Raw genomic sequence first — 121,896 nt, forward strand, 5'->3', positions numbered from 1 at the left:
TTTATATGTACTTCATACTGGTGCTGAGTCAACCGATTTAACTATCTTAAATTTCAAATCCGGGTCAATCCCTATTTTTAACGAATAATCAACTATAATAATAAAAAGTAGTTTAACTCTTTTCTTATACGAAATAGATTAAAATCTAATTATTCTTATCAAGTGGTAAATTGTCTTACCATTGATAAAGTAGAATGGTTTCAGTATGCGCATTTCGAACAGTATTAAGTGGGCTAAACGATTGAAGCGTCCTAGCAGGAGCATATGTATACATTAAGCTTTAGTAGTATTGTTGCTGCATTCAATTGATTTGATCGCCAATTTGCAATTGAAAACACACGTTGCTTAGCTTTGGGACGATGCTCAAGCATTTGGAGAGCTATTAATAAGCAACAGTGGTCATGAATTTGAATCTGAAGTTTTTTTTATTCAGGAGGAACCTTCCAAAAAGGCCGTATTGCAGAATTTGAGGTTTTGTTACCAAAAACAAGAACAATATGAGGAATTCGACCAGTTCACGACTAGTTTGATTATAAATATATGTTAAAATTGTAAATGCTTTGCGAACAGTGTTTTCCAACTGCATGTAGAAAGACAAACTTTGGTCTAAAGTCTCAAAATCTGTTGAGGACGAAGTAAAGACATATCCACCAGGAAGGAAGTAATTGATATCTATATGATGTTGTTCTTTTGATCAAGTGAAACGCTACATTTGGTCTGGGCTAGATCTGTTCTATACATTAGACCAGACAAGGGCAACCTGGAACCCGCAAGCTTTTTCCTGAGCATTTGAGCCTGTGAAACAATTTTCAAAATATTAATAATAATAATAATTTAATTTAAACATATATTGAAAATATACTGGAAACCACAAAAGAACAAATGAACCAATCGAAACTTTTAAACGATATTCGTTGAATATTTGATAACACCGAATGTATCAGGATACAATATCGCTTAAGACTTTTAGATACTCACTTAATGGGATTTAATGCAACTGAAAAACTGTGAAGGAGAACACATATAAGAATAAGACATAAAATCATATAGAAATATTTAAAAAAAATCTTAAATATATCAATAAACAAGTTTGATGTGTATGGATAGTGTTCTCCAGAGGAATAACATAGAAATCATCAATGATACAACGCTTAACAGAAAGAGCTTAAGCATTTGTTTCCCCATTAATGTGTCATTAATAGCGTCCGCATATATTAATAACCATGATCGTTTAAGTATGTTTTAGTAAATCCTCCAATGAAATGTCAACAGCATCTACATTTATGACAAAGAAGTATTTCTAAGTCTCGGTAAAAACACGTCATTTACACGTTTCATAAGGTTGATACAAACATAGAACAGGAATCGATTCCCGTTCAGGTAGTTACTCGGTACCAAGCACTAGCATTGGGACAAAAATAAGCTTCCCAAAGACAATGCAATGTCGTTTAAGATAAGTATCAAGTGATACGGCTTATTTAATTGCCATATCGTAAACCGTTTCTTGGACTTGTTCTCTTTCCACAAAACAAACAAGATCCATATCTTCCTTACAAACGCACTACATCCGCTACTATCCACCCCACAAGGGTGTCGCTTTTGCTGTTGCTCTATATCAATATTTTCCATTCGTTTCTTACTGTCGTAAAATGAACACATTCTTTTATCTTCTCTTTGCGCCATCAATAGTGCGTTGCCGCTCGCATAAACGAAGGCACATCTGTCAGAAAAAGTTCGTAAACTTTTTCTTCATTCATCGGGATGCTTTATAGCCGTGTGTATTCTAAAAAAAGGGAAAAATAGCAATATGCTTCCAATGGAAAGCATTTTGTCGTAAGTTTCACGACCAGTGTTTGGGTGGAATGGCTTTAGTTTTCGATAGTTAATGTTTTTATTTAGCGCTTTCAAAAAGGCTTTCAAAAAGCCGTTGTTAAAGAAGAGATTGTATTCGTTTTTCTTGTTGCATTAGACACGTTTCCTACGACAAGTTTAAAATGAAACGCCAACAATATTTGATTCTCCTCCCGCAATGGGTCTGATCGATTGGCATCGAAATCAAAAGTGAAATTTTACACTTTTCACCCCTCCGCATTAGTGCGCAGTTACCATGGAAACTTGGTACGGCGGAAAAACAAAACCGACGCAACAAGGTCCACCCGGTACCGAACAAAACGTCGGCCCCGCTAGCAACATGGTTGGTGGATAATTTATCTGTTGTTATCCCATCGAAGACCGAACGCTGTCCTTTCCTCCCTTTTTCATATTATTTTGAGCAAGCCCAAGCTACCCCAGGCACTACTACAACCCCTTTCCTTACCCATCCGTTACTGCGCAGTATCCTTTAATTGCTTTCTTGTTGCTTCTCTATGTAGTAAATATCGATGGCCTGCCTGCGTCTCAGAGGTGCTTGCCAAATGACGCGCACACGCAAGCAGCAGAACGATGAAACGCTGCTTCTTTACGGAGTTTTCCATTCAACAACCTCCCCCCCTTCAGTTAGTCATCGGCTCTCACCGGGTGCTGAATGCAGCGCAGTAAGAACGCACCAGAAGCTGCGGAAACTGCGTCATTTGTGTCTACTCCCTTTATGCCCGGTGCATGGCAACCCTACGCAGTTTCGGCGTTATGTAAAGTTTGGTGCGCGCCTTACAGTACATAGGCTAGGGCCTTGCTAGACGCCTGGATGAATCGTCCCCTTTTCCCTTTTTTGGCGGGACGAACGCATCCAACGCAACCCTCGGCACGTATGTGTGTGTGTGTCGGATTGGGATAAATTTTATGCTAGGGTGGTATCGCATTCGGGATGTCTGAGCGACCACGCGTCCGCCTCGCTTCCGGTATAGGCGTTTGCCTAGGCGAAGAGGAATGATTTCTCTTTTTTTTGGGAAATTTGAGATTGAATTTGTGCCCACTTGTGCCGAAGCACTCACACTCGAAAGAAGAAGGCAAAGAGATGTGTTTTTTTTTTGGTAGCAAAGTAGCAGAAAGTTGTTCACATTTATGATGTTGTGCGCTTTCGGATGTGCTCGGATGGGCTTTGAAGTGGCATACTTGCAAAAATGTGCAAGCGTTACATCCGTGATGAATAAATTAAACCCGTACCTTACGCTTCTCCTTCCTTGCTTACCTAAATAGTATCAACTTAAAATTGTTTTCAATCGCCAATTAATCGTCCGGGCGGTACAGAGTGCTAATTAAATGCGCATGAAACACTCTCAACCGACCGACGGGACGCTGCTGCCGGGAAAGCTCTTCAAGAAGCAATTAAAACTATTCGATTAGTTTTCTTCGGGTGAAAGTTTTGGGATTTCTTGGACCGCTGTTTGTCCATCTGTCGCTTGGTGGTTTAGAAAGCCACAATGGTGTGTGTGTTTGTGGCAGAGTGCCAGTGTCTTACCTATCTGTATTGTATTGTTGTTTGGTGATTATTGGTTTTAAATAGTTTGATGAGTGTGACTAAACTCATCAAAGCACTGCACTGTGTTTTATTTATGTATTTACTTTTCTACCGTTGGAAATGCTAAACCTTTATTATTCAACGGTAAGATTTTCGAATGAAGCAAGCGTTAGGAAGGGTATAATGACCATTACTATTTTTGGAATATCTGTACAACATCTATATCTCGAACTAGATGTAACAAACGAGATATTGATATCAGGCAACTGACACTTAACTGCATAATATAAAATCAGCGTTTTGACACTAATCAGTGTTTTCTACCAACTCTTCTTCTTCTTCTTCTTCTTTGTCTTATTTGGTGCAACATAACGAACAGGCAACATGTGATTAGGACGAGTGAGCTGACGGCTGTACTGTAGGATCGGGATTTTCTCTATCACCAATTTATTAGGACCAAGACAGATGCACCAAAACTATCATGAAAAAATGGTGGTTTTTGACAACATTTTCCTTGAGTTTAGAATGACAAATTATTCTCGAAACTTGATGGAGATATAAAAGAGCTCTACATTTATCCTTTATTGAATTGCATAACTGCGTTCAGTCCTAGCAATTGGCTGAATCTTGGAATGTAAAAAAAACTATCGTTTGGAGTTATCAGATTTGGCTGGAAAATGTCACTTTGCTTAAAATAATAGTTTTAGTTCATGTTCGAAAGCAATGTATTTAAAATGTGTTTGTAAAAAATCCTTCTGGCTTTTAGGATCAAAATAGTGTCCTAAATTGCCATTGTAATCCTCAAATTGGACGAAAAAATAGTTATTTTAAGTATGTTCGTTCTCCGTATGGCAAAATACTCCAAGGACTCCATGTGTCTTAAGGCTATCTACTGGAGCATCGTAAGATCAGTGCTCAAGAATGCCAGCGTGGTCTGGAAGCTATCGACCCAGCGCCTATCAGATCGATTGCAATCCATCCAACGTAAACTCTCCCGTTATGCAATTTCATTACTACCATGGGAACCTGGCAGTCAGCTTCCGCCATATCAGGATAGTCTCATGCTCCTTGGCCTTCACCAGCTGAAGGATAGGCGCCAAATTGCTCAGCAACTATTCGTAGCTGGTCTGCTAACTGGTAACATCGGCAGCCCTACACTGCTTCAGCAACTCGACCTTTTGCCCCAACGGTACCACTACGCCCACGTCCTCTGCTTGCGATCCCCCGTCGTCGCACCAATTATGGATCAGCCATGAGCAGATCGTTCAATGAGGTTTACACATTGTTGGTACAATCTTTAACATATCGGTACAATCTCTCAAAGGCAGACTGCTCAGCAGGCATCTTCAAACATAATGTAATCCAGTATCTTCCTGCTTCTACTAATCGTGATGTATCAATTATATATAAAGACCAAGATTCACCAAGACATTTTTGTCAAGTGGATAAATGAATAAATAAATAAATGATCCAAAGAAATTGTAGCTCTTTGAAAGCTTTTCTGCAATTCATTCTGTTGAATGAATCGATTTGAGATCGAACAAATTATTCTAATCTGAAGATTAGCACAATTGTTTACGAATAATTCTGAACGACCTGTTTGAGCTCCTGACGGCCGCAAAAAGGTACGATTAAGTCGTTCTTTGTATGTTTTAAGCCTTCTGGCTACAACGAGCCTACGTAACTTTACCTTAAACTGAGTTTTTCAGATAAAGCTTATTCTTATCCTGGTCAACAATTATGAACAAAGTGAAACGATTTGATCTAAAGCCTTATTCCACCTAATCATACAGAACAGAACTATCGATCCCTAAACCGATACATAACAGTAATTAGCGGCTAAATTTGCTCAAAATAATCCACAAACTACAACATACCACAAAAAAATTATATTATTCGCTAACGTACAAAAAATAGACATAAAAAATCAGTCGTTTTTAGTCTACATAAATTTAATCATTTATTGAAGTCATTTTTATCGCTAATTTCCCCGAAAGCTGGAGACAACGAAGTAAAGAAAAAGATACAAGAATTGCGTTTAAAACTAGAAGATGAATTTGGATTGAGGTTGAGAATTTTATTCATACTGATAGAATGACGGAAGCGAACGAGGACTAAAGATCTGTAACAATTAGAGGGCTAGGTATGCTACCAAAACCGAATCCAGTGACGTGCCGTGGGCTGTGGATTAGATATGGCAAAATAATAAAGATAGTGCAGAGGAACAAAGCTCGTGTTAGCACCATAATAGAAAAAGAGACAGGATAGTCACAAGAATAACTAGAATTAGGAAAATAAAACAGACAGTGCAGGTAGGTACTTTATGAATGTTTATTGGGTATTAATTACATTAAATTGTACAGAAGATTCGATAAATGACTAAGCTAATGGTTGAAATTCTTTAAATTCAACAAAACCAAGCCCACAAACAATACTGTCCCGTCTGACTGCACCATCATATCTCCGCTATTTTACAAAGTTAAAACATTAAATACATGATCCAACAACTGACATAAATTAAGCATTCCCATCAACAACTGATACGAAGCAGTGATGCTGTCCGTAGCCAGATGCTTCCGGTAACTTTCGCAGCGGCCTAACTTTCCTCCCCACCCACTGTCACTGGTTGTGTCAACAAACAGCAATCAAGTTAATTTGTTGCTCTTGCCAGAAACTAGCCAGCCAAGGGTAATAGCCAAGCTCGCCAAAGGGTTTGTCACTCGATCGAACGAACGTGGGAGGGAAGGGAGGGAAAATCAGATAGAGGTACTTTCTACGGTGGTAGAATTTAAATGATCTGATTTGCATTCCATCAGCACCCCGTGCACTGACCGTGATCGTCGCTTGAAACTGCCCCACAAGCGCAAGTGTGACAGTGTGAAACAATGGTAATCCGGGCTAGTGTTTTACTGGAACATAGCTCAGTTTGCACTTCTCTTCTATTTTGCGTGCGCAGTGTTTTTCGCTGGAATAAATAGAACGAATACCGTATCATCAATGTTGGAAAATTTTTTAAAGAAACTTACCACGCAAGTCATTCTAATCCATCTGAGAGCTTAGATGTAGAGATCTTTGGAAAGAAAAACCACATCGAAACATCTCGTTACATACACTCCCAACAACACAACGACCAAACGCCCGCAGTTCCGACCGATTGCCCCCTAATTGCGGCCTAAAGCCCCATAAAGCCAAAGCACATAACTCATCGCAAGCTTCGCAACAATTTGCATTGCGGGCGTTTTTGCTGCGACGTGCTATGCCGCTTGCCGGCAAATAAAACTAGCAAGAAATATCACGAATCAAATCAACCGCATCAACCCACCTCCACTGAGTGTCTGCGACAGAGTCTATGGGCGCCCGGAAGTTCGTCGGGAAATTAACATATTGTCATCGTTACCATTACAGGTTCACAGAAGTCATCTGAATTATGTGCCAGCGGAGAATCGCCCCCGGGCAACCCATCGGCAGCCATTCCAACGCAAGCCACTAGGCACTGGTCAGGGACGAACTTTTACCACAGCGCTTCCCGTCCGATATGATGCACATCAAGCTGGTGAGTTGTTCTACTCCCTTGTGTTTGTATGTGTGTGGAATGGTCCCCCTTTCGGTACGGTACAGAAGCGAGCGTTGGCGATAAATCAAACTACCAAACACCCACCCAGACCCCAAAACGGTGGACCAAACACAACCGACTTGGTTGGTGGTAAAAAAAGGAAAGAAAGCAAGAAGCAGAGAATATTTTATGACACCCAACGTACAGCTCGCAGCGCAACGCAACGCGTTGGAAGGATCCGCCAACAGGATCTTCCCCATCGGCGTGGCGTGCTGTTGGCGTAATTGCAAGGATTTGCTCTTGCTGGCTGCGCGTAACCTCCCTTTGCGCGATATCAGGGAAGTTTACCTGCACAAATGGGGACCTTGTCCCGCTGGATAGAAGAAGAAAAAAAGAGGAATAGGACAGTATCATCTCGCAAGTGTCCTTGCCTGCACGGTTCAGTAGCTCTGGAGCAGTAGGGCGTACAGTGATAAACATGGTTTGAGGGGGGCTAAAAAAGCTTCACTGGGGGAGGTTTTCACTTTCGCCAGATTGTTCGCAAGTTTATCAGCGAAGAAAGCCCCAAAAGCGGGTGAGTAGTTGACATCTTGTCGCTTTTGTATCACTTTGTATACCTTGTTCTTGTAAACAGGCAGTGTGTGTATGTGTCTATGTTGTTTGGGGCAAAAGGGGTTTGAGTTTCCTTTTATTTACTGTACTTTTTCCTTGCTTTGATGCATTGGCTCTAACGCTTTCTAAGCTTGCTCTCTTTTTATGATACTTTTATGAAAAGTTGATCAAGCAAAGAGTATGGATAACCCTTCAGTTGATCCAACATAACACTTTGATCCATTGTGTACATGTGTGCAAGAACTATCTTAAGAAACACTGCAATTTTACTACAATTTACTTCACGACACCGCCTACATCACGACCCGACCCCAACAGACGCCCTTCGAGCTAATAGAATAGGACTAGAGAAACACGCGCACACACACAGACAACCAAAACCGACCAGATCGTCAGACACATTCTGCTCTCCATCGCTTTTCTCCGCCACCGTTTTCTTTCCCAACCTTTACCTGCCCATACGTGCGCAAAAGGTACATGTCTGTTTATTTCTATGTTGCTTTCCAGCCAGAATTTACCTTCGGCGTTACTGTTGTGTGCTTGTTGGATCCCTGTGGGAGTAAATTTATACTCGACGGAGCAATAAATTTAAAGTGTGCGCACGGGAGGAGCATTTTTTTTATTGCGGGAAGGTTTTTCACTCTGGTGGTACCTTATACAGATGGACTAGGATTTTCACGTTTTTCCGCATTTTTTTTGGTTGCTGTTTGCGTTGAAAGTGAAAGCGCCAGTGATGGAGAGTTGCCCATTTGCTAGAGGGACATGATTCATGGGTGACTTATTGGAGATTGGGTGCTTTATTTGTGAGCCCGTGTTATCGCGAGCGCGGGCCCGGAAATCGTTTGAATGGTTAATGGTTTCGTTTTATATTTCGATTGCGTTGTGTGTGTGTTTTCGTGTGCATTTTTAAGCGGATGGATTAAATATGGTAAAGCTAACACCTATGTGTACTAGTTGGGACTGAGTTTGATTGATTTTTAGTGTACGTGAAATGTACTACAAGTTTATATTCTATCTATCTTCTAGCTATCTTAAAAAAAACCTCTGTTTCTTCTTTGCCACATCAACCAATATCGGTTAAGGCCTGATGTCAATAATTTGTTGTATAGGTCAAGTACTTACTTACTTATCCGGCGCTACAACCGCTTTGCGGTCTTGGTCTGCCTCAGGAGTGTCCGAAACCGCTCACGGTCTCGCGCCTTCGTCTGCCAGTCCGTTATCCCGGGCTTAATGGTGGACGCCTCTACGTCATCTTGCCACCTCAGTTTGGACCTACCACGTCTCCTCTGTCCTTGTGGTCGGCATAAAAGGTCAATTAGTTTACCTTAGTACGTTGTATACAAAACTACTACAACATGAACAGGCCATCTTTGAGTCTTGCTAACATACAGGATCCTTGGGTGCTGCTTACTGCGCTCATCTTTTATTAATCACTAAGTTTATAGATTAAAATCTTCTTCTTCTTAACAACTCCTGGTACTCTCAACTTGGTTAATTTTCGTCGTGTTTTTGTAGTTGAGTGTATTTGATCACTTCTCATTCTTCATCATTTTGGCATAACGATCTACGCATTCTTGTCGGCCTACACAGGCTTTCGAGGCTTATGTGTGCCCACCCAGTGCGCAGTATTCACCAATAGACCACCAGGTTATCGCACATCTCACTAATTTATCAAATTTTTCGCTCATTATGCGTTAGTTTTCATTTTTCTGTTATTGGGCCGTTTTGTGTTTGAAGCCAATGAGCTGAAATTTTCAGCTTGTCAGTTGAACAATGTTCATAATCCGCGTTATATCCATTTGGTAGCTACGGTACGATTCATATTGGATTTCAGTATTTGTGTACACACAAAGATGTATTTTAAAATCGGTTTGCTTTGTTTTTTTTTCTGTTTGGAATTTTAAACAGCATTTTAAACTGTCGATACAAACAGTTTTCAACCTTTCATAACAAAATATGTCTGACTCAGCAAAACAAAACATCTATCCTCCATAGTTAGTCCATGAGCTAACCTGATCGAGTCTGACACATATTGGCGTTTGTTCACATATTTTTGAGTCTGAAATAATCTAGACTGAAAATCTGAGGTAGTTTAGTTTTGTATGGAGTGTTGACATGATTTCAGTCGCCAACTATCAAACTCCATATAACATAACTGGCTAGTATCGTAAAACCCCTCATTAATGGTAAATCAAATTTTTGTATGAGGGTTTTTTTTTAAATAAAAAATGATATTAGTGTAACTATTACAGGGTTTTCCACAATTTATTGGTTGGTTCCCATATTTTTTTGGTGGGTTCCCATATTTTTTTGGTGCGTTCCCACGATTTTTTGGCCGTTTTCCAGAATTTTTTGGTTCAATTGTATTGATATCCTATCGGAAAATGCCAATAAATTATGGGAACAAACCAAAAATTTATGGGATACGATCAAAAAATCGTGGCAACTGACCAATAAATCGTGGGAATCCCTGTATTATATTATTCAATGTCCTCAGCCGCCTTGGAGAGGAAGATTCTCGGAATATTGTTTGATATGTATTTGTAAATCATGAGGGCGGCCCCGTGGCACGGTCGTCAACTCGAACGACTCAACAACATGTCCGTCACGGGTTCAAGCCTACAATAGACCGTCTCCCCGTAGCAAGGATTTGACTATATGAGACTGTGTTGTAATGAATTAAGTCTCGAAAGCCTGTATAGGGCCGGCATGTCCGCGTAGCACGTTACGCCAAATAGAAGAAGAAGAAGAAGGGCAATGGAGGTGCTGATGCATTGGGAAGCCGTTACGCTGTACGGTGATCTCACTGTCCTATAGCGTATCAAGCTAGAAGTTATAAAAACACTAAATAGGTGTGTTATAGACTCATTGAAACTGTTTCTGTAATGATTTCGCAGCGTTATTTTTGTACTACTAATCGCATCACACGAAACAATGAGACAGATCGCAAACACGAATCCAATTAGACTGCTCCACTCCAATCTCATCACACCGGGCACTCATTTCTGCTTGCTTCATCATCTGCAGAAACAGATTCTTTTGAAGTTTGTTCTTTCCTTCCTTCCTTCCTAGTTGAATTTGCTAAAACTCCTAGCCAGCAATGACCTAGCTTTTTTTCAACCATCACCATCTAACGAGCCTTTGGCCGCACGTACGGGCCTTATCGTAGTTGGAAAGAAAGCATTAAAAAACAACCAGAACAAACCAGAAGGGGACAGAAGACCCGGACACACAAAATAAACATCCGCTCCGATAAGTCGGCAATCAATGTTTGCAGTTCGTATTATTGCGTGGAAAAGACTTTCCAAAAACTTCTCGCATACGCTGGGGTCTCGCCCCACAGGGATGCTTTCCGTTGTCTTCTCGCTGTGTCTGTTTCCTACGCGGGACGCGTAGCTTTTCAGTAAAGTCTACGGGGACGCGTGTGTTTACTTTTTGAAGTGATCCGATCAAGCTCTCGTCGCTCGTCGGTGAAAAGTAAATGTTGTCGTTTTGTTTCGTTGGGGGTTTTTTGGCTTTTTCGGAATCGGAAATTTCAGAGGGGCCGATCGAATCTTTGCGCACACGGTTGATGAAGATGAGCTTGCCGAAGATGATGATGATGCTTCTGCCCGGTGCTGCCCGCAAGAAAAACACATACCATGTATGTGCAGGGAAACTTTTCCAATCGCTAAGGAGGGGAGAGCTTCATCAAAAATCATATTAAGCTAACCAATCAAAAGGAGCGTCTACCGTGTGGGGGGAAGATCAAGATAGAGCCCGTTTTTGCAGACAGTGCAGCAGGAAAAGTTTTCCAAGCGACTGGGAGAAGGGAGAAGCAATAATATTGACGATTGATGTGTAGCCGTAGTGCCCAAGGAAATGTTCAATCTAGACTGTGAGGATCTGTGGGAAGCTAGTTGAAGAGTGAAAACAAAGCACAGATTTGAAGATTAGTATCGTCTGTGTTATTGTTTCGTGAAGTATACGCACCTTTTAGGTGAGGAAAATGCACTTCAATGTAGGGGAAATTCTTGTAGGAAGCCCTTTTTCATTTGAAAAGATGAAAATTTCGGGGGAAAGGAACCGATTAAGTTCTTTTAAAATATGATTAAAATCCCATTAAATCGCAAAAATGTTTAACATTCCTGTCATCCATTTTCCCGCGTAATTGAAACTGTCTGCACCTTATTTTGCAAATGTTTTTACCATCCACGTTCGCGTTTCTTTCGCTCTGTGCACATTCGATACTTATACATTCCGTGACGCACCAGCACTTAAGAAAAATATGTCTCCGAGCAGCAGTCACGTTTGCAACCGATGGCAGCCATTAAAAACAATCAATTCGCCGAACGATATGCTTTCGCCGATGAGAGTGAAAAAACCATCCCTAGCCAACGGGCTAAGCGTTAACGATTGTGTGTGTGAGTGTGTGTCCTTTCGCTATCCCTCTTTTCCCTGCCAGCTACCCAGTAAGCAAACGGAACGCAAACGTAAGGAATTTGTTTTTATGGAATGAAAAGATTTCAGCATTTCTTAAGCCTCCCCAAGAGCAAGGAGCCGACCGGCCCGAAGCCGCGCACCATAAAGCGTACCATCCTTACCCGCAGGTCTAGGTCAGAAATGTCATCTAGGCAAATGGAAATTGAAAAGCGAATCACAACACAGAGCACACAGGCAAACGGGTAGAGTGTGTAAGCGGCATAAAACTGTGAATAAATTTGACGAAAGCATCCCCCGAAAGTGTACGAGTGGTGTACCCCTCCCTGGAAGGCAGCACCATTTGCAGACAAGCCCTGGAGTGCCGGTAGAGTGCTACTACTAATGGTCAGCTGGAGCAAAAGCTGGTAAAGCTGGTCTGTCGCTTTAAATCGAAAGCAAGCAAAACGGGATAAGGATGGAGTGGAGAAAAAACCGAGATAATATTATGCAAATTGCGTAGAATTGTCGGCTGAAAGGAAGGACCTAGCAGCGGGAAAAAAATCCAGCGTGGCACAAAGCACCGAACGCTGGCGGCTAAGAGATGGGTAGCAATGACTACAACGAAAAACAACACCTCCCAACGTCTTCCAGCATCCGGTCGCCGTTCAAGACGTTCAAGGACAAACCGAAAGAGAGAGAGAGAAAACGCTTTAAAAGAAGTTTGGATCCTACCAAACCGATAGCCACCACTCTCCACAGCCACTAGTGTCCTTGACGGTCGTGTCTGACGGTGTCAAAACGAGTTTGAAGCAGCAACCGAAGGGAGAAAAAACCGTCCCGCGCCCAATATCCTTACGCACACAGGAACGCATCACGAATATTTCTTTCTTGTTTTTCTGTCCCATCTTTGGGGGTTTACGGGACCGGTTTCTCCGTTTTTGTTTTCCTACGGTCAATTTATTCATTTTTTTTTGTGTTTGCTGGTGTGTGGGCAAATACTCCTATCGTCTGTCCCCATGGGTCTAGGGGCGATGGTCGTGCAAAAAAGTAGCACGAAATCTGGTAGCGACAGATAAAGCAAACCAAATCTTAATTGCTCATCTGGTACAGTAATTATAAATTTTTGCCCAACACTACCGCCACTTAGTGGACGTGGAGGGGATGGGAGACAATCGGTCGAGCTCAAGTGGCGTCAAGCGTTGATCGGTGGAAATTAGCGGTGACAGTGACAGCAGCAACAGCAGAAACACAGCCCGCGTTGTTGCTAGCCGTAACAAATGGCAATCAAATGGAGCGAGACGGTTGGCATGGTCATTACAATGATGGGCTTGTTTGGCGCTATTTAAATTGACTGTTTTTTTGTCATGCTGGGGGTTTTGATTGTGCATGTTTTAGTTGTGAACAGGTGAAGATAGTACAAAATTAATCACGAAGGGACAAAAGGGGTATCATGGTACTACTGATGCTATAGCGCAATGCTACTTCACAGGTTAAGTACACTAAAATGAATCTATTTTTTCTTAATTTATCTTGTGCTACGGCGTGGCCAGGATGTCAACAGTTTAGCTGATAGTTTGCATCAATACTGCAAAATTCGATCTATTCTCAGGTCCTGCTCCGCCTTTTGCAGCCACTTAGCTCGTGGCGAGCTTCCCGAACCTCCAGCTAGCATCCTTTGGGTATGATCTCAGCTTTCAGAATGGCCTTTGGCTGCTCCATTTGTGTTTCCTCCTTACTCATATTCAGACAAATTTGACAGTTGATCTAGACTATGTGCCTGATCACGGTGTTCTAACGGCAAGTTAAACGGCAGATGACACGGAAAATTGAACGTAGGAACAAAGGACCAAAAAGAATAGTTTTTAAAAATATTCAAAGAGCTTCAAAAGGTCGATTAAACGTTCATCTCTCCTAATTAGTTGACATGATTCGAATATTTTGTTGTTCCATTTGAGGCCCGCTGGTGAATTCGACTGCCGTTCGAACACCGTGATCAGGCTGTAACTCAATCAGGCTGTGAGTAACGTCAATAGGAATACGTCATGATCGTCCTGATCTCTTCTTCATATCTGATCTGATCTTGCCTGTAGAGGACAAGCAATTAGCATGGAACAATGAACAGTAGATGTGATGCGGTTTGCGGTTGTTGACACCTCCCAAATTTCCGAAGTATGTGGAACTCGTAGTTGGCCAAATTTTCGGAATAACGGGTCTTCTTTTCTGAATAATGGGGTGTACAGCGAGCTTGATGGCTGCATCAGGTGAAGGAAGACCTATAGGAGATCCTTGGTGTCTACATGGAAGGGAGACTGCAGTCAGGGATCGAGCATCCTGGAGACTAATATTTGGCCGGGTCATGTCACGACGACGTTTTCCAACAAGATAGATAGAGAGAGAGAGAGAGAGAGAGAAAGAGAGAGAGAGAGAGAGAGAGAGAGAGAGAATGGGTCTTCGAAAGCCACCGCTAACGTGATTGTCCGGTGTTACAACTGTCGCATGTCAACAACTCTCCAGGATACTTTCTACTTCTTTCGCTACTTTCTAAACTTTCGTACTCGTAATTTCGTATAATTCGTAATGGGTGCTCTGTCATTGTGGAAGAGCTTCTTTCAGTGGATTATGCATTGATGGTACTACTTTCTTTACTTAGCTTAAACGTTTCCCCGAGATTGCTGCGTGTAGATCACTTGTGTAGATCAAGGATCTCCAAACAACAGTCCGCGGATCCGTTGAATTTAATAATATTTCAATTATTTGGATTCTACTAATCTTACTGATGCGTATTTTAGATGTGTAATTGTCATTTTTACCATTTCCTGTATTGGACCTAAGAATATTCCTCCCTCGGCCACAACATTTGCAGTCACACATTTCGATCATGAACATTCTTTGAACACTGATTCGTTGTCTTTATGTTTATGTATTCTTTGTGAAATAGCCAAATTAAAAAAGCTACATTTGTTTCAAATTCAACATTAAAATCTTCTGAAACAACCAGACGAAACTAAAATAAATAAAGATTTCAACAAACCAATAAAAGCCTTCCAAAGCATAAACAACTAATTTAAACATTTTCTCTTGAAACGTACAAACTAAACCAGCAGTAGCTTAATAAATTTATTGTCCAATTCCCTGTCTAAAGAAAGCTGTATACATTTTGTTAACGATTCCACCACATCGGCCTCGCCAACGAATTAATTTCAAAAGCCAACCGAAAGCCCACGCGTAAACCACCGGGCGTTCATTAAAAATGCAGCCTGTTTTCGGATCAACAGCAGCATAATTGTTCGTCAGAGTTCACCACCGTTCACTACCAGCAGCACCACCACCACCACGAGCGGGGTCACCGTTCATCGGCAAAACAACAGCCTAAGGAAAGCTGTTAGGACGAAATTTAGGACGAAACACCCCAAAAAACGTTATCCACCCTACTACAGCCGCCGGAAGCCAGCGTGCTTTAATAAATAGCTGCTTGATTATCTGCCCAATGGAGCTCATTTTCATTTCATTTTGGGTGGAGGGCGAGCAAGCGAGCAAAAACTATTCACATTCAATTTCAATACAATCGCCAGTACGAGTGCCGTGCCACTGCCAAGCTCATACAGAACTGACTGACAGGCTGCCACGGTTTCGAATGTTCGAATGTTTTGCCATCCAAAATGGCACCGCCAGCTGTCGCTTCTTTTGATGATCGTGGTCAAATTGGGTTGAAACGAAAAAGGGAGCAATTGAAGGGCGGGTCTGCCCAGCGGAGTCAAGATGCCGATTGACTTCAATTGACCAAGACAAATGGATCGAATGCTGGTCCGCAAGGCACCCGAAACCGACGTCGCCTCCTGCCGCCGGTGCCGGAATGTTTTATGGTGCTTTATTGTTTGGTGATGAATTTTATGGTTCGATCTGTTAGGAAGAAGCTGTTGCTAGCGGTTGTGCCGGATGGTGGAGTTTTTGTAACATTGCTCCACTAGGAAAACGCTGATGGCTGGGTGTAATGCTATTGATTTTACGACACGCTAAAATGATATTCATTCGAACAAAGAGTGGCTAAGTGAGCAATCGGAAATGTCAATGTCTTTGGAAAGAGAGCTAGTAATACGAATTACTTCATGATATATTATTGTTTAGAAATGGTTTATCGCCCACGTTTAGGAAGCTTTTGGACTTGAAAGAATCATCGGAAATCTAGTTCATATAAGAAATGATCTTCCCTATTTACAATTATCTTGATTCCTTAACTCCAAAGAATGATTAATTTTCATCATTTAATTACCACAAAATTCTGAAACAGCTAAAGCAACAATCAATGATGATTCCATTCATCCAGAGGTATCGTTGGACAATTATTCGCTTGAGGTCCACACTCCACATTTTGGGCCTATTAATGCTTGGGTCTATTAAACATGTACCGATTCTTCCAGAGGTAAAACCTACTTTGATTGCTTTGGATGAACCAATTAGTCCCAAACGTTCATGATCGCAGTACACAAGCTTAGAAGGTAGAGCAATATGTTAACAAAATCCTGTTGATTTAAATGATCCTTGAAATGTATTGGCCCATGGGCTTTTCTGTAAACCCTACCCAAGATGACTTCCGTACAACCTCCATTCACCATACTCCAAGACAATTTGCTACACTATTTAGATAATCGACCCCTACGTAAACATTGGAACCCTCTTCCTCTCCTCTGCGCGCGTTACATCCATTGTAATAGCTTTAACCTCCTGAAAGACAAACAGGGTTTGCGTTTAGGTTTATTTACACAGTGGATTAGTGACGATGCATGCATTTACATAACCTTACCACTCGCGTTTTCACGAATCTTTTCAGCTAACTGAAACATCCATACCACTTCTTACTCATAATCGATCGATTCCACATGTTGCACATTTCATAATTCAAAGACAAATAGCTTTTCGGGGAGCTTGGCAAGAGCAAGACCCTTCCCCCCGCCAAAAAAACCTCGGAGAACAAGTGGATTGGACGCTAAATTTCAATATTGAAATTATGTACCCACACTTTACCGTCAACACGGCAAAGATATTGAGATTTCCGTGTAGATGAAGACTGCCAACCTCACACACGAACTGGAGAAGCTTGCAGTTTACTGCGGCCGAGGGTTGCGACCGAGGGTTCGTGAAATTACTTCTTGTCTAGCAGCAGCCAACCTTTCCGCGAGCTGGATGCTGTGAAAGCCGGTTGTGTTGAGCGTGTTGAGAAAACGGTACCTAATCCATGTTCTAGCACACACACACACTTGTCTGTTGATTCGTTCTGCATCTGTCTGCAAAGACGCCCGGGGAAAGCCTTCTGGCACTGGCTAGATCGGCAACAACTACCTCAATAACAGTTTCCGGGCAGAAGTTTATTCAACATCCATCCACACACACACACACCCAACATCCTGTGCCGCATCAGCCGTCACCGGAATACAAGATGGATAGCTTCAATTATGCACAGCAATCTTACACAGCCACACACACACACACACGCACGCCACGCCGTACGCCAAAAGTTCGCCCAAATTCTCGCGACATGCCTTGAATACCTAATGTTTGCCAAAAATTTTGAACCCTCAATTTCACGACCGATGTAACTAGCCAATGTGATGGGGTTTGGGTTGGGGTTGTTTCGTTTCACTCTTCCCCTTCTCTGACTCATCCATTTGTTTTGTGCGTTGCAACATTACGCGTACACTTGTGCGCGTTTGTATGTATGTTGCGTGTTGCTAATGGAGACGCATGTTGATCTTGATGTTTGGAGGTTTTAGGGTAAAGTGTTTGAAGTATTATGAGAGAGTCAGCAAAAAGGGATACTAGTATATGTTAAAAATGATATTTTTTTTTATTTAACAGAGTTTTGATAATTGATAATTGATTGATTGCTCTACAAAACTTATAGGGTACAATTTATATGTAAAGGACAACCTTTTTTACTGTGAAACACAACAAATTAAAGGGAAATTTCCATTATCTCTGACTACTACACTGCATTCTGTAATAGTGGTATTGTTCTTTTAGTTGTGATAGTTATGACAAACTAAATGAACTAATTGGAATGGAACTGAGCTTTACAGCTTGATTGAATCTAATAGCAAGGGTTACTGTCATAATATAGAATTGTGGTTAGTTTGTGAGTAGTTTAATCTTCAGAAATGCTTGATTTATGGAAATATCGAATGAAGAATTGTATAAATATTGTAGTCGACTGTGAGCTGATGTCACTTTTTCACTCAGATAAGTCATTTCAGTTTGGCTATCATTTATGCCGATAATAACAACAAGCCTATCCTTATGAAATGCTCACAAACTCTGAAAGATGATCACAAAATAACGGATTCTTGCTGTCGCTATGTAACAGAATGACTCCATTTAACTTTCAAACCTTTGCTAAAGACCAAAAGATAATTCATTATAGGATATATTACTTCATTTCTTCTCATTTCTCGTATGGAAAGTATTTTAATGCGCCTAAACCACCCTTGGACCGCTTTCCATACGCTAAAATAACCGTCCAGAATTTAATGTTGTGTGCTCGTAACTCTTGCTAAGCTGAAACTGCTCCACTAACACTCATTAAGTTCAATAACACTTCTACACGCTTGCCTGACAAACCTGGGGAAGGGAAAATTGCACCATTCCCCTTGAGTTCATTGAAACAATCAAAGGAAAGGAAAGAATTTGCTGAACATACCCTACTTGCCAACATGTTACAGCCAGTGTCGGTGTAAGAAGCTTCTTTCTTTCTTGCTTTCTTTCCCTTCGACACGATACCTGCAATGCAGAAAATAGGGAGAGGAAAAACTCTGCCCTCCATTACGCACGTACACACGCCGTTTAGGTGTCATTCCTTTGGTTGCCCGCGTCGAAGACACAAAGCGGGAAGCGTTTCCAATGAGGTTGTTTTTTTTTGCTTCTCTTGTTGTTGCTTTCTTCTAAACCTCTCGTGTCACATTTTCTTAAGCCCACCGTAAATTTACCTGCTGCCCGGAGAAGGACTGCTACTGGTAGGCCAGAGCAATAGCAAGGAAAGGCATTCCATGGCGAGGGTTCTGTCTCCCGTTCATCGTCCATTTTTGGAGTGTAATTTAAATTAATTTAATTAACTGTTATAAATATTTCAGCATACAGTCTCATTTGTGCACGTGCCTGGCTTGGTTGGTAGGTGAGAAGAGGAAAGCGGCACAAACACCATCACACCGAACCAACCCCTATCCTCCCCGAGAAAACAGGGAGAACAATCATCACGGTATGCGGTGGAAAGGTTGGCAGGCAGCACCTCACAGTCACAATTTCCCATTTCACAAGGTGCGGCGAGCAGCGGAGGGGAACAAATATTTACCCCCGCCAAACATTGCCCACATTCGCATATCTTCGCCCGGGCGGGCCGGGGTGGGTTCGCTTTGTGTACATCTTTGCCGCTCGATTTGAAGTTTGGCAACAAACCCGCGGCTTACTCCGGCGACACCGCGGTAGCTCGCGGTGGTTGGTTTTCTGCCTTTTTTTTGTTGTTGTTGCTCACGCACCCGTCTGGATTTTAACCGTGGCCGAGATTAAGTAATGAAAAGTTAATTTAAATAAAGCGACTAATTAGAACAATCGTTACCTGGTGTGCCACGGACGGTTGAGGGAAACCACGTGCAAATTCCAACGTTTGTGTCTGGCACGTTTCGTACTTTTGCCTTGTGCGGGCTTTACAACAAAAAAAAAAAAAAAAACACCCCCAGCCAACCACAGCATCTTAAGCCGTTCTTGCCGGAGATGGGGAAAGAGCGTCTTATCAGCACGATCGTGAAGTTTCCGTACCTGGAGCTGCACCGCGTGCGCCGGAGGAGCTGGTGAAATAATCATTAAAATTTCAGTACATGATGAAATCAGGCAACTCAGGCACTCTGTTTTCCACCCGCTTTAGGGCGGACGCGCGTGACGATTTTAACCTTGGCAAAACCATTTTATTTCATCATCATTCAGCAGATGCTGCAACTGGATGGATAGGGAAAGGGTGGAATTACAGAGCGACGGACATAAAAAACGGAATGGTAAGACGGCAGATCTCGTCGCCGCTGTCACCCGGCGCTTGATAAATGAGCCGAATTTTACAAACGTCTTTGACGGGGTTTTTTTCTTTCTTCCATTGAGTGTTTGTGGCCTGCGTCTGTTTGGGTGATTTTACGATGCAGTTAAAACTTTCTCCTAATGATAGGTGCGCTAGTTTCGGAGGGTAAATTATAATACACAGACAGTGTAATGGCAGGAGCATAGTAACGATAGCTTCCGGTTGGGAGTTTGTAAAGCTAGACATAATATTGTTTGTTATTGTTTGAATTATTATTGTTCGTGTGTTATAATTGATAAAATGTACTACAAGCACATCACATTCGTTTTTTGGAATTTTGATAGCTTAAGCTACTTGAAAGCAAGATTCGGCTTGTCGTGCATCTAACATAAACGTTTTAATATGTCTTCAATCATAAAGTGTCTCATATGGCTTGCTTAGAGATAGAGCGGAATGCTTAGGACAGTTGTTTAGCGCTGTTGTATTATCAACTTTTATCCTTGTAGAACGAAGCTCATACCGTGTAAGATGGTCTAGTTGATTTGTTTGTAAACAAATAGTTCTAGCTCTCCTTTTCCTAATCAATAAGTTATGCATAAATCCTTTGTGTAAAGACATTAAGGTTATGATTAGAAGAGTAAGAAAATAAACTATACGGTGACTTGCTTATCAACATAACTGTCATGGAATCAAGGGCCGTTTGGACTATACCTCCTATGCGTAGGGCTAGCTATCCTACAATGGACAAGTCCCTCCTCTGCTCGGGGGTTGCGCGCTTGGAGTCCGTCCAGCGCAGGGCTATCCGTTTCGCGCTCCGTTCGTGGGGCAGCAACAACGACTACACAACAAGGTGTTTGTTGCTCGGGTTACCCCAACTCGACGACCGAATACGAAATGCTAGGCTGGCCTTTATCGTTGGGCTTCTCAACGGTAGCATCGATTGTCCGGCTTTGCCCTCGTCGATACAACTATACGTGCCTGCAAGAACCCTCCGCCCTCGGGCGATGCTGGCCATCCCAGAGACAAGGACCTTCGCCTCCCGAGACCCGTTTTTGCGTATATGTCTTGCTCTGAATGCGGCATCTGATGCGTATGGGCCCGGCATGATGATAGCAAATGTGTTGAGTCGCATTAATTTGCTTCGCGCATCTCGCCTGAATCTTTAGCGTCCTTGTTATTGTTGTGTAAAGCGTGTGACTATATACAGGGTGTGCGGGCTAAATTTGACACCTGGCCTTTGGGTTTATATCTTAGGGTTGTGTTGACGTATCGAAATTATTGATATGTCATTCGATTGCTAAAAGTTATGCGAACAAGTGTAAAAAATGTCTAGCTCCATAAATATGTGGAACCCGTCCGAATTGTACAAGCGCGTAACGTGTGTTATGATGGTTCGTGCCGGCCATACAAATTCGGAAGGCGGCATTGTGTTCGCTGAACACCGTAAAAACAATACGGTGGGCAATGGGCGGCCGTACGTTTGGCAGCAGGATTCTGCACCATGCCATACGGCCGTAAAAACACACCAATGGCTCACTGCCAATTTCGTCCGATACACCAGCACCGACGTTTGGCCACCCAGCTCCCCTGACCTTTAATCCTATGGATTACTTTGTGTGGCACAGTTGAGCGGGACACCAACAGGGCGTCCTGCAATACCAAAGCGGAGCTGGTGGCCGGAATAAAGGTCGTGTTTGCGGCCAATCCCAGAGAAATGGTTGTCGGGGCTTGCGCGCGGTTCCAGAAGCGGGTACAGGCGGCCATCGACACGGAGGGGGGGGGGGGGGGGTACTTCGAATAAAACATTCGGCAAACATGGTAAGATAAACTTTGTAGATTTTTTTTAAAATATTTAACATAAATTTGATTAAAATTCCTTTCCTATTCCCTCAGAAACTGTCAAATTTATCTCGAACACCCTGTAGGGTTCTAGGGTCGAATTCTTCTTCTTTTTGGCACAACAACCGCTGCCGGTCAAGGCCTGCCTGCACCTACAAGTGAAGTGGGCTTGGCTTTCAGTGACTTTTTGTTACCGTAGCAGGATAGTCAGTCCTATGTATGGAGGCACGGTCTATTTGGGGCTTGAATCCATGACGGGCATGTTGTTAAGTCGTTCGAGTTGACGACTGTACCACCAGACCGGCCTGTCTACGATCGAATATCAAACCAATTATGTTGATGTTCTTTGATCTACCACAATGCATTTATTGAGGGTTGCCTAATACAAAATGTAATAGGCTAATGACGTGTACTTGCTTAGTACTACAGAGCTAAATGTTTTTGGTACACAAAGCTGCCTGAAATATCATCAAAACGTGTTTACTGAAGGTCAAAATAATCTTGCCTCAAAACTCCATATGCAAAACAAAATAACTGTTATCGTGAAAGCCCCCATTAACAGGTATTTGAGAATGAAAGGGAATCCTTAGAATAAAACCAAAGAATGTTTAATTGAACAAATGTAAAGTTGAGATGAATGATTTGTGTCCTCTCTCGCGGAGGATCGTTCGAAATGGAGGTCGGATCGTGCACAAGCGGAAAAATCTATCGTAGCTCGTAGCAGAATACATTTCCTTCTGGCAAATATCACTCCGAACACCTTCCGCTGATGACATCCGACTCGCCGTAAATGTGTTTAAAATAGTCTAATAAGCACAGCAAAACACATATATAAAGATTATTATTATCGTTTACAGTAGTTGAACAGATATTAAGTCCTTAAATGTTCTCAGGTGCACCTTTGCTCGTGCCATTTTGCCAACTCTAACCCGCAATGGAATGAATAGCTCCATAAGACATATGATAGTAATTGCTCGCTTTAAGTTGTTTCATAGGATTAACAACATAAACTACAAATACAATCAAAACGACAGGAAATTCACTGATCTCACACATGATGTTTATCATTCCTACCATTTACCAAGTACTTAACCGTTACCTTAAATAGCTAAAACCACATCAACCCATAAATCGTGTACTTATTTTTATTCCCCAAGCTCTCCTGCAGTCTGGCATAATGTATCAAAAAATCATACAAAATAATCCCAATACCCATACAGGCGCTCTCCCGAGATGGGTGTAGATTTACAAAAATGTTTTAGTAATATTTTACCTCGCATAATGACGACACCCTCCAACGCCAAACTAGTTCCAAAAGAAGAGAAAAAACACACACACTTTGACCTGTACCGGCTGTAGTAACCTTGCCCAACGCATACATCATACAGCCTGCCAGCAACCTATTTAACGTCCCATTTCTGGAGTCTGGGAATGTGTACAGCTGCTCTACCGCTGGACCGGCCGACCCGAGCAAGCGTTCGATATCCTCCTTTCGCTCTCGATTATCCTCCGATAAAACATATTCAACCGGAACAATGACGCCAAAAGAAGGGGCCAAACATGCATATTATCGTCTGTCGCACATTCCCACATCTGTGGGTCGAAGCATTACTGGTACGCACGCGACGCGAGTCCCTTTTGCTCTGTGGTTTCCTCCACGAAGGCTCAAAGCGAAAGGGGGTTCAAAGAAAAGCGAATCGGACAGGGCTGTATTACCGGAAAAGAAGCTATTATTTTTCTCGTTTACCATAAACCATCATATGTGGATCACATGCAAATGTAAGCCCGGCCCGCCCGGTGGAAAAGCCTCATAAAATGTTCTCCCTTTCTTTTTTTTGCGGCCAGTTGCCCTGCGAATAATGTCACGGTTGACCAGACCGACGCATTTCTTGCTGCTGATCCCTTTTCCTCGTACTTTTTGCTTTATTTTTATTCTCACCTCGCGCACCACCACCTCCACCATCAGCCGGTAATGGCTTAGTTTTGTTTTGTGTCCAAAGTTAAATAAAGTTATCATAAACCCACATAAATTATCTCCGCTTGGTTGAGTTTCAAATTCATTCGCCACTTGTTACAGCTTCACGCGACCGTCTGGATGAGGGTTTAGCTTTTCACACTCCCCAAGCTCTCTCCCGGGTTGCTTCGGACACGGTCATCGGTGGTCATCTGCGGGTGTTTTTTTTTTTTTTTGCTGCCTCAGTATGGATCACTTGATTTGGGTGCCCTGGTACGCAAACACTCCCGTGGCCTGATTTATAAGAGTTGCCCTGTTGGACTGGTGCCTTCCAAAAAGGGGTGTCGTGCGATTGGCGATGTGTAATGGGACATCCCGAGCTAACCATGCTCACCGTAATGGTCACATTATACGTGATTTGCGTGGATGAGGATCGGGCAGGGATTGCAGACACATAAAACACACATCCACACACACACGCAGACACACACCGGTGTACCGAAAAGTCAGCTCTATTTGTCTAGGACCGGACACGGTGCCCAGCCGGGACCGTGAGCTTCAACAATCCACCTGTCTTGTGGGTTATCTCGATGACCTTGCGCTGTTGGACTTCGAGATCGGGGTGCGAGCAGGTCGGTTCGGGTAGCATCAGTGCCCAATGTTTCCAGAACGGTTGGGTTGTAATCGTGCCCGGATGACCCCTTTGGATTTGCTCGTTAAACACTCGACGATTCCGGTGGCGTTTCTGCTCCGGGAGCAAGTTGCGTGATCGGAAATTGATTTCGAGAAAATCATTTCCTTTGTTACGACGATGGGTGAGATTGAAGGAAGCGATGGTGGTGTAGGTAAAGAACAACTGGAATCGATAAAGCAGTTTCAATGAAAGAATTATTGTATTTCCTATTACTATACTTAAGACAAATTACATCTTCCAACACGGAGCTTCTAAGCCACTGCGGATGTGTCCAATTTCCAAAACGCAAGACATTTCCTCACAGCTCAAAACTCTCCCCAAAATAGAGCCATTTCGGAGACAACCTCCCATTACCTGGTCCAGCATCCTCCCCAGTCCGCGGGGCCGGAAGTATCGAGTCAACGCAAAAATTATCCCCAAACTACTACTGTTCAAAAACCCTTTTTGTCGCACAAACTCCACACTGCTCGGCTTCCACCGACGACGACCGGAAAGGGAGGCAAGAAAAAATGAGAAACCGGATCGCTGCGTTTCCAGCAGCACTTTTAATTGAGTTTTCCCGGGCAAGGTCAGGAAATTTTAATTATTTGCTTCGTTTGCCGGTGTGATCCACGCTGAGCATCAGGTCACTTCCCGCCACTTCATCTGTCGACCCTAAACTTCGACGTACGGGAGATCTTTGACTGGCGAAAAAAGGGGGAAGTGAATTTACTTCCAAGACAACGGTTGGCCTGGTTGAGTGGTGGTGACACTAGAGAGAGAGAGAGAGAGAGCTGGTAGAGTTTGAAATTGTTTTTTTTTGTCACCACTTCTCACCGTTGCTATCCTTTCGTCTGTGGGAAAGCGTGGTGCAAGTGGCTGAACGTCCAAGAAGGGACCTGTTGAAACTGTTGGAGCTGTTTTGCCGTGCGAAGCCTCGGCAAGATACCGGTGAAGATTCTTTTTTAATTAGAGTTTCATCTATTCCGTGGCATGCGCCAATGCTTCGAAATGTCTTTTTCGCTTGATAGGGGCCAACGAGATTAAAAATCTCTAATAGATCACGTACCAGCTGTTGGGACGGCGGTGGAAGAAATGAAAGGGTGGAGGATTGCCACTAAACTTCATTACTGAGCATGCCGTAAACGTGTAGCGAACGTTCGTGCTTAACGCATACGCTTTAACAACAGTTGTGGCTCGATCTTAAGAAATGTAGGTTTAATAAACCATAGAGAGAACTTTTATTATTGATGAGAGATGTAATTCGAAAAGCGGGAATCAAGAGTGTGTCATGCATAAGCCTTAATTTAAGCTTATATTTGGCGTATCGTCCTACGCGGACATGGCGACGTATACAGGCTTCCGAGACTTTATTCAGCACCACGCAGCCGGATAGGCAGTCCTAAGGGCAGTTACTAAGGGGAAACGGTCCATTGTAGACTTTAACCCACGATGGGCATGTTGTGAAGTCTTGCAAGTTGGCGACTATACCACAGAACCGCTCCTAAGCCCTCTAAATATACATCTTGCGCATTAAGTGAACTCGTAGGAAATAAATAATGGAACTTTAAATCTGCCTCACGAAGGAATCCCACGTTATGCTCCATTTTTGCTGTCCTATTGCAGACAGTAATGGAACTGTTTTCACACACATGTGCTCGAAATTAGTCGATTACAGTTTCGCTCATGGTTCATGATCGCTTACGGATGGCTCCGACCCGATAGGTTCGGGTCGACCCGCCCATCACTACAAGATACTTAACTTGATACTTTGAAAATAAAACCTTAAAACCTTTACTCATCTCGCGAGAGTGTGAACAGTTGCTGCTGACTGACTGATGACTATTTTTTGCAATGATGTTGATTTTTCCTTATATTCACAGTTTATTGCATACATAAACATTTTGAAAACGTTTTAAGTGGATTTGCAACTTCCGTATTCCGTATTTGCAAATTAGTAAAGCTCCTGTGTAGTAAAGCTCATGTATCCGTGCCAAGGATCAACATAAGGGATCGAAAGCAAATGTTACACCGAAGGGCTGGAGCAACCAACTAAGTTCTACAAATTACTATTCAGATGCTCAAACAAATAATGAGATTTCGACGGCCATTGCTGGCTAGGAACCGTGTGCTTTTCGTCCTGATAATTGCTTCAATAACTTTGTAACTAAATTGTAACCCTCCAAGTACACAAATCAACTCAGAACTTTTGTTTCTTTGAAATTACAATCTTACGCTTCATATCTGCCTTTAAAGGCACCGAATCGATCCAGTTAGCAGCTGGTGGAGCTATAGAATCGTCCTCCGAAAAATGTATAAAATAGAATTGTATGTTTTTATGTTACACATAGGGACAGAGAGAATACAGAATTGACCTTCGAGAGGCGAAGGACACTAAATGCCATATTATCGCTTTTTTTAATGTTCATCGACGTTACAAATTGTGTTCAATACTTTGAATTTCTTCGAGAGCTTTAACGTATCTATTAACGTACATCGCTACTTGAAAAGTTTCAAAGTACAATCATCTTTAAATATCAAATTTGTTACAAGTCGGACATACTATGGAGTAAAGCAGTTTTGCTATCTCGAGACGGTCGTTACTTCGGACAACGATATCAGCAGCGAAATCCGGAGACGCATTGTGCAGGGGAATCGGGCATACTATAGGCTTCACCGACCGCTGAGATCCAGAAGACTTCAAGCCCGCACGAAATGTCAGATATATCGCACATTGATTCGCCCGGTGGTCCGCTACGAACACGAGTCCTGGACCATCCGAGCGGAGGATGCAAACGCTCTGGGCGTGTTCGAGCGACGCATCCTCCGGACCATCTTTGGCGCTGTGTTCGAGCATGGAGCGTGGAGGAGAAGGATGAACCACGAGCTTGCTGAGCTGTACGGCGAACCGACCATTCTGACGGTGGCGAAGGCTGGTAGGATACGATGGCTGGGGCATGTCATGAGGATGCCGGACTCATGCCCCGCCAAGAAGGTGCTCGACAGCGATCTCCAGTTCGGCATGAGGCGCAGGGGAGCACAGCGAACTCGATGGCTGGATCAGGTGAAGCGAGACCTGACGGAGATCGGGTGTCTGCATGGATGGGAGGCTGCAGCCAGGGACCGAGCATCCTAGAAAAAGATTGTTGACCGGGCCATGTCACATCGACGTGCTCTATCGTGAGCAGGCCAACAAGAGAGAGAGAGAGAGAGAGAGAGAGAGAGAGAGAGAGAGAGAGAGAGAAGTCGGACAGCATATTGATCTCCTGTTCTACAGTCATATTTATTTCATACAATTGTCAACTGTGCATTATCAATTAGTATGTGTCAGCTCTTTTTGAGTTATGCGTAAGTTTTTGGTAGTTCTTGATTGCTTTCGAATAACTATTAAGTTTAATCAACATGAAATCCTTTTCAAACAAGATCGCTTTGTTTTGTAAGAGCTTTGCCAAAATAAATTTGATAAATTGGACCAAATCATCGTTTGTATTAAAGTTGTTTTAAATCACCGATCGTACATGTTAACATTGCTTTTAATTTCAACGAAAAAAGATACTAATTTGAATGCTAGGTGCTTGCCTGGTTTGAAAATTGTATGATTATTATATAAACGTAATCCATACTGTACTACAACCTTGTAATAGCTTGCCTACACTTGAACGACCACATACCTCCAAGCATTCCCAATCCTTAACAATCACTTGAGAATCCTTCACATAATTTGTTTTACATTTCGCCCTGTTGCGAATTCATTCGTATCCAAAATGCATTCCCCACACATTTTACCATCAACTTCCCTGCGAAGAAAGACACTAGCAGAACTCAAATCCCCAACAAGCGATTTCATTCGATTTGCTCGAACCGAGTCGTGTAAATTCGCGACTCAAAAGCGATGCGCCCGCGGGGCATGGTCGTAAAATGTTTGCAGCATTCAAACCACCTCCGAAACGGTCAGCAAACGGAAAAAGGGGTACAGCTAATACAACAGAGCTCACCCTTCACACACACACATACAGACCGATACACATAATCGAAAGCCAGTCAAAAATCCTGTTTCCCCAAAGGCAGCGGGCAGCATCATCATCGGTGTATGCCCAGCATACGACGACGCCAGCCACATGCAGCAAGGCGCGCCATATCGCCTATCGCCTTCCCTTGGCAGCTTCTCGTTTTTCTGCTGCTCACCGTTTTGGCAACATCACTCTACTCTGGCTGGATGCGTGTATGTGTGTCCATTGCTGTGCACTGTCCCTGTGTTTGTGGCGAGAGCTTGGCGCGGCGTGCTTACTGCGCAATTTGTGCGCTCTTCTTTGTGCAAATGTGGTTGCAAATCTTGGCTGCACGTTGCAAACCAAGCTGCTGCTGCTGCTGCACTTTGCACCACACCCGTCCGCAGCGTCCGCGGACACCACCACGAAGCACACGATCGTGCGTTCTTGCTCCTCTGTCCACGGGGATATGATACGCAGGGATGCGAGCAGGAAGCACCTTTCAAATAAAGACGACCGACCCCGGATTGGGGCGGATGCGTTTTTCGCTTCGTTTTTGCCTTTGGCCTCTGCGTTGGTCCCACCGTTTGCATTATGGTGGTGCAAGCGTGGTGGACTATTGTTTTGGGGTTGAAAGCCTGCGGGCTGCGAGGAGGATTCAAGCGGGCTTTATATCTTCGGCACGTTTGCAATCAGAACATTTCCATGATTCACACCATTCAGCACCGCGAGCAGACAACTCATCTTAACTTGGGGCAAAGTTGACGGATAGTTGGAGCACAGATGGAGCTCTCAATTTGGGAATGCTAATTGGCAGCAAATGGGCAATGAATGGAGATTGAACTTTGGCCAGCAAATGGGGTTGATGAACGTGTTATTAGGGAGGCTACTTATGATGCAATTGCTCAAGGATTGTTTGCGTTGAAACCTCCTTTTTTGTAATAATAAGTTCTTTTTTTTATATTCATAAGAGTTTTGTACTTATTTTTGAAATTACAATATATTTTTAAATTTCATTAAAAACATAATTTCAATATACGAAATAATAATTGATGGCACCTTTTTATTTATTTATTTGTTAAAGTAAAGCTTATTTTTAAAATTTAAAGCATAAATAAATCAACGGTTTGCATTCATTTTTTAAACCATTTCATCATCAAGAATGATTCAACATCGGCCTCAATCAAAGTCGTTTATTTATTTAAGGACTCATTCTTCGTAAATGACTCACTCTGCGAGTGTATCTGTGTGTGCGTTTGTGTGATGTAAGCAAAGTGGTTTTATGTACATTCCAACGCGCCGCGTCACTGAGCCGTGGACGGTGAAATTACTAAAACCATCAACGCAATCAAATGCTTAATCGAGAAACAACCACCCTTTCCCGACACATCCGATACATCCGGAAACTTTACCAACACCCTGTTACGCACACACACACACACAAACGTGTACCCCTTTACACATACACACACAGAGGGAGAGAGAGTGTGTGAGAGAGGGTTTAATGTAGCATAATTTCTCAACCAACACCATGCAGCTCGCCTTGGCTCGTAACGTGGCTGGATGCGGCACGGTGCATCGCAACACGGCCCTGCAACTCGAAACTCCCAACCCGAAGAGCGAATGTGCGCAATGTACTGGTTCGAAGAAAATCGAACCGAAAGAAAAGAAAAGGGAGCTTCCAAATACACATACAGCCTGCTGCTGGGCTGCGTGTGCGGATGATCTGGTGCGCGGACCCCTGAACGAGTGAAGATTGTGCGCCTGTGTGTGTGTGTGTGCATAAATAGCTCACACCCAAGGGTTTGCCCGGGTTGCCCGGGAATGGAAATGCAAAGGGGCCCAGAGGGTGTGTGCGAATGTGTGTATGCGCAATTTCGGTACAGAAGGGATCCGCCGTCGCTTCTAATGCTTGGACGGAGCGACGTCGGCGGCCCTTGAAGACGTAGCAGCAGCAGCTGGGCGCAAGAAGAGGCACGGAAGGAAAAGACACTGCACACACACACACACACACAAGGGCAAGACGGGCAAGAAATGGTGCGAAGAGCGCACCGAAGCAGAATCGGCAAGGAGAATCGGGAAGGAAAATGTGCCGAAGAACAACCAGTTTCCAGCTTTCGTGTGGGCTAATCTTCTTGCTCGCAAACCCCGGGTTGTTGTTTTTTCTTCGTTGAGTGGGATTGCACAGCATATGGGAAAGAGAACATACATCCGAACCGAATGACGTTTGTGGAAAGCATGATTGCTATAGGAATTTTGCGCTTACAATATTTCAATATTTTGTTATTTTAGCCAACGTGTCAAGGGGCATACAAAACCGCTCCAAAAACCGAAAGCCTTCCCGAGCGACGACGATCACGATACGATCCCGTGACGCAACAAAAGGGGGCGATTTGGTTTGAGCCGTCGCTGCTGCTGCTGCTGCCCTTTGGGAGCAGACACTGTTTGTCCGTGAGTAGTAAATTTCTTATCTGTTTGTATGTAAAAGCGTTTCCGTCCGCTCGTGGCCCGTAATTTCCCCTGAACGTTCCCCGTTCCGCACCGTGTTTCGGTGCTTGTTCCGTGCTGTCAACTAGATTTTTGAAGCCTATCATTCACTCGATCTCGCTCCCTTCAACGATCACCGACCTGCTCTCTTCCACCTGCTCTCTCTCTCTCTTGCTCTCTCTTGGTCGTACTCGTACTAACTCGCTCTTTTTCGCTCTTGGTTCGCTCTCGTACATTCCTACGCTTCGTTTCCGCCTATGCTCTGGAGAGAAGAATATTATGATCTTATTTATAACCCCCATTTTATAGTTTTTGCTTATACACCCTACGGGGGGTGAGCGATTCGGTCGCCCCATGATGGAGCTGGTTTGCAATAATCGCTGTTGCAGCAGTAATCGCAGCGGATGTAACGAAACAAAAAACCATACCAAGCAGGGAAACTGGAGAAGCTTGAGCAACTACTACAAACAGGGGAAGGGGGAGGGGGGGGGGGGGGTTTTTGGGTGGATAAGGAAAAGGGATAACAAGTGATGAAGCACGCTTCCTGTCGGTTTGCTTTGATTGTCGCAAACCATTCGCACCAACTTTGCACGCGGGCGTTGTTTGACGTTTGCTTGAAAACTACGTTAAACCATCTCGATCGCGTGGAGGACATTTCTGCAACCTAAGAAAATGAAAAAAAGCCAAAAGCGATCAAAGGATTTTTTGTTCTTGCTTTGTAGTTTTCAAAAATCAGTCTGTTTCACCTTTTTTTCTACCAACTTCCTTTGAAATCAGCGATCGTGCAAATGGGGGAAAGGGAAAACACCCGAACAGCAGGGGAACCGGCTTTTCCTTCTGTCGATTTTTCCCAATCTCCAAAGTGGCGTGAAAAATACCGACGCAGCGATGGAGCTTGAAAAGAAGGCCAGAGGCATAAGAAAACGAACGAGAACGGCGGCACGATCGCTGCCGGTGTGTGCGTGTGCATTCCACGTACAGTGGGAGAGGTGCGCATATTGGTCTCTACTCACGCACACAAACATACGTACAAAGCGAACCATGATCGTGGGGTGAATGCGATCGTGCGATGTTGGTTGTTTGTTCTGCAATCATTTTTCGAGGAAACTAGATTTAAGCGGAAGAATGCAATCGAGTAGTAGGCGGTTTGGGTTTGTTTCCCTTTGGCACAAGCACACACATTGTGGAGGTGTGTGACATCTTGTGCACCAGAAGATGATGGTCAGACGGGAGAGGGAGGGCATGTCGAGCGAAAAGAAATTACATTTCATTTTGTTCGCATTTTTAGCTGTTACAAACAACAAAAATAGCTCCAACGGCCGGCCCGGGTTGTTGCCGGTGGTGGTGGTGGCAATTCCCGCACACGGCCCGGTGAGGACGCCTCGCACAGCGCTGGCAAAACGCAGCACAAACCCGATGGTGACGCGCTCTTCAGCCTGCCTGCTGGTTGGGTTTTTTGCCACGCCACACAGCTATAGAGCCAGAGAGCTGCTCCACTACATAAGCGCAAACGCGTCGTCGTCGTCGACGGCCAAAACAACACCGACGACAACGTCGACAGTGCTCGCCGCGTATCTCGCACTCGCCCTTATGTACAACGGACTTGCTGCTGCTGCTACCGCCGCACCTTCAACCGGCAACTCCCGTTCCCTGGTCCACCGCCCGGTATGCGGCGCGCGCGGGCTTATGTACTGACATTTTGCGTCCCTTCCATTCCATCCGTTTCCAAGCGCGCGTTCGCTTGGCCGTATACGCCACGCTGCTGCTGCTGCTGACGTTGACGCTGACGTTTTGTTTCGGCGTTTGCGTTTTGTACATAGAGCGCTCGGGGTTTTTGTACCAGCAGCGCGCGTACGCTCGCTCGCTTGCTCGAACGTTCTTTAGCGCGCACGGGTCTTTTCCGCTTGCGCTACCGCCATCCCGCGCTCTGCGCTTCCGCTTTTGCGTGCGCCCGTCCCGGGTTTCCGTTTTCGATTGACCCTGGCGGCGGCGGTGGCGGTGTGTTTTGCTGGATTTTTGTACAACGCCACCGCGCGAGTGGAGCCGAGCAAATTATAATACAAGCGTGTATTTTATTCTTTCAAAAATAAACAAAACCTCAAATAAATGCGAAAGCCCCCTTAAATCGGTTTGTCTTCATTTGTTTTTGCAGGGAAAGGGGCGATGATGTGGCACTTTTTTGTGTGTTTTACCTTGTCATTCGAATTAGAGAGCGCTACAGTAAATGTATATATGTATAAGCAGCTTTTAAAAACGCGAACCTCGCGCGTGATCGTTTGCGCCTGGAGAGAGCGCAAACATATTCCACCTCAAACAAAACGTCGCCAACTCGTGTACAGTATCGATTTGGATGGACGAGTTTGACCTAGCCATTCGAATTGGAAAGGACTTGGGTGTGCAAATCGCACCCCTTTGCCTTCCGTGCCAAATGCCTTCCGATGCCGTTTGCTGCTCGAAACCGCCCGAGGGATGGCTGGTGTGTTCCCCTTTTGTTGCGTTCCTAATTCTTATTTTTAGGCACAAATCAATTTCTTCGTAAATGTGCAAATACAAACAAATATTCGCAAACCGCATCCTTTGGAATGGGATCGCACCCCGAAACCCCTCGCATTCGTTGGTATGGGTGTGTGTATGTGTGTGTGTGTTTGTGATTGCACACAGCGCACAGTTTTCCTCGCCATTCGTGTGCATGGCGTCGTTTCGGTCGTGTTTCGTGTGGACTTTTTGTTGTTGTTGCTGCTTTGTTTGGTTTGGCACTTTCTTTCTTTACCTGTGTCCTATTTCCGTCCTCACCGCAATTGCTCTCTCGCCCTCTCTCTCCCGCTTTCTCTTTACTGATGTAGCTCTCTTTCTCTCTGTCCCCGTGTGTCACACACACATACACATACAATACTCTTTCTTTGGGAGATTTTTCTGCAAAAATTTCTGCATTACCATGTATTTATGGGGACGTAATTTAAAGCCAGAATAAGGCATTTAAACCACAATGATTATTTGTTCGAATTGGAGGTTATTTGTTCGATTGTAAGTAAAAACAAGCTCTAGTAATACTGCTCAAGTTTTGTACATTATGTCATCCCGTTTTAATGCCTCCCGGGCATGAAACGCTCGCTGGCGGGCGAGCACACTATCATAAACAGATTTGTGACAGTCGAAGAAGGAGAAAATCCAAACATAAAAAAAAAAAACAAAAACTCCCCTACTGCAGCAAGGCCACGAGAAAGTGTGGTGGTGGTGATAGAAACAACCCCACGAAAGAGGCCTATTCCGTGTGGTTTATTGATTAGAGTGGCTAAACCCCGAGTGGCAGCACGGCGGCCGCCTATCCACTTTGTCGGAACTTTCGAAAGTTTCAAAGATTTGGGGTGGGGGGGAGGAGGGAGGCCGGTTGGTTACGATCGCTTCGTTTCCGATAGCACACGGGCACGGCAAATGGTGATGAAACACCGAAAGTTGCGCCATCGTTCCGAGCGAGATTATCAAAATTCCTGGCTGATTATTTTTCCATTACATTATCATACTTGGGCAGCGTGAGACAAGCCTCGTTTATATGCTTACAAGAGTGCTTTAGCAGGAGTGCAACATTGGCAGTAACATGTTGTGAAGCAAGCACCGCTGGTGTTTCACACTTCAAAAAGATGAAAACATTTCCGGTGGAGCGAAATTGCCCTCTCTGGCTAGTTGCACACATTGCAAAAAGTGCTAAATACAACTGTCGTGGAGAGAAAAACAAGTAACAGAAGCAAAACTACTGCAAGGCAAAGGCACCGTTCTGACGGATTTCCGTCACCAGGTTGAACCAGGTTCGGTACATAACAACAGAACGCCAACAGAACTTGTGTTGGCGACGCTTTTCCAGCCCACTTCCCATTTTCCCTGACGTGGGTGCTTTTTTTCGCCCTGAGACCGGAGCATGCAAGAAGCCTACACTGCCGAGCTTATCGCGGTTGGTACGGCCGCTGGTGTTGTGTGGCAGAAGCAGGCTGGGTTTAACGATCAATAACGGGTCTCTAAGCTCGGTACGGCCTCTCTCTCTCTCTCACTCTCTATGTCTCTCGCTGTCTCTGGTTCACACTGTTCGCTGGTGAATACAGGCCGAGTGGAAAACTACACCCCTCATCACCCATCCCCACCCATACCATACCTTCCGGTTGGCAATATGCTGGCCTGGGTGGGTACAATGTGATAGTGGAAAAGTAGAACATCACAAATGGGCCATGCTTTCGGGCGTTTTCTTGCGAGCGTCTTGAGTCGGCTTCAGGCCGTTTACCATGGAGACGACTGTGCCATGGACGAAAAGCTGTCCACTTAAAATCTGTATTTTTTTTTGTTTAACAAAATAGGACACATTTTTACTTCAGAGCGATGGGTTTGTTTGAAGCCGCTCTGGTAACGTAGTAAGAAAGTAATGCTACTTTGTGAGCCAATTGACGAAAACAACACATTGTGCTAGGTAATTTGGGTTTCAAATATAATACATAGCTGATTGTAAGCTTTTTTGAGTTTAAACACTTTTTTTATGAATTTGATAGGCATTTTTATTCGTTATTTAATTTAAGCTAGTATTCAAGTTGTTCGTTGATACGTATTTTGTACGAGGAATGGTTTTGATTTTGAGAATTACTTCATTTTCTTGACATCAATGAAATGCTCAAAGGATCAAAGCTGTATATAAGATGAGTCATTCTTGGAAAGGTTTAACCAGAATATGACAAATAGAATGTTTTAGCTCTACGGAAAGAAAGTACAGGAGAGAGTATAATAGAAAATACGCAAAAATGACGAACTTCATTGTAGCCGCCCAGCTTATCATGTTATAACATTTGCATGAATAAAATTTGAGTTTATTTCGAATGACTAATGAAAAGAAACTGGGCCGGTCTGGTGGTACAGTCGTCAACTCGTACGACGTAACAACATGCCCGTCATGGGTTCAAGTCCCGAATAGACCCTGCCCCCATACGTAGGACTGACTATCCTCAGTAACAATAAGTCACTGAAAGCTAAGCTCACTTCACTAGTGGGTTACAGGCAGGCCTTGACCGACATCGGTTGTTGTGCCAAAGAAGAAGAAGAAGAAGAATGAAAAGAAACTAAGACAAATAATTGATTTTGATGAGCATCCTTTAAAAGATCATTATTTAAGCTTTGTTGCAAAAATAAATCTACCTTCTTGCGAGCTTCCTACCGGAAGCTATCCGAAATTTGCGCCATGCCGGACGAAGACGTGTGTATGAGCATGTTTTAAGTTCCACCTTCGATTTTTATCACTTTCTTCTCAGTTTTCAAGACGAAATTGTTGAAGTAGAGCTTTTGCACCATGTTGATCTAGAACTTCTCGACAGGTCGCAGCTGGGGATGTTGGACCTGTTCGCCGACTAGAGGGTCATATCGAAATTCTGCCAAAATTCCCCTTAAATGATTGCATTGCGTTTTGACGTCATTGAGAGCACTCGATATCGGCTTCCTGATATGTTTGTTCATGTTTCCCAGGTGCTATTTCACTGTTTGGCCAGATGCATCGTCCACCCGGCCAAGGATACGCAACGATATAGCGACTGTTCCCTCGGTCTTCATATTCAGCTTCCTTTGGAGCCTCATACCGCTCAGGGTCGTCGGCCATTCGGCACCAGGCTTTTCTTTCGATGCTCTGATTGTTGTCTAATAGTTCCAAGATGTTGTAGATGCCAGAACACGCTTTTTTATTTTTTTTCTTTGGCTCAACAACCGATATCGGTCAAGGCCTGCCTGTACCCACTTGTGGGCTTGGCTTTCAGTGACTAAATTGATTCCCCTTCATAGCAGGATAGTCAGCCCTACGTATGGCGGCGCGGTCTATTTGGGGATTGAACCCATGACGGGCATGTTTTTAAGTCGTACGAGTTGACGACTGTACTACGAGACCGGCTCAAGAACAGGCTTATACGATGTCTAAAAACTACCACACGATGTCCGTTTTCGTCTTGGTGTGGTGTCTTTCATTGATCGCGCACGCTTCTAAACGACTGATAGAGCTTTCAAATTTTGGCTGCTGATTCATGAGATACTATTATTGAAAGGACGTTTTGCATGTGCTGGTGAAGATAAACCCATGAAAAATCGAAACTTTTTGTCCATTTTTTAATGCAAACGTTGTTAGACAATTTTACTTAAAAAGTATTTTGCCGCAACGCATTTAGGTAAAGCATAATATATCTATCTAAAAAGATAAGGCCGCAAATACACGACGCGCGTTTCCGCGCCCGCGGAAACGCGTATAACAATCTAGCCATAGAAATGAAATGTCATTCGAACGCGCTACCGCGGAAACGCAGAGATGCTCAGCTGGATATCTCTGCGGAACTGTTATACGCGTTTGAACGCGCCCGCGGAAACGCGCGTCGTGTATTTGCGGCCTAATATTTTATATTTAAAAAAAGATAACCTATTCCCACCAAATCATATCTATAACCGACACTGTATTTTGATGGCACCAGTAAGCTTTCTGTTTATCCTGCAACTTATCGCCAAATAACTCACAGAAAAGGTTAAAAATGATGGGACCGGTCACACTCTTTATGGGATGAAGAATAAACGAAATTAAGATAAATGACAGCTTATAGCAGTTCAATAATTTTTCATTTGATCCAAATAACTATAGTCTTGTTCAACCCAACCAATCCCAATATGGTTTTGAGTTTATCTAGGATATGATGTAGTCGTTTGGCTTACGAAAGATACAAAAGGAAAGAGATATTCAGGATTGTTTGGAGCTTTTTGCTCATATGCCTCATAAAATGGTACATCAATACTGTCTAAATGTATGAGACAGAAAGAAGAATAGCTGGTTTAGATTGTGTAGGATGGGAGGGATGTGTACAACAGTAAAGCGGTGATAAATTATAAATCGATTATTTAGAACCGTGTAGGTTACTATTGCATGCGCTCATAGCTGTATAATAGTTTTAGTATTGATAGATTACTATTATATATTTACACCTACATTATCTCTACGTTTGTGACTTTTTTATTCTAGCAATATGTTTCCAATATTTTCTATTCATCTTGTTTAGGATGTCAACGATAAGAGTAAAAGTAAAATAAGTAAAAGTATAGTCAACGATCAGGGTAAGATAGAATATTCTCAAATAACTAATAATTGACTATACAGGAACACATATTTTAAAGAGATGTTACATTTTAGTTCAACTTTTTCTTCTACTTGGCGTAACGACCTACGCGGCCATGCCTGTATATACAGGCTTTCGAGACTTATTCAGTACCACACAACCCGATACACAGCCCTTGTCACGAGGACACTTGGAAGTCCATATGAGGTTCAGATACGAGTTGAAGAGTGTATCACGGGTTCACATTCAACTTTAATCATTTTCCTTAAACTTTCAAGACCAGACGTATTTTTTCCCATCAGGATCGTTCTCTCGTAGCAAGACTGGCTATTCACTTACGCCGTAAGCCTATAAAATTCCGGCATGGCCATGGCCGCTTAGGTTAGCCATGAAATTCGAACTTTCTGTATCAAAACAGAACAGGATTTGCATCAGTTTCTAGTCTGTAGTAGGTTTGTGATCGGTCTCTGTACGGGATCTGATTGGATAATTTCCTGTGTCAGAATATGCACAAAACCCGTTTATAGGACCATTAAAGTACAAGGAGTTATTACTGAGATGGAACTAGGATCTTCTTCTTCTTCTTTGGCACAACAACCGCTGTCGGTCAAGGTCTGCCTTGTACCCACTAGTAAAGTGAGTTTGGCTTTCAGTGGCTTATTGTTACCATAAGTCAGTCCTACGTATGGGAGCACGGTCTATTCGGGACTTGAACCCATGACGGGCATGTTGTAACGTCGTACGAGTTGACAACTGTACCACCAGACCGGCCCCGGGACTAGGATCAGTTCCTGTTTTATAGCAAGATCAGTATCGATTATTAATGTGTGTATTAAGTAAGTTTAAGGATTAAGTTCCAACAGAAGTTTCCACAATAATTATTCTTGAAACCACAGAAGGTTCCGTATCAGTTCTTGGGATGAAAGAAATACTGTTTTTAAAACTAGTATAGTATCAGCAGTCTCAAGAAACCACTTCAGTACATCTCGAAGCACGTTGTAACTTTCAAGATTTATTGCGAAGCTCAAACCATATTAGTTTGAATACAAAAAATAAGTCATTATAATTAATACACTTTCTATAACACACTTAAATATAGCTACGTTGTACATTTGCGCTCCGAAAAATAATGACATTTTAATGAGCATATTAACAAAACATATTAAAAACTTTTATCGGCAACCTTTATGGCTACTCTTAGTCATGTCATCACATCTACCCAGGTCTTGCAAGTAAAAGCTTCATTAAAAGGAGCTGCAATAAAAAGTGTACATCCTCATCTCCACCGCCATCTTCACCAATCCCACACACTCGCGCGTTTAATGCCTCAACCATTTCCCACCGATTCGGAAGTCATATTCTACAGTCTAATGAACAAAAACATTTAAACGATTTTCCACTGCGGAAAATGGTAACGACATGCTCTGGTGTACAGTACATTTCCTTCAACCGTGTGTGTGCGTGTGTGTCGTTTATAGATATACGTGCTCATTGCTCCAATGGTGGATGCTGTCGGCACATGTGTCAAATGCAGATATACTCGAATATTCACCACCCAAATCCTTACAAGTAGGAAGGTGCCATCACACCCCACCAAGCCTTTGCTAAAGTTTTCTTATTAAAGCTTCTATTTCCGCTAAATATTGATGATCGGTAGGGTGAGCTGAACGTTTCTTGTGCCGGTAGCCCATTCCAAAAACTCTGGTCTGATTTTATGGTCACACTGGGGTACGAGTTCTGTACCGTTAGAGCAAGAGTTCTCAAAGCAAAGGTACGGAGAAGATTCTGAATACATATCGTACGGCGGGCGGTTTGGCAGTGAGTCGAATCTTCAAACTTTGGTTTCGAGTGGATTTTCCACTCTTACCGCAAGTTCTTGTTGCTGCTCTATAGGCGCTCTTCTATCGCTGCAATGCCATGTCTACCTACTGCTACATAAGCTACCTCAAGCGAATCTCTCGTATCTTCGAGGGGATGAAAATCTCAAGATCCATTATTTCGGTACCAATGGTACTGCGTGCGTGGCGTCGAAATCGGAAGACAACTGCTCGCTACGTTCGGAGATTAGGGTGAACCGTGGTTTGGCGCTGCCTCAATGCTTCCAATGATATAACTGCACACCTCAATGCTCTTATCCTTGCTCCAACAGAGCGTGTGCGGGAGCTGCCCTTGAACTTGAAACTTCCCTTTTGCAGGGGTTTTTAAGATGAGTTTTGTCTATGGCACTGGTAGCTGTGGCAAGGTAGTACCACAGGCACACGAACATGCCGAGACGTGTTGCGCATCCGTTGTGAAGAAGTGCCGTACCGTCATTGGCAAAATATTTTCTGCACCAATTCACACCCCGCACCGAAGCGCCACGCTTTGATTTTCGATTTCCGATTAATGTAGAATTCATTAATTTTACTCGCATTGTCGGCTTTTCCCGAGGTGCTCTGAGGTGAGGGCGTTTCTGGGGGTGTTTTTTTTTGCAAGGTTTCAAAACCAACCATAACGGTGACATCGTAACGATAATCGATAAGGCTATTGAACTGGGGAGGAAAGGCGCAATGGGCAATGGTTCGGGAGAAGACAAAAACCGGAAACAGTTGTGCAGGCTTTTCTAGCGTGACAATGAATGTAAACACAGTGGTTGTAAACTGAACATAATGGACAACACAGATTATTCTAGTAATGTTAAGGATTCTGTGTGTAATGTTGCTTTATCGATTGCTGCTTAAAACTGAAGAAGACTCTTTCTCAATACTTTTTATATTAATAATTAAATACGCACCTTTATATACATGGTCCAAATGAGTTAAACACATGCCCACAATCCCAATTTGTATTTCCCACTGTGCTCCATCGTCTGCGGGGAAGCTTAAGAGACAAAAACCAAACTGTCGTCTTTAATCCTGTCTCCATCTTCGAATCCTCGCGCAAGAACAAGGGAAAATGTCAGACAAGGGGAAAAAAAATCCTCGCCTACCACGACGATCTCCACCAGCTGCAGCAGGACAAGAAAATCAAACAGACAGAATACCGGACCAGTCTCCCCAAGGCAGCAAGGAAGAAGGAAGAACCCAACCCATGAAAGAACAAACCTCCCCCCCAAAAAAAAGGAAAGATCCGACAGCCGGGACTTATTGATTTTTATTGATCTGCCAGAAAATCCCCTCCGATTGCGTTCTGCGACATTAATTTCGATTATTGAATTTTCTTGTCGTACATTTTAGACAGAAACGCATCGTTGATAGGGTCGCTTTGCGGGGGGAAAAAAAGGGCGGCTGGAAGCTTTTCCTGTCACACAGCATCCCGCATGCCGTTGGTTGGCTCGATAATAATTAGTCGGTAGTCATTGGAGTTTTACAACTTGACCGATCCAGCACCGGGCTACTTGCGCTTGAAGGAGGGGAAGAGCTTGGAGCAGCCTGCTTTGCTTGGAGAATGGATAATTTGAACTCGTTTAATCGGCCGGTTCGTAACATCGCTGATGATCGATGGAGTGTACGTGCGAAACGATCGGTGGAAGATGGCGAGAGGACAAATAACTTTTTGCGTTGCGAAGAAGGATAGCCATAAAGACAGCGGATGGCGCCCGGTTTTGGTTCAATTAATTACTGCTGTACTTCCGGTTGTCATAATTGCATTATACAGCAAATTTGTGCGTCCCAGGAGCACGGTATACGGTTGAGGTAATTGGATAAAATGGAGTTTTGGATGAACATTTTTGTGGGTGTCATAACAATTTGGAGAGGACCAGATTAGCTTCGATTAGGGATTGATGTCCTGTAGGAAATTTTAATTTTGGTTTTGGTATTGGTGTTGAATGATCACCAGTGTTTTCTGTTTTGATTCCCTTTAACATTTAATTTGATATTTCAACAACAGCTTTTCTTCACAGCTTGTAATATTTGTTTAGAAAGGACTTGTAAACATGTGACTCTAGATAGTCGATGTCTATAAAACTCTCCTTAGAATGAGATTCAAATTAAAGTGAGAGCTAATATAGGAGCATACATCACGTAAAATGTATTGCACGGACCATTTGCCAAAGAAATAAAACGGATTAAAACGGAACCCCTACATGACAACTGGGTTAAAACGTCTTGTTGATGGTATAACAATACTAAAAATATCCCATTCATGTTGAGTTGTTGGTTATGCGGCATTCAATATGTTGATCATTTATCAATCTGAAGAAACTTTTCAGTTCAAACTACAATGGATTGAGAAAGTGTGCCAGTTTCAAGCTTAAATGGATGGATTGCATCAATGCATCCGTCGAAAAGGCTGTGTAGTCTGATTGACGGACGTCAAAAACATTGTTCCTTTTATGAGAAATACTCGAAGAACTTTATAAAGTCAACCACCAATATATACCAATACTATACGACAACTGACGACGATCAATGATGAACAATAATTCGGATGGGAAGCATTACCGGATGGATTTGTTAATCTACACATGTAAAGTTTAGTAATTTCGTGAGGGTTTGTCTCTTCTTTATGTTGATGTTTATTTGCCGACCGATGGACAGTAATGTCCTCTCGAACCATTTTAACAATGTTTTAGAATAGATGAACTAAAATATAACATAAAAATGCGCACTATGGGACAGAATTTAGCACTTCAACAGAAACACGATCATTAAACTCAGTCGGCAAAATCCTCGGCTCAAAAGCGTCGCTGATGGCGTTGGAAGCGCAGCATATGTGTAGGAACAGGTTCGAGGATTCAAATTGCGTTCTACGATAATCCAGGGCCAACATTGCTCGAGTTCGGAGCGGCCTGGCAGGAGCGTACTGGTTGATGGCAGCCAGTATTGACGGATACGGCCGTCAAGAAGTGCCGCAATGAACGACAGCCTTGCTTTCCGTACTCGCCTGCCAAAGGTAGGTAACCGTAGTAGCAAACACCCAGTTCTGAAACCGAGCCTTTGGTTCGAAAGGACGTGCAGCAGTTGACCACCATACGATATTTGCATACTCCATCAACGTCCGGAAAAATGAGCAAAAAAGCGCTTGGTGCAGGTTATAATGTTATGCTCTCGATTCAAATGGATTACTAGTACTAGCACTCTACTGCTGCTGGCTATTACGTGACCCAGCTGATCCTTAAGCGATAGTTTTGTATCAATCAATACGCCTAGATCTTTAACGCATTGTGTTCGCACCAAGGACTGTCCATGAAGCACATAATCATATGATGACGGACACCGAGAACGACTAAAAGAGATAATATCACGTTGATCTGTGCAAAAAGAGTAAGCATTGTGATTGCACCAATACTGGAAATCATGCAAACAAAACTTGCAACCGAGCGTGGTCTTCTGGTATTCCTCGAATAACATGAAAAATGTTCGCATCATCCGCGTGCAGTAGATGATTATCTGTAAGGTATAATTTAAGCCACAGCATTCCGCGGTTTGCAAGCCCTAGCAGGTCGAGTTTCGCTAGCAAGATGGAGTGTGATACACAGTCTAATGCTGCCTTGATATCAGTCTATAAAGCATCAAATTGTAATCCGGCATTGATGGATTGAAGGCATTTTAGTAGATTATTCGTTGTAGTTTGGCTACAAAACTTGTTAATTCACGCTAATATTACGCACGCCGAAGCTAAGTTTGGCGCATAGATACGCATTTCGAACACCTTTGCACACACGGTAAGTGAGGTTCTGGCACGATAGTTTAAAACATTATTTAAGGTCCTTTTACCTCAAATGTTCGACAATACACTCAGCCTTATAATAAACTCTATAAAATGCAAAACAAATACTATCGTTGCTCTGAAAAATCGGGACGATCGCTTTGTTTTGGATCAAGTTTCGCTGAATTTTAAAGCAAAATTTATTCTTCTGTCTTTTTTCTAGTATTTTGTTTTGTGTGTCGCTCATACAGTAGGCAGTTTTGTTAAATTAGGCTTAATCTTTTTTTTTAACGACAATGTAGAAAGCTTTTATTTGCAGTTAAAAAAAGGCGATCATTCCGGCATCTTTCGAGACTTTGGAAATATTTTTCAAAAATGTATAATTTTATGCATTCGCATTATATATTTTTAAGGATTTTACAATCTATTGTGAATGGTAACGAATTTTATCTCAGGATTAAATGACAACATGAACACCCTTGTGATCTCCGATTGCGAATCTTTGCCTTCGGTCGCTCAGTAAGCTTCCGGCCTTGTTTCGTGCATAAACTAAATAAGCCAAATATGCGACTTGAAAACAAAACTCATTCTATCATATTACAAGAAAACATATTTCTTAAGTTTCTTGTGACATGTACAACAGATTTCAATGAAGAAAAAAGATAAAAAAACAAAAACAAACAAATTCTATCGGAAGAGCTTCGTTCTCGAAAAAAGTTCACCCACCGGATAAGAATCAGATCCCAGGTCAAGGAAGTGAATCTGTGGAAACGGAATAAAAAAAAAGAAAATCAATACCCTCTAACGGCTGCCCACGGAAAACCAAAACCAAAAGATTTATAGCTCTCGAAACGGATTCTGTTTGAGCTGGCAATATTTATGTTTGTCCTAAACCAATGCGCGCCTCGCGCCCGTTTCACTCCACTGCCGAATTGGCTTTCTAATATGATTCGGATTGTAACTTTTTTTTGCTTCTCCATCGTACAACCTTCCCGCACGCTTTATCGTGATTCCTCCTCGACACTATCTTTGGTACTTTATTTTAGCCTAGCTTAGCTTAGTTCGCTTAGACCCCCGAAAAACTCTAGCCCCAACTCTGCCTTTGGTTCTGCAGATTGATATTTTATTACTATCGATTAATCTCAGCTTTTGCACACACACCCTCGCGGCGACTCGTAGTTCGGACGGCTCAGCATCTTTGCTCTTTGCTCACTTGCGCCCTGCTCTTCGTCTTTGCCGCCCTGAGGCGAAATAAGACGGCGGCAGCGTCACAAGTGTGGTGTGTTTTATATAGTACCTGTCAACGGCAACAATCGAACATGTCCACCCTGGCGTATTTCGGTATTTGCTTCTTTATTTGGCGCACGGTTGTTTGTCGATGAATTAGTAGCTGTCAGACGGAATGGTCATGTACTTGAGAGGATTGCACTCGAGCTGGACAGCCACGATTGTTGACCCGAGGACCGTTTGGAACCATCCACCGAACATTGGTGGTCGGATAAAGTTCTGTTTCGTGCTCTTAAAAGGTTTCCCTTTACACTCATCCACCGGTCATTTGTAATCTTGATGTACCTGTGCTTAAAACAATCAAATGTAATGTAAAAAATAAATCATGTAGCACAATCAAATACCCAAACAATTGTGTAAAACACACACACATACACACAGACACTGCCACATTACAACGCAAAGGACACCAATCGTGTTGGGGGCACGTGTCCACCCTTGTGAACGACCGGCAATGAATGTAATCGATTTTTTACATGTAACCGCTCCCCACACCCAGCACATGTTCAGTCGTGAGCTTGTTTTGATAAATGTGATATATTTATTTGGACCGGGGCAAAGAAAAGCACACACACACACCTGAACGGACGAACCATCCGGTCCGTGTCGGATCAGCCAGGATTCTGCGGGTTCGGGCCGGTTCGTGAATGGGTGCTCCAAAAGGTTAAGCTTCTTGTAAAGGTAGAAAAGGTGCACATTAAGTGTGCCGATATCGGAGATATCCTGGAACGGTAGCTTTCCGTTAGAAGGGAAAGTGTGGCCAGCTTGCGCAGCGAAGACCCATTCAAAGAGAACAAAAAGGTTTGCGGATATAAATCGGTGGATATATTTTTATTATTTTAAGTCTCACTCTTCATCCGGCACGTCTCGTGCTTGTCCATTACCGCTAGAATCACATCCCGATTGGAGCGAACCGAGCGGACACAGTGGCCATCCCTGTGTGTGTGGGCCCTGCGGGCAAAGGGAGCTGTAACAAAATACTGTAAAAGTCATCCCCCTGTTCAAACACGGCCAGCACAGTTTCAAACTCATACGACGAGGGACGAGGGTGATAGGTTTTTTGTGTGACCCATACCCCACCGTTCCACACATCCGTGTGCGTATTGTTTGAACGATTTGAAACATTCGTCCCGCGGTTCGGTGGTAGCAGTCCTTCAGCGAACCTGTGTGATTAGGAAACCTTTCATATGGCGTACGTCGCTGCATTGGCAGTGTTTGCTGAGGATCCGCGTGTGGTATGGATGGGCAGCCTGAAACGGATGTAGGAAGCCAATGCTACCGCTTACCATTACACTTGACCGCGTACGGTGGAGGAAATGTCGCACTTTTGGGTGGTTTTATTTGACCGCACCATTCCGATGGAGACGCATGGTGGTGCACACGCTGCGGTGGATAGAGCGGGAAATGTGGTGCAACGAGTGGGGGAAATGATGAACAATGTTGTTACTTTTTGCAATCACATTTTTTTCTGTCTAATTAAAGTGTGGTGAATGTAAAAAAATCTATAATTTGGACGCTTTTTGATAGAGTTACTACCCAAATACGTAGAATAACTGACAAAGCTGAATTTATTGTCGTTTTTTACAAAGAAGCAGTGGTATTACTGGATAAAAATATACCATTTCTATTAATTAGATGTATCATTATATTACATATATATTGAGAGTTTGTGTAATGCTCAGGATAGTACATTTTTACTATTTTTCTGTTTTCCTCAGAAATGTGTAAAATTAAAAATAATTTTATGTTCCACAAATGCCTTGCGTCAAATATAAGAAGCAAGTGTGAATTTAAATCGTAGACCTTCTAGAACTTTCTTTAGAGCTACTTTCTAAAAACTATTTCATCACACAAAAATCTCATGGGCTGTTGAGAAAAAACTACAAAGCACATACCCTACCTAGAGACCTCACATGTACTCCTATCTTCTGACTTTGATGCTCACTGGGCAGTTCTTTAGTAGACAGTTCTGGTTCGGACCGTAGAGCGCTTGGTCTAGATTGTGTATACGCATTCGACCACTCAAAATAGTCGTTTAACCAATAATAACCTATATTAAAAGATTTTAAAATCACACTGGTCAATATTGGCATGGTACGTGATCATTTTGCTCAGGAATGGAAACTTTCCGTCTTCCAGTGGATCTTAGATTTTTTATGATAATAATAATTATTATTATTACTATTATTACTATTATTACTATTATTATTATTATTTATTATTATTATTATTATTATTATTATTATTATTATTATTATTATTATTATTATTATTATTATTACTATTATTATTATTATTATTATTATTATTATTATTGTTATTATTATTATTATTATTATTATTATTATTATTATTATTATTATTATTATTATTATTATTATTATTATTATTATTATTATTATTATTATTATTATTATTATTATTATTATTATTATTATTATTATTACCATTATTATTATTATTATTATTATTATTATTATTATTATTTTTATTATTATTATTATTATTATTATTATTATTATTATTATTATTATTATTATTATTATTATTATTATTATTATTATTATTATTATTATTATTATTATTATTATTATTATTATTATTATTATTATTATTATTATTATTATTATTATTATTATTATTATTATTATTATTATTATTATTATTATTATTATTATTATTATTATTATTATTATTATTATTATTATTATTATTATTATTACTCGTCCGCGGCACGAGCTGTACGAGCTGCTTTGAAAATGAAGTAAATTGCTGTTACAATAGTAACCTTAAGGAACGTGTAGGAAATGAGAATTCTTGTTCTTATTCTTTTTGGCGTAACGTCCTATGCGAACGTTCCGGCTTATATAGGCTTTCAAGACTTTACCACGCACCCGGATAGTTTATCCTTTGCTACGGGGAGACGGTCCATTCTAGGTTTGAACCCATGACGGGCATGTTATTAAGTCGTTCGAGATGACCAGGAGAATTACAAAAAATATTAAAACAATAACACAAGTTATTTATTTTTCGACGAGATCAGCTAGACCCATGGAAGACACTAATTCTATGAGTTGAGACTGGTGTAGAAATTTATTATTGGTTTTCCGAGGAAGTTAACGGTCTAATGTTCTGCATCAACATAGCTGAAGAGCATCCTGAAAGACGTTTCGAAGAAAGTTTTCTGATAAATCGTCTAAATACCTGTCCAGTAAGCCTCATAGTCAGAAGATAGGATAAAAAAATAGTGTCCGACTTTCGGTGGCCGCCGCTGTATTCTACAGTTGGCAGGAAATCGAAGTTCAACCAGTAAGTTCAGACTGTATTTCTAAAAGGAATGCAATCGGGAGTTTGAATGTGAATAAAGTAAACTTGTTACATCGAGCAAGCAATAAATAAACGTGTTATATACTACTGGATCAATTGCACACGAAGGTACCCGATCTATACCACGAACCCGCTTCATTGAACTGACCACAAATTTGATGAAAAACTTTCTCTTGCGCTATGTGTAAACAGTGCTCGTTTATTGATATTGGAACGACGCCAAGCGTTAAGTTAATTATTGCAGGAAAAGTTTCAGTTGCTGGCTCACTCGCTTGTGAAGCTGCAATTTAGGTGTAATTTGTTGGATGTAGTTAGAAAGGGGTAAAGGAGACGGATTATGTTAATGATGTTTTCTTTTTGTAATGCTGTTTCATTTATAAACAGTAAATACTAAAATTATACTCTATGCTTGCAATTAACCAAATTTACGTACTTCATTCGAAATGGCAATACATTCTAACTATCATTACGCTCATTGCGCATCATGATTCGCATCATCGACATCAACACTTCAACAGCCCTCCCCTTCGCTAATGTGGAAAGTTTCAATCGCCCTATTCAATTAATATTTCACGTGATAACGACCCGCTCATCCCGCGAGGCCGGTGCGGAAGTTGTTCGAAGCATCTCCTCCGAAAGTTACCCACCGTTCTCCTACCGTGGGTTGTGTTGAGTTGAAAATGAGATGCCTTTCGGCATCTTGAACTGCTCGTTAAAAGCTTCATTAGCCACACAGGCCGACAGAAGCTTCGCAAGGGTGGCTATCGGACTCACAGCACAGCAGCCCACCCCAAAAGCGGGCGACAACAATGCAAAAAATGGAGTCCTCGAACAAATCTTCAACCTGTCACCCGGAACGATACTCGGAAACACCGGCTCAGCGTAGCGGCGGCGTGTCGTAAAACTCGATTAAATTAACCTAGAGCGAAATAAAGTTTCAAATTTTGGTGTGACGCAACTTCCGATACGATGAACCTCGGCGAGGGTCGCGCGTCCACGGGTGTGATGTTTGTGTGTAGAGAAGAGAGATCGCCCTGAAGGTTGGTTGCTCGATCTCCTACTGCGCCCCGTGTACAAGCGCAGCACAGATTGGAAATTACAATTAACAATTACGATTAATTGCAAAAGTTTTCGCGCTCGGCCCAGCATGAACACCCCCCTGCGACGCAATCCAACAAAAAAACATGGTGCAATAGAAACGAAAACAATCCATTCCTTTATCCACTTTCAAGGCACTCAGTCCCAAGCATTCAGGCATCCAGCCGGCTGGACAAAAGAATTACGGGCGTGTAAAAAGCAGCTTCTGGAAAGTGTATATTTTTAAAATTAATGTCCTACCGGTTTAGCACTTCATTTCGCTGTGTTTCCCGTTTTTCCGCCCCGTCGATGGGATGTGCTGCTATCCGCCGAGCGATTAAGAAAAAGGTCGATTGCCTTTGCTGGTAAGAACAGTTTCTTTTGCATTTTGTTCGTACGTCGCTTACTTTGCTGTTCGTTCTTTTCTCCATTTCCATTTGGACTTTTCTTTTTCATTTCCTTTCATTTTCTTAAGAATTTTCTATGGAACGCACAGAGAGGACCTTCAATATTGTTCCAAAATCATTCGAACAAGCAACAATGATGATTTATGTGTCGCCCAGTTGTGCTAATGGGGAGGACACTTGCAGCTTCACCATTGGTGATGCAAATATAAATAATGATTGTTTAATTTTTAAAAAGCAAAACTAAACAGTCAGAGGGTGAGATGGTGGAGCAAACAAAAAAATGTTTCATAACTAATTACTGGAGAGTAGATAACGATAAATTATAGCACACAGCGCATCAAAAGGGAAGGGAAAGAAAAAGCAGTACGATCAACGAACGCTTTATTATGATTAACGTGCTTCGCATTTGCAACTGTCAAAAAATTATGGTTGCATGAAGCGAGAAAGGCAACGTTATCTTTAGTTTTCGGTTAAAATTTGTTATCGAATGGTATGTTTAACTTTTAAAGATAATTTAAAGCGGCTGAATGTGATAAACGAACTCTCCTTTTTTATGATTTGTCTCTTATTATTAATTGTATTTTTATATAACTTCCTAGAGAACTTCCAGAAACTGTCTAGATGTTTAAACAACGTTTGCCTTAAAAAAAAAGAAGCTTTTTTCGACTAAATGTAGATAAAAGACAAAGAGAAATCTATTCCTTCTCAGTTTTCGCAACAAAATTGTTGGAGTAGAGCTTTTGCATCATGTTGGTTCATCACATTTCGATGGGACTACCAAGGCAGTGAACGTGTGTTTTTCTTCCTGTTATGTTTGTACATGTTTTCCAGCTATTACATTGTTTGGCAGGTTGCAACGACCTCACGGCCAAGCGAACGCAGCTTTGTAGCGACTGTTCCCACGGTCTTCATCTTCAGCTTCCTTTGGAGCCTCAAGTCGTCGAAGCTCAGGGTCGTCGGCAATTCGGAACCGGGCTTTCTTTTGATGATCTGATTGTTGTCTATTAGTGCCTTGGATCTAATGGCAAGATGTTGTGTATGCCGTAACTGGCTACGACGTCCATGAACTAACGCACGAAGTCCGTTTTAGACGCGCACGCTTCTAAACAAAGATGTTCCATTTTTTGCCCATCACGGTTAGAGTTCAACTGATAGAGGTTTTAACTTTAGTCTGCTGACTCATAAGATACTATCATTGAAAGTTAGTGTGAAGATAAACTCACGAAAAATCGAAAATGTTTGTCCATTTTTTTTTAAACGCAAACGTTATCCAGCTGAGTTGAAATTCGACAGTACAGCCCTTTCAGATCTGTGTTGACTACTGTCGTTTTACAGTGCTATCTATCTATCAAAGTTATTGCAGTGTATGTACGAGTTCGTGTTAGTACAAGTGTATTGTTAGACATAGGTGTTAGTTATAGTTAACCATAGTATTGGTGATAGCTTAGGATAGGTAAGCATTAATAATAGGACAGATGAATAACGCAGACGTAAATGAGAAGTCAAAGGGTCGTGTCTATGTTTCAGTTATTATTATTACTGTTTATGACTCATTCAATGGATAACAGTGATCCGTGTGAGAGCAGACATTCGATATTAGGGCAGTAGCCTTCGCTATTCTAATCAAACCAGCTTCAACAATCAGTTCCATTACAATTATGTACAGCTTTTCGGAATAATTTGGTATAGGAACACAATAGGACAACTATAGGAACCAAATAAGCACTATGGATACAACAATGCAGTCAGGAAAATATGGATTTTTAGTAAATTTGTTTGTGTTTAATGTTGAAAATGGTTTTGCGATGGACAATAAAGCGTATTGCAAATGTTATATGTCAAAATATGCATATATCTCTCTTCTCGTCTTGACAGTCGTCAACTCGCTCGACTTTACAACATGACTGTCTTGGGTTCAAGCCTCGCATGGACCGTAGCACGAAAACCTGTAAATGCCGGTATTTCCGCGTAGGTCGTTACGCCAAACCTAAGTAGATCCTTCTTTGACTCTTTTAAATCATTAAAACTCACCTGTATCACTACAAATCTCTCCACTAATTAAGCTTTACATATCAGTGAGTTGTTGATTTTGACATATACATTAACTAGCTCAACTAGCTTAGCTGTACAACGAGCTTAACATCTAGAGGGTGCTAAAGAATTAATAAGCATGTTTCCGACAGCTACAAAAGGCAGTTGAAAAGCAGGATTGATTAGCCAAAGCAAAGCTTGCCGGAGATCGAATGTCTACATCGATAGAAGGGAGCTGCAGCCACCGACCGAAAATCCTGGAGAATTATTATTGTCTGGGACATATCTATTGTAAGCAGACCAGTAAGACATTACAGAAAGCAGACACAATTTCAATCATCAAACTGTAAAGCTTACATTGCGGAGCTCAATCTGTTTCTAATGATATTACGTGGTTTATTTGTTGTCCTGTACATTCTTCAGCATACCACTACTATTTCCCATTACACAACAACCTCCACAATTCACCCACACATCCTTCCCACCACGATCGGCGTGTATCCTGGCTGACTGGTTGGCTGGCGCTCAAGCTAGCTAGATAATAAGCTAAAACCACCATAACGAGCAGCTGTCATTTTGCACCACATTTGTACTGTACCGCTCACCGCAGTGAGCTGGAATTGTGGAAAATGGTTGTGTAATGGGTAGTTCGCAAGTGTGGCAGAAACATGCGGCAAATGATTAACCCGAGCCCGACATACAGTCACGCATTGTGAAGTAGCGCCTAGCTTGTTGAGTCCCAAACCGCTTTGGGGTTTTCTGTTTGCCCGCCATTTGCTTGGCCGCCCAGCTCCGAGATATTTTCGGTAAGTTTAATCGCCGTCGTCAGTCTTTTCGTGTTTGTCAAAAAAGAAGAAGCAGACACCTGTGCCCTCTGGATGTGTGCGTTTTTTCTCTGGGACCGGGGAATGATACGGGCCACGACAAAGGTGGACACCTAAGCGAAAGACCCGAGAGTCGAAGCGTCAAATGTCAAGAAAAAAAGCAACGCAAAGGAGAGCGTTAAATGGTGCGCGGTGCCGAACGGATGCAGCGGACGTCAAGGCCCGTCCGACGTGACGTGCGTCGGATTCGCGTACAGTCGCCGCACGCGTCGATCTCGCCTGGCCCCTCGATGATTCCCCAGTTTTGGTGCTGGTGGTGGTGGTGGTGTTAGTGTCGTACCTCATTTAGAACGGACACTGCTGGCGGTGATGGTGGTGCCGTACGGTGTGTCTCGTTCGCTCCCGCTCTCACCGTGTGCCGTGTTTTCGTGAAGCTGCCCCGATGTCGCTCGAGCTTACGTGGCACCTTATCCGCGCTGGTGGGAACACGCGCGTGTGTGTTTCAAGCGAGACTTTTTACGTAATAAATTTCATGAAACTATCGGATGGGTTGAGTTGCATGCTGTTCCGATTGTGGACATTCGGCCAAGCTAGACGAACAGACGAACGGCTGTGGTTTTGTGAGAGACATATTCACTTGCAATGCGATGAAGCTTGAAGTGGTACGGTTGTATGTGTATTTACGTTTGATTTTGTTATTTTTAGAACCGAAATGTACCCTTCTCATGATTGATGCTTGCGTTGTGAGCGTATGTATTGGTACGGTTTTACATTGCCCATTGGCTAAAGAGACCGATACCGAACGAGCGTAAGAATGTATGAATTAATTGCGTTTGACGAATATCGATTTTACATTCATCCTTGAGCGCTTCTTACAGCTTGTCAATCCTTCACTGTTACAACCAGCACACCAGCACCGTGAGTCTCGAACGGGTGAAATTGAAACCCTTTTCAATGCCCTGTACAGTGTTACAGTACCGCCGCTCTTACTCTGTGCGGGTATGTGTGCGTATAGGTATGTACAAAGTGTACTAATTTCGTTTAAGTAGCTTAACAAGTTTGCCGTACGTCCGGTTAGCGTTCGACAACTACTACTAGCGCAATGCCGTAATCGGAGCTTGCACCGACACCGATGCGTACCGATACGACACGTGTGCACCCAAGGGTGGCATACATACGCTGGACGCAATCCAACTGGACCGGGTGTATGATCGGAAGTGATAAGAAAGAACTTGTAATCGAGTGGGCACACACTCACAAGAGCAACGGTGACAGGGCTTGCAAACGGGGCAAACACTACTGCCGGGAAATGGTTGATGATAAGGCATAGACACACATAGGTGTTGGTGGTTTTGATGCCTTGCTGATTTCACGTTTGGTTGAAATGTTTAAAATGGGTTTGTTGCGGGTTTTACTACGTAGTAAGGATTTCCAAAAGGCTGCGCTGTTGTTCTGAAACAATAATTAAACATTAATTTACAGTTATATCCTACCTTTTTGTTCTACGTTTTCCTACGAGGCTTTTGGTCTAATGCAGCGATCGGTAGAGTGCTTGTCTCTCTGGATTTCCTGTTTCTTAGATTTGTTCAATGATGATAAGTTCAGACTATTATATTTGTTCATGAATAAGTGCACTTACTTGCCGTTAAAATGTTCCTACAACTTATAAACATGAAACAAATCGATATGCTTCTGGTGCAACAACAAAGTTCTGGCAACAAGAATTTGATGGATTTGTTTTTTCGTACAAATGGGCATCGACACCCGGGCCTAAGACATCAAACTTGGACAGCTTCTCCCTAGTTTTGACTATATGGTACCTATGTTGTGCCTTATTGTTAGCAATAATTGGCTGTGATCAATCTGTTTGTAGGGAATGTTTAACTTAATTTTTTTAAATTGTTGTTACCACAATGCGTTAATTAATGCCACAAATTCAATTACTTTATTAATTGTTGCAAAATATTTCGTTTACATAGCATGCATTTTTATCTAAAAGTTTTTTTTAATTTGTATTATAAGAGTTAATAAAATTAACTAAGTATTATAAGAGTTAAAGTAAGAGTTAATTTTTTAATATAGCTCTTGTAATGTAACATAACAGACGTCTAATTTCTGCTCAAATACCTTGTGATTATATGATGATTTTAGCTAAAGAGAAACATTTATGTATACATACGTAATTTCTTACAAGATGCAGACGTGATTCGATTCTCATCCTTTCGTTCAAACCATCCTTTTGTAGCTAGGCTAACTATTACATTTTAAAGTCCACATAAGTCATACAATCTGGTCGGCGTTAGCTACCACACTCGCCATTTACATTGTTATAATAAAAAGATAACTAATTTGACCCTCTTCCCTATTGTGTCGATGTCGATGTCGATGTGTCGATCTTACATCAGGTTGAGTGATGCAATAAGTCGAGTAAGCCTATATGTATCGTACATACCGGTCTATACAGGCTTTTGAGACTTAATTAATTACCACGCAGCCGGATAATCAATCCTATTGCTACGAGGGAGACGGTCCATTGAACCCATGACGGGCATGTTGTTAAGTCGTGTGAGTTGACGACTATACCACGGGATCGCTCCAAATGAGAATAAGATCGCCCGTTGCACGAAATAAGAAGAAGAAAAAAATTGTTTCTATTAATTTGGTGTTAATATGACTAATAAAATAAAAGTAGGTTATACCTAGAGGGTCGTGATACCGTCGTCCTATCGCACGACTTAACAATATGCCCGTCGTAGGTTCAAGCCTCGAATGGACCGTCCCCAGTAGCAAGGATTGACTATCCGACTGCGTGGAACTGTACATGTTTCGAAAACCTTTATAGGATGGTATGTCCGCGTAGGATGGTACACCAAATAGAAGAAGAAGATTAGACATTACTAGCTTGCGATAAAAATATGACAAAAAAAATATCATGCGCTACAATTAGGCATATATCATTGCCTTTGGGTCTGGTCGTTATTTAAAACACAGTTCTTAGTTCGAAAAGATACCTTTGTCGGACAAGCAGATCCCACGCGGTGATCCTCCTTGCTGTTCCATAGTAGGTTTTCTCTGCCTACCGTTGAAATACCTCAAATAATGTTTTTTCGCCTCTTCACATATCTGATCATCTGTATCTATCACACTCTTTCAATGTCTTACATCATTTGCTGTTATGCGAAGCTGTTTCATTAGCTCAAGATCTGTTTTTAAACTCCGATAATCTCCCACTGTTCAAGGACTTCATTATAGGACTTTTAGTCCAATTTCAGATTCGGTAAAGTTCAAAACGAATGCTACAACTTATGCATTTGTCTCTTCAAATTCTTCTTCTTCTATTTGGCGTAACGTCCTACGTGGACATGCCGGCCTATATAGGCTTTCGAAACTTATTCAGTAACACGCAGCCCGATAGTTAGTTCTTGCTATAGGGGGACGGTCCAGGGCGACCGCTCTTACTTACCTCCCTGCTTAAAACTTACTAGTAGTTACTTTTAAGCTCTGAATGGACCGTACCCGCATACGTAGAACTGACTATCCTGCTCTGGTAATAAGTAAGTCATTGAAAGCCAAGCCTAGCGGTAGGACTAGTAAAGGCGAGTCTTGACCGACAACGGTTGTTGTTCCAAAACTTACTTTGTTTGTAATATATTTAACATTTTTCCAAACCAAGCACAACCACATGATCCTTTTCTTAAACAAACCAGCACAAGAAGGCTAGATATAGAGGCAAATGACTCAAGGACATCATAGATATACTGTGTGACAAGGGCGAGATAGTTAAACTCATATTGTCATATTGTCATATTAGTTAATCACAATCATTAAATTGAAGAAAAATATAAACAATTTATTGCATTACTATCTTTTTACAATTTAAATAGGTTCTTGTTTCTGGTTGGGCACCAGTAAGCATACACGTAATATGAAAAACGTAAACGATTTTGCGCATTATGTGAAAACACATTTAAAGGGAACACCCACGACAGGAGAGGGTCTACAGTATATAATTGTGTTCACAATTTTCAGTTTCGAAATTCTAAGCGATAATCAGAACACGTTTAGAATTGAGTAGTTTAATTCAATTCAATTGGAAATTATTTCACCAAAAACATATACTTTTATTTCGTTTTATTTGAAGAGAAAAAGTCACACACATTTACTCAAACCTGTCGCCCAAATCATGCCACCTAACTTAAATTCGTTTCTTTCCCTATTTTGTTAGCATAATGAAGCCGTCCATTCGAAAGAGTAATAATCACATGATGGGTCACCCATGATAGCATCGTGCCAATGTATAATCTCTCTAAGCTCATCAGCGAACCTTGTATGGGTGACGTTGTGGGGTTAATTTATAGTTTTCCAGTGCGAACCAGCAGCAAAAGTTGCCCAAATCCCCGACACCTAGAACTGGCCGTTGTTCTCCAAATTAGTGTAAATCCGATTAGAGATGAAAACTTTATCCTAGTGTCCCCTGTTTGTCGAGCTGGTGGTGGAAGGTTTACATTCTTTTGGTGAGACATACATGGTGACAATACACTGGATTCGTGGATCAAGAAACAGTGCTCATTAAATGTATTTTTAAACATTTGGTGTACATCATTTGATCTTAGTTCTATTATTAAAATAAATAACGACTCCATTCGAAAAACATCAATGCGATCTTCAATGTTCCAATCTCCATAATGATGTCCTAAGCTTGCCGAACGACTCCTACTTTCTATTAAAAATGTCTGTTTCATCGTTTCTCCCGTTCATTCCTTTCAAAGCTATCTGTGAGGGCGTAAGCTGCTGCCTTATTTATTGTGCTATTTTTCCACCCATGCCTTTCTAGCGTAGGCCACAGCTACGACACAACGCCCCACACACGATTGAATCGCAAACCCAACCAAAAAAAAAAAAAAAAGGTGAAACAGGTTTTACTATCGCATTGGTGTTGAAATGTGTGCACACGTATGCCTTTGTGCTACTTAAACTCGGTAGCTGCCGACGCCTCGGTTAGGGGCAGCAAATTGGCTTCAGAATAATATAAAGTTAAACATTGCTTCCGCTGCTACTGACAGAGAGTTTAGAACAATTTGGAGAAATGGAGAGAACAAAAAAAAAAAAGAATGTATTCATCCAACTTCGGCTCCGGCGGGATGCAAATGGGTGTTGAAACGAAACGCTGGTGTGTTGCACCGCGAAAATAAATTTCGAAAGTCGGTGGCGCAGCAGTCAGCGCAGAGGTCAGCGAAAGTCATAAGCCTCGATGCTCTCGGGAGCGAAACCAGCCGTGGCAGGAGAGCGAGCAATAATTGCAAAGCGGAATAGCAATAGTGTACTACTAGCAAGAGCATAAGCAAAGATCAGTTTTCTGTACAGCTTTGCGTGTGCAAACCGTGTGCAAGCGAAAGAGAGTAAATTACCGAACCAATCTATCATCCTTTGTCTGTGTTTTCTATTTTGTTAATGTGCTGGTGTTAAATTGTTGGCTCGTACGTTGCGGCAGTCAGTAGCTGAAAAGTGGGTGTATTTGTATTATGTATGAATTGAATAATACAATTCTTGTGTTATTACAAATTGCATTGAATAGAACAGGAATGTTTTACTTCTTTTAAGCACGCTTTGAAAGCAATTGAAAATAATATTTCTAACTGAAGGAAACAGTGATACAATTCTTAAATTACTTTCTCTTTATATTAGTATCTAACATTAAATAAATTTAATATTATTTTTCTTATTTGGCATAACAAAAACAATGGCAATATTGGGAATATTTAAATTAGTATGAATATAACCCATAACTCATTTTTATTCATTTTTTTATGTTTAACTTTGTCGGTGTTCTTTTCATCTATATCTTTACATGCTTATTATCTAGGAAATGGGAACATTTATGCCCAATAACCCACTGAAAAGTTTCATACAAGAACAAAGTTTAGTTCTGTCGCATGCTTTATCTAACTCATCTATTTTTTCAATCTATATTACTCTAAATAAGAAACTAATATCTATTTTTTATTATACGACAGCTGTTATTACAAGTTATGCGTACTATTCAGGCAATTGGTTGCATAACTATTGTATAGCTTTTCATATAATCATGTAAATACTTGGTGTATTTTTTTAATTTTATATTTAGTTAATATTTGTTGTATAAAGAATTATTAAAGAGTTTAAAATGTATAAAAGAAGAAAATAACATAATTATTAGTTTACTGTATATGTGAGTCAATTCTTGGAATGTGAAATTTGAGAAAAAAAGCATAACGCGGTACTGTGCGTATTTTGTGAACATACATTATCATAAAGCCCTTATTTGTTTATTTCCTTACTTTCTTATTACTCATGTATAAAACGAGAGAATTTTGGAAGAAAATTAAAAAAATTGCATTCGTATTTGCTAAAAAAATGCATTAAAAAACTTGGTTTATGTTTAGTTGAATAATAACAAAATTAAATCTGATTTGAACTCAATTTGTTCAAGCATTTTAAGAAATCTGCTCGGAACAGATCGGAATGCAAACTATGTATATGTTATTCGACGTTGTTCCAGGCTTAATACTGTCTAGTGAACTGCTATATGAAGGGTTGTTTTTCATTTTCAATGGTGTTATAATCATGTTTGGCATCGTGAGTTCAACTTTCATGTTCAATTCTTAAAGCTTATGTAAACTTCGTGCGCTAATGAGGCTTAGACAATCTAAGATAATGAATGACTCAGACAGATCAAACTGATAGAATATCAAAAACAATTGTGTGCTGTAAATAATTAAATTGATATATTTAATTACAATTTTATTTTATTTGTATTGAAACATGTGTCTATATATATTTAATACGTAAATAAATAAATAAATATATGATCTAAATGTACTCCATGTAATTTTTTATGTTCGGCACACTCAGTTGTGATAAGATTTATACAAATATTCGTGATTTTTACTGCAATATAGTTATTTAACTACAACGAGTTAGTATGATGTGAAACAACATATCGTGTAAATTAGAGTAATTTTAAAATATTCCTAATTTTCTCATATATATCACTGATTTTTCACCATTTGCAGACGCTCGGACCTAAAATGCTAGCAAATGCTGGTCCGTTTTCCCCCTTTCGTTTCGAAATCTGCTTTACATAAAAGGGTGGCATTATGTATTCTACCAATAAGCATAACAATTGCCATTGTGCTCAAAGTTCTTCTTCGGTACCGTGGCACGATCCATTCCATTGCCCAAAACTGCCCATTTTCCAATAGATCATTGCCTGGAGCCAACGGTCGAAAGCCATCACCGAGGAAAATAAAAAGGATTCATTCGAAGCCAGTGCAGTGAAGACCTAGCGAAGGAAGCCGGGCCCGGTCAAAAATGCCGGCAAAAAAGGAAAACATCGTTAGCGGGTGCAAAATGTTGCTGTCGGCTTCAGCAGTCGTCAAAACCCAGCAGGAAAGTTGTCGTTGGCCATGGAGGAGGAGAAGGAGGAGGATGGCGGCGGCAGTGGTGGCGGTCATGACGGCGACGTAAGCAGCCTTCGACAGCTGGGACGCACCACCGAACACCAGAAAAGGCCGCAAACCCACACAAACAAGCGCACACACGCACGCATGCATGCACACATGTATGCGCACGGAGAGTCTCTACACAAAGGAAGCTCTCGCGGACGCGTGTCGGTGTAGTAGTGCCGGCGGTCGTGGAAGGTTCTTTTTGCTGTTGTTGTTGTTGGTGTTGCGATGTTGCGAAAGGTTCAGGATGGAAATGGCGCCGGGGCGAAGCTTGGCGGTGTGTAGTTGTGTGTGGGTAGCAAGAATTCGATTTCCACAGGGGATGGAGCAGGAAGGGCACAAGCAAGCGATAGAGGGTTGGAAAGGGGTGCCCGGAGGCACGTATCAGGTTTTTTTTTTGCTAAAGCTAGCCGTACTGAGAGCGAGAAAGGGCTAGAAAGAGCGAAAAAGGGCCGAATGATTCTCTCCCGCTTTTGCACCCTCTCGCTCATTCTATCGCACTCTCTCTCTCTCTCTCTCTCTCTGTACAACAAGGGTGAGCTGGTGTGTGTGTGCGCGCGGTGAAGCAACAACCGGTCGACGGTACAGTGTGTGTGTGTGTGTGTGTGTGTGTGTGTGTGTGTGTGTGCATGTGTTTGTGAGTGTGTGTGCGTGTGTTGCTGGGATTTTCCTGCGTTGCTGGTACTGCTGCTGTTGCTGAGCACGGAGCGAAAAGTGGAATCGCAGTTCGCCGCGGCCCTTTGCAACGGTGTGCGTACAATCGTGCGCCCCTTTCAGTCTCTGCCGTGGGCACACTAGCATGCGAGCGAGTGAGCGAGAGCCAGCAAGCGTGAGCAAATTTTGCGCGAGAGCGCATCATATGGCGAAGGGGCGCCGCGTACCGGAGCGAGAGAGTGAGAGACTGCACACGCACGGTCAGCACAGAATCGGGCACACACGGGTATTACTCGGAAAACAGCTTTGGCGTAGTGTTGACGCGCTCACGGTTAATGCGCCCGCTGCCCTACGAGAACAACGCGTCTACCGCGGGTGAGTGTGTTTTGCGCTGCTGCAAATCGGAACGGCTGTAGGTGCGCGCTTCTCCCCCATCATCATCACGCACTACGAGGGGGGGTCTACTGTTTGACGACGGAAGCAACAATTCTCTTGCGTGTCCTCCCCCCGGCCTCCCTCTCGATCCCTCACGCACGTATCTAGTGGCGCGCTCGGCTCGGCAAAACAACACAACCGCGCACGGACCTCCCCGGATTGTCAAACCACGGTTGCGATGGCACGGTCGTCAAAGTGCCGGTCAAAGTGCCTATTATGTGTGCAGTGTGTATGTGTGTTGGTTCTCGGAAGCCCGTCCGGATATGGTGGTGTAAAAACCGGTCACGGCCGTCTTCGAAAAGCCCAAAACACACTCCGCACGAAGTGAGGCATCGTGCGTGCGCTTGTGAATCGGTCGTGTGTGGTGGGGGGGGGGGGGGGGGGGGGTGGAGGGGCGCGAAGGGTGAAATTCACTTATTTATAGAGGGGTGGGGGGTGGAAGCAGGAGTTGCTTTGGAATTGTTTTTGCTGTTTTTCGTTGCGCATCTCCATATAGGACCGGGCATGCTTTGATGATTGTGTGGGCGATTAAAAAAAAGGCTTGCTACGATCACTACGTCACAGTGTTTGTTGGTTGCTTCTACTCTTAGCTGAAGGGGGTGCAGGGGGAAGGTTTTTGGCGAAAGTAAGCCAAGCGCAAACCCCATCACTGCGAATCGGTGCAATCGTGCGTGAAGGAAGCGAAGTGAAATGGTGCTGCAGTTTTCATCATATTCGTGCCTAGGAAGGAAAAAGGGGAAAAACTTCAACATCGCCGCCTCCCCACGGCTGTGTGTCGTGCTGCTGTTGCCCTTCTGTGTGTGCTCCAAGTCGTCCAAAGGGCAACCAAAACACTACTACCACACGGCGAACGCTGCTCGCTTGCCCTACACCGGCTTCGGAAAAGTCGCGACTTTTCCACCGACTCCGGTGTGCGCCTGGGGAAATTTCCGCTGTGCGATTTTGTTGTTGTTGTTGCTGCTCGTTTTCCCCCGCGATCGGCAGTCGGGTTCGGCTTTTCCGCAAAAGGGCGAGCGTGTGTTTGTATGCGTGTGCGTGTTTGTCGGTCATCGTTGCGCCGTGTGTGTGTGTGTGTGTGTTACGCCATCGTGTTTTCGCTCCGTGTTTTCGCCCCGTCACCGCGCACTGGGGTCGGCGGGTTCCGTTTCCGTTCGATTGACAGCTTTTTCGCCCCGGTCGGTCGGTCGGTCGGTCGTCGTGTTGTGTTGTGTTTTCGTATCCTCGGCTGTTTTGTGTGTTGTTCCGCCGTCTCTTTCTTGCGCAGGCGGGTTTTGGTGCGCCGCGCTTGAATGCACGGTCACGTTTTGGTAGTAGACGTGTTACGGTTTTTGTTAGTGAATGCTGCTCGCTAGGAGGGAGTGAGATAGGGAGAGAAAGTGGTTTCGTTTTTTTTTCTTAGTCACGTTAAATATGCTCAAAAGTTTTAAAATGTTTTAGGTAAAAAATTATCATTAAAAACATACTTATTACGGTGCTAAAAGTTTTGTTTTAAAGCTTACGATAGTAATTTCTAACGCTCTTCTAGCTGTGCGATACGAAAGAGAAAGTGCGAGAAGAAGCGCAAGAAAGGGGAAAGAGCGAACCCCTGTGCAGCACTATATACAAGCGAGCGACGCTTGTACATAGGCACTGGCGCACAAGGTTGTGTGGAATTTACATTGTGCCGGGTCAAGAAGTGTGTTGTGCAGTGCAGCCCAAGCAACGTGGAATTAGCGATGGGGGTGGTAGGGGAAGAGGGTGGGAAGCGCATATATCCAGCCCCTCAACATTGTCCTCACCCCACCGGTCGGGTTGTGTTGTACATAAAACATCAATTTGGTTTCGTTTTCATTCGCAGGATTTTTCAAACAGCACTAAAGTCATCGAAGGAATGTAAATACATACAGTACAACAAATAAACAAACAAACCAAACGTGTGAAAGTGTTACCATACATTATCCAGCTAGTGGGTGGTATGTGTAGGTGGAGTGTTCAAAAACGTATCAATTTAAAGGAGAGATGTGTTTTTTTTCATTGTGCAAGTGTGAATAATTGACAAGTGAATAATAAAAAAAAAAACAAAAGTTCTTTTTTTTGAAAAATAATTGGATTATGTAACTGTGCAAATGGTGCAAAGATTAAACAGTTTGGAGCTTTCCAGTAATTGCTCCCCGAAGCTTTCCAAAGTGTAGTAGTTCATCTCAACCTGCTATGCCTACCCTAACACAGGCAACAGCAGTGGAAAAGGATTACGCAGGACACAGGACTTGACGGGATACGGTAGCTTTCAAATCACGGCCATCGTATAGGTAAGTTTATTGATGACCGGAACAATGTTGATGAAATTGTTATATTCTTCTTTCTATTTTTTGTTAACTATTTCAAAAATATTTTATGCGAAATGTTAACTCCACCTATTATTATTACTGTTTTATATTTATACCCCACTTCATCTGGTTTAATTTATATGCAATTTTTTTTTATATTGTCTTAAGTTTATATATCCCATGTTATGCAATTATCCATTTGCATGTATTATTTTTTTTAATTTCCCGTCATGATCCATGTACAACATGTAATGAACTATTGGTGTGCTCTCTGAAGCAGCGCACCCAAGACTCTGATTCCGACTCCGGCAAAATCTGAACCACTAGCTACGTCCTGACACGAAGTCGTTCGCAGTCTTTCGGAGTCAGCTGGAGTCGTAGTCGGCTGCAGGCATTTAATTTCGTGGTGTTTTTTCTCTTTTGCTTTGCGCGTGCACTACCTCAACAGAATCAGGCCGATTCCGGACGACTCTGAACGACTCCGAACGAATCCGACTCCGGACGACTCCGCAAGATTTCGACTCCGGGCGACTCTGGGCGACTCCGTACTACTCTGGACGACTCCAAACGACGCTGAATGACTCTGGATGACTCCGGACGACTCCGAAAGACTCCGACACCGGACGACTCCGGCTGACTCCGGCTGACTCTTGGTGACTCTGGATGACTTTGGATAACTCCGGGCGACTCCGGGATGACTACGACTCCGGTCGACTGAGACACTAGCCAACTCCGAACGAATCCGACTCCGGACGACTCGGAACGATTCCGTCTCCGGACGACTCCGGGCGACTCCGCACTACTCTGGACGACTCGGAACGACTCCGACTTTGAACGACTCCCGACGACTCTCGATGACTCCGGACGACTCTCCATGACTCCGGACGATTCTGAATGACTCTGGATGACTCCGAACGACTCCACACGATTTTAACTCCGGGCGACTCCTGATGACTCCGGACGACTCCGGATGACTCTGGGCGACTCCGCACGACGTTGACTCCGGGCGACTCCTGATGACTCCGGCTAACTCCGGCTGACTCAGGATGACTCCGGGCGTTTCTGGACGGCTCCAGACGATTTCAAACTGCTCCGCATAAGAGGACCTACCTTCTCGAGTCAGTTCTGGATATTTGCCCAACATTACCCATTACTATGATGAACATATCCTTTAAAGTTAAACATAATTTACATCGTCCTGTTTGCAGTAGTTCAAACTATTTTTAGTATGAAAATAATCCACCTAAATATCATACAGAGCTTCTAGATCAGATTAAAACAAAGAAGTACAAGTTATTTCATCAAATCTAAAGCCAAAAAAGAAGAAGAAGAAGACCAAATGCAGCATGTAAGACCAAGGACAGTGTAATAGTAAATGGCTCAAACACATACCAGTCTTAGCTACAATTCCCAAAACGTCAAACGGGATTTTGATGCCATCGACTACCAAATTAGTCATAATATTCGCCATATCAGATAAGTTTAAGACAGACTTAAACTGACAAAGATTGCTCCATGAAAGAATAATGCGATTTTTACACCATTTTTATGCAATATTCCAATGAAATTCTAAAATAAACCAATTACATGCACTGAAGGTAACTAAGCCACGCAATTCACACGTCCTCGCTGTGTTAGCAACTAATCATCTTGGCTATCATTCTAAACAGAAGTAGTTGCACAGCTTACATACTATCTGTTATTTACCTGCGATCATTCTTTTGGTGTGCTGCCAACAACACACTGACACAGCTCCTGATAGCTGCCCGAAGTGTGCCGGCAGCTCTAATGTCTGTGCTTTCTCAATCACCCATATAGTCCATAAAGCCTCCCCCTGTGTGAGTAGATACTTAGAAGAAAGAAAGAAAGAAAAAAAGCGGTAGCTATCACCCCTTGCAGCGTGTTTAGTGTTTCAGTTGCTTATTTATTTGCCCCCTTGCGTATGTGGTTGCCCCGGGCTGCCCCGTTACACTCACTGCTCACTGTTGTGGGACGGGCGAGTCTCGTCGCCCCTCCAACAGCCTGCCAGTACATAAGCTGTGTGAGGGTCTCACTTTTTTTTGTTTTACTCGTTCTGCTTTGCCTTGTTAAACCGTTTCTGTGGCACATTCCAAGGCTAGTAGTACGGGTGTTGGTAGAGTTGGTTTCGATACTTAACGTTGGGTAGGTTTTTAAACACGTACAAATACTACACACACACACACAGTCGTTTTGGTAGTGCTTTTGCCGTGTGCTTTGGTTGACGATGCTGAAGATAATGAGGGACGGCGACGATGACGGCAGCAAAAGAGCCGGTGGAAGCTTTCAATGAGACAAAACTTTCGGCATGTTGAAGGAAGGATGGAGTCGTGGTTGAGCTTTCGATCTGTTTGCCTCGTTAATTGCAGGCAATTTCTGACATCCCAAAGAGGCTCCGTTTTTTTTTTTTTGATAAATTAATTGTACTGCTCTTTTAATCCTTAATGATTCTTCCGTTTTCCTCTTGTAAAAAGCGTCTGAGCTTCAAATGGTCGCTCCCACTATTGGCGTAAGTAATCAGATTTGCTGTGCGACTATGTTTACCACCAATTAGCAAAGTAAATAAAGCCCCTTTCCTCTCCCCGGGGGCGCTCATCTGCCGACGAAGCCGAAGTCAAAGCAGAGCGAGTCCAATGGCAGTATGTTGCCCAGCGGTGGAGCCGGTTGTATTGCAGCAAAGAACAGCAGCGAACATGGGGAAGGAAAAATCTGCCCTCCCACCGTCAGTTAATTTGTTCATTTTTGAGGCAAATGTGAAGCACTCGGACCGAAAATCAATACCTTGAACCGACTCAAAACTAAAACAGGGCGGAAAAATACATACAGCATTGAAGAAAAAGCACTGTCTCTGCGTGTGTACCAAGTGCTGCTCTACACATACGCAAAATTTTGCTCCATGTCAACCGTGGGAAGGCGGTGGGAGTTTAAGGGGGACCTCCACAGGAACATGTTTGGGAGGAAAACATTTCAAACCAAACCCGCTCGGTCGCTGTTTTTTCCCCTCCGACTGCTCGGCCGCCTGGCGAAATGGCATATATCAGACAAACATAATTAAAATGTTGCTTTTGGTAAATGGTGTAAATGGTGGGTCGTAAAAAAGTGAGCATAAGTTTATTACGACCTTCCCCCTTCTCGCGCTCGTCGGGGGTTTTTATTATTTTGTAACTTTTTGCAGTGCAGTCACAGGTAATGGCAGGGGAAAAGAGAACTTACTTACTACTTAAAAAAAATAACATAATTGTCTGTAGAAAAAATGACGAAAAATGTATTCATCATCGTTTTGTGTAGCGATTATAATGCTCCATACGCCCGGTCCTTTGTGTCATTATGTATTTGAACGGTTTTTTTTTTGCAAAGAAATATCACTCGAAATGGAGCTTTTGCCTATAGTTAGGCTGTGTCTATCGAGTATTCGGCGAAAATAAGCAGATAAGCAATATAAGGCTTAGTTTATATAGTAAATCTCAACATAATTGTGTGAGTAGTACTCTATAGAAATTCATGTCTTATAGCAAGAAACGAAAAAATCGATTTGGCATTTAATATAGCATTAAACACTCTAACCTCTTCACTAATGACCACGACATTACTGTGAAGTAAAAACGTAAAATTACCTTTGAACTATTGTTTAGACATAAAGTGATTTACCTATGGCATTATTAATTGTTCAAAATAAGATCATTTCGCTTGAACTGCGTTATCATTCGAAATTGTTTACATACACTAAATCCGGCAGAATATGCATTAATACGGCAAATTTGAATGCTGTTTAGAATACAACTACTCACTAGCACTGAGACCCGCAAAATATGTACCTTAAGAACACAACTCATGAAAACGGACCCCGAAATCAAGTGGGCTACATAGATAGACTACAGGTTCTTAGCTCTGATTTTGGCAGCCATGATGGATGGAGATTTATTTGAAGATTGGCAGATAGGGAGTTATGGTTGCTAAGGACTTTGTATGAGTTAATAAGTGTCTTTGAACCAAGGATGTTGTAAGAGACCAGGTGGTGCAATACAGAGTAATTTGACAAACCGCCTATTGACGTGCGGGTTCTCGACCCAGCAAGAGCCGATATGTCAACGTCCCATACATGTTTAAAATCCGTATGAAATATTTTTTGTATTTTGGACATATTTAACGAAACAGACGGTTAATTCGGATGAGAAAAATCTTTTTATAATGATTATCTCATTTAAGTTAAATGAAAGGTGATCGTACTTTCGATGAATGCGTATTAAAACCTTGGGAAAAATGACACGCGGGCTCTCCAATGCCTAGCTGTCAGAAGGGCTATTCCACTACCTGGTCTCTTACAACATCCTTGCTTTGAACTCCCTAAATGTCAAATAAAGATTTGTCAAAATACACTGGACTCGGTGCGACCTGTAGTAATTTAATGACCTTGGCCCAAATCCGATCTGGAGCATCATGCCTGACTTGTTAGGATAATTTTGCCATTTTTAATTAGTAAATCTTATTTAGTAGCTTGCAAATTAAGTCTGATATTTAGCCGAGAATTTACATAAAAAGCACAAAATTGTACAATACCTAAACACGCAGTTGGGTCTCTAATGGAAATCTTCTCTCTTTCCTGTGGTGTGAATCATTTCAACTCTCCTTTTGGGATGAGGATGCAGTAGTCTTCACGACTAATGCACCCTATTCTTAAGGAACGCAAAAGTACGAAATACCAGACAATACACTCGCGATCTTCCAACTGCCAAAGATGTTGAGCAAGAAAATGTTTTCCAACTGCTCCATCTTCCCCCACCACAGTTTTGCCCCATCGTGAACGTTCGCGGACGTCTTTGCTATTCGCACGGATTAAGCTGTAACCGATGATAGTACATAAATTTTAAATCATCGACACCTGTTGGAGATGGAGATGTGTGGTTCTCCAGTCTCTAGCTACATTTTGCTTGCAGCATCATGCCGCAAATGAGGCGAAGAATTTCCACGCATTTCCGCTGGCGCATGTGTACGGGCTTGATGGGGATGAGTTGATGGCGAGACACAGGAAGTTGCCGCTCACAGCCAGTCGGTTTGGGATCCGAATGGGAAAGCGCGTCTGTGCGGTGTGCGTCCAAATGAGAATTTAAACAACTTCACCCGCCGCCGGATTACGGATGGGGTCGGGGACTGTTGTTTCGCGGAATGTGTTTCCATTCGGCAGAAGCGCAAGCAGCAGGATAATTCACTTTCAATTACCACGCTGTCAATTGAATGAAGTTGAAAGTATCTCAACGAAGGGATTCATGAACACTGATTTAAGCATGCAATGAATCCGCTTTTTCAATAGAATTTTTAAAAGATGTTTGTATGTTTTTTTCGTCTTCGAGCTGTACCTTTTTATGGTAAAAGCTTGCTTCCATGTAACAATCCAAAAACAACCATGAACAGGTAATGCATCATCACGCACACGAACAGCCAGTCTCATCTGCCCTGTCTGAGCTTTCGTTCGTTATCATTTTAACAATTTAAGCACACCCAATATTTCATATTTCACACCAATCATTAATCATACCAATCACCGGAAAACGCCTCCCCCGTCCAACCCCTGTTCTGCACCTGTTCGATGGGTTCGTGCGAACGAAAAAAGAAGCTCCCAGGGGCTCCCCAAAACTCGCTGGGTGTCATGATTTCCCTCCATCATCCATCCGGGGAACGTGCCGTTCGTGCCGCGTGCCCCGGAGGACCGTGATGCAATCACTTCACAGATGCTCAACAAGCTTCCTTTTTTGTGTTGTTGGTGTGTTTGTGGGGATGAAAAGCGCAATGAGCGGAAAGAAAGCGGTGTTGTTTGCAGATCCTTTCTGGTGAGCTTTTCCACCTGCTTTTTCCAGCGCGCACAGTCAGCGTCAATCAGTTCAAAGATGATTAATGCTTTAGTGCTGGGATGGGATGAGGCGCATTGGTAGGAAAGAACAGGAAGAATCCCCGCAAGGCAATCTCGAGTCATCGGCACGTACAAAGACCGAACAAAACAGAACAGAGCTTATGCTGACGGTATTACAAGAGCGAACAATTTGGGATAAAACAAAAGATGTCGTCTCCTGCTCGTAGAATGGTAGGGTTGGTTGGAACTTTGAATTGGACTGGAAAGGATTATTTCGTTTTTTAATTTTAAAAATACATCACTACACCGTTGATTGATACCGACATTTTGCAGTAATGGTTTGGTGTACAACAAACTGGCGAAAGGGAATGATTTTCCAGTTTCTCCACTTGTCTCCACTTTCCTTCTATCGAGCCATTAGTTTCTCGATAAAACAAAAGATCTTGACACTCACCTCGCTACTACGCCCGCTGCTTTTTCCGAATTTCCGAATTGAAAGGGAAAGCGAGTGCGTTAAATAGGATTACTTTTTAGCCGGTACCAATGGTTTCCCGGATCAGCGGGAAGAAGTCAGATTTGGTGGAAAATGTAACCCAAAAAAACCCGCCTTGGTAAAATCTGCCCAGACGGCTCTATGTATCGGAGGATCGAACGAAACGTGCCCACTCTCTCTCTCTCTCGAGATGCCCTTGTGGCAGGACTACATTTTTCGCCGACACGTCGACGTTACTTCTTTTGGTCCTCTCTGTGGAAGATCGCGGACCCCGGTGGAACGGCAGGAAATTGTTTGCCCAGCTTAGCTTTGGCGTTACGCTGAAGGCACGTTCCTGAGCCGTGGCAAACTGCCGAAAGATCTTCGTCGTTGCTGCCTCCTTTGCCCGACCACTGTGTGCCATTTTGCAATTCAGGCGACCGAGAACGTCGTGCGGATGGAAGCGTTTTGTTTACTCTTTTAACTATGGCGATGGTATTCACTCCTTAATCTTCCGTGCCGTGCCGAGCTGGGCCAATCCTTTCTCCCTGGGTGAAGGTGAAATTTTACGCACCCATACATACTACACTACACTACACCTTATACCACCTGCGCTTCATTTTGGGTCGTTGTGTTCTCGCGCCCGTTTTGTGGTACGGCGGGAGCACAGTTTACGACGGTCGATGGTAGATTATGGTGCGCCTTTAATATCTGCAAACGTTGTCCGTGTTTTGGGGCGGAGGTAGTGGTTTGGAAGACATCTCTGGTAAATGGGGAAAATGGTTTATCGTCTTCGGGTGTATTTGGAAGCTTATCAATATCATTACGAAGGGCAATTGGGTTGAAAATATTTGGAAAAAATTGGGTTTCTACAAATAAACTCTTCTTTCAGCTTTTATCAAAGAATGAAACTTGTAACTAATCGAGTGAACTTAACAGGAAACAATCAACATTTTTCCTTGCTCGTAGAAATTCATCATGCCTCGTTATTTAATTTACAACGCAAAACAGGACACACCGCCTTCCCGTCAATAAAATCGGCGAAGCATTTGCATTTTCCTACCCATGACCTCCCCAACAAACATCACTTTGCGTTCCGTTCTGCAGCTTGATGATGGCGGTTCTGCTTTGCCTCTTTGACATCTTTGTCTTGAGCATAACTTTTCCTTGGGACCGTCAAAAAAGAACAAAAATAGAGCTTTACTGTGTGTGTGTGCTTCCCTAAATTGACCATGAATTACCTGTTTATTTTCCATCTTTATTAAAAAGTTTCCACCTCTCTCCCTTCGAGAGCCACAAGAATCGTCGACCGTTCTGCGAAGGTTTAGCTTCCCCAAAAACGGTCTTCTCCCTGGTAGCACACCCACACTAATGCTAATGGGTCCAGCTTCCGGTGTTTCTTTTTTGTGTCCTGGTTTTTTTTGCCTTCCCTTCACCAAAGGACGGAGCAAGCCACTCTCGCCGTTACCTGTTGAATTAACAAATTGAAAAATGTTATCAAATATTTGCCCAAAACTCCTCCACCACCATCGCGTCCTGCATCACTGTGGGCTAAATGTGTGTGTGTGTGTGTGTGTGTGTGTGTGTGTGTGGGGAGACGCACAATGATCGCACATTTAAAAACTCCACCACCGATGGTGGCGCACCATCCCCTCTCTTTCCACGGTATCCGTATCGAATTATGGGCTTATCGCGACCACGATTGGGCCGAAGCTGCTGCTGCCGTAAGTTACTTCGATTGAGTGTGAAAACGACGTTGACTCTTCCCGCAGGGGGAGAGAGAGAGAGAGAGGGCTGCGAATGTCTGCAAGAAGTCGAAAAAACTTTCCACTGGGGGTAGAACAATCAACTGCGGGTGTGTATGGGTGGGTGGATGGGACCCCGTCGATCGGATGAAAACCGATGGAAATCAATCAATTTAATGGCATTTCAAACATTTACGCCGCCGTGCTTCCTTTCCGAATGTGGTGTGGCGAAACGAAAGCAAAGCCTCCACATGTAATGGCGTCGTTTTGGGGGGGGTTTTGTTTTTCCTTTTCTTTTGCGACCGGACCAAGGAACACACCGGAAGACGAAAAGCCGCCACCTGACATAGGGGTGGGGAGGATGTGGTGAGATGCAGGAGCGGTTTGTTGGTTTTCCGGCTTTGGGCCGAGCTGTTTTCCTTTGCTCTCAATTTCTCGCCCTCTCTCTCTTTCTCTCGTGTAACGGTATCGTTTTCCTTGGCGGGATTGTGTTTTTTCCCTTCTGTATTGTCGAATTGAAAGCGATTGTTTTTTTTTTCTTCTTCACTTCGCTTCAACTTGTTCTTCCTTGGACCGCCGGGATGGGGGCCCCATTTTCCCCGGACCGGAAAAGTCAACGGAACGGAACAGATAAAGTATCCCACCGTTTGACTTATCTTCCTTCACACTGCGTCACTTCCTTGATCACTTTTCTTCTAGGAAGCAGAACGAGAGTTAGAGACAGCAAAAGGAGAAAAAAAACACTTCCTCCACACACTCCTCATCCCCCCCTCATCATTGCTGGTGCGGTTTGCACACGGCCGTTGTAAGAGATGTAAATTCCGTGAGAAGAATTTGCCATCTTCACTTCACGGTGTGGTGGATGGCGACAGGGAGGGTGCATAGCGAGTACCGATCGGTCATGCTATTCGTCTTATTACCCATTCCGCCCTATGTACACGAACCATGGCACCAACGCGGACACACACACACACAAAGGAATCGTTCTTCTTGCTCTACACCCATCGAGCGGCATTTATTCACGATCACGATGTTGTTGATTTTATTTATTTAACAATCTATTTCAATTTATTCGAATTTTCTTCCCGCATCTCGCCTTCTTCTACGCCCAAACAACGTGTCGAATGGTGTCGTTGAAAGGTTTACTTCCTCGATGATTTGAGTTTCGAGTAACACGGACACGGAGAAGAGAGAGAGAAACCGTGCGATTGTGTCATAAATTTGCACGGCTCCACCAGCCCAACAGCACCGCGCACTAATCGGAAACAAAAAAGCGTATGCTAAAGTATGCGTGAAAGATTTTCCTGCCGGAGGGCGGCGCGCGTTTTCTTCTGTACAGTGGGGGGGGACGGCATCATGCAGTCGCCAATGGATACGACGCGAAGGTGATGATGATAAGAGCAGATGGTTGCTTTTTTTTTCGCTTTGTTTTTGTTCAATACGGACAGAGTTAGGGGTTTTGTAGAGTTTTGCATGTTGTCGCATTTGAACATTATCTTTGAGTTGATTTCTGTTCAAGTTCATTACAGCGGAGGACGAAGCGATAGCGTTGCAAGCGAGATGTGCCCAAGGAAACGGAATCTTATGCTATGACCAATGGGTAGTAGAACTCCATTGGATCGTCGTGGTAGATGCGGTCTAGACTTGTATTGAATGATTCCAGTGTTTTTTTTTACATTTTTAGCGTAATTCTCAAATATATTGGAAGAATATTTACATCACGACTGAGAGATCTTTTTCTTCATCTTCTTTTTCTTATTTGACGCAACAACTGCCAACAGGCACATTGTCCATGTCCATGCACTATAACAGGTGGGCTGATCATTATTTGGCTTTCTTCATGACCTTCACAAAAATCCAAAAATCCACAAAATAACGAAAAACAATCGTAAAGTTAAAGTTGATCATCCAGTACGCTGGCATCCAAAAGAAGTCAAAGGAATATTTTGCTCAAATCGTTTGCGAATAATTAGATATGAGAAAGCTCTATACAAAAAGGGCTGCCGCGCGAGATCACATTTGACGAGCGGCTGTTGAGTAGTGATGGGAAAAATGAAGTCTTTGTCGGAATCGATTCCGGCTAGCTCCGCAGTTTTCTGGAATCGAGTCCGAATAGTAGGTCTGGAATCAGTTTCCGGAATCGATTCCGGAATCGTCTCCGAAATCGAAATCGACTCCGGAATTGATTCAGGAATCGGCTCCAGAATTGATTCCGGAATCGACTCCGGAATAGGAATCGGTTCCGGAATCGAAATCGGATTTCGAATCGGAATTGGCTCCTAAATTAGAATCAGCTTCCAAACGGAGTCAGTTTTGGCATCGTCATAAAAATTGGCGTTTGGGTCCAATCATACTACATATTGATAACCTCAAAAAATAAAAATTTACTTGTAAAAGATCTATTCTCATGGAGATTCCCAAACTGATTTCGCTTCTAAATTTCTTTTTTCAATTCAAGAACTAATTCACATTCCGGAGCTAATTCTAATTCTGAAGTCAATTATGTTTCCGTTATCGGAGCAAATTGCGATTCCCAGTTCAATTCCGATTCCGGAGCCGATTCTGATCTCGGAATCGATTCCGGAGCCGACTCGGGAATCGGCTCCGGAGTCAACTCCGGAATCGGCTCCGAAATCGACTTCAGAATCGAAATCGATTCCAGCATCGGAATCGGCTCCGGAATTGATTCCGAACACGGAATCGGAATCGGGTAGGTCTGATGTCGAGCTCCCATCACTACTGTTGAGCCAAAAATCAGTGAAAACAATGACCAAAATACACCGAAAAAAGCTTTCTATATCGTTAGCAATTTTACAGGCATTCCATAGAAGCTGCCAGTGTAGGAAATCTTGTTTATTACATGGCCTGTGTAATTCAAAATCGAACAGTTGATCTTAAAATATTAGGACTAAAGTAACGATAAATAGGAGAAGACCATTGAGAAGAAACCAGGAGAGGAAAGACAGAAAACACGATAATATCAACAAAATAACAACTAAAAAAACCAATTAATACTAAATACTAAAATACTACAAGAAGACAATGAGACGAATATGAAAAGGTGTTAGGATGGTTTTCGAAAGAAACTAGAGTTACAGGACAAAAAGTAGATTGTAATTGTTCCTGAAATGATATATTCTCATTATCACAAGATCTCGTTGATGGTAATGTTTAGCTCTTTCAAGAATTACAAACAGAACTTTTATTGATTCGAATAATGAAATCCTCATTTTATCACGTTTAATTAAAAAGAGGAAAATTAATTGAGTCAATTGTATTCTGCTCCCGTTCCCGTAAATTAACGATAAATTGCAAAACGATCATCATCCAAAATAACCCAACTGCCACACATTATTGAACGGAGATTATCAAATCGAAGGAGATGAAAATGGTTCTTACGATTCGCTCATAATTATGTGTGTAAAGTAGCAATTTCGGGGGAAAAGATCCCAAACGAACCTAGAAATAGGCTTTTTCTAATTGCCCTCTAGGACAGGTGCCCCCCCGGGTGCCACCTGGTGTGCCGCCTTTAGAGCATCCAAATTCTATTCCCAACCTCCTTCCCTTCGCTCTGTGTACTCCCAAAGCAAAACAGCCCCATTTCACGGAGCCGATCGTAAACCAGCACCGCACATATAATCACGAAACATTCCCAACCGCAACGGTTGTGTGCAAGCACACAAACTCCGTCTCCGTCCTTCTTCCCGTCAAAGGTCGAGGATGATAAAAGGGCGTAAAATACATTTTATCTCGACAGCATCATTTGACGCAACGCGCCAACGCAACCCTCCCCGAGAACGTCGGCGAAGGTGTCGTCTACATCTCAACTCGTCCCTTTAATCCTTTTCACCTCGGGAAGCAAGAAAAAGGAGGAAGGAGTATGTGTGTGTGTGTGTTTGGGATCGATCATTTCCACCGGGGGGAGGACTGCCGTTCAAGGTCGAGGGAGTAAGGGAAAGTTCAACATTTTCCGGTCCCAATCGACGACGACGACGTCGGCGACGGCGAGCATCATCATTCGCACCCCGGTACAATGTCCCAATCGCACGCTTTCATGGCCCGAAGCGAAAGTGAACCCTTTACACACAAACACACACACACATGGGGCATAGCACAGCATCACACAGTGTAGGTTGTTCAACTTCCCCGATAAAGCTTTTCCAGCGAAAGGATTCGATGCTGGCTGTGGTAGCAGCAGCAGTGTGTAGCGGCATCCATTTACGATACTACTCGGCGTGTAGCAATAGAACGCGCAGTGTGTGTCTTGGGCTGAGACGGGTTTGGGCGCAACATTCGCCATCATACGGTGGGTAATTTCATTGCTTCTTCCCCACCTAAGCCATCCCACCCATCATCCCTCGCTGCGAGATAATGAAAGCAAAGAGACAGAGAGTTTGAGGGTTTGCGCTATAGTGCTAAGTAAAATCGCATTACATTTACGCTGCTTGCTGTGCTGCTATTGCTACCTTCTCGAGCTCAGAAAAGCGAGTAGCGAACCGGTACCCCAATTCCGTCGTTAATGGTAATGACCCGATAAAGACTCCTTCTGCCCATTAATGGTGCGCTCCGGTTTGCGGGGCACCATACCGGAAAGCAGTTATGGTTTAGCGCTTGCCTCTATTGATTGAATTCTCGAGCACACCACCACTCCCCGGGTAGGAGGTAAAAGTGCTTAGCCGGAAAGTTGTTGGGAAACTCATCTTTCCGTTCCTGTTCCAATGGGGACGGGCAACAGTTCCAAAAGAAAGCAGCAGTACCTCTCCGACGACCAAACTAAATCCGACCAAAATGCTCACAAATGAGGGCTTTTTCGGTTGTTTGTTTTCCCGTACGACCAAACGCGGCGGTCCCGTGCTCAGAACAGGTCCCGAGCGGCCCGAGTGGGGTTGTGTGCACTTATTTATGAGCAATTGGATTGCTGCCATGCGCGCATGGAGGTGAGAGAATGCTCATCCCCAAAAATCTGCCGCCCTAGTTTGCTCTGGGGTAAAATAGGAATTTGTTGTCATCTAACCATCCGCCACCACCACCCGCCCTTGCCACAAGTCTGGGATTATAATTTAGAAATAGAATCCTTCCCTTTGACCCTCTCGGTTGGATGCAACAGAGCCAACCCCTAACAACCTTCCAAACGCTAGGGAAAACTATTGTCAAGGATATAACCGCTTGAAGAACACCGGGGGCAGAAGGCCATAACAGGTTGTCCGTTTTTCGTCCCGTTTGGCCAAAGGATTGTACACCGTGCGCGTTTCATAAATCATTACCACCACCCCACTGCTTTTGATCGGGCGCCGAGGAGAGGTATGTCCAACTGGGACGCTACAATAGAGTCTGTTCGCTTTGTACAAAACTCTTTAGCGTTGGAGTTGGGCGGGGAAAAAGGTGACTATTGTGTGGTTTCACTCTCCACCAAACCAGTCAAAAGCGCACAATCAAACTGCTCAGGATCGAGAGACGTAGATGGTGCTAGATGCCGCAAATTTGTTGCCTTCGACCAACTTCAACCAGTGTGTGTCGGATGATTTTTGGTCCTTCGAGCCGGATTTTTGGCGAACGACAGCTTACCCCTACTCCCCAGAAATGCGGTTGGTAATAATCATAAAACTAATTTCTCTCTACTTTTGGGTTTTTATTCTTCCTGCTGCTATTCCCGTGTGAAACTGAAGTGTGATCGGAACGGGGGAATGAATTTTCATCGAAAAATGGGGTTGTCTAGTAGCATTTGTTTTATGAATTACAACTTTTTTGAACTGCACCATCTGATACAACCGATAACTTTAACTGGGGAAAAAATCCCTATGAGTAGATGGTTCCAATGTACTCGAAATGTTTTTGGGAAGGCAAAGGTAAATTGAATTCTAGCAGTGGCAAACGTAGAATCCCAGAAAATGGTGGAGTATGATGCGTCATAAATAAACGATAACTTGTACTCTTCGTTCCTCGAAGATTGAATGCGATTTTCGTCTCTCTTTTTTACAATTGTTACAAATGAAATAGAAAAAAAACCCAGGAAAATGCTCGCAATACCATCACAATCCAGTAGCAAAATGTAAACATGCGTGTGTTTACTCCGTGCTTCCTTTTCAGGCGGATTCGAATTGAAAAAGTTATTTTCCAGTAGCGCGCTGCTTCGCGTTGTGATTCGAAAAAGAAACTTCCTTTGAAAAGGGGCGAAGCAATGGAGAAAGCTCACCGATAGCATCATAAATCATACCCCATTTTTGTTTCGGGCATTGGCGTATTTGCACACTTTGTATCATGTATGCTTGTATCGTTTCATGCGGATGCGCGTCGTGATGTTATCCTGATTTGGAGGAATCCTGAACAACATCATCCTTCCACATTTCTTCCGACAACCATTTTCTCCGGACAGCTTTGACGTACGCTTTTATGCCCGGCAGATGCCCTATGCTCGATGAATCGATCGACCGTCAAATGAAAGTCATTTCAAGTGGCATTGAAATGGCTGCTGAAAGGGAAAAAAGGGAGAACGTCAAACGGCGAGCGTCCATCGTTCCATCCTATGACGTTGATGAAAAGGGTTGAATTTTGATCATAATCAAAAGAGAGGAGGGTGGAGGAAACAACGACCAGCAAGGGATACGAGCACACACGGCACAGGAAGGGCGAGCAGGGCACAACACCACGGAACACAAAACACGATGCGAATCGGCCGGTGTCCCCGACCTTGACCCTCTCTAACAGCGCAGGGAAGAGGCTCCCCGGTGTGTATTTGTGGGTGCAGGTGTGTGTGTGTGTGCCGTCTGCGTCTGGTGGAAGGGATCCGTTTTCGCTCCTCGTGCCGCAATTTCCAAGCGTCGTCCTAGGTTAGGAACATTTCCCGGCAAACACGAGTGGCGCGCATGTCTATAGCAAACTGTAGCGGTAAAGGAGAGGAATTGTTGAGGGATGCATATATACCCTCCCGGCAAACGTAACATTGACGTAGAAGAGCGGCTTGCAGCATCCCTTCGCGTCTAGAGAGGCAAGACGGGTGACTACTTCCCCCTAACTCCGAATGAAAAACATGAAGCATAAGCCTGGAGCGGTCGTTTGAAGCGATACAACAGCATCATCACGCTTGGTTTGGGAAAAAAAGGGGTTTTGAAATTGTTCGAAGCAAGAAGTACTCATGCATGCTTATGAGGCAACCTTGGAAACTTAATCAAGTTCTCGCTCAACGTTCTTTCAAGTGTGTGTGTGTGGGCCTGTGTATGCGTGGTTATAATAAAGTGGAGTCGACCATTTCCGAGTGGGTTTGGACCAAAAACAGCAGCAGGGAGTTTAATTTTTAATTTCTCACTAGTACCTGCAAGGTGCATTTGTGGCCATAAAAAAGAGCAGCCAAAACACACTCAAACCAGATAATCACTTCCTGAAAAAAGGGAAACACTTCCATTACAATTATCTAATGACTGCAACTGGTGACTGGTGCTACTTACAAATTTGATAAAGCCAGGCACTACTACTATTCAATTTCACTAACATTCATCTTCTTCCGATGAGCATTTGATCCCGCAGGAATTGTCTACAATCATGCCGATCCAATTTATGCTCTGGCAGTGTTCTACGGACACACACACACACAAACACATACACAACCCCCTTAAAATGCCCAAGCGACAGGCGAAAAATGGTCTCCCACCGTAGCTGGCTGGCTGGCTGGCGCAAGTGCAATCACGAACGCTTTCATTTGGTGCAATTTATCTTCCCTCTTCTGTACGGTTCGGTGTTGCTGCCACAAATATGCCCTGCCAGGGGTTTGTGTCACATCTGGCGGATCTGTGGATGCTGATGCCACAAAATGGTGGAGAAACGTATGGCTTGTTGTGGAATCGATTCATTCTTTTCCACCTATTCTGTAGCGTGTACATACGGGTGCGATGATGCGAGACAGGAAGGAAATGATATAAAAAGCAAAGCTTCAGTGTGAAAAACACAAAGCCCCAAATTTTGTTGGGGAAAAACGTTTTAAACCGGAGGAACATCTGTGTCTTTGTCTCTTCTTCCGCAAGCTGCACGGGAAAAGTTGGTTCCAACAATGGGTTGGTGGGTACAGAACGAGGACATTTTGATCGAGAAAAAACCCAAGTGACATTTGCTCGAAATTGTTTTACCATATCTGCTCGATTAGTACTCGATACGGCTGAAATTGTGGATTTGTGTGTGATCAAGTGTGTTGAAAGCGCCAAGATTTGGTGTGATCGTAAATTAAACGTTCCTCTATCGATGGACGATGCCGTCGAGGTCATTTTTCATTCATAGCTATGGTTTTTGATGAAAAACAAAAGCTAATTTTGTGTGACGTTATTTTATAAAAAATGGATATTATTTAAGTATAAAATGGGAACATGGCCAACTAAAACGATAGGAAACATAATTTCAGAGCGAATCTAGAAGAAAACAACGAAAAAGCCGCACCACAGTTGATTTTAAAGGCCTTTTTCTAAATTCCCTTAAACTGGTGCAGTTTAAGGGAAGTTTAAGGCTCCAGTTTAAGGGAATTTGCTCGAATTCCCGATTATTCGTGCTCGAAAATGTCAATTGGGAAAGGACATCTATAAAACAGAGACATCACATTTGGTGTGTCCGTATCGCAAGGGCCATATCGTTATTGTAAATCGGACGACGGCAAACCATCCTTTTGCTGGTGCCGCCACACGTTATCTTAATTGATTCCATCTGCATTGTGGAACTTTCACTGGTAAAAAAAAATCCGTATTCCGACACCTCCCCAGCAACGATAAAGTTATCCTGGATTGATCCTTTTTCCCCCCTAATGGGAAGCAAAAACAAAACCGTGCGAAAACCCCAAGCGCAAATATGGACATTTGCGTCCTCGCACCGTCCACACCGTGCGTTAGGAAGAGTAAAGCTTTGGAGAGGGCAAACAAAGCATGCCCCCACCTACCCTCCCATGAGCTAAAATTACTCTAGACATGAAGGTTTTTATTTCCAAACAATCCTTTCGGGTTTGGGGCCAAAACAATATCAGCCAAGCTCCACTTTTCGCCTGCAGGATAACGTATAACGCGCTCCAAAAGTAGCTGGTACGCGTACCCGTTTCGTGCTTCCTGTGGTAGAGAGAAGAGGTAAAGGCAAGGAATGAGTGAATACATCCACGAACGTATTCGGAATTTTGAAGGGCTGTGTATGAAGGAAGCTGTGCGCGCTTGTGCGTTGTTGGTCAGTCTTTAAGGGCCGGACTGATGGGTAAAGCAAACTCGGGCTAAAGAAGCCATCTTTTGTGTTCGAAATAAAATGTTGAAAGGGAGGAGAGGTAGAGCTCTCTCTCTCTGTTGTTATGGTTTCGCCAATTTATTTTACTTTAAATGTGTGTACCCCTCCCCTGCTTTCAAGCACACCATGGCAGTGGTCCCTGGTCGCGGACGCTCATTAACGCAGGAACGCGGTTGGTTAATTTGAAGCAATGAAATTCAAATTACAAACACTGCCACCAAGTCAGTCTAGCCTGCTTCTGCTGCTATTGGGTGTTAGTAGCAGAAAAAATGCAAAATATTACCCTTTTTAGGCAAACAGCGGCTATGGCGGTAGAAGGCATCACTTTCGGCAATCTTTTCGCTTGATTTTCCCAGCCTTTTTTTTTGGTCAATGGATGATGAATGTCGGGAAATGAATTTTCCAGCTCGATGGCCTGCGTTCCTTGGAAACTGTGCTGTTCATTTTGCTTGTTCTCTTCTAGAACGTGAACCAATTTACAACCCTTTTTCCTCAATCCATCCCCTCTTGATGGCACAAGTGGAAGAAACGTGTGTTGTCCAGTGCTTCTGATCGTTTGAAGGGAAAGTTTTCCTTCAAGTAGTGAGCAGCAATGAAATTCCAAGTTACGGCTGCTGTAGAGTTTTCCACCAACGTTCCTCAATCTGGCAATTGCACTTTTTGGATGTTTTTTGCCAGGCCCAAAACAGTCTGTTTGAATGGAAAGAGGGGGGAAGCACAGCTTTGTTGGTCAAGAGAGCAGCACCAGCGGCTTGGGTAAATTCCAAAACATTGTTTTACACAGTGTCTCTAGGTTCTCCACCCACAGCAGCTTGGGTGTGGTAAAAACAGGGGGAAATCCTCCAAAAAACACCAACGCAAACAGGCTAATATTTACTCGAGTCGGGCGGGTTGGTTCGTGTTTCGACGTACGACGACGACGCTTCAACTTGATTAGACGGCTCCAAAATGCTCTTTTTCCAACAAATGGTAGTGAGCAAATCTTTACGCAGCTTGAAGTTGCGCCTCGATGGTCATGTTTTAGTAATATTAGCATCAATTGGTTGGTTTAAGGCAACGAAAAAGACTCGTTTGCTCTCCGGAATCTCTTGAGCTTCCGGATGTTGTGGTACTTCCGGCTACAATGTGTGTGTGTGTGAGAGAGTTGGACATTAAAGGGTAGTTGCCACTGTTGAGGTTTGCCTTTTTCTGGTGCTGTGAGTAAACATATCGAGGATCATTGTCTTTTGTTGGTTTTTGGGTGGACAAAACTGAAGAGAGGATGTTCGGGGCAGAGGGATGGTAAATGGTGTTCCTTCTATAATCCTCCCCGGTGGTCAATAGTCGGGGAAGAGCCGTTTGACCAGTTTGGTAAAGTTTTTGTTCTCTCCAGTTTCCTGGGATGGGTTTTAGATGTTGGCCGCACTGATTGGTTTCACTTTGCAATCGTGTTTTGGAGCAGGCTGTAAAGGAAATTGCGTCTTCCGCTCTTATCGTTTGGCGGAAGACATTTGGATACTTTTGGAAACATGCGGTACCCTTTGTTTTTTGAATTTTGTACATCAAGATTTATAGTGTTTTCAAACTGAGAATCTGCCAACAATCGACTTAAAATAATGTTTAAAGTATAAACAACCGGCTGCTTTTGAAATAAACACAAAATATGAATAAGAAGTCAGCTTTTATATAAATCAACATCAAAAGTAATACAATATAGCTTTGATGCAAAAATGATAAGCACAAGAAGACCCAATTCACATCGAATATCCATTCTTGATAGAAGAATTTATGGTTTGTAGTTTTTTTAAACAATGTTATGATATTCTTTAACTTCGTAAACCTTTCTATGAAAACAAAACCGCAAACCCTTGCCACAAGATGGCTCTATTTTCCAAGCTTTTTCGCGCACCAGAGAGCACTACTCTGGTTCTTCGGAATGTGTAATTGAACGTGTGTTTGAATGTGCTTTTTCGCACCCTCCCTCTGTTTTGGTACCCACCACCACCACCACCGTAGGATGTGAGCGAGTATTTGTGTCAGATTGGAAGCAACGGCCGTCAAACAGCAGCAACAGGCGGAAAGGGTATATATCAGTAGCAGCAGCAAGAGTTCAGGGCGAGAGATTTTACAGCAAGTAAGTGTGTCTCTAATCGCAATGGTTTACAATCGTGCCGAGCACAGGGCTCCCCGCTTTTAAAGGTACTGTAAGAACGTAATTTATTTGTGCTTTAAGGGTTTTTTTTTCTACTGGAAATACATCCCCAAAAGGTAATTTACCCGTTTCTACCTAATCAGTGCGATACGGTTTCGTTGAAAGCTGAAAGCACCAGGCGGCAACATATAATATGCGGCAGAGACGCCATTCCGAGAGCGAGCAGATTTTTAAAACATAAAGCATGCGCAACGCGTTTGTGTGAGTAAGCTACGCAGCTGAAAGAAGCATGACGGGAGAGAGAGAGAGCGCGACAGAGTCGCACAGCAGTTCGGAGAATTTTTGGGTTGATAAGCGCACTTTCAGCAAGCGGCCGCGTATATATGTGTGTGTGTTGTGTGCGCTCATTCACTCGTGTAGTGGTGAGAGCGGACGCATGGTGTATTATCCGCATGAAGAGGAAAATTCGGCGACGTGCGATGGTGGAACCAAGCACACACGAAAAACCAGCTTGGAAAAGCGTTCGCGCACATTCCGCGCTGACGGCGGAGGGGAGGGATGGTGAAGCCGGCTTTGATGTAATGGCCGTACAACGGAAGGAGCGAAAAAGAGTGGTAGCAGGAGAGAAAAGAGAGCGCAAAAGAGGTGCAAGAAATCCATTTTTAGAGAGAGAGAGAGAGAGACCAGACGACATCATGATCGGTGAACGACGGACACACGTACACGCAGTGCAGACAAACTGTTGGCAAAAGTAGAAGATCAGAACAAAGCAACAGACACACATACAAGCATGCGCGATCGTGCCAGTGGTGGTGAACAAGTCAGATTTTTGCACACGGTTCGTTTTTTTGCATCGTGAAGTGAAATTTTCGCGTTATTTCACTGCGTGTGTGTGTGTGTGCGCACAAGTTTTATGCTCTCTCGCAGCATATAATCGCGGCGGTGGCGGCGGCAGCACACACACGGGAAGAAGAAATGCCTGGGAAAAAGCTATCGGTGGAGGTGCGGCGCGATACTTCGCATTGGATCTGGGCGCGTCGGGCTTTGTATGCGTGAGCGATCCGGAGCAGCAGGGGTCGCGAACAACTTGCACACACAATTGCAAGTAAGCTGCGCGCATAAGGGCGAACTGTGTGGTATAGATAGAGCGAAACCAATACACACACACACACAGAGAGCCGTACCATGTTGACAGTTTTTCTGACAGTGTTTTCGGGTGCGTTTGTGTGCCGCGAAGGGAAAGAGAGAGTAGTGTGGCAAACGGGAAGAGATTTTCGCCCCAGCTTAAGCTTCGAAGTCGCCTGCTTGATGTGTGCGACGGTGGCTTTTCAAGCGTGTGTGTGTGTGTGTGATTTTGCAGCGAGTGAGAGAGAGGGCGCGATGAAGCAGCGATAGAAAGGGTGTGTGTGTGTGCACGCGTGCGTTTGTGTGTTTGTGTGTGGCCGCGCGCAGGAGAGAAGCTGCACGGCTGCTGTACACGGGTAGAAGAGCAGGTTCAATACTCAGTTCACAGCAAACGCTCGTCCGCATCGCTTGCCCGAAGCTACCGACGTGTGTGAGAGAGCAGGCACACGCGCGCACACGTACCGGGGATATGCGTGATTGCATCGCTTGCTGCACGTATGGTGCACACCATCAGTGTGTTTGAGTGTGTCCGAGTAAGTGGTGTGTATGTGTGAATTGCAATTTGAATGTTTTTATCACGATCATCGTACGCCCCCCTTCCGTCCTCCTTCTATTTGGGAGGTGCCTCCTGATTGTGTGGTGCTGCTGTCGTGAGCCCTGCCGTGACAACAAACGCCCAGTGTGCGTGTGTGTGTGTGTACGTGCGAGCAGCAGTGTGCAACAGGCAAAACACACCAGCAGCAGCAGCAGCACTGTTGCTGCCAAAGTGACAGCGCACTGTTTGGATGTGTGTGTGTGTATGTGTGTATGTGAACCTCACGCACTCGCTCGGGGTAAGAAGGGCAAAAGCAGGAGGGTGTGCTGAGCCCGATGCCCCGTTTATCCTTTTATTTCCCTTTAAAAGTGCACTCACGCACACAGTTGGCTTTGCAAAGCGATCCCCCCCCCCCACCCTTTACCCCTTCCGAAAATTGTTGCACTTTTTAGGGGCGTGGGAGGAAGGGTGGTTCGGAGGTGGGTGAAGCGATTGTTTGTTTGTTTGTTGTGATTGTGCCCTTGAAGAGGATTTCCGTGGGATTTCGGTAAGACGGGCAAGCCCATCGCGCCGGAGTTATAAACACAATGCGCACTCCATCATCATCATCATCATCATCATCATCATCATCATCATCATCATCGTCATCCGCCAACCAGCCAGCCAAACAGTGCCGTGTGCTGTGTCGTGTGTGTGTCGATTACGTTATCCTGCGCGACGGTGACAGCAACTGACTTTAATACCAACTTAATAGTCATTTTTATTTGTTTGTTTTTTGGTAAAAGCTGCTAATTTTATGTATATGCTGGCCCTTTCGTCTAAAAAAATGACTACCTCAGTGCTACCTCCCTTCCTAAGGGGCCCATGTCGGTGCAGCAACTTTCTCGCTGTATCTATTTACTTTTTGCACTACATTTTGTGTGTGGTGTACGTGCCTAAGATATTTAATGCCCTTTCGGTACCGTTTCGCGATCACTCATTACTGTGTGCATGTGTGTGTGTGTGTCAATTTTCATGGCTGCGCATCAGCAATGTGTGTGTGTGTGCGTATACGCATGAACGACGGTGTGTAAAGAGGGGCTTATCCGCAAATCATAGTTTTGTCACCTTGGTTATGCTAAGCAAAGGATGATGTTGAGGAAGGAGGTGGTGGAGGTGTGCAGTGGCCTGTCGATTTGAGTGCCGTTTAACGTTATCTAATCGAATTTATGCTCTGCCAATGCTTGGGCCACACTGAGACTTTCCTTCTTGTGTTAGGGGTTGGGCGACGATTAGAAAGTTAATAGCTGACAGATGGATAAGGCATCGCTTAGGCTCGATGCAACTAAAATGCAACTAGTGTTAGATTTTACCCTTAAACGTCCTATAGTATAAACAAATCCTATAAGACTTTGGTTTTGACATCATCAAAAAAAAAGCTTTAAAAATAACGAAAAATATCATAATAATGCATAAATTTCGATTTCGTAAATTAACACACCTTAAACTAAATTCTCTAATCGACCTTTTCTCTTCTTTCCGTTACAGGAGCAAAAGCACGTGTGGCGCAGTAAACGCGACACACATCCCTGCGCATAATTTGCGCGCCTGCGGTGGGGGTAGTGAACTAACTACCGATCGCCACACCACCACCCCACACGGCACCGGGCACCGTTGAATGGTGTTGGGGTGCGCGGGGGACGGCTGCACACAACAGCACACAACAACGCTATGGCAACCCGCGACAAGAAGGCCCGTTCGGTGACCGCAGACTCTCCCACGCCTTCGCTCGGCAGCGCCAACAGTGGCAGCAGCGGCAACATTAGCGCCCTCGCCATCAGCTCTTCCTCCACCGGTGCCGCAAGTGGAAACGATTCTGCCCCCACGACACCGACCTCCACGCGGAAAGCGGCGGCAGTAGCGAGTACGGTGGCCGCTGCTGGCGGTGGTAGTAGTAGCAGTGGTGGAAGCGGCAGCACCAACACCTCCTCCACCCGCGGTTCGTTGAGCCGGCTCAAGTCGAAGCAACAGTTGCTCCAGCAGGGCGGCGGTGCCGATGAGGGAGCGGTAGACGAGTTGGCAGGAATCGAATCGATCGCAGTCGCCGCCACCACCACCACCACACCGTCCCGCACGACGCGCGGCGGCAGTGCACTGCTGCGGGAAGATTCGGCCGGTAGAGAGTCGCCGGCGGCCAAGGATGATACCACGGCAACGACGACAGCTGGGACAGCGCCCGGTGGTACGTCAAAGGATCTAACAAAATCGCCCGCAATCGGGGCACGGCGTGCGGCCGCAACTGCTACAACAACCGCAACAACAGCAACAACAACAAGCTCCAAACCGGCAGCCACTGCCCAAAGCAAGAAGAAGCGTGTAGTAACCCTGAAGCGTGCCGGCCTGCTCAAGCGCAAGGGCAAGAAGATCATCGGCAAGCCAATGTTGGGTCGGAAGGTGGAGGCCCGTCGCCAGCTGGTGACGGCCGCCAAGTCGACCGGTACGCGCGGTGCCGCCGCCACGGTGAAGGACGTGCTGGCCGCCTCGAAAGAGAAGGAGGAGGAGGCGACGGTTGCCACGACGCCCAGCCTGCGCAACGGCAAGCCGCGCAACTCGGACAGCCCGGTGGCGAAGCGCAAAGCCGTGCTGAAGCAGCAGGAAGCTGCAGGGAGCAGCAGCAAATCGCCCGACAGCGCATCGATGGAACGGCGCCGGTCCGGCTCCGTCCTGACGGAGGACGGCGCGGAACAGACGGTGGCCGAGATGAAGCGCGAGCTGCTGGACTACGAATCGCGCAGCAAAATGCTGGACAAGATGGCGGAAGCGTTCAATGAGCGCAAGGCGGCGGGCGGCGGCGCTGCGTCCCCGGTCGTCGAGAAGGGAACGTTACGGCGCAGTATGCGGCAGCGGAAAAGCACGGCCCGGGAGGAGCTAGTGCCGCCGGCTCGGGGCAAATCGGTCGGGGGCGGCAGCGGCACGGTGGAGATCAAGCTCGAGCCGGCGGAATCGCTGGAATCGTTGACGGTCGAGGGGTCCGAGCAGGACAGTTCGACGGCTGCCGTTTCGGTCGATGCACCGCTCACCATCGACACGACGGTGGCGACGGTGGACGGTGGTGTTGCCTGCGAGCCGCTGCACAGCGACGGGACGACGGTCAGCAGTTTGGGTGGTGTGAGCAGTGGGGGGGTGATCGCTGGGGCGAGCGGCACGGCCGGCGAGGAGGTGGAGCTGGGCAGTGTGGTGGGGATCGGCGGCGGCAGCGCTGGCGGCAGTGGCAAGGATCCGTCGCTCAGCCCGGGCGAGCTGGTCAGCGAGGGCGTGTCGGAGCAGAGCGTGAAGGAGTGCTACAGTGAGCCGGCCTTCCTGGAGAACAATCTCGGCATCGAGAAGGACCCGAAGCTGGGCGAAATCGTGCAGGGACGCTTCCGGTGCGACAAGGTTAGTGACGATGCGGAGGACAATGCCAAAAGCGAAACGGTGGGCGATAACGCTGCTAGTGATAACGGTGAGGAAGGTGGTGTTGGTGGTAGTGCGACAAAGGACGCCGATCAGGAGGTGGAGGAGGAGGAGACAGTTGCGCACGAAGCGGGGGAGGGAGTGGAGACAGTGCAAAAGGTGAAGCAGGAGGTGCAGGAGGACACGGCAAGTGTGGGCGAGGATAGGGAAATAACGATTGAGGGTGTGAAGGTAGAGGAGGAACCGATGGAGCAGGATGAAGAGGAGGAGGAGGAGATTGGCAAGGAGTTGCCGGTGGAGGAGAAGATGGACATCACGGAGGAAGAAGTGGTGGAGTGTGTAAAGATTAAAGAAGAACCAGAGGAGGATGTTGCTGCGGTGGTGCCGGAGGAAGCGAAGGGCGACGGTGATACTCCGTCCAAGACTGACCACGTTCCGGCAAAGGACACAAACGAGGCGCAGGAATCAAACCGCCGCCCCGATTCGGCAGGAAGTGCGGTAGATGAGGAGGCAGGAGCGTCACGGGCGCCATCGGCTGGTGGTGCGGTGGTTGCCCCTAGCGACGGAGAGGTTTCCTCTAGCAGCACCACCTCCAAAACACCGACAGACGATGCTTCCTCGCCGGTTCCCGTTGCTTCCGTGCCGTGCAAAGCGAACGGTGACAGCAACGGAACAACCACCGGCGACCAATCAACTCCCAATCAACAATCATCACGGGCAGGAGGTCAGCAGCGGCCATCCACCGGCGCGACCCCAAAGACGGCATCCAAGTCGTCGTCCACGCCAGTCGCCGCCGCCGCCGCCACTGCTTCCACCGCGGGCACACTGTCACCTGCCACCGGCAAGGAGAGCAAGCCGAAAACGCGCACGACCAAGGAGAAAAGCAAGGAGGACGAGAAGACGCGCGAAGAGAAGCTCCGTCAGGAGAAGCTGCGCGTCGAGGAGAAGGTGCGGGAGGAGAAGCAGCGCGCGGAACGGCTCGAAACCGAACGGAGGCTGAAGGAGGAGCAGCAGCAGCAACAGCAGCACCAGCAGCAGGTGCTAGAAAATGGGCACGAGGAGGAGCAGCCATCTCCGGCTTCCGGCAGCGGCGGCCCGCAGGACGAGCAGGAACACAAGACTGACACGGCGCCGGTGCCGGCACTGCTTGCGCTCGGCGGACTAAATCTGCCAGCGATCACGATCGCCCTCACCAGCAAGAAGGACGGTGGGTCGTCCGACGAGAAGGAGGAGCCGGCCATCGTGCCGAAGAAATGCGAGCTAGAAATACTGCCGATCAAGGCGGACGGAGGTCCACCGCCAGCCGTTGTGCTGCTTTCGAAGGAGGAAAAGCCCGCCAAGGAAGGTGGGGCGGCGGCCGCCGCACCCTCGCTGGCCGATACTGCCGAGTCACGGTTGCGCACCGCTTCGAAGGGCGAAAATGCGGCCGCTGCTCTGTCGGCGATGGCGGAGCGAAAGGATAGCAGCAACAAGTCGTCGTCGTCGCCGCTGACCGTACTCAAGCAAGGGACGAGCAATGGGTCGCCTTCTCCGCCACCCGCCACCGGCAAGGATGCTGCGTCCACCACCACCACGACGCCGCCGCCGGACGAGTCGGATGACGCTGCAAAAGCGTCCCACCTGCTTAACCTCGGCCTGCTAACGATACGGGCGGCCGACGAAGAGAAGCAGCGCCGTGCCGAACAGAAGCCATCGTCTTCGGCGGACGGTGGCGCACAGGACGGTGTGACGACAGGTGGCAACAGCAGCAGCCAGGGAACGGCCGGTAAGGGGAGCGATGGTTGGCTGGCTGCCGGCACCGCCCACTCCGGTGGTGGTAGTGGTCGTACGGGCAATAAATCAACCCGCAGCTCCAAGGACGAGTACACGGTGTCGATGAAGACGACCGTACTGAAGGGTGGTAGTGGCAGTGGCGGTGGCTCGCGGGGTGAGAAGCGAAAGCAGCAACGCATGCCACTGAAGATGACGTTCCAAAAGGGCAAGGGCAAGGGCGGTGGCCGGGAGTCGTCGAACGGGTCGGGCAGCGTGTCGAGCAATGGGAGCGGCTACGCAACCGACACGGGCAACAACGGCGACAACACGTTCTACACCGTGCACAGTAACGAGGTGAGCAACAACAACAACCGCTTTGAACCCGTAGAACACACCCGTAGAAGTAGAGAAATGTAGTCGAACCCCCCAAACACCCATCCTGTCTGTTCCACTCTACTGCCCTTTCGCCAGGATGCAGGCTGAGCGGCAGGATTAGTGTTAATGGGGGTCCATTTTCTTCTAGGCGAAGAAGAACGCGGCGCATCTGGGACGGCAAACGTCTGCGTCGCCGAAAGGATGGGGTCACAAGCGTATCTCTTCTCATTCTTGTAGTCGTTTGTGATGTTTGCTCTCTTACTGGATTAAGCTAACGAGCGCTTCCCGTCCTTTTCCCCGTTTCCATCCTTCCTCGGACCAAAAAAAAACAATCGATTGTATCATCAACAACGAGATGGTTTCGGTTGCACACACCTTTTGCTCTTTTCCGCTTCCCTCTACAGGGTTTTCCAGGGCTTCTAATAGTTGTGGGACACTTCCTTGACTTTTTCCTATAGGAAGAACTACTGTTGATGGAAATTGCACTTGAATTCCAATTGGATTTGTCCAACAAGGGTTCTATAGAGTCCAACTCCCATTACATTAGGTTCATTTCACATAAGAAAGAGTCAATAAAGTGTTCCACAGCTATGAGAACTCCTGGAAAACCCTGTAAATTTCCTCCCCGTTCACCTAGAACATTCTACTACTACTACTACTACCTTGCTACCTGTTGCACGTTGTAATGTTGTAATTGATTTTTTGCTTTTCTTTCCTTCCCCCCCGTAGCTGGATCATCACTCGTCCAACTCATCCGATGGCCATTCGCACCGGGACGCTGCAGGCGGTAGGAAGGCGCACAGCCGCTCCCACACTACCGGTAGGTGGTTTGCTCTATACACTGCAATGATGATGGCGGAGGCGTGTTAACAAACCCCCCATGGACTGTCCATCCATAAGGGCCAAAGTCGGGAGAGTTTTGTGCTTAGCTCAGCGTGTAAATAGTGGACGAAATTGATAGTGCCGTTCGAACCAAGCTTGCCGTTTTGATTGTTTTCTCGAAAGCGACATTGAATTGTGTCGTTAGTGGGAGGGGGGAGCTGAATCTATTAGGACATAAAAACCCATCAGCATCCTTTTACTCCCATGTAGTCGGACATGACCCGTGTGTATGAAGGTGCTTGTGCAGGGCAAAAGGCGCATCCCATGGAAATTTGTCTCCAAAAAGGGGACAGGAAGCACACTCCCCGTGCTTGTTTTCACTTCCCATAGCATTGTTTTCTTTTGTTTTTTTGCTGCCAAGACTCCGAGATTAGTTCCACCAACCAACGGTCAACGGTGAAAGGAAAATGTTTGGATAGGATTTGCTGTGCATCACATCAACACCCAAGTTGTGCCACCACACATACAAACTGCACCAACAAGTCGCCGGTTCTAGCGAGATTCTGGTGATTGTTCTGCATCATCCGTTGACTCCTGACTCCGACACGACCGAGTCTCCGTGCAGGTCCCCGTTTGTTGAAATCACAATAGAGCAAGCGGACACCGGTATCATCTATCGGATTAAGAGGTGTTAAAAGTAGTAACGAGCTGGTGGGAGGGGTGGTGCAACTATGATGGTCCGCTTTTCTAATTCTTTTATAATCCCTACCCCTTAATGTTGGTTATGAATGAATGAGTTGAATAGTGTTTCTTTTTGCCGAGTACAAGAAAGAGCAGAATTAAGCATTAGATAAGGAAGGATTGTGGGATTTAATGCGAAAGGTGACAGAACAATTGAAAGTGCCCACAGACTGTTGAACGTTACTGTCCCCAAATGGAGACGCATGGTACTTTACCGCCGGTGATGTATCATCGCATGTGTACCTTGCCTTGCACAATGCACAAGCCAAGCCACTGTGAGCGATTGTTTTATGAATGTGTAATCTGCTAAATTATCCCATCAATTCAGTGTAAAAATCGGGCCAAATTCCTTCCGAGTACGACTACGCGACTTCCGAGCCATCCTCAACGCGTGTCAATTAATTTGAACTGCTTTACATTATTAAAAGATGTTGATTAGGGGGGGGGGGGGGGGGGGGGAGGGGATTAAGTTTTACTTCACAGACACACGATTGCTCTTCATCGGCGCTCAATTGGCTTGGCAAATGGCAAACGGGGGACGACAGCGGTTTTGGGTGTGAATATAGCGATAATAATTAAAATTGTTGTCATAAAACACGATGAGACGGCACTGTTCTGCGCTGCCATTCGCACGAAGAATGGTGTAATGTAATTAAACCATCGCTTAACGGTTTTGGCAGGACACGCTTCTTAGGAAGAATGCCTTGCCTTTTTTAAGATAGCAAACAAACAAAGACGAAGGAAGTGCACAAAAAACCCCGAATCGCTCGCCTAATTCCCTTTTGCCACAAGTCAGGCAGAGAGGGTGTAGGTAAGGACCGTCTGCTGGCGGCGCGGCAATTGAAGAGAAAGATATTGCTTTTTATTTTCATCAAAGCGACAAACCAGACGGTTTTTTGATGGGTGGTGGGAGGATACAGAAGACAATGCCGGCTCGATATCATTCGGCAGTGGTGGCAGCAGCAGCTTCGGTTGGTTTTGTAATATGATGAACATTGACGGGCAAATAGAGACGGTCGGCGTGAAGCAAAGGGATCGTCTTGAGACAACAACAATCGTCGTTCCTTCCCTGCTTCGTGCCGTCGTGTATCTTTAATATTTTCCGTCTGTGAAGCGGACACAATGGGAAATTTGTCGTCGACTCTCAACCACCCTCCAAGCAAAAGCCCCCCCCCCCTCCTTTCTTGTGGCGAATTCAAGTGCCGTTTGTTTTAGTGGAAGGGAGGCGAATCGAAACCTTTTCCCCTCCTCTTTCCACTTGCGACAGTACGGTAAAGGCAAGTTTTGGTTTGTGGAGGAGGACACTGGAGCTGGAGCGCCAAATGTCGACACTGTTGATCGGATTTGTAAATCATCTCTATCCTTTGCCGTTTGTGCAGCCGATTTGGACGGCACAGGGAATGGGTTGTGCGAAGGCCCATTTTTTGCCATCGGAAGCGCTTTGTTTCCTATCAAAATATTGAATTTTGTAGGATATTAAAACGCGCTGACCTTCTTCTTTTGCTTCTGATCGATTTCTGATGACAGCACGGAGCACCAAGCATGCCAAGGGGTGTAGGGATTTGTAGATAGAAGAGCGATGGTGGTGGACAACGAGTATTTAAACATTTCTGTACACGGAGCGTCGGTCGAAGCAAGGGACAACGTTAATGTCTACCCCACATAAAAAAGGGAGACGGTGAATTCAAATGAGGGTAACGGTTTGCCATTTTGCTGTGCTCATTTCGCTCATCGGAGTATCCTTCCCGGTGCACGAAAGTAAATGTTGACAAAAGTAAAACGGATGAGGGAAGGGTAGACGGTGGCTGTAAGTGCGAATTTATGTATATTAGTACTGGAACGGTGGCAAGGTTTGTTGATTGTTTTGTTACGCTGCTGAGAATGACACCTTTTCAACCGTTGCAAAGTGCCAAGTGCTTCGGTGCGGGAAAGAGGTGCACTCCAGACAGATTAGTCCTCATTTTTATTCAAAAAAAAAGCACGTAATTAAATATCAAATTGCTGCAAAAACGTTTCAAATGTCGCTCTATTAGCGTTGGATCTAATTTGTATGAAATCAATTACCTTTCTCTCTCTCTCTCCACAGACGGCGTAAACCTCACAGAAGCGGTCGGCGAAAGCGTTTCCTCCAAAGAGGTGAGCCAGAAGTCGCTGGTCATCCCGGAGAAAGCTTCCTCGTTCAATGTGCACCCGGAGCGGCTGTGCCGGGACCAGTGTTCCTACTGCGGTGGCAAGTTCGGTCTGTACGACACACCGTGCCACGTGGCCGCCATCAAATCGACCGAGCGGCAGCAGCGGATTCTTCTCGGTAAGTGGTGTTGCGCCTGCTTTGATGTGAATGTGTTCTGCGCTCATATTGTGCTAACATGTTGCTTTGTCTCTTTCGCGGCGCTTCCCGGTTACCATAGCTACCCTGCCCAAGATCACACTTGACAGCTGTCTGTGTGATGCCTGCTACCGGCACGTCGATCGCAAAGCCAACTGCCCGCCGCAGAAGAAGAAATCGTCCACCGTATCGCAGACGAGCGCGTCGACCGGTGCAGCGAGCAGTAGCAGCAGCAGCACTACTTCCACCTCGACGACCAACAACAACAGCACCGCAACACAATCGACCGTATCGCCGCTCGTACTTAAGGTCACCACGAACAAGGACGGTTCGACGAGCATCGCGACCGAGCAGCCGGCCACTGCAATGGAGGACGGCCCGACGGCGGGCGGGAAGGCGCGCGAAATCTGTGCCGTGCGGCAGTGTACCGCGCACGCGATGCAATCGCTCCGCCGCAAGTGGATGGTGAAGATGAAGCGCAAAATTGGCAAACAGCTGGACATCAATCTCGAGCAGGCGGCGAAGGCGACGGCCGAATACATCTCCATCTGCAACAAGCACTACGAGCAGATTAGCCACCTGATGATCTGCGCCATGTGCACGAAACCGCTGCAGAGGAACCATGTGTACCATCTCTACAATGTAAGTATTACCGCGAGGGCGAAGGAGGGGTTGACATTCTTCCCCTTGTGTGTTTGTTGTGCCGTCCGGAAATAAATGGCAATAAATTTTGGCCAAACTTTGCTCGCGTTCCGGTGTCGAGCGAGTGAGCGAGCCTGCTTTGTTCGAATGTAAAGACCTAGGGGAGAGAGCGGGGCACTACACGAGTACCGTGGGGGGTAGTGAGCACCTACTGGCAAGGATTTGTGGCTTGCACGAAGAAGAACCCCACTTTGCTCCATTAAAGCCCCCAAAGGAGAGCATCTTTACCAATGTGTGCGGTTTTGGGGGTTTTACTCTCTAGCGTTTTGCGTTTGCCGTGGAATGTGGCAACGAAACAGGCCCGCGACCTCCCACCAATGACGGCACAAGAATGTGAACACCCTGGAACGTCGTAGCTCGGAAGCATCCTTCCTTCCAGCGGTTCTTTTTACCATCGCAAACGTCTGTGTAGCAAATTATAACCATCCCGTGTATCGGTTTCTCCTTTCTCTCGCCAACAGAACGTACCACAGCTGGAGCGCCTGATCCAGGAGCAGGGGATTTCAATGAGGCTGAGCAGCTCGGAGTTGGTCGTGTGTAAATTATGTAAATATTATGCTAATTTATTGATTAAGCCCCCGGAACCGAAAACGAAAAAGGCTCAGTTTGTGAACGACTACAATCGAAGGTAAGTGTGTGTACCGTGAAGGTGTGAATGCATGAATGCATACGTGTGTGTGTGTGTGTGTGTGAAAAAGGGGGAAATGTTTCGACCGGTCATTAGCTCCGTCGTTTCCGCCCGGATGAAACGTGTGTCCGTGTCGTGTATGACACTTTTCCGAACTATTTGATCCCGCCCTTCACCCATAGTGGGTGGATGGAGACATCCTTTTGTTTAAAACTCACACACGCTCGTAATTGAGTGTACGGAAACGAATTTCAAAACCCTAGCTAGGGGGACCGTTTCCTCCTTTTCTGAATTGCTTTAGAATGAATGACCGGGCGTCTCCATTGTCCAAAGAACGATTTCTTGCTGCAACTTTCGTGTGTGTGTAACTCATTTGTTTCCTGTTGCAGATTGTTGTGTCGTCAGCGGGCGGCGGAAGAGCAGAGAGAGCAGCAGGCTGAAGCGGCAGTAACGGTTACAGCAGTAGCACCAGCAGCAGTCCCTAGACAGCGCCAACCGATGCCTGTCACGGACATTGTAATTTCGGACGGCGATGAAGAGGAGGAAGAGGCAGAGGATGAAGAAGTTGAAGAGACTACCATCACAGAATCACAGAGCCAGCAGCATCCACTACCGGCGCGTTATCAAACGTTGGGTGACATATTTTCGATCGGCGATAGTTCCGTCTCTGTGAGACGGCGCGTCAGCAGCAGAAAGTCGCCCGACGTGACCATCGTGGAAAGCAACGGTGCGACGCAGATGAGCGAGCTGGAAGAAATCAGCATCATCCCGACGTCGAAATCCCTCTCCGCGCTGCACCAACAGCAGCAGCAGCAGTCGCGGGACGATAACATCGACATGACGCAGGTGCTCAAGTCGAATCCCAACATCTCGATGCGCGAGCTGTTCCCGGGCGAGGAGGAGCTGGGCGTGCACGTGAACATTCCGTTCAGTTCGTCGTCGATGCGCACGCCGGAGGGCTGGACGAAGGTGCAGTCCACGATACAGTACGACGACAGTACACGGGCGCTCTGGGAGGAGCTGCAGAAGCCGTACGGCAACCAGTCGAGCTTTCTGCGCCATCTGCTCCTGCTCGAGAAGTACTTCCGCAACGGCGATCTGGTGCTGTCGCCGCAGGCCAAAACCAGTGCCACCACCTACTCGGAAGCGGTCCAGAACCGGTTACGCTCGTACGATAACGTGCCGTCGGTGGTGCCGTCCTCACCGCCCGCCCTTGCCTCGCTGACGCCGGCGGCCACAGCGCCGACCGTGGCCGCGGACAAGACGAGCCACATCTTCCAGCAGTTTAGCAGCGCCACCATTACGATCGTGCCGGCGAACAAGGTTCGGCCGCGGACGTCGGCGGGCGGTGGTTCCTCGTCGGCTGAAATTACGCCGGTATCGCCGCCGGCTCCGGTGAGCTTGCTGAAATCGAACAACCTCCATCTGGCGAACAGTGGCGACCAGGGGACGACGAAGCAAAGCCTCAAACGCAAGCTGTCGATTGATAGTGGTGGCAGGACGTCCGGTGGGGCCAGTGCAATTACCTCGCCACTGAACAGCTCCTCGACCGTGGGCGGCGGCTCCACTAAGGTAGTCAGACTGGACGAACCCAAGGCGCCCTTGTCCTCCCCGCCGGAGCTGATCAGCATCAGCAACCGCAAGGCGAGCGTCACCATCACCACCATTCCACCGGCGGCAGCACAGTCGGCAACAGTCGGCAGCCCACCAGCAGCCGCTACCGCCACTGCCCAGAAACAGTTGTCGCTGTTGCAGCAACCGCAGCAATCGCTGCTGCAAAGTGTTGCGGCCGTCGATGCCGTCACCGCCGCCGCCGCGACGCTTCTCGCCAAGAAATCGCCAACTGCCGGTGCAACGGCCACCACGGCGAACACTCCGACGGGCCCCTCTAGCACCGGGACGACCGGCTCGGCGAATGCAAGCGCCACTACGACGGCGCGCGAAATCATCCAGATGCCCGAGCAGCTGACCGAAGCGGAGCGGCGCGAATCGTCCACGCGTCCCTGGCGGCCAACCCTCCTGCCCATCGCGCCCGGTGTGTCGGAAAGCTTGAAAACGGGCCCGCTCTACCAGACGGCGGACGGGCGCACCCTGCCCAAGCTGGTGCAGGTAATGTCCGGCGGCAAGCCCTACCACATCTCGATCGAGGACTACAACCGCATGTGCATCCTGCGGCGGGAAAAGCTGCTCCAGCAGCAACAGAACATGATGCAGCAGCAGCAGCAGCAGCAGCAGCAGACGGTGGCCAACAAGCGCCAGTCGCAGCTGCCGCAACCGAACAAGCAGCCGTCGGCGGCGGCAACCACGCTACCACCACCACCCGCCCTACGGCTGGCCTCCACCGCGGGGTCGGTGGAGAACAACAACGGGTCCGCCAACAGTGTGGCCGTATCCGTCGCTTCCTCCGCCAAAGTGGTCCAACTACCGAACCAGCTGCTCGAGCAGAACTCGCTCATCCCGATCCTCAGCGGTAGCAGCGGGGCGAACAAGATGGGTAATGTGCAGAAAAACAGCAGCCTCACGGTAACCATGACGACGACGGTCAACAACAACAGCCTTGCCAAGAGCAGTAGTGGTAGTAGTAGTAGTAGTGCGACGGCGACCGTCCCGCCCTCGATGAAGCCGCTCTCCCTGCCGAACAGTACCACCGTCTATCCGATGCTGATGTCGGCCAACACCCTCTCTCTACCCTCCCTGTTCGCGACCTCCTCGGCAGGGTCGTTGCCCGTCTCCTCCGTCGCCGCGCTGTTTAGCGAAGTGAACGCAGCGATGACACAGACGTCATCGCCCTCGCATCGACCAGCGCCCGCGGCGACGTCGCTTGTGCTCGGGCAGCCCACCTCACTCCTCACCACCACCACCAGCAGCAGCAGCAGCAGCGCGTCGGCGGCGACTGCGGCGGTGCTGAATCCGTTCGAGCACCTGTTCAAGGACGGCAACAAGGTGACGCAGGCACAGCTGCAGGAGTTTGTGGCCATCGCGACGGCCGCGAACGGCGGGGGCTCCTCCTCGCTGCTGGACAACAGTTCGCCCGCCCAGCTGCTGTCGAAGATACCAAAATCGTTAACTGTGATACCACAACAGAAACAAAGATCAATGTCGCGCGTTTCCTCGCATGAGGACCAAAACAGTGCCTAAACACGTGAAGGAAGAAAGCAAAACAAAACAAAACGAGCGAACCGAACAGATGGGAATTCAGCAAACTCCAGCACCAATTGCTCTATCATTCTCGGTCTAGTATCCTCCCCTCTGAGCTATGTAGCTTAATCCTCTCCCACGCCCGTGGTATGTTGTAGAGCGAGCGAGAGAACAAACAAAAAATCAAATAGAATTTAAAGGATTAAGAGACATAGAACTCAGTACTCCCCCCCCCCCCCTTCTCGTTGGACAGTGTAGTTAGGGAGTAGCACAGGAAGAAAGGATACAGGAAAGGAAGGATCACGACGGCTTATTTAATCCTGAGGAAACAGAAAACACTAGCGACCTCTAGCGACAACCTTATTACCTTACAAAACTGCCTAAAAGCATACGAGCCCCGCGGAGTAGTAGTAGTAGTAGTAGTAGTAGTAGTAGTAGAAGGCAAGCAAAAAAACACGGCCTCGAATTGATGCCAACAACCACACACGACACGGTGATGTGGTGATGGAGAAGCGAGAGTGCTTCGTTCTTGCTTTGAAAAGGAATTGCAGGTTAATGATTCTTGCTGAGGAGCTTACAGTGTACAGCGTGTATATTGAATAAGCTCGTTAATCCCGTACCACCACCGCTTTATACAGTCCTTATGAATTCTTCTTTCATACTCCCCTCTAGTCATTAATACCTTTTTTCATAATTCATGCTTTTCTTCTTCAATTCAATACACTCGAACTACTGTTTGCTATAGAAAATGAATACTGAATTTCCGACAGCAGAGCAGTAGTGGCATCGAGTACAGGGAAACACACACACACACAAAACACATACATAGTAGATGCAAAAGATGAGAAAACATATCGATCATATCCTAAGCTTAGTCTTTTGCCACAGGCTTAAGCCACTCTCATACACACAATCGATAACGACCCTCTCAAGTCATACATTCCATAGTGCGCGCTGGGAGGCGAACGATATACACACAGGCCAAGGCTTAAGGCTGCACGATAATTGCGTGTAAATGTGGGAGTCGCTTTCCATTACACCTTTCCATCATCCTGATTATCATCGTGTAATATGCTCTCCTATAAATATCTGTTTGCATCGATAATCCCTTCATTTACGAGAAGAAGAACAAGAGCGAGAGAGAAAGAGAGATATTAATTACGATTAGTGAGATTTAGGGGGACAAACAGTTTGTGGTACGGTTTAATTTATTACTATTTAGTACGGAATGAAGTATGGCAGGTGTCGCGATCACGACACGCAGCAGGGCATTCTCTCCGTTAATTCTCGATACTACTAGTAGCAGTGAATAGAAGTTAGTTTAGGACCTGTCCACACACGCATGCCGGTTTGGTTGGACCCTCTCCCCATAAAACACATACATATTTCGCTTTTTAGTTTTGGTTCAGCTACTGCTGAAGTTAGCACCCAGAAGCTGTTAAAATGTGTGTGTTCCTCTTGTGCAAACCGTTCGTGGCGATCGTGCTCAGGTGAGAAGGTAAATGAGAATTCAATTGAGAAGTAGAATGAGCAAAACGAGCGAGAATTGTGTGGAACTATTGTTTTAGTTCATTTCTCAAACAACTACATACAGTCAAAGACACACACACTTCAGATACACTTACACATACTCACGCACGCACATTGCCGAACGGTTTCTGTTACGTCTACCTGTATTATATTTCAACGCTATCTTATCACGATTATTTAGATAGCCGCTAAGTTAGTTAGTTAGTTAGGTTATGATCGCAAGCTATGCATAATGGTGAATCAAAACAGAAATAAATCGTATCCTGAGAATTGTAACATACACACATACACACACAAACACATTTTATACAAGACCATTAGCGTGGTAGTACGGATTTTGGTTGATTGTCTCTCTGTACGATCTATCTCTTGCTCTCTTGCTTGCTTCCTCCCTATATGTTTTCCCGTCTTCGTGTCTCTCTCTCTCTCTCTCTCGCGCACTGTCGATTTGTCTGTATACTTTGCAAGGGTTACTTTGCTTTATCGCTCAGTACTTGTTTACGGTGTTAGGCACCACTTACTCGCGGTATCGTTAATTGACCTTTTTCCCAGGCGCAAGGTGCTTCGCAATTATGGAATGCAAGCCATTTAATGATTATTTAATCGAGCGGCAAACCAACAATGCATATAGTTTGTCACAACACACACACACTGTTAAAAAGCTTACTAATAATGATAAAACTTTTGAGCGGAAGGTTAAAGCGGCCACCGTTCTCGACGCGCTTAAAAACACGCAAAAGCCTGAGGAGCACCAGCATCATCCCCACCAGCCCCCTCCCCTTGAAAAGGGTTGTTAAAAGACGACAAATGGAAAAGAATACATATTTTTTATGATAAATTATATAAAACCATATACATATACATACACAGATATCTTTACATATACAGTACGAAAGAGTAATAATTAACACCGTAGGTAAGAAGAAGCATGGTTTAGGCGGCAGGTGCAGCAGTGGAAGAAGAGTGTGTGCATATAAGAAAGGATAAATAGAATAAATAATTCGACCGCGGAAGGTCAGAGATCGGATCATATGAGTCGCCCCGGCATCATCTCAAGCACTGTATCTGAAGCGAAATAAAGCTATGGTTAAGAAAAGTATCTGCGTAAATTGTATTTTATTACAAATGACTAAGAATGCAGTAACATTGCGCGAAAGAAACCAGGTGGTAGCGTACAACGCGCGTCACATCATCTAACAGCTATTCGCAATGAGCTTTATCTGTAAAGTTTAACTGGAAACGATTTATTTAAATTAACTCCCAGCTTGGTTGGGCGTATCGATGGTATGGTGTGGTGTTTGTTCACTGCCGGAAGCCGGAAGTCATCGTATCGCGGCGTTTCGCTGGAAAGTTTTACCACTACCACCGGCGCCGTTTTGGTAACATCTGGACTGTGTTGTGCCGTGCCGGTTGGGGTTGTGGGACTAGCTGGTCGTTGCGATCGAGGTGGGTTTGTCGGGGAAGTTTGTCAGAAATTCAATCCATGTGTTGGGATAGGAAGGGTATTCAAATAATCGTTACAGATAATGTAATATTCTTCACCGATTGAGACATTTTCGATGTCAGCGTGAGAAGTTTACCAGAAAGAGCGTAAAAACGAACAAAAACATGGTTTTATTAGTTTTATTTTTTTTTTTTTTTTATTTCTCGTAAGGACGGCCTGGTTGGCCGTATCATTATGGACTAGACTTAAATCTAACATTGTTGGTTCTATTGTATTTCTTAATATCTATGGGCTGGCCGAAGCACATTTCCTTGCTCGGCTTTGTGCACCTTATTCCGGGTGGGCTCGGATTCTGTTGTATGTCAGCCGTTCTCTTTCCATAGTGTCTATGGGGAATTCCAGTATTCCCATCCAAAGGAGCAGGGATTTAGTGTATATGGCATCGACACCGTATTTTACAGGTGTTAGGTGAGCGATGGTTTCCAGTATCCGGGTTGTCTAGTGCTCCGCGATGGCTTGGTTGTTCTAAATCACCACTCTGAGCTCGTCATGGTGGTGAGCTTCTGCCCCAACCGTCGGTTATGTGTTCAGACTGCCCGAGGATCACTAAACATAATTTAACATACAACGTAGACAATATACTACACACTAAGATTACTTCTAACAAATATGCTAATAGGTACAATAATACATAACCGGGTAAATATGTACGCGCGAGAACACTAATAAGTGTCCACACGGCTACGCGCGCGTAGATGTGGATATAAAGAAAATCCACATGCACACACGCACACCCATGCATACACCCACCCATGCACACGAACGCCCATACACCCTAAGCCATACATGATCATACCTATACATTTATTGGGTCTCTAAACATGTAAGTTCGGTACGTGATTACAAGGTGATGCCAACCTCCTTAGCATATCTGTGCAGAATTCTCGCGTATTCGTAGTCCCTTTGACCAAGGATGTCACGTATTGGGACTTCAGGGTTTCTCCCTATTGCTTGAACCGTCGATAGTAGTGCGGGTCTTGTTGTTTCAAACTCCACACATGACCATATGACGTGGTCGATGTCGTGGAATCCTTTGCCACAGCTACATACATTTGTATCGACGATCCCTATACGTTGTAGATGTGCATTCATCGCATAGTGGTTTGACATGAGTCTTGATGTCATGCGAATGAATCCACGATCTGCCTGTAGGCTTTGAAACCAAGGACGTTGTGTCACCCTAGGAGAGATGGAGTAAAGAAATCTCCCGAGATCATCGGCATCCCACATGCTCTGCCAACGAGCCATGCATAATTGCTGTGGGAAGCGGAGGAATTCGTGAGGCTGAATCGATCGTTCAAAGGAATCGCCCTCAGAGGCGCCTCGTTTGGCCAAGAGATCTGCCCTCTCATTGCCAGGGATTCCGCAATGAGCAGGTAGCCAGACAAGCGATATTCGAAACGCTTTATTGAACAGAGAGCTTAGTGTTTCTAGAATTTTTTTAATAAAGTAATCAGAGCTCTTTATCGCCTCCACGGATTTCAAAGTTTCGACAGCACTGAGACTGTCAGTGAATATATAATATTGATCCGGAGGGCTCGCGCTTATTAGAAGCAACGCGTAAAATATGGCAGCCAACTCTGCGACAAATATTGAGCATGGCTGTCTCAATTTGAAGAAGGCTTGTTTGGATGTATTATATACACCAAAGCCCGTGCCCACGTCTGAAAAGGATCCGTCCGTAAAATATTGTTTTTCGTTGGGATGGCCATACTTGTTCACAAAAATGCTGGGAATTGTCCTCCAGCGAAGATCGTTTGGTATGTTCTTTGTTTCCTCTTGCAAAGAGGAATCAGTTACCAAAAGGGAATTGTAGGACTCCGGTAGATTGGCGCAGCTGATTGCTTGTGAAGCACTAGGGTTAGCCTGTAAAGATACAAAATCCTGATATATCTTCATGATTTTGCAGTTAGAACCTGCCTCTTGTAGGGATTTGAAATTATCAATCACTAGTGGATTAGATACTGTGGAACGAAGTAGAAGGCGAAGCGATAATTGTTCAAAACGTAGTTTTAGCGGCATCACTCCAGACATCACTTCTAGGGACATATTATGGGTGGATTTCATACATCCCAGCGCAATTCTAAGACAACGATATTGTATGCGTTCTAGTTTTATTAAATGCGTCTTGGATGCCCAATGGAAGCATATGCAACCATATTCCAAGACTGATAAAATCGTTGTCTTATACAGTCTTAGGAGATCTAGTGGGTGTGCACCCCACCAGAATCCCGTGACTGTTCGGAGGAAGTTAATTCTTTTGGCACATTTTCTTGCCAGTTGTTCTATATGTGACCTCCACACATTTTTGCTGTCAAACCAAACCCCTAGGTATCTAAAAGTTTGGGCAATCGTGATTTTTTCTCCATATAAATATATGTCAAACTTTGGTTTGTACACGTTCTCACGCCTATTTTTTGGTGTATCGTAGTGAAATGAAAAAATAAGCATTTCAGTTTTTTCTGGGGAAAACTCGATACCTAGGTTGTTTGACCACGCTTCCAGATTGTTCAGCGTGGTTTGCAAAGGGTTTTGAAGACCTACGATGTCGTTGCTAGCGACTGACACAACACCGTCGTCTGCCAATTGCCTTAGGTTGCAGTTTGGGGCAAGACATGAATCGATATCATTTACATAAAAGTTGTATAAAATGGGGCTCAAACAGGACCCTTGTGGTAGTCCAAAATAACTGATCCGTCTTGTTTGAGCGAGACCATTATCGAAATTCATTGCTTTTTCAGAAAGGAGGTTGCAAAGGTAAGTGTTTAGTTTAGGACTTAACCCCGCGTTTTGAAGTTTTTGACCTAGTATGCTAATCGATACTGAGTCAAATGCCCCTTTTATATCTAGAAATACAGAGGCCAACATCTCTTTACGAGTATGTGCCAGCTCTATTTCTGAAACTAGAAGCGCTAAGCAATCGTTTGTACCCTTACCTTTGCGGAAACCAAATTGGGTACTGGACAACAAGTTGTTAGACTCCAACCAGTTGTCCAATCGAAAAAGAATCATCCTCTCGAACAATTTGCGCAAGCACGATAGTAGGGATATAGGTCTATAAGACCCGTGCTCTGATGACGGTTTGCCGGGTTTCAAGATGGCGACTACTTTCACCTCTCTCCATTCTTGCGGGACTATATTGAGATCTATCATTTTGTTAAATATCATCAATATCCGCTTCTTCGCCACGTCTGGAAGGTTTCGGAGAAGACTACTCCTAATCTTATCCAGTCCGGGGGAAGAATTATTGCAAGAAAGGAGAGCTAGGGATAGCTCGACCATGGAGAAAGGTGCATCCAAGCTAGGATCACTGCAAGGCGCATGTTGTTCAAATTTCTGCGCTGGAACGAAATCTGGACAGATTCTTTCGGCGAACTGAAAAAGCCAGTCTCCTGAAAATCTTTCGCTCTCATTTGTAATTGTGCTGTTTCGCATCCTTCTACCCATTGTCCACAACGCACGTAGCGAAGTGTCAGGCGGGAGGTTTTTGACAAATTTGCGCCAAAATCCTCTCTTTTTCGCTTTAAGTAAGTTTTTACATGTTCTCTCCAGTGCTTTATACTTTTCGTATAAGGCAATGGAGTCATGGAGTTTATATTGTCCAAATGCCTTTCGCTTCGCTACGTATGCAGTTTGGCAGTCTCTGTCCCACCAAGGAGTGGGAGGCTTGGTATGCGTCCTTATTTGGCGGGGCTCTCTTGTTTGGGCTGCAAGAGCGCACTCGTTTACACAGTCTACGAGATTTTTGTATTCCACTAGTGGGTCAAAAATGGATGTCACAGATGGCAGCCTCACTGACATAAGTGCGTTGTATCTCGTCCAATCAATATTCCTTGTCATGTCGTAGTTGACCGGTATGCTATTGATTGGGCGCCTTCCAGTAGTGATTTTAATTTCAATCGGTAAGTGATCGCTGCCATTAGGGTCCTGGATAACCTTCCACAAAGTATCCAGAGCAAGCGACACTGAGCATAGAGACAGGTCTATTGCACTGTCACGCGCCGAAGGCCCTGCCACTCTAGTAGCATCGCCGGAGTTTAATATTATCAATCTATGGTTGTCGCAAAAGTCCCTAATGACTGGAGCACGTGAGTCGTCTCGTGTGCATCCCCAGTCGTATCCATGAGAATTGAAATCTCCCAGGATAAGAAAAGGTGTTTTCATTGCAGATGCTATTATTTCAAGATCCTTTTTGATCTTCTCAAGTTCAATCTCGGCTTCCGGTGGGATATATACAGATGCAAAGGATAAATCAAGATCGCCTATCTTTGCCTGGATTGCGACACATTCAATAATTAGTAGTGAGGGGAGGGGTATTCGAAAAAATTGTATGTTTTTTCGTACTCCTATGAGTACTCCCCCACCACGCCTAACCCTATCTATAGTGTTTCGATCTTGGCGTATAATGTTATATCCGTGGAAGGTAACTTTTTTATCAGGGGAGAGCCAAGTTTCTGATAGGACAAATACATCTATGTTGTGCTTGTTTACCTGTACTTTAAACATATCTATTTTTCCAAGAAAACTTCTACAATTCCATTGGAGTATGTTAGCCATGGACGGGTTAATGTTCCAATTGTACCAACGAACTCAAAGCAGGCCATTGCCCAAGCCATTGCTTTATTGCGCTGACCAACATTGGTCGTGTCATAGCAATTATGCTTTTCAATGGTTCTGGAAAAGCCAGCGCTGTAATCATTGAGTCAATCATTTCTGATATGGACAGCGACTGAACCTTTCGTCGAGGTTTCTTTTTTGGCTCTGGCTTGGGCTGGGGATTTCGGGGGAGGGAAGGAGAAGGGAGTGATGGAAGATCCTCGTCCAGCGAAGGATTGTTAGGTTTTCTGGGACGAGGGGCACGTGCTAGACGAGGTGGTGCCTGGGGAGGAGAATTTTTCTTCTCATAACGTAGAGAAGCTTTCTTCTCCTTAGGAGGCGTAGCCTTCATAGGGGTTTTCCTAGGACGACGACGATTCACGGATCTCTTCACTCTTATTATCACCTCCGAGATTTTAGGGGCTGGTTCCTGGTTTACCGATGTGAACTCTTCAGCTAGCACGCTGTATGTGTTTTCGGTCGAGCTACCATTCGCTAGAACTGCAGCATATGACCCACGGGCCAATTGGTACTGGGCTTTTTTTAGTTCATTTTGGGACTTCTTGTACACCGGGCACTCTTTTAGTTCATGCCAATGATTTTTACATTGAGCGCATTTGAATGGCGCTGCAGTGCAATCCGAGGACGGATGTTGACCTTGACATTTAAAACATTTAAACTTGTTGCTGCAAAAGTCTTTTGTATGACCTATTTCACTACATTTCTCGCATGTTGGAATCTTGGGAACAAAGGGTCTTGCAATAGGAATGCGGAGTCCTTCGTACACCAAGAAACTAGGGAGTACAGTTCCCTCAAACGTAACGCGCTTTGATTTTGTTTCCGTGTACGTCTTTTGCCCGTTTACTGTGGAAGAGGTGTAAAGTGGTTTCACCGCAATCACCCTCACCCCTGGAGTGGAAAGAGTCCGGAAAGCACCCATTCCCAACTTTAGCAGTTCTTCGGATGGAATATCCAGATCCTCTACGACACCTGCTACCTCAACTATTCCACCTGGGATATACACCCGGTAGTGATCAGTGAATTGTGGATCAGCTGCTATAGCGTTCGCCTGCATTCGGTCGCTAACGGTGATTCGTATCCGGTTAGTACGAACACGAAATACATCGGTTACCGCAGGATAGCTTTTATGCAGGGATGCAGTTATAGCCACTAGGTTGAGCTCACTTTTTCCGGGCATCATGAAGACACGAAAGTCTCCCCGGTAGCAAGATGGGTATTCACGATGTCTTGCTTTGTCAGTCGACATTGGTGTGACGGTAGCAAGAACTTTTTTGCAACTGGTTCCTTCTTCTACTACTACGGGTGCTTTCCTTTTCTTATGGGATACCGTAGTGAACCCACCAGGACACACAGTGATACTACTAAAAGGGCAGTCGGTGAACTTTCGGCTTTGAAGCGATTTCGATCTGTTGCTGTGGAGCGATCGTGATAAGCATCCGATCGCATCGACGGTTGGAGACAGAATGGTTTTATTTTTTGATGAGCGGAAATTTTTAGATGCGGAAGAAAGCGGAAAAAGTTTTGGATAGGTTGGACATCCGTGGCATGTTTCAATCTTATTCAGTAAAGTTAGGGCAAACCGTCGAGGTATGAGAAATCGATACTCAATCGACCTTGTAGAAGGCTGTACGTCAGCACATTAGACCAAAGTGACGCATTGCGTGAATTGATTGCTTTCCATTTTGTATTATCTTATAATTAATCTGTGTATGAAATACATTCTTTATGTGAATCTCAGCGTGTTAAAAAATCACAACAAAAAAATTATTTTATTTAGCAATAACTTTATTGAATTGAAATCAGCGCGCGACGGTGTGTACAGGCCCACAATGAACAGCTGTGTTGAGATTCCACCGGTGCACAGTGGTAGGTTCGTATAAATTAAATATTATTTGTTATTTGTTATCATTTTGGTCTCTATTATATATTATATAACTTCAAATAATCATATTTTTCTATAATTCACTCTAAATTGTCAAATTTATGTGAAATTTCGCTCCACTACAACAACCAAAAAACGGTCAATTTAAAAAAAATCCCTCTCGCAGCAACTGTCAACGCATGGGCAAACGAAACGTAAACAAAACATTTCCCCCCGACGGAACTTTCTCTTTTATTTTTGTACCACAATAATAATCGCACAAGACGATCGCGGTGCTGCTGAGGGAAGCGTGTGCAGGAAGCGTAAGTTGAATTTCGTAATTTTAAATTTCAGCCCGTCCATCTATCAACAGCATTTTGCCCAACAATTCTACCGTAACTGCACCCGCAACTATACATGTGTTTTTTTCTGTTTGCTCTCCTTCCCTTCCCATTCATTGCATTCTTAACGAATCCATAGTTTTACTATGTTTATAAATTTACTCCGTGGAAGTGAAAGTAAAATCCGCTCGTGTACCTTTCGCCCGCTACACCACCTCGCCAGCAGAAATGGGTTGGAAAGGACGGCAGCCAGCGGCAGAAACACGCGCCACTGTGCTGGAGGAAAGCGATCGTACATCAGCACAAGCCGGTACAGCGTTGCAGAAGACAGATTTCGTAATCGACAGCTGATAGCCGGCAATCTGTGGGCCGAAGCATCTCCAAGGCGTCACCTAGCAAGCAACGGCGGGAAGGTGGAAGAGAGCGCCAAAAATGGTGCAATTGCCGGCAAGGAGCCGGACTCGATTGCGAAACAGCCGGCCAAGCTGCAGCTCCGATCGTCCGATGTGAAGCGTTTGCTGGGCTTTGCGAAATCGGAGCAGTGGAACATTACAGGTTGATAAACCGAGAGCGTTGTGATAAGTGGCAGTAAAAAAACACGCTTTTTTTCTTATTGGCTTCCCGCTCTAGGTGGCATTGGCTGTTTGATAATTTCATCCGCCATCACCATGTCGGTACCGTTCGGGTTGGGCAAAATTCTGGACATCATCTACGCCAGCTCGGCCGAAACGGGCATGGCGAAGGAGAAGCTGGACCAGTTCTGTTTGCTGCTCGGGGGCATCTTCCTGCTCGGCGGACTGGCCAACTTTGGCCGGGTGTACCTGTTCAGCAATGCCTGTACGTAGCGGACCAGCTTGAACCAAGCGGTTTGTGATTTATGTTTCCGTTTTCATTTCAGCACTTCGAATAACGAAAAACATCCGCGCCAAGGTGTACAGCTCGATGCTGAACCAGGAGGCCGGCTGGTTCGACCGGAAGGGTACGGGCGAGCTGGTCAATCGGCTGTCCTCCGACACGTACCTGGTGGGCAACTCGCTCAGCATGAACCTCTCGGATGGGTTGCGCTCGACCGCAATGATACTGGCCGGCACGGGCATGATGATCTACACCTCGCCCCATCTCGCGCTGGTCGGCATGTGCATCGTGCCGTGCGTCGCGGGCGGTGCCGTCGTGTATGGCCGCTATGTGCGCAACATTACGCGCGAGCTGATGGACAAGTACGCGGAGATCATGAAGATCGGCGAGGAACGGCTGGGCAACGTGAAGACGGTGAAGGTGTTCTGCAAGGAGCGGTTCGAGAAGCAGCTGTTTTCCGAGCAGCTGCTCGATGCGCTCAACATTGGCTACCGGGAGACGAAAGCACGCGCGACATTTTACGGCATGGTAGGGCAGGGGGCAGAATGGAATGGATGTTTTTCGTGTGGCAAAATTTGAATTTTACATTTCTGCCTTCTAGACGGGGCTGTCGGGCAACATTATCATCCTCTCGGTACTGTACTACGGCGGCACGATGGTGAACAACGCGGAAATGACGATCGGTGCGCTGACGTCGTTCATACTGTACGCCGGCTACACCGCCATCTCGATCGGTGGGCTAAGCAACTTCTATACCGAGCTGAACAAGGGCGTCGGTTCCGCTAGTAGGCTGTGGGAAATCATCGACAGGAAGTATGCAATTCCGATCGATGGTAGGTTCGCGACAATCGCGATAGCTTATTGAAGGGTGGAAAGTAAATTTACAATTATTTTGCTCTCCCTATTAGGAGGAATTGAGGTGAGTAATCCACCGGCGGGGCAGATTCAGTTCCGTGACGTTGTCTTCCACTATCCATCCCGACCGGACGCACCGATCCTGAACGGTGTAAACTTGACAATCGAACCGGGTACCTCGACTGCCGTCGTGGGACGCAGCGGCTCCGGCAAATCGACCATCGCATCGTTAATGTTAAGGTAATACGGGAACAGGACAGTTTCGGGTGAAATGCAATACCAATGTGACACAAAAATCGCCTTCCTAGGCTTTACGATCCGGCACAAGGATGCGTTCGGCTGGATGGGACCGATCTGCGCGACCTAAATCCCTCCTCACTGCGGCGCCACATCGGAGCAGTTAATCAGGTAGGCTATAGCTTGCAAAAAAAAAACGACTCTGCTAGGCTGTACCCACTCAACCCCGGCTTCTCCACCAGGAACCGGTACTGTTCAGCGGCAGCATACGGGAAAACATCCTGTACGGGTTGAACATGGGCGAGAAAATCTCCGAAAGCGCCTTCCAGCGGGTCGTGCGGGAAGCGCACGTGGACGAGTTTGTGCGCCACTTCCCGGACGGGCTGGATACGCTGGTCGGCCAGCGCGGTGTGATGCTGAGCGGCGGCCAAAAGCAACGCGTTGCGATCGCGCGGGCAATCATACGGGTAAGTAGCGCAAAAAGGTCCACCATCAACGTACTCAACGCTCAACGCGTGTCCCATTTGCAAGCAGAACCCCAAAATACTGATCCTGGATGAGGCGACCAGCGCACTGGACGCGGTATCGGAGGAGCTGATACAGAACGCGCTCGAGCGGCTGACCAAGAACCGGACCGTGCTGACGATCGCCCACCGGCTGAGCACGATCCGCAACGCGACCAACATTGCGGTGCTGCGAGATGGGCAGATCGTGGAGCACGGCAACTACGCGCAGCTGATCGCGACCGAGGGTGGCGTGTTTCGGGAGCTGGTGCAAAGGCAAACGTTCAGCACGACGGCGATTAGTTAATGCGAGGTGGCGGGATATTGGTTTTGTTTGTAGCAGGTTTGGTTTTGCAATTTGGGTTGTCGAGTTTTCGGCTTCGTTTTTCATTTGTTAGAGAGATTCGCCTTATTTTTTTACACATTCTCTTCCGCTGTGGTACGGTGTAAGGGGAGGGGGATAGGAGAGAAAGACGTACATAGTTTTGTTTTAGTATTTATTTACGTTCCAGGCTCGTATTGTCTTGTGTGCCCGCATCGCGTCAGAAGTTGTTGTTTTCCTTCCTTAAATTGTTTCTTTCCTTCATTACATTACCTCACGCGCCGGAGCACACAGACAAATGACACACTATTAGCACAGTAACAAACTGCCGGGAAGATGGAAATGGAATAGTAAACGATGTGTAAGAGAAAGGGTCCAATGTCGACGTTTCCCTTTGCGACTTCCGAAACCAACTGTCCCGTCCTTTTTTGTCATCGAATATTCCTCCGTTGGAAGGTTTAGCATTTACAGTGCTGCAAAATGTCATGAGCATCACGAGATTTTAACCAACGAAAACACTGAACATGTCCGTGGTAGCTTGATGCTCATTGCTGATACTCAATTAAAGTGCGTCATGACATGCGTGAACGTGACATGCGAATTCTTGAGTCCAACGCGATACGCTGACTGACAAGCTTAGCTTAATGCCGGCTCATATACACATCTAAGATGAACAGTGACGAGACTCAAACAGTTGGAGGATCAATCACATGCTTGGTGACACTTTAATTAGCACCCAATTCTTGGTCACTCACTTGGTTACGACATTTTTGTCGGTGATAATCACGACATTCTTGCAATATACTTGGCGTGAGGGCTCAAGTACCAAAATCAGCATGCTTTCTCCCTCTGTCTGTTTTGATTATCTGTCGGGTCAAACAGAGAGAGAGAAACCAAGCTTATTATGTTTCTTGGAACCACTCACAAGCACCGTATATCTCCCATGACTGTCGGGATGATCACCGACTGAAAATGTCACGACAAAGTGACAGATCAAGAGTTGGTTGTGATGGTCGCATCAACTGTTTGAGGCTCGCCTCTGATCATCACAGTAACGCTGACATGATTTAGTTTCAGCCGGAATTTGTCATGACTATGTCAGTGACATTTTGCAAAACTGATCACTGATCATCAGTAAAAAAAGTCATGACATAGTGATTGACCAAGCGATGTTCGCACACAATGTCATGAAGCATGTACTGGTCACACCAACCGTTTTGAGTATCACCTCTGATTTTTGACAATTGAGTACGTGACGCTGATATGGATTTTGTTTTAGTCAGATTTTTTTATGACATTGACAGTGACATTTGCAGCACTGAGCATTTATATAGACAGGTTACACTTTTTAAGGATACAAAATGGTCTATTTTTACGCTTACGTTTTAACATGTACTTAATGCTTTGTGCTCACTGGGCTCGAGGAGAAAGGCGGAAAGGGCGGGCTAAAGCTAAAGTAACACGTCCTCCTATTAAAAACAAAAACATAACATACAGTACCACAGAAAACCACCACTAAGCCGCCCCACAAAATGGGGGATGAGCCGCGCTAAAACCGAGCCCTTCACACACAGTACGGTCGTTGGCGACCATTTTCCCAAAGGGGGGTCGCGCTAATACAGTCTGTGCTCGAGAATGGTCAGCTTAATTAAAAAACAAACAGCACACGTGCCTACACTAATCTCCTTTCGCTCTCGCTCTCTCGCTCCTTTCCTATACCTCGCCTCACATTGCCCTGCCCAAAAACAAAAACAAACAAAACCTAGAGGAAGATGAGATTTTACAAGTAGTGGAACCCTTCAACCTAGCGCAAGGGTAATATCGTGTGATGCGGGAGCCTTTCCCTCCCCAATGGTTCTCCCCTCTACGAGCAGTGCTCGAGCTTAAGCTGCCGCCGCAGGATCTTGCCCGACGCGTTCTTCGGAATACTGTCCAGAAAGGTGACGCCACCCTCGAGCCGCTTGTACACGGCCACCTTCTCCGCGATGAACGCCTTCAGTGCGTCCTCGGAGACGCGCGCGCCCGCCTTCGGTACGACGAAGGCTCGCGGCACCTCGCCCGCCACCGGGTGCGGCATGCCGACGACCGCGGCATCGGCCACCGCTTCGTGCGACCGCAGCAGCTCCTCCAGCTCGGCCGGCGGCACCTGGAAGCCCTTCACCTTGATCAGCTCCTTCAGCCGGTCGGTGATGTAGAACTGCAGCTGCTCGTCGTAGTGCGCGATGTCGCCCGTGCGCAACCACCCGCCCTCGATGATCATCTCGTCCGTCGCCTTGCGGTTGTTGTGGTAGCCCTTCATGACCTGCGGCCCCCGGACGAGCAGCTCGCCGGACTGGTTCGGCCCCAGGGCCGTGTTGGTGGGATCGTTCAGGTCGACAATTTTCGCCTGCGTGCGGGGACAGGGCGATCCAACGGAGGCGTAGTTACGCGAGCCAAGCGCACCCATCAGCACCACCGGTGCCGTTTCCGTCAGCCCGTACCCCTGGATGAACTCGGCGTTCGGGGCGCGTGCGGTAAAGCGTTCGGCGTCGGGCGTTCCCATCGGCGCCGCGCCCGAGAACACGTTCCGGATGGAGTCGGTGTGCCGTGGCTTGACGCCGTCGTGATGGCCGAGGAAGATAACTGGACGGAGGGAAGGGAAAAAAACAAACCCATTAGCACCTCACGGGGACGACAAAGAGGGGGGGGGGGGGGGGGCGAAGGACTTACTTATCGGTGGGACGAGATGCAGCACCGTGCCCTTGTGTTCGGCGAGCGCGTTCAGGAACGTGTCGGGTTTGAAGTTGGGCAGCGTGACCAGCTTGCAGCCCTGCCGCAGCTTCGAGATCATCGTCACCGTGAGGCCGTAGATGTGGAAGAAGGGCAGCACGCACGGCAGCACGTCCTGGAAGGTGTCGGTGGTGGGCAGCACCACCGTGCCGTTGCCTGCCTTTACCGCCAGCATCTCACTGTTGGAGACAATGTTCAGGTGCGTCAGCTCGACCCCCTTCGGCATGCCGGTCGTGCCGGACGAGTAGGGCAGGAAGACGATATCGTCCGCGGTGCGATCGTGCTGCCGCAGCTCGCTGTAGTGAATGCCTGTGTGCGTGTGTGTGGGAAAGGAGAGGAATAGGTTAGAGAAACTGCAATGCTGACAAGGCCACGAACCGTCGTACCTTTCGGGTTGGAAAGCTCGGCAAAGTCGATCGCACCGGCCGGCAGGCTTTCGTCGTTGGTGCACCGGATGCAGACGATCGGTATGTCGCGCTTGGCCTGCTGTGCCGCCTCCCTTAATACTGCATAGTTGGATGCCAGTCCGATCAGCACCTTGGCGTCGCTGTCCACCAGCTGGCGGGAAATTTCTTCTGCAAGACGGAATCACAACAACAAAAAACATTAAACTCTGTTTGAACCTTGTCCCGTCAGTGATAGAGAATGGGCGAGATAATCGAGAGAGGGAATGTGGAAGAAACGGCCGAATCGATTGCAGACGACAGTTGAATGTTATCTCGCGGGAAAGGAGCGACCTTTCTAAGAAGTGCTGAAATGTCTGCGCGGGCTACAAAAAAAGGGGGAACGTGGAAAAAACGTTATCACACGCGGCGTTATTGGGCTAATTTACGACTCATGTACCGTGGGGAGTCATGTCTTGCTGGAACCCCCGTGTAAACCGGCACAACCGATCGAATACTGGTTCTTCGCGCACAGCTCAATCGATTCGCTACGCTCATAAAAGGTTGCGATAAAGCAATGACTGGCCTATTTTTTTTTTGGTTTCTGCTTGAGGTATGTGTACGATGTACCTGTCCCAAGCAAGAAGGAAGTGAACTTCCACTCACATCTGATAAGCGCTCTACGACCCTTCAATTTCAATGATCGATTGGGGGCGATGAATGGCTACAGTGAGTAATCGTGAGTACGCAGCATGACCGTGTGGAGAGATGCTGTATGATAATGGCGCCCTCAATTCGTGGGTGATGACAGTACACTAATCCGGCGAGGTACGAGTGGCACTGATAAACCAAACCCTTCCAGGGGTTCACTTCCATGTGGGTGTACAAATCAATGGCGCCGGTATTGCACGCGACACGCCAATGACAACGCAGCACAATCTTTGGACGGGGATCGAGTACATCGTGTTCCACTTTTTGACTTTCTGCCCTCACCTATGCAGTGATTAGAGAGGTAGCGTTGGTGTGGAAATACAAAATTGGTGTTTACATTTAAAGAATGGAGACAATTTAGAGCAATCATTATTTGACCATTTTAACCATTATTTGTACCGGAACTGATCGTGAATCTATGTCGCTCCTAAACTCGTATTGGTTCCTGGAAATGATGTTAATCTCGTACCAGTACATGAACTGATACAGATTCTAAGATCCATACAGTACCCATATCATTCCTGGAAATGATCCCGAACCCGAATGTCGCTTCTAATACTGATCCGGAACCCATACTGGTCCTGGAACTGATGCTAAGCTCGTACCAATCCTATAACTGATACTGGACCTCATACTGGCCCTAGAATTTATACCGATTCTGAGATTTATACAAAATCCATACCGTTCCTGGAACTGATTCCGAAGCCGAATGTCGCTCCTAAAACTGATCCGGAACTCATACTGGTCCTGGAACTGATTCTAAGCTGGTACCAATCCAAGAACTGATACTGTTCCTCCTACTAGTTCTGGAACTGATATCGATTCTGATACATATACTGAACTCATATCATTCTCCCAACCCATGTCGAACCCACGTCGTTTCTGAAACTGATCCAGAACTCGTATTGGTTCCTGGAGCTAATAGTGAACGTCATACTGGCCCTGGAATTGATACTGGACCTAGAACCGATACCGATTCTGAGATTTATATACTATAGTTCCTGGGACTGATTAATAACCCATGTTACTCCTAAAACTGATCTGGAACCCATACTGCTCCTGGAACTGATACTAGATCTCATACTAGCATTAGAACTGATATCGATTATGGGATTTATACAGAACCCATATCGTTCCTGGAACTGATTCCAAGACTACGTCGTTCTTAAAACAGATCCGGAATCCATACTGGTTTTGGAACAGATACTAGATCTTTCACTGTCATTAAAACTGATATCGATTCTGAGATTTATACAGTACCCATATCGTTTCTGGAATTGATCCCGAACACAAAACAGTCCACATAACTTCTGATCGGTCCTTGACACTGATATTTGTATTCATACCAGTCCTGGAGCAGCTCTTGACTCCTCAAAGATCTTGGATCTGATCCTGAATCCAGCTAGTCAATTATCATCATCCAATTGATTCCTATACTGGAGATGTCAGTGTTAACCTTCTAGATCCGTCGGATTCACCCCAGTATCAGCGAGGCTTTGCTATCTTCTTCTTCTTCTTCTTCTTATTAGCGTAAAAACCGATAGACAACCAACTCTGATCCAACAAATGATTCCCATACAATATTTGTCAATGAATCATACCCAACTGCAGGTTTTTGAGAGATTCGACGTAGACTTGCGTATTGCGGGATGTAATCAAAACTTCAATTTCACCACTTACATGCTACCTCTATTCGGACCTTAACCATCTATTATAGTTCACGCACGCACGTGGCTAAGTTCTTCGTACCTGCCGTGTAGATCGGGTTAATCGTCGTCACCACCAGTCCGGCCTCAATACCACCGAACGTGACGAGTGGGAACTCTGGAATGTTGGGCAGACACACGGCGAGCGTTTGGCCGAAGTTTAGGTGCAACTTCCGCTGCAATCGGATCGCCAGTGCCGCACAGTGATCGCGCAGCGTGCCGTAGGTGTAGTTGCGCCCAGTAATACCGCAAACCTGTGGACAATGGGAAAGAGAAGCATCGTTAGACAAGTCGAATGTTGATGTTTAGAAATTAATAGCGTGATAAGCATGCAAAAAATAGGGTCACAACTGACGCAAACGCAAGCCAAATTTCCGACAAATTTTTGTCCAGACCGTTCCAGATCACATTTGATTCGGGGAAATTTATTCCTTTTTGCTCTTCTTCTTTCAATCACAATCAAACATCCCCACCGAATGGGTCACTGTTTCCCTTTTAACCTACACACTCGTTCCGTCCGGTTTGCACCAGACGGACGATCCACTGATAGTGCCAAATTTTGGCTTCACTTTCTTCCCCCTCTTTCGGACCCTTAAAATCCGGTATAAATTCGGTCCTATCAAAACCTGCTCAAAATTGCTACAGATAATGTGTGTCCACTTTGCTCTGGGCCTCCGTGTGTGTGTGCGTTTGCCACAATCATCGCGCACTTTGGCCTCCGGCGCGCGAGGCGCGAGATGCATCAACAACAATACGCGAGATAACGCAGTTTGTCGTCTGCGTACTGCGGGGTACTGCGAGGCACTATCGCCTTCCCGTACCGGCCACAGGTTAACCAAACACGGACGGACCCTCCTGGCCGAGGGGGGATGCAGGAATAAATTATCTCATAAAACAATTGGCTAACGACTTGACAGCTTTCAAGTCGGGGGCGCAAGCGGTGCGCGGAATTTGAACCCTGCCTGCTTGCTTGTGCGGTCTCTTCCCTCCCACCCGCTTGCCACTTACCACTGCCGTCTTGTTGGCCCACTGGCTGAACTGGTCCCACAGGTAGTGGTCGAGGGTAACGTGCGGCACCGGGATGTTGTTGTCGTACAGCGAGTTCTGCTCCAGGCCGTTCTCCGGCGGGAAGATGGTGTCCTCGAGATACTTCACCTGCCGCTTGGTGCTGAGCAGCCGTACGCACCGCTGGCTCCAGTAGCGCTGGTGCCGGCCGACCGGCGCGGGGAGCCCCTGCCCATGCCCAATAAGCCGGGCGGCCAACGGTCCAAAGGAGCGCATCATTTTGTTGGCTTCTTTTGAAAAAAAAAAAAACTGCGGAAAAGATGATTCTTGGGTTTGGGGAGCACACGTGGTCGCAGTCTTCGTCGGATGGAACTATTTGTCTCCTATCGCGAGATAAGATAGTGGGTGTACGTTTCTATTTTTCGGGATGACCGAGAAGTTGCCGATTCACTTGTACAAACTGTGCTGTGCTGCACTCGGTTGTGGCAGCACGGTAACTTTATTTGCTAGCCTTAACTTAGCTGGAAGAACTGGTGGAAGAACTTTAGGTGGAACGATTGTTTATGGCTTCTTTGCCAGTGTCCGCTTGTGTGTTGCGCTTGCTTTTGGCACTGTAAACTCTGCTGTCTGATATGTGTATTTAAATGGGGCTGTAAGAAAAGAAGAAGAAGAAGAAAACACATTAAAGCCGACATGTTGCACACGTACTGCTGCTGGAGCGGCTGCCTAAAAAAAATGGGCAGTGGTTTTCAACCGTTTTTTGTGTGTTGGGAGTACATTTTTAAAGCACACACACAAAATTAATCATTTAAAGCAACGCGTGCCGTCCGTGCTTCAGCGCCACCTGCGATCGATACGCGGGTGCGTGTAAACGTTAGCTCACGTTTGAAAGTTTCGGTGCGTGACACGTGTTCGTTACGTTGCGCTCTGCGTAGTCGAAGAGAGAGAGCAAGAGTGAGAGAGGGTTACAACATGTCCCCAACGCATTCTATTTTAAAGGGTTGGGTGTGGAGTGAAAACATTCCCAAAGCTAAATTTAGTAACCAAAGGTAGCACACCTTGTGTGTATGTGTGTTTACAAAACAAACAGCTTCAATTATTCAATGGGAAACCTCCTCCCATTCCCCACCCATGCTCTATAACTCTCTGAAGGTTGCAAAAAGGAAACGCGCAACTCCTTCAAAACCCTGGGAGCGCAAAACAAACAGCAAAATGAGGTCAGAAGAAAAGGATCTTCACGAGCGTGGAGGGTGTGGTGGTGAAGAGGAGCGGGGACAAAATGGGCATCGTCTTTTGACATATTTCTTAAGACAAGGCCCCCCCCCCCCAGGGTGGTCACCGAATGCACTTGAACTCTGTAGGTGCATGATCCGGAGGCTTGAGTTTGCAGCTGTTTGCCCTTCTAGAATGGCTGTTTACCATAACCTTGGGCGCTTTGTTATTCTGCCCCTACTACTACTACTACTACTACCGCTGCTACTACTACTCCTGGCACTACTAATATGCTCCCGAGGCATTCAATTTTGGTTGACGTGGCGCGAAAACAACGGCCAGCACCGGTTGTTCCTCCTTTCCCCCGTGCGTGTGTGTTTGTGCCCATGGTGGGGTGGAAATGAATATTTGAATTTTTAAAACAGCCTCGCAAGGATGGAGGTTCCTCACCCAGAGTTCGGTCGGTGTGACGCCGTGTGGACACGAGCCAATCTCATTTACGTTGATGATGTTTACCGGCACTTCATGGGATGGTGGTGGACCCAACGGCACAACGAAACGCCTTCCATTTTTCCACCTGTGATTGAGTCCGTGGGGCAAAGTAAACAATATGTTCCCATCGTGCGGTGGGTAGTGGGTTGGAATTCCATTACCACTAGCTTCGGGGGCCATTTCTTCCGTGCTAGTGATGCCCAGAATTATAACAGCCCTGAAGCTGTTTGAAAGCACTCCAAACGTAATCAATCTTTCGCTGCTCGCGCTTAACTCTTTCAAGACGTTCGACGAGTTTTAAATACACACAAAGAGGAGAGAGAGAGAGAGAGACACCATCCCGTTCAAAAAGGACATCTTTGCTTGGGATTGCTCCTTCCGGCAGCTCATTTTCATCGCTGTCAAGGAGCAGGTGCCCGATGGCGGAACACTTGAAACGAGGTTCAGGCCACTTTGAAGCCTTCCACTTCAAATAGAATAGAAAGGCGCAACAGCGTGACGATGTCCTGCTAGTATGCTGATGATGATAGGGAATAAGATGATGTCCCCCTCGTCCTTCTCACATCCCTCCCTCCCCCAGAGATGGAAGGATGAATAATGATGGAAGGGAAAATGGCCAAAGGAAAATACTTTAATTACCCACTCCCGCTCTCTCTCTTTATATCCAATTACCGGGTCTTTAAGCTCCTTTTCGCGCCAGAACCCAGCACCAGCCAGTGAGAGGTATGTTTTTCCCCCAAGCCGGAGCTGTTTTTCTCATCAAAAGAAATTACAATAAAACGTGAGCATCACACTACACACAGAGCAATGGGAAGCAAAAACAACAAAACAAGCAAAAAAGCCACACAGAACGGCACGTGCTTAATCGAGCGCGAACGGGAATAGTTTTCAATGCGAGCGACCACGACAAACCGTAGAGAACACGTCGCCCATTTGTGTGGTAATGAGCACCGGAAAGATGATGTGCCTTGGAAGCCTGACACCCTCCTCCATCCTCCCGCGGGTTCGGCGCGTTACTTTCGCGGAACATTAGGTTGCCTCCGAAAGGGCTTGACAAAGGTGCTTTAGTCGAGTGAGTGCTGGTAGTTTTGAAGATGAGGCAACTGGTGGTGGAGTGTCACATTGTTTGGCCACTCTCTGGCTGATTCATCGTGACAGTGGCTATTATTTTCTCTGGTTACACACACACAATGGTTCTCTGTAATGATGAGGTACGCGAATAGTTACATCAACGTGGAATGTGAGGATCGTAAAACGCGCGACGCAAAAATAGCGATCGTCAGCAGAAAACAATACAAGAAATACCATGTCGGACATCTCCTCGCTACACAAATGCTAGCACTGAAGTAAGGTACTGAATCAGAGTAGGTACTGTATCGGGGTTTTAGGACTGAGACAGGTTCTGGTTCAATTTATGAATCGGAATAAAGTAGGGATGAGTTCCAGGACTGATAAGGTTATGATAAGGTCGTTATGGGTATAGGATCTGTATAGGGACAGGATATGTACCGAGACCGGAATGAATTGAGACTCGAATCCAGGATCGGTATAGGTTCAGGATCAATTTCAAGACTAGTATGCATCCAGTTCTTTGGTCCGTATAGCATGGGTTAAGTATCAGTTCCAATTCCAGTACGGTTTCAGCAACAGTGACAAGATCATTATGGATTAGAAATCAGTTGATGGTTATTGGGTCAGGATATGTTCTGGATTAATGAGTTCTGGATTAATTTCAAGACCTGTATAGATCCAGGATAAGCTCAAGAATTGATTTGGGTTCGGGATCAGTTTCAGGGTCCATATGGCTTCAGGATCTATTCCAAAACCAGTATTGGTTTAGTATCACTTCTAAGACCCAGTATGGATTCAGAATCAGTTTATCTTAAAGCCCGTTCAGATTCTTGGATCACATCTGAATAGCACTGCGGAATGCCCTGTAACAGCATCAAACAAACTAGCCTGAACTCAAAATCAATCTCACCAACACGTTCAATTGCCCGTAGCGTTCTTGCTGCAATTACACCACAAACTCGCCGCAACCCACCCGCCAGAGTACGATCCAGACTGTTCCAAGTGCCAAAGTCCGATTGATCCAATAAAATTGTCAACCATTAGAGCACACTAGCGAGGTGACGTGGAGTACGGGTGGACACGCAACCCCACGTTTTACGGCAAACAAAACGCACCGCACACTATCGCGGGCGCGCTGCCGCGCTCTTATCGGCCAACAATCGTCTGGCAGTATAGACCTATTGGAACTATATACAATCAAATTAGATAAGAGCTTCAAATCGGGGAGAAAAAAAGCATTGTTCCTTCGCAGGAAAATAGGGGAGGCAGGGGAGGTCATTAGACCAGCAAATGAAGTCGCTAATATGTGCCAATCACCGGACCTGTGCCCATGTACCCCGTGTAGGCTGTTCTGGAAGTATGTTT

The 121,896-nt window shown here is 45.2% G+C and overlaps 3 protein-coding genes across 5 annotated transcripts; 2 read left to right on the forward strand and 1 right to left on the reverse strand.

Annotated features, from left to right (window-relative positions):
• The first annotated feature begins 60,685 nt into the window (after positions 1–60,685).
• LOC120951656 (pneumococcal serine-rich repeat protein) lies at positions 60,686–100,367 on the forward strand. Of its 3 annotated transcripts, XM_040370463.2 has the most exons (8): positions 60,686–61,164; positions 63,062–63,512; positions 86,169–90,179; positions 90,930–91,020; positions 93,850–94,071; positions 94,172–94,731; positions 95,253–95,419; positions 95,809–100,367. In XM_040370463.2, the coding sequence occupies exons 3-8, from the start codon at positions 86,352–86,354 to the stop codon at positions 98,555–98,557; spliced, it is 7,617 nt and encodes a 2,538-aa protein (XP_040226397.2). In that variant the 5' UTR covers positions 60,686–61,164; positions 63,062–63,512; positions 86,169–86,351; the 3' UTR covers positions 98,558–100,367. The 3 variants fall into 3 exon arrangements, with proteins under 3 accessions (XP_040226397.2, XP_040226401.2, XP_040226400.2); XM_040370467.2 differs by lacking the exons at positions 60,686–61,164; positions 63,062–63,512 and adding an exon at positions 83,674–84,646; XM_040370466.2 differs by lacking the exons at positions 60,686–61,164; positions 63,062–63,512 and adding an exon at positions 83,674–84,639.
• Positions 100,368–108,296: 7,929 nt separating this feature from the next.
• Positions 108,297–111,553, forward strand: LOC120951658 (ATP-binding cassette sub-family B member 10, mitochondrial). Its single transcript, XM_040370468.2, has 9 exons — positions 108,297–108,392; positions 108,550–108,965; positions 109,041–109,247; positions 109,309–109,793; positions 109,867–110,098; positions 110,174–110,360; positions 110,429–110,528; positions 110,600–110,824; positions 110,892–111,553. Exons 2-9 carry the CDS (start codon positions 108,557–108,559, stop codon positions 111,165–111,167), a joined length of 2,121 nt encoding a protein of 706 aa, XP_040226402.2. The 5' UTR covers positions 108,297–108,392; positions 108,550–108,556; the 3' UTR covers positions 111,168–111,553.
• A 938-nt stretch (positions 111,554–112,491) lies between these two features.
• LOC120951659 (uncharacterized) lies at positions 112,492–118,078 on the reverse strand. Its single transcript, XM_049606993.1, has 5 exons — positions 117,760–118,078; positions 116,795–117,005; positions 114,338–114,526; positions 113,892–114,260; positions 112,492–113,804 (listed from the first exon to the last, which is right to left on the reverse strand). The coding sequence occupies exons 1-5, from the start codon at positions 118,033–118,035 to the stop codon at positions 113,047–113,049; spliced, it is 1,803 nt and encodes a 600-aa protein (XP_049462950.1). The 5' UTR covers positions 118,036–118,078; the 3' UTR covers positions 112,492–113,046.
• Between the last annotated feature and the right edge of the window lie 3,818 nt (positions 118,079–121,896).

This window comes from Anopheles coluzzii, chromosome 2 (assembly GCF_943734685.1).
Source record: "Anopheles coluzzii chromosome 2, AcolN3, whole genome shotgun sequence".
NCBI classification, from domain to species: Eukaryota; Metazoa; Arthropoda; class Insecta; order Diptera; family Culicidae; genus Anopheles; species Anopheles coluzzii.

Excerpts from the sequence above, each read along its gene's own strand:
- LOC120951656 (XM_040370463.2), top strand. The coding sequence starts at position 86,352 with ATGGCAACCCGCGACAAGAAGGCCCGTTCGGTGACCGCAGACTCTCCC. Across the intron at positions 91,021-93,849 it reads CAGCCGCTCCCACACTACCG|ACGGCGTAAACCTCACAGAA; the intron begins GTAGGTGGTTTG and ends CTCTCTCCACAG. Across the intron at positions 94,732-95,252 it reads ATGTGTACCATCTCTACAAT|AACGTACCACAGCTGGAGCG; the intron begins GTAAGTATTACC and ends TCTCGCCAACAG.
- LOC120951658 (XM_040370468.2), top strand. The coding sequence starts at position 108,557 with ATGTTTATAAATTTACTCCGTGGAAGTGAAAGTAAAATCCGCTCGTGT. Across the intron at positions 109,794-109,866 it reads GCGCGACATTTTACGGCATG|ACGGGGCTGTCGGGCAACAT; the intron begins GTAGGGCAGGGG and ends TCTGCCTTCTAG. Across the intron at positions 110,361-110,428 it reads ATCGCATCGTTAATGTTAAG|GCTTTACGATCCGGCACAAG; the intron begins GTAATACGGGAA and ends TCGCCTTCCTAG.
- LOC120951659 (XM_049606993.1), bottom strand. The coding sequence starts at position 118,035 with ATGATGCGCTCCTTTGGACCGTTGGCCGCCCGGCTTATTGGGCATGGG. Across the intron at positions 117,006-117,759 it reads GGGCCAACAAGACGGCAGTG|GTTTGCGGTATTACTGGGCG; the intron begins GTAAGTGGCAAG and ends CATTGTCCACAG. Across the intron at positions 113,805-113,891 it reads GCATCTCGTCCCACCGATAA|TTATCTTCCTCGGCCATCAC; the intron begins GTAAGTCCTTCG and ends CCCTCCGTCCAG.